General features: G+C 43.5%; 4 protein-coding genes, 1 long non-coding RNA gene and 1 other non-coding gene across 8 annotated transcripts; 3 read left to right on the top strand and 3 right to left on the bottom strand.

The window, feature by feature from the left end:
• Nucleotides 1-3,205: 3,205 nt before the first annotated feature.
• On the bottom strand, nucleotides 3,206-5,348 carry LOC120879324. The gene is made up of 2 exons (XR_005724759.1): nucleotides 5,305-5,348; nucleotides 3,206-3,348 (listed from the first exon to the last, which is right to left on the bottom strand). It is a non-coding gene; the product is annotated as an uncharacterized LOC120879324 (long non-coding RNA).
• Nucleotides 5,349-38,088: 32,740 nt separating this feature from the next.
• Nucleotides 38,089-67,764, top strand: C1QTNF3 (C1q and TNF related 3). 3 transcript variants are annotated; one of them, XM_040262295.1, is made up of 6 exons: nucleotides 38,089-38,571; nucleotides 46,080-46,191; nucleotides 48,515-48,669; nucleotides 54,109-54,238; nucleotides 64,004-64,103; nucleotides 65,645-67,764. In XM_040262295.1, the coding sequence occupies exons 1-6, from the start codon at nucleotides 38,269-38,271 to the stop codon at nucleotides 65,802-65,804; spliced, it is 960 nt and encodes a 319-aa protein (XP_040118229.1). In that variant the 5' UTR covers nucleotides 38,089-38,268; the 3' UTR covers nucleotides 65,805-67,764. The 3 variants fall into 3 exon arrangements, with proteins under 3 accessions (XP_040118229.1, XP_040118230.1, XP_040118231.1); XM_040262296.1 differs by having other exon boundaries at nucleotides 38,090-38,532; XM_040262297.1 differs by having other exon boundaries at nucleotides 38,097-38,352.
• Nucleotides 60,357-60,462, bottom strand: LOC120879732. Its single transcript, XR_005724877.1, has one exon. It is a non-coding gene; the product is annotated as a U6 spliceosomal RNA (small nuclear RNA).
• Nucleotides 67,765-72,094: 4,330 nt separating the features above from the next.
• Nucleotides 72,095-87,988, top strand: AMACR (alpha-methylacyl-CoA racemase). Its single transcript, XM_040262294.1, has 5 exons — nucleotides 72,095-72,461; nucleotides 75,116-75,259; nucleotides 79,127-79,287; nucleotides 82,741-82,927; nucleotides 86,916-87,988. The coding sequence occupies exons 1-5, from the start codon at nucleotides 72,215-72,217 to the stop codon at nucleotides 87,323-87,325; spliced, it is 1,149 nt and encodes a 382-aa protein (XP_040118228.1). The 5' UTR covers nucleotides 72,095-72,214; the 3' UTR covers nucleotides 87,326-87,988.
• Nucleotides 87,989-96,114: 8,126 nt separating this feature from the next.
• Nucleotides 96,115-129,423, top strand: SLC45A2 (solute carrier family 45 member 2). Its single transcript, XM_040262293.1, has 7 exons — nucleotides 96,115-97,131; nucleotides 98,973-99,149; nucleotides 116,208-116,533; nucleotides 120,849-120,992; nucleotides 121,637-121,760; nucleotides 126,231-126,436; nucleotides 129,139-129,423. Exons 1-7 carry the CDS (start codon nucleotides 96,603-96,605, stop codon nucleotides 129,361-129,363), a joined length of 1,731 nt encoding a protein of 576 aa, XP_040118227.1. The 5' UTR covers nucleotides 96,115-96,602; the 3' UTR covers nucleotides 129,364-129,423.
• A 7,006-nt stretch (nucleotides 129,424-136,429) lies between these two features.
• RXFP3 (relaxin family peptide receptor 3) lies at nucleotides 136,430-139,547 on the bottom strand. Its single transcript, XM_040262210.1, has 2 exons — nucleotides 139,260-139,547; nucleotides 136,430-138,757 (listed from the first exon to the last, which is right to left on the bottom strand). The coding sequence occupies exons 1-2, from the start codon at nucleotides 139,545-139,547 to the stop codon at nucleotides 137,336-137,338; spliced, it is 1,710 nt and encodes a 569-aa protein (XP_040118144.1). The 3' UTR covers nucleotides 136,430-137,335.
• Between the last annotated feature and the right edge of the window lie 3,967 nt (nucleotides 139,548-143,514).

Raw genomic sequence — 143,514 nt, 5'->3', positions numbered from 1 at the left:
CCTGCTCTCCTTAGACCTTCGGGGCTATGGACCCTCGGGCTATAATTGAGCAGCCCCTGGGGATTCTGATCCCCGTGAAACTGAACCACTGTCCTGCAATTGTGTGGAGAGGAAGGCAAGAGATAGAGGAGCCTGGGGCCCCTGAGGCTGGAGGAGGGGAGTCAGGGTGGGGCTGGAGGCTGGGAAATGAAAAGCACATGGAATTCCTGGGTGGCTAAGAGCACAGGCTCTCTTCTGACTGCTTGAATCCCAGCCCTGCCACCTACTGTGTGTGTGTGACCTGAGTAGGAGGCTTGGACTCTTTCTCTGTGCTTCTGTCTCTAAAATTCTAATGCAGCCAGTAGTAGGACCATAGCAGATGCTGCTCATGTGCCACCCCTTAATCCCTTCAGGACACCCCTCCCTGAGGTCTTTGCTCTTTCCGGATGTCAAAGCCAGCTCTCCACATCTAAGCACCCTGTCCTCACCCACTAACAGGACAGCAGCCCCCAAACAATGACTGCTCAGACGGGTGTGTCCAAACCCCGGCCCTCAGCCCGTTGTGACTGTGTGTCCTGTGCAGGTTCTACAGTTTCCTCAGCAGGAATAAGCTCCAGTTACCTCAGTGAGCGGTACGTGTGTCTCACCCCTCACGTTCCAGCTTTTCTCAGCCTGCTTTCCAAGACCCCCTTCCGAACAAACAGCCTCCTCTTGAGTTCTCCCCTCAAGGTCTCCTTTGGGAGAACCCGAGCCAAACCAAGAGCTTTCCCTCTATGATTGATTGAGGTTAATGCAATCAGCTTTGAGAACCTGCTCCACACACAGTAGGCACTCCATAAAGGCCTGCCATTGTTGTTAGTACCTGAGCACCGAGTGTGGAGTCAGGACACCTGATTCCAGTCTTGCTTTGCACCAGCCAGTGAGGGAAGCCCGAGGAAGCCAGTTATCCGCCCTCCCCCTCAACCCTCCCACCCCCTGCCCCAACTCTGAGGATCAGTTTCTATACTTTCAGGGCTATTTGGAGAATAAAACAGAAGAGCTCAGCAGGCACTTTGCAAACTGTGAAGGGAAACACCAAAGTGAAAGGTAAGAGGAAACAAAGGCTGAGGAAACTCATCCAGCTCAGCTCCATCTACCCTGGATCCTGGAACCAGGACTGCCTCAGGCCCAGAAAGAACCCTCCCGAACCAGTGCCCACTGTCTATGGGGGCTGGGATGCAGAGGAGTGCTGAGCACTGCTGAAAATTGGGCCTTTTAGTCCACCCTGTGCTGAGCACTTGGGGCTGAGTCTTAGGCATCATGAAGGTTTTATTTCAAGGTATTTAAAATGAGTTTATTAGAAACAGGAGCAATTCCAAATGGGGTCTGAATACAGAGTCACATTCCAATATTTATCTTTTACAGATTAAATGTTTGTAACAGGAAAAATGTGAAGAGCCAACTCATTTAAAAAGACCCTGATGCTGGGAAAGATTGATGGCAGGAGGAGAAGGGGACAACAGAGGATGAGATGTTAGGAGGGCATCAGCAACTTAATGGACATGAATGTGAGCAAACTCCAGGAGAAGGTGAAGGACAGGGAAGCCTGGCATGTTGCAGTCAATGGGGTCGCAAAGAGTTGGACATGACTTAGCACCTGAACAACAGAAGGAAAAGTGCAAGGCAGCGTGACAGTGCCATCAGCACGGTAATTAAGCCTCCTATGGATCATTTCTAACGCACAGTGCAGGACGGGCGGAGTGGTCCAGGGCAAGGCTCGGAAGTCGTCTGCCCTGAACCATGTGGATTTTGTCAAAGAACTCGCAACTTTAATTGGCCAGGATATCAGAGGCCCAAGTCCTTGGCCCTGCGTCCTCCACCTGAGCAGGGAAGGCCGTTTTGAAAGCAGGGATGTTGGAAGGGCTTTCTGGGCATCCTGTGGAGTGAGGACTGCAGGGGAGAGACAGAGAATTTATTTGGACATAAGAGCAGCAAGCAGACCAGGGCCCTGAAGGGCTGAAAAACAGACCTAGGAAATGGTGACGAAAACAGGAAAGGAACTAACAGAGATATTTTGAAGGGAAACGCTCTTGGTTTTTTGTGTTTTTTCACCTCTGTGAAATAACAGAAACACAACCAGAATTATTCATAGTAGAGGGCCATTTTTAAAGAAAGAATACGAGGAGTTCATCTCCAACTTCCAGAAGCTTCCAGCAACTGGTGACTTCTGTCAGGCGACTGCTTCACTGACCTGGAGGAAGAACAAGTTTTACTCAGGCAGGCAGCTTGCCAAGGACTGTTCCTCCAGCCAGGCATGGTTGTCCTTTTCTCCCCAAGCGTGTTTTCCCTCAAACTGTCCAGGCAAAGGCCAGTAGGAGATGACATGTCCCAGGGTGGTCAGTGTTGCTGACAAATGTCGTGTCCCCTCAGACTTCATCCTGCAGGGTGGGAAAATGCTGAGGTCTCCAAGATGCTGTGACACTGGAGGGGAGACTTGTCTGGACTTGAAGACCCCGACTCTTCAAGTTTAAAGTGCCAGGAGGGGTCCCAGGAGGGAGAAAGGGCCCCTGGAAGGTTGGCCAGGTCCCCTCCTCTCTGACGTACTGCTGTACTCACCACCAGGGAGGGGTCAGGCCGGTTGCTTTACCTCAAAGACCTCAGTGTGACCAACTGAAAAGTAGTAATAACATGGTGGGGACCAGCTCCCAGACAGGCTTGAGTCTGAGAAGAGGCAGGCACTGGGAGTTGGGGAAGCAAGTGGCCCAGTGGAGAGAAGCCCGCCTCCTGTGATGGCTGAGGGTGCTGGGCCTTTGGGGAGTTTCTGAGAATGGTGGGGGCCTGTGCCTTGTGAACACACAGCTTGCAAGGCCAAGTATGGGATTTCCACAGGGCTCAACCAGGGAAACAAGAGAAGAAAACTAAGAGCCGTGGCCTAGAGACTGAGGCAAAACATTCTTGCTTCTTCACTTAGCTCAGAAGAAATGGAGCCACCTGTCTTCAAATGGAGTCACCCCTCAGGCTGACTGGGAAAGAACCGCATCCTCTTTCCAAATGTTGGCTCTTTGGATTCTTCTTGTCCGACTCTAGAGAGGAAAGACACCCCCAAAGGTGACTGGGTTTACATTTCTCATCACCTGTGCATGAATGCAACAGCACACAACTCCAGGCTTGTGGAGTTTAGCACTTGGGAAGCTTGGAGAGCCCTCTTTAAGAAAAACAATACAATACTGTGAATACACAAGGAGGGGTGGAAGTGACTGTTTATTCAGAACAAGATCAGAAATAACAACAAATGACCAAATTTCAACAGTAGACTCTATTAGATTCCTGTGGCTGCCTTAACAGATTACCCCACACTTAGTGCCTGGAAAATCCCATGGACAGAGGAGCCTGGTTACCGGGGGCCAGCCCCAGTGGATCCAGGGAATTCAAAGGTGGGGACGGCGTTGGCGTCTTTGGAAATAACTTATTTAGTTACAGATAGAGAGGAATTAGGAGATTGGCAGAGAAAAAGAGGCTGAATAACTTGGTTCACATGAGATACCAATCACCACCTAGGTAGGCTGCAGGCGTCTTCCCGTTCTCCCTAAGGAGAGGAGGCACTGAGGCCTCCCCGGTCCGATCTTAGAAGCCCAGGCAAAATTAATAGGCTTGGTGGGTACCCATGTACCAGATGGAGATTCACCCAGAAAATAGTAAGAGAGAGAGAAAGGAGCTGAATAATTTGGTTTACGTGAGATACCAATAAAATTCCAAGACAAGGAATTTGCACCATCTACGTTGGGCCGCCGGTGCCACTTGAATATCGGAAGTTGCCCCTCCTTGGGCTCTTTCTCGTGTGGACTTGAAAACCGGGGCAAATAAGTAGACTTGGAGGGCACTCACGCTCCAGATGGGGAATTCAGCCAGAAAAACGGGGAGCAGAAAAGGACGACATGAGGGACTCAGTCTTTCCGGAAACTGATCCGATTTCTTTATTTTGGGGTTTGCTTATATACCTTTTGTTACACATAGGGATGAATACAGAGTCATGCGGGGGTCAGCAGTCCTGACCTTTATCAAAATCAGGTGCTTTACATAAATGAATAAAAAGAGGGTCTTAGGGATATTACATCATCTTCTGGCCATGAGTGAGACCTGCTGACATTCTATGATCCTTTCTTTCTGATAACCAAAAACCTTATTTCTTCCAAGGGTGTTTTTTCTTAAACCAGGCACCACCGTCCAGATAAAGTTGCATTCTTATAGGGTGAGGGTGTAGTGAGTTACAATCAAGAAAGGAATTTATTTAACCCAAGGTTAACATGATTAATCTTAAAGGTTAATACTTATTTTTCCTATATGTTTAAAAGTTAATACTTATTTCTCCTATATGTTAGTTATATTCACTATAAGGGCAGGGAACATGGAAATCTAGCAGCAAACATCAGCCCAACAAATGAAAATCCTTTCACCAATGCTCCCCTTAAGATCTATCTAGTCTTAAGATAGTGATAAAGTTACATTTTTACATAACAAAGACACAGTGATTTATAACAAAGCACAGTGATCTATTACAAAAGAGAAAATCCATTAACTCAAAAGTCTAGTATTGCTAACATCTAAAACTACTATATTTCCTTTTCTATATTTCAAATACATTGATTAATATATTCCTAGGTGCCTAAGGATATGGAGGCCTGGTGGCAATCATTGACTCAATGAGAAGAAAAAGCCCTATGCTAATTAAGACTCTCAAAATACTCCAAAACTCTCTGTGCTGTTTGTGGTTAAGAGATAGTAAACAATCATGTGGCAGGAGTGTCACACAAGCTAGTCTGTCAGTAGAGAGGTTTGACTTGAGACATCCTTGTCCCACCCAGAGCAGGGAATTAGCAGCAATCATTGACACAACAAATGAAAAACCCTTCACCAATATAATTCCTAACCAACCCATTATACTGATAATTTCTAACTCCCCAAAAGAATTTGCCTTTAGTAAGTCTAAAACATCTCGTGCCTCTCAGATTGGGAGGCTGTAAACAATTACATGTGGCTGGACGAACCTATACAGGTGGGTTAGATAACCTTCAGAGGAGTTCGTAAGCCGAAACACTCTTATCACGCCCAGGAATTTTTATTGCCTTGGAGCTGCATGTTTACTCCTTCTCCGAGAGAAACGGTTATGGGGGAGAGCCCCCCGTAAAGTTAGAGGCATAGGTGAGAGCATAAAACAGACTCTGGTTTTGGGGTTAGATGCTCGGGAACAGGGGGTTTCCTGAGGCTTGATCACGCCTTTGCGTATGCCAAGCCTCCTTCCTCATGACCTTTGCCATGGACGGAGTTCCTCACGCTGGTTCCCGGCACCTGGTAGGCTGCGGTCCATGGGGTCGCAAAGAGTCGGACACGACTGAGTGACTTCCCTTTCACTTTTCACTTTCATGCATTGGAGAAGGAAATGGCAACCCACTCCAGTGTTCTTGCCTGGAGAATCCCAGGGACAGGGCATCCTGGTGGGCTGCCGTCTATGGGGTCGCACAGAGTCTGACACGACTGAAGTGACTTAGCAGCAGCAGCAGTGACTTAAGGGAAATAGATTCTCTTATGGTCCTGGAGGTCAGAAGTTAGAAGCCAAGCAGCCAGTGAGGCCACACCCCCTCCCTCCCAGCGGCTCTAGGGGAGAACATTTTCCTGCCTGCTCCAGCTTCTGGGAGCTCCCGCAGCAGGCCTTGGCTCCCTTGATTCGTGGCTGCATCGCTCCAGTCTCTGCCCCGGTGGTCACTTTGCCTCCTTTTCTTCTGTTTGGATCCTCTTTGTATCTCTCATGAGGACACTTGTCAGTTGATTTAGGGCTCACCTGGATAATCGGTCTCAATACCATAACTATATCTGCAGGGACCCTTTTTTCCAAATAAGGTAAGTTTCATGGGTTCCAGGGAATAGGATGTGGACCTATCTTTTTGGAGGCTACTGTTCAACTCAGAACACTGACAAATACCATAAACCTGACAAATATCAGGAAGATAATATTGCATTTTTATTAAATCGCCATCTGACACACTTCTGAATGCTTTTTCCAAGCTTTTTTGGGTGTGTACTCTTTGCCTCTCCATGTGACGATAATCTTATAATAATTTCATTTTCTGTACAGACAATAAGAAGAAGTTCCTTTTACTCCATCATGATTTACTTAAGTATACATATTATGATTGAAAGTTTGGATGCATAGAGTATGTGATTCCACACACTTACTGCTTCTGAGACTGCTATAGGGTTGTGTACACATACACAGGAATTCTGATGAATTTTATTTCATGTGATTCCTATCTAAAGAGGAAAAGAAAATCTACGGTGCCACATTTGTTTCCGAGGGCTGATGTAGCAAAGTAGTACAGGTTGGATGGCTTAAAATGGCAGGAATATATTTTTTCACAGGTCTGGAGGCCAGAAGTCCAAAATCAAGCTGTGGACAGGGCCATGCTCCATCTGAGACTCTGGGCAGAACTCTTTTCTCCCTCCTGTAGCTTCCAGTGTTGCTGTGAGTACTTGGCTTTCCTTGGCCTTCCTTGGTTTGCAGCTGCATAATTGCAATCTCATATTCTGTCATCACCTGGCATTTTCCAGTGTGGCCAAATTTCCCTCTTTTTATAAGGCCATCAATCATTGGGTTAGAGTCCACCCTACTCCAACTCCAACACCCTACTCCAACTCCAACAGTTGTTGGAGTATATGTAAGTATGAACTATATATGAATTACATATGAATCATATGTAAGTATGAATTTATTTTAACTGATATTTAATTATATGTCTTAAAATAAAATTTATATATAAGGCAAGAAAAGAATGATTTAAACATAGGTTTTTTTCCTTTGCCTATTTCAGCCTCTTCCCTCCCCTCTAGTGTTCATTGTACATCTGCATCATGCATTAACCAGACCTCCCCAATAGAAGAAATATCTGCTCAACCATAAAGCTCAATTTCTCTTCTTTTGGCCTCATAACTCCTTGGAAGATAATTTTCTTTCTTGGTCCTGTAAGGGGTAATAATGACCCACCATTCTCCATGTATGAGCAGAAATCTTTGATGAATTTTATGTGCAATGTCCAGTATGTCATTTCCCTTAAAAACTAGAGATTAGTTAAGGAACAGACCAGATCAGATGACCTGGGGAGATACTGAACCAACCTAACAGAAGTTCTGAGCTTAAATACTTGCGATCTTACTAATGTCAGCAGTATTCTGCCTGTTCTACAAGGCTATTTTTTCCTGTATTAACAAAGTGTGACTGAGACTCCCATGAAAGTAATGATGACTGCTGCTGCTGCTGAGTCACTTCAGTCGTGTCCAACTCTGTGTGACCCCATAGACGGCAGCCCACCAGGATGCCCTGTCCCTGGGATTCTCCAGGCAAGAACGCTGGAGTGGGTTGCCGTTTCCTTCTCCAATGCATGAAAGTGAAAAGTGAAAGTGAAGTCGTTCAGTCGTGTCCGACTTCTAACGACCCCATGGACTGCAGCCTACAAGGCTCCTCCATCCATGGGATTTCCCAGGCAAGAGTACTGGAGTGGGGTGCCAAATGATGACTAGGGAACTTGAAACAATTGACCAAATGTCCAGTTCTGTAAGATCAATGATTGTAGTAGCGTAACTCTAGATGTGGGAACAAGCAACAGGCAACAACCATTTCCTGGATCATAACAAACTAGTAAGACAGTGGTCCAGAGGCTACTGGCCTCTGTTAACTGGGCCTGACCCAGGAATAGTACATGAAGAGTCTTAACAAGGCAATCTTGACCTGGCCTGAGAATGAGTATTCCCAGTATAGTGGGCCAGTTGGTCACAAAATGCCTCCCAAACCTTGGCTGAAATTGAGTAAAAGGGAGAGGATTGTAAAATAAAGAATGTTGCCCGACAGCCAGTTTTACAAGAACCAAGTCATCAGCCACTGCAGTCATTGACCTACAATATACCCTGAAAGAAGTTCAAGGTGAAGATCAAGATGAGGCATTTTGTGCTCTGGGAAAGCTGGTAGAATTAGTCCCCAGATAGTTTTTAAGCCTTTTTAGGGGGATATCTTATGAACCCAGCTTCCTGCATCTTCCCACACTTAGAAAAGCACTGAAGCCAGTGACAAAGACATTTGGTCCTCGAGAATAGCAGTCACCTTCTACCGAGATGCGTGCGTGATGGCATGCACCCCTTCACCAAAACCACATACATGCTGGTCTCTCCCCCAGCCCCCTTACCTCTTCACAACAGTCCTCAGGGCTTTCTGAAAGACTGTCTCCTGGGTTAGAATCATCAGGTTGGCTCTAATAAAATTTTCTATTTCTGTTTTGATTGACTATTAATTAATTTTTCCTCCACATCTGCAAAGACTTCATTTCCAAATAACGTCACATTCATAGGTACAGGGGATGGTGGTAAGACTTCAATCTATCTTTTTGTGAGGCACAGTTCAGGTGCTCTTATAACTGTATAGGACACCTTCTTCAGTATATAGCAGGAGAGAGACTTCATTTCAGACTCTACATCAGTGAGAAGCCAACCCTCCACTGAGAGGTTTACCTGCCTGATGGCTGGGATCACCTTTCACAGGCTGGCTTTCATCTCTGGACATTTCAAACCTGTTTATTGTGTTTACCATGATTTTCTGGAGGAATAGGCCTGTATCATAAATTCAGAAACCTCAAGTCAAATGCCCCCAGAGAAGAACCCAGAAAGAAGACTGTGATGTAGAGATGAATGTCTTAGGGCAGTGGGTGTTACCTCTGGATGGAGAACAGAGTGGGTTAATTCTTGAGGATCCTGGGGGTCATGAGTTCTTAACACTCTCACACGCTAGCAACTGCTGCTGCTGCTGCTGCTAAGTTGCTTCAGTCGTGTCCGACTCTGTGCAACCCCATAGACGGCAGCCTACCAGGCTCCCCCATCCCTAGGATTCTCCAGGCAAGAACACTGGAGTGGGTTGCTATTTCCTTCTCCAATGCATGAAGGTGAAAAGTGAAAGTGAAGTTGCTCAGTCGTGTCAGACTCTTAGCGACCCCATGGACTTGCAGCCTACCAGGCTCCTCCATCCATGGGATTTTCCAGGCAAGAGTACTGGAGTGGGATGCCATTGCCTTCTCCACACTCTAGCAAAGTAATGCTCAAAATTCTCCAAGCCAGGCTTCAGCAATATGTGAACCGTGAACTTCCAGATGCTCAAGCTGAATTTAGAAAAGGCAGAGGAACCAGAGATCAAATTGCCAACATCCACTGGATCATAGAAAAAACAAGAGAATTCTAGAGAAACATCTGCTTCACTGACTATGCTAAACCTTTTGACTGTGTAGATCACAACAAACTGTGGAAAGTTCTTCAAGAGATGGGAATACCAGACCACCTTACCTGCCTCCTGAAAAACCCGTATGCAGGTCAAGAAACAACAGTTAGACCCAGACATAGCACAACAGACTGGTTCCACATTGGGAAAGGAGTACATCAAGGCTGTATATTGTCACCCTGCATATTTAACTTATATGCAGAGTACATCATGTGAAATGCTGAGCTGGATAAAGCACAAGCTAGAATCAAGATTGCTAGGATAAATATTTATAACTTCAGATATGCAGATGACACCACCCTTATGGCAGAAAGTGAAGAGGAACTGAAGAGTCTCTTGATGAAAGTGAAAGAGGGGAGTGAAAAAGCTGGCTTAAAGCTCAACATTCAAAAAACGAAGATCATGGCATATGGTCCCATCACGTCATGGCAAATAGAAATGGGGAGACAATGGAAACAGTGACAGACTTTCTTTTCTTGGGCTCCAAAATCACTGCAGATGGTGACTACAGCCATGAAATTAAAAGATGTTTGCTCCTTGGAAGAAAAGCTATGACCAACCTAGACAGCATATTAAAAAGCAGAGACATTACTTTGCAGACAAAGGTCTGTCTAGTCAAAGCTATTGTTTTTCCAGTAGTCATGGGTAGATGTGAGAGTTGGACCATAATGAAGGCTAAGCACCAAAGAATTGATGCTTTTGAACTGTGGTGTTGGAGAAGACTCATGAGAGTCCCTTGGACTGCAAGGAGATCAAACCAGTCAATTCTAAAGGAAATCAACACTGAATATTAATTGGAAGGACTGATACTGAAGCTGAAGTTCCAGTACTTTGGCCACCTGATTCAAAGAACTGACTCATCGGAAAAGATTCTGATGCTCAGAAAGATTGAGGGCAGGAGGAAAAGGGGATGACAAAGAATGAGACAGTTTGATGGCATCACCAACTCAATGGACATGAGTTTGAGCAAGCTCCAGAAGTTGGCAATGGACACAGAGGCCTGGCATGCTGCAGTCCATGGGGTGTCAAAGAGTTGGACACGACTTAGTGACTGAGCTGAACTGAACTTGCTGTTGCTTTAGTCTTTTACAGCTCTGTCTGAGAGTTCTTCAAATCTTATATGTTTCCTGCTTTCCTTTAACCCCACCTTTTTGAGTGTAGGGGTCTCAGGACAGACACTGATGACTGGGCATGCTTGTCCGTAAACCCTTCCTTCTGCCAGGATGCCAGGATTACTGAGCCTGGACTCAGTGGCCTCAAAGGCTCCAGCTGCAGAGCGACTTCATTTGCATTGCTCTTCAGAAGCAAATGGTCCAGCTCCAAGGAAAGTCTTTCCTTTCTAACAAACAAGCCAGTATATGGCATTTTTCTTTTCCTTACTCTGCAGGATAAAATGAACCTTGCAGATGTTCCTATAATCCCAGAAGAATAAGATTCACAGATGAGCTGCTGAGAGTGGCTTGGCTTTGATACTGGGTTAGCCAGTTGCCATGTGGCCTATGGTCAAATCCGAGGGAGCAGCTGGGAATCACATTTGAGAACTGACTTCCTGGCTACAATCAGAGATCCAGAGAGCCTGTTTGTACAGAGCCTTCCCCCACAAACTGCAACAAGTGAACTTCCCCCAATAACAAAGCCTGTGGCAAAGAAGCAAAGATTAGAGCACCTCCTTGTCCCAATAAAGTGGTTGGGGCTCAGCTTTCTCTAACCTGGGGGTAGTGATCAGGCAGCAGAAATCCATGGAGGGTGGAGAAGGCAGAACCCCTAACCCATAAGGACTGGACTCGGGATTCAGATACATAAAAAATTATACAAAACTGGTCCCTGATGACTCTGGGAATAGCTGTCACTTTAATAAGTAAAAGCAAATGGATACTGGGCCTGTGTATGTTGTGCAGACCCATTTTACTAAACCATGGTCAAAGGCATGTTCAAACCAACCAATCAGCTACTATCTGTTTCCAGGGTCTTGTGGGCAGATCAACCCCAGGTTCCAGGCCCCAAAGTTCAACCAACACCAAGAGGATACATTTAAGGACCATGCTCACTTTCAAATGTCAGAGGCTATTTGAGAAAGAGTTCAGTTTGAGAGTAACCACTAGATCGCAACACAACAAAACTCTTCTCATTGATGAAACTGATGCTCTTTTCCCTTCCTCATTCCATGCTGATTTTCACCCTTGTTAAACGTGGAGGAGGAAAAAAAAGAGTTTCCTGCCCTCCTAGATTCTGCCTCTGGAGCCCTAGAAATTAAACTGACAAAAGGTAGATTAACAGGAGAAAAGGCATACACATTTTATTTGATGTTAATATTTTTACATGTACTTGTAATCCTTCATATAAAAGAAATGAAGACCCTCTGAGGTGCTTAGGCCTGAGAGCTTATAGACCATTTTTACCATAAAGAGATACACTGTAGACATGGGACAGACAAGAAAAGAAGTTTGAACTTTTAGAGGCAATAAATTGTGGAAAAGTAAATACATAGAGGAAAGTCATGGGTGGTAAGGGTCAATCAGTAAGATTTGTTATGCAGATTCCTCTGCCTGTGCTGATAAGAGTCTAGAGTCTTCTCTGGAGATTAATGGTGAGTTAGAATTGTTCTGTTCTTCTTGGTATGCAAAAGGGATGGGGAAAACCTCCACCAAGGGAAATTTATGCCCTATTTTAGACAAATAGTGTTTCTGTGTCTTTTTAAAGAAATATCATAACTGGATAGTAAAATGGTAAAAACAGGATTTATTCAGGACTACTCCAGTAGGGGAAAAGAGACCTCAGTACAGAACTGGGCTCAATTCCAATTACAGCAGGGCCAAGTGGGGATTTATAGCCAAGAAGCAGGGTGGGGGTCAGTGGAAGGAAAATTACTAAGAAAACATGGAAGAGGAGATTGATTCTTGGTAAAGGCAGGCCAGAGTCATTAGATATCACCAGGACTGGTGGCGGTGAGGAACCTGATTAAATATGGAGGATGATTAGATATTGAAGGTGGGGATTCTAACTAAACTGACTGCAGGATCACTAATTGGATAGTGTAGAGATAAAACACAAGTACAAAAGTCAAGATTTAGCCAAGCAGTGCTCAGAAAAGCCTAACTGAAGTTTGGTTAAGGAGAGTGCATGTATGCCAAGTCGCTTCAGTTGTATCTGACTCTTTGGGACCTATGGACAATAGCCTGCCAGGCTCCTCTGTCCATAGGATTCTCCAGGCAAGAATACTGGGGTGGGTTGACATGCCCTCCTCCAGGGCGTCTTCCCAACCCAGGGGTCAAACTCAGGTCTCCCGCATTGGCAGTTGGGTTCTTTACCACTAGCGCCACCTGGGAAGCCTGGTTAAGGAGAGACTCAATCTGCTCTTTGTCAATTGCTTTCAGCTCTAAATGATCTTAATGCCAAAGTGGCATATTTGGAGCAGCATATTCTGATGCTGTTCCTTGCTATCGTGGAATTCAACCACATACCAGCATCTTTCTGGTGGCCATCACAAGAAAGGGGACCCCTGGGCTGTGCATTTTAAGTAATTTCCATAGGCACAGAGGCATTTGATTGTCATCATTGCAAGAACTTTTAGTTACAAAGATATGAATCTGCCCCAATTTAAAAAATTCAATAAAAGAATATAGAGAAAATGGCTAAAACATGGTCTCAATTATCTTAAAAATGTATACGCATACATACTTGCATATGTAAATATATTTGCATTTGTACCTGTGTTGATGATTCATATCTGTCTTCCCAACTAAGTGCAATCCTCCTTGAGTGGCAACTGGAGCTTGTGAAAGGAGAATGACTTTCTAAACAAATGAACAAGTGAAGAATTTCCAGCAATCAAATGTATTATATTTTCAGCCTCTTACCATGCCCTGACTTTCCCGGTGGTGCTAGTGGTAAAGACTCCACCTGCATTGTAGGAGACCTGGGTTCAGTCCCTGGGTCAGGAAGATCCCCTGGAGAAGAGATTGGCAACCCACTCCAGTATTCTTGCCTGGAAAATCCATGGACAGAGGAGCCTGGTGGCTTATAGTCCACAAGGTCACAAAGAGTCGGACATGCCTAGCTATAAATGGCTTTCTTAAAAAGATTCTGACCTTCAAGGCTTTGGACATGTTTAGATCTCATTATTTAATCTCATAAATAACCATCACCCCAGCTGCTGTGGTTGAAATCCATCATCAGGTTCCCATGGAGACCAACCTTTCCCTGGGCTGCTCGGGCAGGGCAGCAAGTAGGTTCATTTCTGGGATAGGTGATGTTGGTTTGAGGGTTCCCCGTCAGCCTTGCCAAACTTCCCTGGAAGTAGTACAGTCCCAGATGCTTCTACCCAACCTTGCTTCCTTCCCTCACTTGTCCTGAAAATAGAGAAACCTCTGTCTGACTTCCAGGGCAAACCGCATGGAAGCACACACCAGAAGAGAAGATTCTGTGGCAGAAAATAGAAATGGCTGCTGGATAATACTGGAGCTGAGCCTGAGAGAATCCCCTGAGTGGCAGCCCTGGGCCCGGAGGGACACAGAACACCCCTAAAGATGTCCTTTAGCTGTAGTTTTGAGGTATAATCTTTCTCTTAAGAACTTAGTTGTCATCCTAAGGGGAAAAAATGGGAAAATTTCAGGGAGCTTCCTGAAATTGAAAATTTTCATACACGAAGTGATTGAATTATTACTAACTTAACCAAATGTCTTGCACTGGCAGCAGTGCTTCTAAAGGAAATGACAGCTCAAGATACAAATTTAGTTTAAGTTTGGAACAAATTTTAAAAGTAGGTGTTACAGATGAGTTTGGTGACTTTGAAAATTTTTGCACTGTAGACACATATGCTAATTGTTTAAGTACCTTTTTCACCCAACATTTCTTGACACACATAGGGTGAGCATCTTCCGTGTCAAGGAAAAGGTCTTCATGTTTCATAGTCACAGGCTATCTGTTGAATAACCACACCTTCATTTACTCCCTCCCTCCCTTCCTTCCTGGTGATCAAACAGGAACCTCTCTTAGCTGGGAGCCGTTCTCAGCTCCTTGAGGACACTTACATTCCTTGGTCAGCTGACCCCTCATCTTCAAGTGAGCAAAAGTATGTCAAGGCCTTCTCACACTTGGAATTTCCTCAGCTTCCCCTCCAGCTGCATCTTTTCTGCCTCCAACCAACTCCAAGGTCCTCCCTATTCTATGTCTGTAATCTAAGTCATATCTGCAAAGTCCCTTTTCCACAGAATAGAGCGTCTTCCCAGGTTCCAGGGATCATGGCATGAACATCTTTGGGGCCTGTTCCACCTGCTGCAGTGCTTTGTATGATATATGCGTACAAGTAGGTGCTTTATAAATGTGAATTGTCTCATTTTTCTGGTCTTTCAGTTTCATGTTGCTCTTAGCTGTAGATAACATTGCCTTCATTACAATGAATCTGTTTGTCTTGTTCTACCTGAGCCATATCTTACATATTCCAGATTTCCTCCATCCTGAGGTTAACTCTTAAGGTGAGAACAAGGACCACAGCTGTAATTTTTGTTTGGAAAAGACACTTAGTTCTCCCTGTGCACAAGAATGTAGAATTGAGGATTGAGAGGAATAATGTAATGGACCTGGAAAAATCTTGTATCACTTAGAATTAGGCTCAACTCCAGGTGAGAGACAATTTAACCTTTAGAGAGGTAAAGGGGCATAAACAAGGCTGAAGTTCATTTCTCTCAAATCCAGAATTGAATTGAATTGAATCCAAGAGCTGGTACAGTAACTACACAGTAGTCTTGGACCAAGGCTCTTTTTATTTAATTGCAGTACTTCCCCATATGGTTTCCATCTCATGGTACAAAATAACTGCTTGAGTTCTAGCCATGGCATCCACATTCCCATCAGCAGGAAGGAGAAAGGATGGAGACATCACCCTTAAGACCTTTTCTATCCCATTGGCCAAAATTTGCTCATATGGCTACCCCTAACCCCAAGGAAGCCTGGGAAATGTAATCTCTAGTCTAAGTGGCCATTATGCCCTTGTGTGTGTGTTCAGTCACTCAATCATGTCCAACTCTTTGAAACTCCTTGGACTGTATCCTTCCAGGCTCCTCTGTCCATGGAATTCTCCAGGCAAGAATACTGGAATGGGTAGCCATTTCCTTCTCCAAGGGATCTTCCCAACCCAGGGATTGAGCCCAGGTCTCTTGCATTGCGTGTGGATTCTTTGCCATCTGAGCCACCAGAAAAGCCTATTATACCCTGCATGTTCTCAGTAATAAGGAAGTAGAAGAGAACAGATACTGTAGTGAAACCAGTAGTCCATTCTGAATCTAAAATTATTTTCATTTTTCCTTCTGACTCCTCATACCACAGGATGAGGAAGCCATGCCTGGTGAGCTGTGGATATAGCCAGAAGTGAAGGAAATACAGAGGAGCCTTACTATCCAAAGACTCCTTATTTAAGTCCCCAAACAAGGAATTAAAGGTCATTAATGACCTAACTGTATAGAAATGTCACCCCCACCATCTCTCCCTCCTCACTTAACTAACATCTGTCACTATCCATCTCTTCACAACTCTGTCTTCAGCCTCTCCCAGAGTTTTAGCCCATGCAACAGGCAAGTGCCAGGCAAGCTGATTGCAAAGTAACATTGCAGATATTAAAACAGGTCCAGGGTTTCATGAAATCCATGAAATGCTATTAGGGAACCTCTTGCAGCCCAGCAAAACCAATGACAAATGAGCACCTCTAATGAGTGAGACTAATGAGCAATTACAGAAGGAAAGGCATTTCAAAAGGGAGTTCTTTGAATACTTAAGGTTTAGGAAAAGCACTTGGTGAAATTTGTGAAAAGCGTCATAGCCATGTATCCTTTTGAGTTAAAATTTTCTCTGTCCTTTCCTCTTTAAATGTAGCCATCATGGGAAGGTTAATGCCTCAGTGGCCAGGTTATCCATGAACACGGTGGGCTTCTCCTCTCACATGGAGGAATGGGCTATGTGGAAACAGCAGACCTTTGTGGACAAGACATAAGAAGAAGTGTCAATCGAAGACCAGGGCAGATGTGGAGAAGCATGTTGTCAGCTCTCTAATGTTGCTCAAGGCCACTTCCACAGTGTCAGACAGTGAGGTCATTTCAGTGAGGAAATATTTGCATGAGAGCCCCTGTGGTCAAGCTGGTATAAATAGTCACATTCTACAGGCTGATTGCAATCTTCAGAAGGGTATCACTTAAGCACATGACTAACCCTTGCATCAGGGGCTAAAGAAGGTGGCCACTCCCCATCATGTAATAATACCCTCGAAGATGGAGTTGCAGAGACAGAGTCCAGGGGCTCTTGTGGTTGTGGTGGACTTGGCACATTTTGGAGGCTGGGATGCTGGGGCCTGAAATGTGGGCCAGGCTCCTCAGTAGCCACTGCTCTGGTTATGAGCTAAACTATGTTCCCCGAAAGTTCACATGTTCAAGCTCTAGCCTCCAGTAGCTCAGAATGTGACTATATATGGAGAAGGGGCCTTTGAAGAGATAATTGAATTAAAATGAGGCCTTTGCTGTGGGTCCTAATCCAGCCTGACTGGTGTTCTTATAAGAAGTTTGAATGCACACAGATGACCATGAAAGGGCATATCAAGAAGGCAGCCATCTGCAAGCCAAGGAGAGAGGCCTCAGGGTTAACCAAACCTGCTGGCTCCTCTATCTTAGACTTCCGGGCTCCAGAATTTTGAAAAAATGAATTCTTGTTGTTTAAACCGCTCAGCCTGTGGTACCTTGTTGTGACGGCTCAAGCCAACCAATAGAGCTGTTAAGGGGTGGGGAGCTGCTTGGCTCCTCCAGCTTCCCTTCTGCTCTCCTGAACCCGGTGCAAACCTTCACTGTAACTTTTCACGTGGCTGTAATTCTTTGTTCTCCTCATAGCCTGCTCCTCTGAGTGTGAGTCCCTAAAGAGGAGGGACTATTTTGGTCCACTTGTATTTTTAACACCTAGCACTTTGATTCCATTGTGAAGGTTTAAGAGAAGTATCACTAGGCAGTTTTGTGCCTGTCATGCTGAAGATGTGAACATTTATTCATTTGTTCAGTTATTGTGCCAATAATCATTTGGTCATTTAAAGAGTAACACATAGTCACTCTTGCAACCTAAATTAGAGTGATAGTATAGATTCTTATTGTTATTAGTTAGTTGCTAATTGTGCCTGACTCTTTGTGACCCCATGGACTGCAGCACACCAGGCTTCCCTGTCCTCCACTATCTCCCGGAGTTTGTTCAAACTCATGTCCATTGAGTCAGTGATGTCATCCAACCATTTCATCCTCTGTCATCCCCTTCTCCTCCACCTTCAATCTTTCCCAGCATCATGGTCTTTTTCAATGAGTCAGCTCTTCAAATCAGGTAGCCCAAGTAGTGGAGCCTCAGCTTTAGCATCAGTCTGAGTGTTCATGGTTGATTTCCTTTAGGATTGACTGGTTTGAGTTCCTTGCTGCCCAAGTGACTCTCAAGAGTCTTCTCCAGCACCACAGTTTGCAAGCATCAATTCTTTGGTGCCCAGCCTCCTTTATGGTCCAACTCTCACATCCATACATGACTACTGGAAAAACCATAGCTTTGACTAGATGGACTTTTGTTGGCAAAGAGATATCTCTGCTTTTTAATACACTGTCTAGGTTTGTCATAGCTTTTCTTCCAAGGAGGAAGCATCTTTTAATTTCATGGCTACAGTCACTATCCACAGTGATTTTGGAGCCCAAGAAAATAAAGTCTGTCTTTTTCCCTTCTATTTGCCATGAAGTGATGGGACTGGATGCAATGACCTTATTGTTTTGAATACTGAGTTTTAAGCCAGCTTTTTCACTCTCCTCTTTTACCTTTATCAAGCAGCTCTTTAGTTCCTCTTCACTTTCTGCCACTAGTGCAGTATCATCTGCATATCTGAGGTTGTTGATATTTCTCCCAGCAATCTTGATTCCAGCTTGTGATTCATCCAGCCTGGCATAAACAACAAAAAAATATATATATATATGTTATATACATGATAGTTTTATCACATATATATATATTTATCGTATATATTTTTATATATGATAGCTTTATGTATATATATGATATACATATATATATATGTTGTTGTTTTTGTTGTTGTTTTCCCTTTCTCTTTCCAGTAGGGAAGGAACGTAAATCATGCCTTCCACTCCTGAGAGAGCAAGAAGAGGCCCCTATTGTGCCTTTGGGGTCTTCTCTTAGATTGACTGGTTGAAATAAATGGGGCAGTTGACTGAGCCTCATGCAGGATGGCAGATAGAATGTTAGGACAATTGTGACTCCAACAGTGGGCTTTGAAAGTCTACTTTCTGCAAATTAACACATTGTATAAGGCTTTGAGCTAGATCAACTGCTAGAGGAAGGGGAAAATGCAGAGCTAGCTGCTAGCAACATTTCCATCTCCTCCGTGCTCTGGTATGCACTGAGAGCTGGCCAAGCCTCCCTTGCCAGCCCATCATTTGTCTGACTTAGGCTTTCACTGGGGCTGAAAACTATCATATTCTGATGAGAATGACATTTCTCTGAGCCCCCTGGGTTGTTTGGATGCATGCAGAGTAGCTTCTCAATAGCCATGGAAACAATGTATAGGTGAGTTATAGATTTTGGCAGGAACTCTAGCAGGAAAAGTGGTTAAACAGGTCTCTGCCTTGCCCCTCATTTCTTTCTCTCTCTCTCCCACTATATTGCTTTCCTTCTACCCTCTGCACCACATCAGCAACTTTTGCTCAATGTTGGCAGAGTCAGAATTCACAAAGAGCTCATAGTCTTCATTTAAACTTCAGAGAAGATAGGCAAAATAAAGGGGTGGGGGAACCAAGTCTGAAGTGAAAAGAAGCTTCCTATGATATCCACAGAGGAGAAACACATATGATGGGGAAATAAATCAGGCTAAGACTTTCCAAAAGAAGTTCCCCACAATTGACTCTGTTCTTTGTTCTGTAAGAGTGTCTGGAGAAACTCACAGACATGCTTTCAGTGGACTGAGCCATCTTCGGGAATAAGCCAGAGGCAATCCTCTTCCTTCGGTCCAGATTGGGACTCAGGTGTTGAGGAGCCACGCGAGGCCTGCCTCCTGCCCAGGAAAACAATTTAGGGCTTCATTTGAAAGCCATTTTCTTCAAGTATCCACTGGCATGTTTACAATGGGAAGAAAAGTGTTTACCCGGCTCTGTTGGAGGAACTGTGGATTCTAGGAACTCAAGATACCTTCTGCCTTAGCTCACAGACAGGAAGGCCTCATTATCCTTGAATTAAACTGGTCAATGTGAAGTATATGCCTCAGGTTCCCGGCCTTCCTCATTGCTATGAAGACAAGTTTCCTGGATACAGAGAAACTTTCCCTAGTCATAAAAAAAAAAAAAAAAGACATTCAGCAAAGGATTGCTGCTAAAAGATTTAGAAAGCACATTTATAAATATTTTAGAATTGCTGAAGGGCACATCTTCCTGGAGAATGGATTATGGGAAAGAAGATTATAGGGAAGATCTGTCAATTGGCAAAAGTAAGCTGGGAATAAATGGCTCAGGAGATAACTGCACATTTTTGCCCTCATAGTGTGTAGCCTGAAGATGAATGTTCCTGTACATAGTCTGTGTCCACGCAAACCATTTCCTGGAGAAGAAGGCCAGTCATACCTTATTATTATAAGTACATTGTCACGTCTGTCCTGGGCTTGGCTTAGTTTCACACATTCGTCCTTAGTGATTTGTGTTAGGGTTGTCCAGAGAAGCAAAACCAATATATGGAGAGAGAAGCAGAGATTTATTTAAGGAATTGGCTCATCCCCTGGAGGAGGGCATGGCAACCCACTCCAGCATCCTTGCCTGGAGAATCCCATGGACAGAGAGACTGGTGGGCTACAGTCCATGGGGTGGCAAAGAGTCAGACCCGACTGAAGCACACAGCACAGGTATCAGCTAACTTTAATAATGGGAAACTGCACATGTCACTAAACCAACCAAACAAAAGCATGAAGTGAGGAACTGACTAAGCAAACTGTGAAAACTGACATGTCCAAATCTGACAGTAGGCTGTCAGGCTAAAAGCCCAGGGAAGTTAATGTGGTTCAAGTCCAAGGGTCATCTCTTGCCAGAATTCCTTCTCGCTTGGGAAGGATGGGAGGAGTTCATCTTTGTTCTTTCAAGGCTTTCAAATGATCAGACGAGGCCCACTTACATTATAGAGAGCCACATGCTTTACTCAGAGTCCACTGATTTAAATGTCAATCCAATTTAGAAACACCCTCAAAGATACGTCCAAAATAATGTTTGGCCAAATATCTGGGCACTGTGGTGCAGACAAGTTGACACATATAATCAGCCATTCATGCAGCTCATGAACTTCAATGGTGTTATGGATGATTCCTAGAGATCCTTTCAACCCCAAATTCAATGATTTTAGGGTCTAAATATTTCCATGCCATTTGCTCTACTTAACTTGACATTGTTGACAAAAATTCAATGAACTATCAAGTTCAGAAGAAAAAGGGAATTTTATTCGAGCCAAACCAAGGATTATGACCCAGCAAACAGACTCTCAGAAGCTTTGAGAACTGTTCTGCCTGTTAGAAGTCAAAGGCACAGTCATAGACATTTTTGAGATAAGTGATCGTAATTAAAATGACATACTGATAGTTTACATAAACTTCACAAAGGATACATAGTCCAGTGATGCACGTACAAAGTGAGCCCCAAGGCATACCATGACCCCATACAGAGCTGGGAAAGAACACTGTTCTTAAGAAGTTACATTGCTAGTGTCAGAGAAAAGGCAGAAAAGCAATCTTTATGGTCAAACAGGCACTTTGAGGAGCTGTGGTTAATGCAATGCAGGCACATTCTGCATGTTAAGGAACGAGGGAGGGAGGAGGCCCACACAAACCCAGAGAGAGAATTCTAGGGTTAATCTTTTTCTTGTCCTGCCTTCAGATATAACTTTTATTTCATCAATCTGAAAGCCTAGTACTTTTCAAAGTGTGGTCTTTGAAACGACTGTTTATCACATCTCCATTGCATGGTTAGCAGGTAGTGTGACAGTTTCAGAAAAAAACAAGTGGGTGTACAAAAATGTCACAGATTTTGAGGTACTAGATGGAGTATTAGCCCAGAAACACCACAGCATCCTGTTTAAGTGTTATACTTTGTAAGGGAACTGAAGGTAGAACTTGGTCCACTGGACTCTGCTCAGGTTCAGCTAAAGATGACATTGGAGTCGGCTGATGGCATTAAGTCGTTGTGGCATGGAGTAAGTTGTTGTTCGTGCTTGTTAAAGTAACTTTTTAAAATCCTTTCTTTTTTATTTATATTATATCCCAATTCATAAGTGCATTAATTACTTGGACAGGTTCACTAGACTATAAAGTCATGATAAAAATTAACAAGTAAAATTCTACAACCCCGAATAATGTCAAACTTTTTAAAAAGTGAACTAGGACTCTTGGGTAAATAGTGACTAATAAGTGTGTGTGTTCTGGGACAGGTAAAACCATGAGTGTGATAAATATACACAAACAACTGTAAGAGAAGGGCAAAGAGGCTGTATCTTGATGAATACCTACAATTGAGCTTTGTTATTCTGTGCTCATTCAGTCCCCACACTCTCTCCCTTTCCAATGTGTTGCCTATTGTGAAACTACAGAGTAATGGGTTAGAACTCATCAAAGTCTTGCATAACTTTCAATCAAAGCAGAGAATCTTTTCATGTAAACTAATGAAATTTGGGGGGACCAAGTGTAAAACTCATGGTGGGTTCCCAGGTGGCACAGCGGTAAAGAATCCGCCTGCCAGTGCAGAAGATGCAAGAGACTGGGGTTCAGTCCCTAGGGTGGGAAGATTTCTTGGAGTAGGAAATGGCAACCCACTCCAGTATTCTTGCCTGGAAAATTCCAAGGATAGAACATCCTGGCAGGCTACAGACCATGGGGTCACAAAGAGTCAGACCCCACTAAGCACACACACTTGTTTGTTTTTTGCTTTGTAAAAATCATGCATTTCAAGGTAAAATTGAGGAATGCTGCCCCTAAATTGGAGAAGAGCAATCCCAGAAATTCTAATGACAATGACCAGGTTAGGTGATATATCCCCAGAGAGGCTTGTTACCTAGAACTGCAACTATTTGAGCAAAATGGCCAGCTAATGAAGAGTGGCTGTCAGGGGGCAATGAACTCTGTTATCCCCAGGCCGAGCAGCTGTCTCCCAGCTGCTGTGTGTTTCAGGATTGAAAAGTGATGAACATATGCACATTCCCCACTGCACACTGGAAAATATGAGATTTTCACAGGCATAACTGCTGGGGCATTGTGTCTGTCTCTGGAGTTTCAATTTATTGGTAAAGACCCCGTGGACTTAGAAAACACATGTGGCCCACCCAGCATTGACAGGGGTATAATCTGTAGCCTTGTGCTCCCTCCATGAATTGAAAATCTTTCGACTGCAGGGAATGTGGGTCTGATTATATTGACAATCCATACCCCCGACTCATGCCTGTGCCCATAGGCAGAACACATGGAACAATGTTCTGGTCAATTTAGAATCTACCCCTCAGATGTCAGTCCACAGATGCGAATTGGGTATTTCACGCAGGGGTCAAATTTGCCTTTGAATTTCTCATCTGTGCTAGCTGACTTTTGTCATGGCATTGGCTATCCCATGCCCCTACCCTGTCCATATGGGAGAATTCCCCACTGTGTGTAGTGCTTGTGGGTCTCAATGGCCTGCTGTCCACTAGGACACTTGAAATATAGAGATCTCTTGTCCTACCTACCCACTGCTAACTGTGGAGTGGGTTTGTGTGTGGTTTAGAATCAGGCAGGACTTCAACTAAACAAAAAAGAATGAAGGGTCAGTTAAAATTTAGTCATGGTGGCTTCATGGGTCTCCAGGAGGACACAGGATCTGATTCCAAGACAATGACACTGCAGCCTTACGTTTCCTCCTGCAAGACAAATTGATTCACGTCCTGTAATAGGAGCCTCTATAGTGCCTTTGTGACATGTTTCCAAAGTCTGGTCATCTAGCTGTCAGTCCATTGTACCAGCATCTCACAATTTCCCAGTGTGAACTTTTTGCCTAAGACATCCTGTGATAGTTTCCATTGCTTCCACCCACATCCCTGATTGATACACATGCCTTTTGGTCTCTGTATGGTGGGGAACAAGTGACCCATAGTGGTCATCAAAAAGGAGGAGGAGGAGATGATAAAAATATCATGAAGATATGAAAGTGAAAGTGCAAGTTTCTCAGTTGTGTCTGACTCTTTTCGACCCCATGGACTATACAGTTCTTGGAATTCTCCAGGTCAGAATATTGGAGTGGGTACCTACTGGAGTGGGTAGCCTATCCCTTCTCCAGTGGATCTTCCCAACCCAGGAATCAAACTGGGGTGTTCTGCACTGCAGGCAGATTCTTTACCAACTGAGCCATGAGGGAAGCCATGAACATATAAATGAAGACAAAAGACAAATAGAAAAGTTATGGCAACCCACTCCAGTATTCTTGCCTGGAAAATCCCACGGATATTGGAACCTGGTAGGCTACAGTCCATGGCGTCACAAAGAGTCGGACACAACTGAGCAACTTCACTTTCACTTTCATGCAGTAGATGAAAAATTTAGATTTCCACAGCTCTTTTAGAAGCATCATCTGTTATCCTTGGTAAATTACACTGTTCCCTAATTCAGTCAAGAAGACTCTGGAGAGACCAGGCTTAGAATAAACCAGGGGTCTGCAACCTGTGGGCCTCCATTTGTTTTTGTAAATAGTTTTACCAGAACTGTTCAGTCAGTCAGTTCAGTCACTCAGTCATGTCCGACTCTCTGCAACCCCATGGACTACAGCATGCCAGGAGCTTGTTCAAACTCGTGTCCCTCACCCTCTCCATCACCAACTCCCAGAGCTCGCTCAAACTCATGCCCATCGGAGTCGGTGGTGCCATCCAACCATCTCATCCTCTGTCATTCCCTTCTCCTTCTGTCTTCAATCTTTCCCAGCATCAGGGTCTTTTCCAATGAGTCAGTTCTTCATATCAGGTGGCCAAAGTATTGGAGCTTCAGCTTCAGCTTCAGTCCTTCCAATGAATATTTAGGACTGATTTTCTTTAGGATTGACTGGTTTGATTTCCTTACAGTCCAAAGGACTCTCAAGAGTCTTCTCCAACACCATAGTTCAGAAGAATCAATTCTCCGGCACTCAGCCTTCTTTATGGTCCAACTCTCACATCCATACATGACTACAGGAAAAACCATAGCTTTAACTAGATGGACCCTTGTCCGCAAAGTAATGTCTCTGCTTTTTAATATGCTGTCTAGGTTGGTCATAGTTATTCTTCCAAGGAACAAGCGTGTTTTCATTTTATGGCTGCAGTCACCATCTGCAGGGATTTTGGAGCCCAAGGAAATGCTAATTCATTCCCATCTTGTCTATGGCTGCTTTCAAGTTGCAAAGGCAGAGCTGAGTAATTGAGACAGAGATCATACAGCCAGCAAAGCCTAAAATACTTACTCCAAGGCCCTTCTCAGAAGAGGTTGTCAATCCCTTGACCAGAACATCTGAATCTCTGGGAATTAAAGTACAGAAATCTATTTTCCTCTTATTTTTCACTATTTATCTAGAGGTCCACCCTTTCCAGCCCCATGAGTGCATCTTTGGCTAGCTCGACTGAAGGTGAATCTGGGTGCAAAATCAGCCAGTTTCTGTGCATCTAGCTGGGCTGTGCATCCATGGAGAAGTCACAAGTTTTATGAGCAACAAGAGCAGCCCAGCCAAGGATCTTAAGAAAAGCAGAGCCAGCTCCAGTCCGTTTCATCTAATCCCCACCCTGCCTCCTCTGCCCTGTTATGTCTGAGCAGATAAAGGCCCAGGAAAGGAGAAGGAGTGTGCCTGAGGTAAACTTTCCCCATGCTGAAGGTTAACTCAAGGGCTCTGTCCTATCTTGGAGGCCTGGGACTCGTGTTCTTAGAGGATAGGAACCAACCAGGGAAAGAATATGGAAGCAGCTCTCCATCCTGGCTCCCTGGGGGCCTGGACTCTTCTGGAGGCAGCGTGGGGAAGCCAAGTGCTAAAGACAACAGGCTGGTTAGTGAAGGAGAACTATGACCCAAAGCCAAGTCTTCCTACAATAGCCTGGCACCCTCTCTGCTGTTACTCTGGTTCATCAGGGAAGCCTTAAAGGAGATGGTGGGAGCTGAGTCTCCCCTAGAAGCCAGAGTGAGATCCATCCAAGCCAAGACCATTATTTCATCTCCCTACAGTACCCAAGTGCTGAAAAGCAGCATTTCGGTGTGCTAGAGACATACCACACCATTCATGAAGCATGAAGGTCATTGATCTAGAAGTCAGCAGACCCGTGCTTTCATTCTAACTCTGCCACTGACTGGCTCAGTCCCCTTGACACATTGCTTCTCCTTTCCTGGGCCATTATCTGCCCAGACATAACAGGGCAGGGGGAATTAGATGAAATCTGCTTTTCTTAAGATGCTCTTGTTGCTATAAATCATGTGACCTCTCCATGGATGCACATCCCAGCTAAGTGCGTAAAACCTGGCTGGTCTGGGGCTTCCCTGGTGGCTCAGTGGTTAAGTATCTGCCTGCCAAAGCAGGAGACAAGGGTTCAATCCCTGGTCAAGGAAGATTCCACATGCTGCAGAGCAACAAAGCCGGTGTACCATGAGCACTGACCCCGTGCTCTAGAGGCCAGGAACTGCAATCTACTGAAGCCCATGTGCCCTAGAGCTCGTACTCTGCAGCAAGAGAAGCCACCACAAAGAGAAACCCATGCACTGCAACTAGAGTAGCCCCTGCTCGTCACAACTAGAGAAAACCCCGAGCAGCAGTGAAGATGCAGCACAGCCAAAAATAAATAAATAAAAAAAATTTTTTTTGAAAGCTGGCTGATTTTGCATCCAAATTCATCCTCAGTGTGGCCAGCCAGGGATGTAGTCATGGACACGAGCATTCGACTGGCTTCGTGGGAAGTCTGGCAGCCTGAAGGAAAAGATGGTTCTGAAAGATGAGAGCACCATGTCACACCAGAGGGTAAGGACCAATGGGATGAGGATGCTCATTAGCCAACACGGCTGGGTAGACTCTTGGTTTAGAATCCAAGAATGTCTTTCCTGTATGGCCTACTTTAAGGCTTGAAATAAAGAAATGTATTTGGGACGCCAACCCCAGATCTACTCCACTCTGTGGTTGGGGTGGAGTGTCTGGAATCAGCATTACTCATGTGGAAACATTTTTCTCTTTAATACCTCCAGAAGATCCTGGAACGGCCTGTGGCAAACCATGAAAGCAGGCAAGACAGGGCTGCTCTATTATTTGCTGAACCAAATGATTAATTTTCAAGGTGAATTAAAAGTGTTCTATGAGTTATTCATATATCTTCAGAGCTTTATTCCTTCAGGAGCTTTATCTTTGTTTCTGCTTAGAAAAGAAATCTATCCTCATTTCCTCAAATATATCTTTGAGAAATAAAAGAAGTTAATGAAATATCTTTTAAAATTACACAAGTCTTCCAAGCTATTTACTGGATACCAACACCCCATAGTTCCTGAAGCTGAATTCAATGGAGGAAACGTTTCTCCCGGCACTTAAAAAAAGAAACATATTGTTTTTATTGATCTGAAATCTCTTAATAGGTCTAATGACTCAAATGTTATTTTTAATCCTTACTCACTAACAGGAAGTATAATAAATTTTATATTGACCAGATATTTTCTTTCTAATAATTTCCTCCATCTCCATTCCCTTTTTCTATCCCTGAGCTATAATAATAGTTAGTGGGTGCCAAGAAATGTGCTGGGAAGACAGTGCCTCACTACAGAACCATCTCTTTTATTCTTCACCACCACTATGGAAGATAAATATGATTAGTTTTGTTTTATTAATGGGGAACCTGAGGCTTAGAATGGCTAAGGAAACACAGCTTAAAAGTTGGGAGTTGGGACTCAAACTCAAGTTGAGTCTGAAGTCAAAATCGGTATCCATTTGTCCATCCTTTCATTCATACATGGCCTTCCCAGGTGGCACTAGTGGTAAAGAACCTGCCTGCCAATGCAGGAGACATAAGAGACGTGGGTTTGATCCCTGGGTTGGGACGATCCCCTGGAGAAGGAAATGGCAACCCACTCCAGTATTCTTGCCAGGAGAATCCCATGGACAGAGGAGCCTGAAGGGCTACAGTCCATAGAGTTGCAAATCCACCCATCTGTCCTCCATCCATCATCCATCCATTCACCCATCTACCCATCCATCTGTCAATCATTCACCCATTCATCCACTCATCCATCTGTTCATCATTAGCAAATATTTATTTGCACTTACATTCCTGGTGCTATATTGAATACTAAAAATATAATAGAAAACAAAAGATCTCACATGGAATACACATTCTAAAGAACAGAACAATGTTAATAAAAGAACACAACATCATTGGAGTCTACAAATAATAAATGCTGGAGAGAGTACATATAAAAGGGAACCTTCCTACACTATTGGTAGGAATGTAAATTGGTATAGCCACTATGGAGAACAGTATGAAAGCTCCTTAAAAAACTAAAACTAGAGTTACTATACGAACGAGCAATCCTACTCCTGATCATATACCAGGGAAACAGTAATTCGAGAAGATATATGTACCCCAGTGCTCATGGCAGCACTATTTACAATAGCCATGGAAGCAACCTAAATGTCCATAGACGGATGGATGGATAAAGAAGATGTGGTACTTTATATATATATAGAAGAAGAAGATACACACACACACACACACACACATTTACATATATACACATATGGATCACTTTGTTGTACACCTTAAACTAACACAACATTGCAAATCAACTATACTTCAATAAAAAAGAATACAAGAAACAAACACAAATATTAACTGGGAAAGTACTACAAAGAAGAGATTTTAGTGCTGCAAGAACATAGAAGGAACTGCTCTAGTTAAGGATGCCTATTGAGTGGGGTAGGATATAGACTACCCATGTGAATAAATCCGTCCTCAAAATACAGTGGTTTAACCCAATGAAGTTCATCATTTACTTAGAGTACGTGATTTATAGGGGTCAGCAGGGTTCTCCTCCACCCAGTCACTCAGCTAACACAGGCTCTGCCATCACAGCCTCCATCTGGAACACGTGGCCTCCAAGGTCAGTGTGGGAGAAGAAGAATAGGATAATCTCACTGGAGATTTTCAAGGCCAAGTTCAGAAGTGTCTTACCTCACCCATGTTTATCGACCAAAATCCAGTCACCTGTACAGCAAGGGAGGCTGGGCAACGTCTAGGAAGAGAACAATGAAATGGCAACACAGGGCACTGTTTCTGCTGTGAGAAGTCATAAAAGCTTTCCTGAAGGAAAAAGGGACTGACATGAAGTGGGGGTACACTGCCTCTTTAGGAAGTACTGGGAGAACTGCAAGTAGGGGCAGAATTCCCCAGCCTCCAGATTCCTTGGTTTCTTTATAATTGATTTATTTACCTCCACTAAAAGCAAGCTTTCACTAATTGGTCCATACGTAACCTATTAGTTCGGGTTATATTTTCCATTTACTTATTCTACCAATGAAAGGTACTTATGGGGTGTTTACTATGTGAAAGTTGCAGAATAAGGCTCTGTACAATAATAAACATGGTATTATTTCCCTCAAGGATCCCTTCTGTCTAGTTGAAAGACGGCAAATGTGCAGAGTATTAAGAAATAGTGTAATAAAGACGGTACTGTTTATCAAAGGCATAAACAATACAAATATTTGCTCTTACAGAACAAGACAGTCGAATGGCATGGAGCTTAGAATCAATGGCTCATAGAAGCCCTCGAGCATCAGGTTCTTTGCATCTTTCCCTTCTGCTGTCCTTGGAGTTGTCCATATTGTTCCACTTCATCTGTAAACATGACACTATTAAGTGAAAGAAGAGACAGAAGAAGTGTATTTTCCATTTTGCATGTTTGTGTTTAAGAGTGAGGAGTCTTTCCCCTAAATACCTAGCAGATTCTTTTCCCACTGGGTTATGTTAATGTCGACGCCCCAGGTAATCACAGGCAGAAAGATGACATCAATCCTGATTTATTACCTGTGCCTGAGGCTTGCTTCCTCAGAAAGAAGAACAAAATCAAGATTCTGTTACAAGGAAGAAAGAGAATAGTAGTTGTTGGGCCTCAGACAAATAGCGTCTGCCATGGAGATGACGCTAAGTGTGAAATGAATGTTTAGACATTTATTATAACAGTAAGAGAACCCGTTCCAGTGTCATCTGCTGAAGACTGGCAAAACGTGATGAAAAATTCTGCCATCACAGAGGGCTTTTGAGGCAAGGAGACTAACCAGGAGAGAGGAATGTATGATTGTTGCACATGGGAAGGAAGGGTCAGGCTGGGGCGAGGACATCTCTGGAAGGCTAAGGAAGGCTGGACCTAGAGACACTAGAGGTAGTGAGAGTGAGGGACCCCCACAGGCCTGTGCCCAAGGGCTAATCCTCTCTGGAATATTTCAGGACAAGAAAATTCTTTTCCAGAATCTCAAAGACTCTTGGATTAATCTTTGTGGTTACCAAAGACACCTAGCTTTCCTGAGATATCTATTCATTCACCTTTTATAATGACACCTGTAGTGATTAACTTTACAGGTCAACTTGGCCAGGCCCTGGTGCCCAGTTGCTGGGTCAAATACTGGTCTAGATGTTGCTGTGAGGGTGTTTTTAAAGAGTAGGTCATCCTCCATAATGTGAATGGGCCTCATCCAATCAGCCGAAGGTCTTAAGAGAAAAGACCGAGGTCCGCAAGGAGGACAGAAGTTCTGCCTCCACATCATCTTTGGATTCAAAACTGCAGCATGGACTCTTGTTAGAATTTCCAGACTGCTTGTCTGTCTTGTAGGTCTCAGACTTGTCAGCCTCCACAGTTGCATGTGGAATTCCTTCACGTAAATCTCTTGTATGTGTGGGCACTTCATGCTAAATCACTTCAGTCTGTCTGATTCTTTGTGACCCTATGGATTGCAGCCCACCAGGCCCCTCTGTCCGTGGAATTCTCCAGGCAAGAATACTGGAGTGGGTTGCTATGCCCTCCTTCAGGGAATCCTCCCGAACTAGGGATCAAACCTGCATCTCTTACGTTTCCTTGGCAGGAGATTCTTTACCACTGGCGCCACTTGGGAAGCCCTCACTTTATGTGTGTGTGTGTGCTCAGTCATGTCTGACTCTTTGTGACCCATGGACCGTAGCCCACCAGGTTCCACTGTCCATGGAACTTTTTCCAGGCAAGAATACTGAGTGGCTTGTCATTTCCTACTCCACTCGTTATGTGTATATGCATGCAAATCTCTCATGTATATCTCTGTATATATACACGGATACATAGATATACATAGATATGGGCTTCCCCAGTGGTAAGGAATCCACCTGTAATGCAAGAGCTGTAGGAGACACAGGTTTGATTCCTGGGTTGGGAAGATCCCCTGGAGGAGGCCATGGTAGCTCACTCCAGTATTCTTGCCTGGAGAATCCCATGGACAGAGGAGTCTGGTAGGCTGCAGTCCATAGGGTTGCAAAGAGTCGGACATGACTGAAGCAACTTAGACACACACAGCAAGAATACATAGATACATGTATGCATATAAACACACACACACATATATACACCTATATGTATATGTATGTATATATGCATACATTGATTCCATTTGCTGGATCTTGCTTTAAGTCCAGCAAGATCTCAGGAAACCACCCTTGTCTCACCTTGATTATGTGACTATACTTTGCCTCAAGTGACCAGGAGGATAGTATGGCCTGGCCCCTGCTAGAAAATGTAATTCCTGAGTGTCAGCTGCTTCTGCCTCAGGCTTATTCAGCATCTGGATCAAGTTCATTTGGCTTCCGTTGGTAGAAGTGAAACGTCAGTTTCTGAATGAAGAAAATGGGGTTGTGCTGTCTTAGGGGAGGTCATTCTGTTAGTGTCCACTATTCCCTGAAAGAGAAAGACCCAAAAGGTCATCTATGAATGCTCTAATCCAGTCCAAATGTTCGGGTGCAGTCTCCAGGGGTAATAAGGAAGATGGTTACTTCTTGTGATTACTGTCTCTGTGTTGAATCCATTTCTAATACTAAATTCTCCTCTATTGAAATGTCTGGTGTGATTTCTGATTTTCTGCTTGGGCTCTAATTACTGATAAAAGTGCTTGATGATACCAGTCATTAATGTTAACAAACAAATTTCATTTCACACACCCACAGACACACACAATTTCATGCTTATCACACACCTCTCTGATTAGAATTTGACTTCTTTTGTAGATTTCTACAGAGAACATTTGCTGTCCAGCAAGTGAGTACCACAAGTATACTTCATCTGAGAGTCATACTTTTCATAATGAGTGAAAATGTTTGAATGCGTATTTTTAATCATCAGTCTCTGACAGCCTTCTTTTGGCCATAGAGACCTGTCCTCTCCTGGGACACTGGCAACGGGTCTCCTTCACTTGCCTAATGAGGGTCAGACCATAAACTATGTAATTCCACCAAGGTGATGCCATTCTGACTAGTTGACCAACTCCTTCTCTGACTTTGCCTTATGTTGGTGCCAAGCATGAACCTGTTTTTATTCAAATGACATAAAATGGCTCCTGGAGGAGGGCATGGCAACCTACTCCAGTATTCTAGCCTGGAGAATCCAATGGACAGAGAAGTCTGGCTGGTTACAAACCATAGGGTCACAGAGTCATACACGGCTGAAGCGACTGAGCACGCAGGGATGCATGCAAACCTCTAACTGGTTCCCATCAAAGGGATCAGGACTTGAATTCAGAACCTCAGAATTCACTGAACTGAGTGCAGGGGAAAGCTTTCAGTGGGAAGGGGTAGGAGAGAGGTGGGTCACACTCCAACTGGTCCTTTCTAGAACTCATGCAAACATATGCCTTCCTCAGCTACTGTTTCAGTTGGCACTGATATAAAGACATGTTCAATCCCATACAATTCTCAACTGTCCCTTGCAAGACCAGAGCTGATCTCCTTTTGGCCAAGGCCACAGTGGGGCACCCTGGGGGAAGCCACAGGATACCTACACATCTCATAACAGCCTTCTTTGTGACATTAAACAAATATTTGCCTCTGGTTTGCAGAGTTGGTCTGTGGAGCTGAGTTTTCACACGTATTTGCAGTGTCTGCACCTCTACATTCACGGTGATAAATGTGTTCCCCATGAATCTGAGATTCTTGCTTCATCTCGAAAGAATTTGGAGACGAAGTGATAAGTAAGAACTGGATTTATTTAAAGAGAAACACACTCCACAGACAGAGTATGAGCCATTGCAAAAGGCAAGAGGGCCCTGAAATATGACGTGGTTAGTTTTTATGGACTGGGTAAGTTACACAGGCTAATGAATGGGAGGATTATTGCAATCATTTGGGGGAGAAGAGGCAGGGATTGGAATCGCAGGAACTGGGCCTCTGGCCACTTTTTGACCTTTTATAGTTGGTCTCAGACTGTGGTTGTTGTGCCTGTAGGTGTATCATTTAGCATATGCTAATATACTACATCGGCTTCCCTGGTGGTTCATACTGTAAAGAATCCAACTGCAATGCGGGAGACCTGGGTTCAGTCCCTGGGTTGGGAAGATCCTCTGGAGAAGGGAATGGCCATTCCCTCCAGTACTCTGGCCTGGAAAATTCCATGAACAGAGCCTGGTGGGCTACAGTCCATGGGTCCAACTCTTGCAAAGAGTCAGACATGACTGAACGACTTTCAGTTTCACTTTTTTCAGTGTTTTACATGGTGCTGGAGAAGACTCTTGAATGTCCCTTGGACAGCAAGGAGATCAAACCAGTCAATCCTAAAAGAAATCAATCCTGAATACTCATTGGAAGGACTAATGCTGAAGCTTGACTACTTTGGCCACCTGATGCAAAGAGCTGGATCATTGGAAAAGACCTTGATGGAGGGAAAGATTGAGGGCAGAAAGAGAAGAGGGTGACAGAAGATGAGATGGTTGGATGGCATCACTGATTCAATGGACATGAACTTGGGCAAACTCTGGAAGATGGTGAGGGACAAAGAGGTCTGGTGTGCTGCAGTCCATGGAGTCACAAAGAGTCAGACACAGCTTGATGACTGAACAGCAATGCATTACAATGAGTGTATAATGAGGCTCAAGGTTTACTGAAAATCTAATCTTCCACCATCTTGGACACGGTTCTAACCAGTCTTTGTCATGTCCTATGGTGATGTCAATGGCACCCCACTCCACTCCTCTTGCCTGGAAAATCCCATGGACGGAGGAGCCTGGTAGGCTGCAGTCCATGGTGTCGTGAAGAGTCGGACACGACTGAGCGACTTCACTCTCTCTTTTCACTTTCATGCATTGGAGAAGGAAATGGCAACCCACTCCAGTGTTCTTGCCTGGAGAATCCCAAGGATGGGGGAGCCTGGTGGGCTGCTGTCTATGGGGTTGCACAGAGTTGGACACGACTGAAGTGACTTAGCAGCAGCAGCATGGCGATGTCATTCTTTTAAAGGTCGTGCCCTGCCCCTTACCTCCTGTTTCAGCTGTGCCACCATCCTGACTATACTGTAGGAGCCAACCAAGGAAGCAGTGGCAGTCCCAGTGCATGATAGCAGCCAGCTGTCCCCAGGCATTTACTGTGGGCTTTCAGAGCCAGAGATCACTGTGCAGAACTGGGACTCTGGTACCTTCCATGAATTTTCTGAAGGTAGATGTTCTCAACCCTCAGTCCACAGACAAGAAATTATACTCAACCCTGATTCACATCTTTGAGCAAAGGATGTTGCCAGAGCACCCAAATAAGGTTTAATAATAAGCCAAGGTTTAAAATGCATTTCCTGGGAAAGTGCCTGAGGAGACATACTGGGGCTGGGGACTCTTCTCTGGGACAGGTTTGCTATTCTCTGTCCATGAACTTGAACAACTGGCTAAATCTTTTAGACTGCCATCTCCTTGTCTATAAAATGATAAGGTCTGGAGGTTTCTTAAAGACTTCTTTACATGCTTTCTTTATTGGTTTTCTGGCATTGCCATAATAAAGGTCCACAAATTGGGCAGCTTAAACAGGAATTTATTGTCTCATAGTTCTGGAGGCTAGAAGTCTGAGACAGAGGTGTTAGTAGGGTGGTTCCGTCTGAGGACTGTGTGGGGGAATCTCCTCCATGCCCTCCTTTTAGCTTCTGGTGGTTTGCTGGCAATCTTGGGCATTCCTTAATTTATAAATGCATCACCCCATCTCTGCCTTCATCTTTACATGGTGTTCTCCCTGTGTCCATATCTGTTTCTTTGTCTAATTTTCCCACCTTTTATAAGAACAGAGTCATATCTGGATCCACACTAATTACCTCATCTTAACTTGATTGTCTAAAAAAGATTATTACCAAACAAAATCATACTCACAGGTACTGAGGGTTAGGATCTCAATGTCTTTTGGAGTGCTACAATTCAACTGATAATTCTCAGACCCAAATTCTTGCCCTGGAAGCTATGGAGCTGGCCTTCTCTCTGCAGTCTGCCTGATACTGGTTTTCTCTTGTTTTGCTGTAGGAAGGCAGGAAGACAGATGGAGGCATAGCCTAATGACCCCCTTCCAACTGCAATACCAAGCAAGTCATTTTATTTCTCTGAACCTCAATTTCCTCATCTATAAAATGGGAACAATAGGTTTACTTAGAGAAGTGAGTGAGCTAAAGCAAAGAAGTACTCAGTTGACATATGGTAAACGATCAACAAAGGAGAGATATTATTGTCATTTATTCCTACTCCGCAGTAAAGAATCCGCTGACCAATGCAGGAGATGCGGGTTCGATTACTGGGTCAAGATCCTCTGGAGAAGGAAATGGCAGCCCACTCCAGTATTCTTGTCTGGGAAAATCCCAGGAACAGAGGAGACTGGCAGGCTACAATTCATGGGGTCACAAAAGAGCTGGACATGACTTAGCCACTAAACAACAACAACAACAACATTCCTATTGAGTCATAGTCAACATTCCTATTAGCGATTCCTAACCCTGACTACACGTTAGCATTATCTCAGGGAATTTTCAAAAGCTCTTAGTGCCCAGGCCCCACTAGAGATTCTGACTCAATAGATCTCGGATGAGATCCAGGCATGATATATTTAGAAGCTCCCTGGTTTATTTTATTATGCAAACAGGATTGAGAACCACAAGAATAAATGAAAGAGTGGAAAACACCCATGGAAAATCTCAACGCAGTTGAAAGTCAGAAGAGGCTGACCTGAAGCTACTTGTCCAGATTAGCAGAGCTGCCAGAAACAGCTCTTAGAAAACTTGTGAATGAGGTGACCTAGATTTCAGAGACATGTCTTACCTTGTAGTCTCCCTGTAGAATGTTTTCCAGGCTTCCCTGATGATGGAGCATCCCCATTGAGAAACCCTAGGCCTTTTCTCCCACAGTAATCTGCCATATACTTGCTCGTCCGGAAGGCCTAAGAGCTGTCCTTCCCCAGCCTCTTGCTCCAGATCTGTTCAAAAATACTCTGTTAAGAATTAATGCCAGATAATAGCTTGATGTGCTGCCTTCCCTGGGGATATCTGCTCAAGAGCGTTCATCAAAGAACTCAAAAAATCCTCCAGGGGTACATTCTGGACATCTAAGGGAAGACTTATGAAGTGGGGATGGCCGAGTTTCTTACACTCCACTAGGGTAGAGCCTCTTGATGCAAGTGAAAGAGGAGAGTGAAAAAGTTGGCTTAAAACTCAACATCCAAGCATCTGGTCCCATCATTTCATGGCAAACAGATTGGGAAACAATGGAAACAGTGACAGACTTTATTTTCTTGGGCTCCAAAATCACTGCAGATGGTGACTGCAGCCATGAAATTAAAAGACGCTTGCTCCTTGGAAGAAAAGCTATGACCAACCTAGACAGCATATTAAAAAGCAGAAACATTATCTTTCTGACAAAGGTCCATCTAGTCAAAGCTATGGTTTTTCCAGTAGTCAGGTATGGATGTGAGAGTTGGACTCTAAAGAAAGCTGAGCGCTGAAGAATTGATGCTTTTGAACTGTGGTGTTGGGGAAGACTCTTGAGAGTCCCTTGGACTGTAAGATCATACCAGTCAATCCTGAAGGAAATCAGTCCTGAATATTCATTGGAAGGACTGATGCTGAAGCTGAAGCTCCAATAATTTGGCCGCCTGATGTGAAGAACTGACTCACTGGAAAAGACCCTGATGCTGGGAAAGACTGAAGGCAGGAGGAGAAGGTGATGACAGAGGGTGAGATGGTTGAAGGACATCACCTACTTGATGGACATGAGTTTAAGCAAGCTCCAGGAGTTGGTGATGGACAGGGAAGCCTGGCGTGCTGCAGTCCATGGGGTCACAAACAGTCGGACAGGACTGAGTGACTGAACTGACTGAGGGGGGAGCTGTCTGCTTGGAAGAAGCATTACTCCCAAGACCCCTGTGTTTGTGAACCAGAGAACTTTTATTTAACTGATTCCCTCTCTCGCTCCATCCTCCACACTGAATCCTTTCTATGCCCAAGTGTGGGCTCTAGAAGCCGCTGTTCTGGCGGAGGCAGGAATGAGGTGTCCTGCAGCGAGAGATGGCTTTTGGTTCCCAGGCCCCTTTCGCTGAGTGAGGAGGACAGCTGTGAGCAGCTTCCCCCCTCTTTCCAGGGGCTGTCACCTCATCCTCAGGCCTGGCTTCCCCTGCTGTGGCTTCCTACAGTGCTCCCCTTGTCCTCTTAACATCACACATACTGGCCACTCACTGCCTTTAATGCCCAGGGTCTCTTCTCATGGGGGAGGACAGTGACTTTGTGTTACTTGAGTGAATGAGCACTATTAAATAAAATGATATGGAAATAGAGGCAGTTTTTAACGGCTAAACTATGTGAGTTCTCTTTATTATCACAAAGAGCTTAGTGAGACTTCCCTGGTGGTCCAATGGTTAAGAATCTACAATGAAGAGGACATGAGTTCAATTGCTGGTTGGGCAACTAAGATCCCACACGATGCACGGCAACTAAGCTGTGCCACAACCCAAGAAGCCAGCTCACCGCAAGGAAGACCCAGCAGGCCAAGAGAGAAAAAAAGAGTTAGGAAAGTCCACCCTCTCTTTGGCTGAATTCATTAAAATGTGGCAAGCATCCTAAAGGCAATGACAGTCTTCTCCAGCCTGATCTACTTGGAAGAGGGTGTTTGGTTGGAATCTTTGCATTTCTTTCATTTTAATCAAGAATGTGTCAGAAGGAAGAGGAGCCAGAGACAATTTTCTTTTAATATGAAGCAGGATGTCGGATATTTATCTGGCCAGAAGCGACTTCATCCACTTTGATCTAACTCTGGCTTTTGAAAACTCCAGGGAAAAGGAAATGAAACCTAGGATGGGGAGATGCTTTTGCTAAACCCAGAGACTCTGAACCTGAATCCAGCTCAGCGTTCTGGAGTCACCCAACTGCCTTCTGCTGCAGGAGCCAGAACGGCAAATGAGTTCCTTTAAGTGGGGGAAATATGAACTGTATAATGAGAGCACATAGCTCTCTCGATGGCCCTGAACACGTTCCCACTGCCATTTCAGACGGAACTGATGCAGTTAAGTCCGAATTTCCTGGCAAGCCCGGGAGGAGTTTTTTCCAAAAGGCATCTTAGACCGCAAAAGCGCAGCCTTTCCATGTCTAATCGCAAAAGCAAACCGCTGGACACATGCTGCCTGTTTCCAGCTGGTTGTGTATGTTCCCTTCACACTTTCACAAAAAAACGTGCCAAGGTGTGACATTTATGAACCCCACCAACTGGGAGCTGTGCACACAAATCGTTTTGCCTGTGGTGTGGGAAAGTGATGAATGGGGCCCCTTCTGCCCGCGGAGGAGGACCGCTCTCCCTCTGGCTTGCCTGCTGCCTTATTTATTACACACTGAACTATAAAAACCGCCCGGCCAGAGGCAGCTCTGATCTCCAGCCCCTGGCGCTTGCCCGAGGAGACCACGGCGCCCAGAGCCCCAGCCGTCTTCCCCGGGAAGCTCTGTGGCTCTGTTGAGAACCATGCTGGGGAGGCAGCTCGTCTATTGGCACCTTCTGGCTTTGCTTTTCCTCCCTTTTTGCCTGTGTCAAGATGAATACATGGAGGTGAGCGGAAGAGCTAATAAAGTGGTGGCGCGAATAGTGCAAAGCCATCAGCAGACTGGCCGTAGCGGCTCCAGAAGGGAGAAAGTGAGAGAGCGGAGCCATCCTAGAGCTGGGACTGTGGATAATAACACTTCTACAGACCTAAAATCCCTGAGGCCGGATGAGCTACCGCCCCCCGAGGTAGATGACCTAGCCCAGATCACCCCATTCTGGGGCCAGGTACTCGGAATTCTCTTTTAAGGGTTACTGTCAAAGCTTCATGAGTTCTGTTGTCTTTGCTTTTTTTTTTTTTTTTTCAGCTGTGATTCCCGGGAGCAGTGCTTTCCAGAAGCTGGCTGAACTGCTTGAGGGTCTCTCTCTCTGGCTTGCTGTGGGATGCTAGGGGCGCTGGCAGTGTGCGTTAGACACTCAGCAGAGGTAGCACTGATATACTGAGATAAAGAGAAGCCACAGACGCCCCATCAGAAAGGGGAGTGGAGCATCAGCCCTGCGCTGCTGTGATTTTGTTTCTTGCTCTGCTGGTGTGGAAAGGAGGAGGAGAGCTGACCTTTGCCGATAGACAGGTTGCTGGAGATAATCATTTACAGATCATAAGTTGGATTTTCTTAATTCTTCCTGGCAGACAGAAGCTGCCCTTTGAGTTTTTCATTTGATTTGCAAGTTTACTATGACATTTCATGCCAGGCTTGATTATTTGATTTAATAGCACTCTAGGTTACTAAGTCTCTACTTTCAATTTGTTTTGAAAAGGACCAAAGAGTTAAAACAAAAACATATATCTGTATTTAAAATGCAGACCTCATGCTATTGTATGATCGAGTGCCTAATAATCAGAGGATTTGTGTAAAATGCTGAGTATAAGCTCAGCATCTAAGGAGGCATCTTTAACTCTTTCAGGGTGGTGTGGGAGTGAGTTAATGTTTTAGTGTAGTGAATAGCAAATTGACGAAACTCAATTTCATTGAAAACATTATGAACAGGAAGAAATAGGTTTTTAAATGTCTAACATTTTTTAATTTAAAAAATTTAATTGAGGTATATATAACATGATATTAGTCTCAGGTGTACAACATAAGGAAGAAGCAGATTTTGATTTGCCTTCCAGGAATCAGCATGATGAAATCAGATGAGGGGGCAAGGAGAGTTACTCTGAATTATATGATTTTTTTTTTTTCCCATGCAAAAGCAAGAGAGTTTTTATTACCAAGCTCGAGCTGGGGCTCCCACCGATACCGACGCAGCAGCTATAGGGAGGAGCCCTGAGCTCTGGGTTACATTGCTTATATAGGGTATTATCGCGTGAAAAATTTGAAAAATGGGAGTCTCCCAGTCTGATTGGTCACCTTCTGGTGAAGGGTGAATTATATGATTTTTGAACAGGTAAATTTTACTATAAAAATTAACTGCTTCTGGTAGCTCAGCTGGTAAAGAACCTGCCTGAAATGTGTGAGACCCCAGTTCGATTCCTGGGTTGGGAAGATCCCCTGGAGAAGGGAACGGCAACCCACTCCAGTTTTCTGGCCAGGAGAATCCCATGGACAGAAGAGTCTGGTGGGCTACGGTCCACGGGGTCACAGAGTGGGACATGACTGAAGTAACCGAGCGTGCAAAGCAATTGAGCATGCACACACACATGCAATGGATAGGCCCTGAAAACGTCCATGCAGTTGAAATCTCAACCTTTCCAACCACAAACTGAACATGTGGGTTGAGACCGGCAGAATGATCACACCAAGATCACAGGCAGAAGCAGCTGTGAATCTGAGACAAACCTGGACTTCTAACTTGACCACAGATATAGTTGTTCAAACCGTTCTGTGGGGCTTGGTTGAATTTGTGGAGCAGCGGGAGAAAAGATAAACTCTATACACAGTCCTGTTGTTTGTTTATTTATTTATTTTGGCCACGCTGTGTGGCAAGTGAGATCTTAGTTTCCCAACCAGGGACGAATCCGTGTCCCCTGCAGTGGAAGTGAGAAGCCCTAACCACTGGACCACCAGGGAAATCCCCAGTCCTGCTTTTTGAAAGCCACTTTTAGAGATTGTCCTTTCATCTGACAGTCTTTTGGCTGAAGAGTGATTAATACTGATTTGTGTTTATCAGTGGTGAAGATGTCTGTGCTTTTGTCTGAGCCTTGATTTGGACTTTCCACTTCAGTAAATGGGCTCTCTGCTGGATCCTTGTTGGCCATGGCGGTGTGAGCCCCCAGAGGCAGCAGAAGGCAGATGTGGGCTGTCATGGGTCATTATTTCTTGGCACCCAGCAGGCCACTGAAATTCAAATTACTTTTCTGTTCCATGCTGCCTGCTAGTGGCCCTAGGCATCTAGCATATTAAAATCAGATGAGGTGGGTAAGAAGCCACTTTGGAGTTTCCTTTTTTTTCTTTTGAAGGGGAGTGCTTTTAAACTCCCTTGGATTCCTGCAGTATTTGCAAATCAGCCCCCAACAGGAGTTACTGTGGAGATTTAGCCACTGATACTCTAGAAGTTTTAGTACAATTCTCTGCCCATGGATATGGAGCCCCATGTTGAACTTAGGATTTTTCTGTATGCTTCCTTCTTTCCTCACTCTCCCCACTTCCTGCCTCTTCTCTTAATCCTCATTCACTCCTTTACCAATCTTTTTTTTTTTTTTCCTTCACCAATGTTTTCCCCATGCTTCTCCTGTGAGTCACATTTTAGGATGGGGATAAATACACTCAAGCTTCTATTGCTGAACAGTTCTGAAAGGCTCTCATGGGGATAAATTAACAGATAATTCAATACCATGTGATAAAGTTCACACACAAAAGACTGTTGGGAGGAAAGGGTCAGAATGGCGGTAGCTGTTGAGTTGGATCTCAAAGGATGAGACAAAAAGGATGGCTATTCACAGAAAAGATAAATTTGTGTGACGGGAAGAGCCTTGAGAGAGCCTGGAGGAGTGGGTGTCAGTGGCGTGCCTGGGCTGTGGGAGGAAGACACCCATGATTTTAGTGCCGTTTGATGGATTCTGTTGACTGGTTAAAAAGCTTAGACCTTATTTTGCAAGCAGAAGTTTTGTTTGTGCATAGCGGGGCAGTGAAGTCAGGGTTGTATTCTAAAAAGAGGACTCTGGCCATAGAGTTTGTGCAAGATGTGTAGAGGTGAAGGACCACTCTCCCAGGGAGACCTGCACTCCCTTTTCCTGGCATTTTCTTCTCTGCAGCTCTTCAGCATTTCCATTTTATCAGCCTTCCCTGCTCTTCCTTGGCGCCTGTCTCTCCCTCCTCCACTTCCCTTCACTTTCTTTCTCTTCGCTTTTCCCTTTCCACAGGAGCCGTAGACCCTTTTTCCTGAAGTCATTTCCCAAGAGTAGAGCTTCATTCTCGGTAGCTGCTCCTAGGCCTACATCTACAGAATAGATGGAACTTGTCTTAGGGACCTTCTTCCTCCCATACCACACATTTGCATGAACTTCGTGCTCAAATTTGACCTAATTTTGGGAAAAGAGTCGATAGCAAGGTGACCTGCAGAACTACCTAGTATGTGAATCTCCCTTACCTGGGAGAAAACTTCTCAACTAACACATCCTGTCCAACTTGTTTTAAGGGTCACAGACATTGTTGCATTTGATTGATTTTTGAAAGACCAGTCCAGAGGGAGGACCATGTTGTGAAATGTTGCAAGAGGGTTCTTAGGATGGGGCCCACATAGTGACCAGAAATCTCTCCCTGTTTTGGTGGCAGCTCTGTGCTCTCAACTTCCCTGATGGCTCAGTGGTAAAGAATCTGTCTAGAAATGCAGGTGATGCAGGAGACACGGATTCAATCCCTGGGTCAGGAAGATCCCCTTGAGAAATGGCAACCCACTCCAGTATTCTTGCCTGGGAAATCCCACAGACAGAGGAGCCTGGCGGGCTACAGTCCATGGAGCCGTAAAAGAGTCAGACGCAACTTAGCGACTAAACAACTGTGCTCTCAAAGTGCTTGGGTGTGCACCTCATCTCTTGCTAATTTCCTGTGCCCAGACACTAAACTTCAAAATAAAAGCTTTCTAAGTCACCATCTGAGGCTTTGGGAAAGACTTCAGTATCATTGTTTGTGTTATAGAGCTGGAAGGAAATTTCATGACCATTTTTACCCTGTCCTCTAATTTAGCGGACAAGAAAAATGATGTCTGGGAGAAAATGACTTCATGAAAGTCACACAGACCTGTAATGGGAGTTCTGGTTCCAGTCCAGTTCTCTTTCTGACATTCTTGGTTGTCTCAGTTTTTCAATTCTATTTTTAAATAAATGGTTCCACTTCAGGATTTTCCCTTATCCCCACCCGTCTCCTTCCCTTAAATTCATTATTGGCAGAGCTTAGAATTTCTTGGAGCTTAAAAATCTGTATTTCATATTAGCAAAATCATACCAGGAAATTACAGAATACTTACTCCTCAGATTTCATCTTTGGATTAGAAGGTGGGGCAGTGCTGTGGTATCTGACTTTCCAAGTGTCTGAAATCCCTTGTCTCCAACCAATTGCTTTAGCTAATTTTCTTTTCCTCCACCAGTTTTGTAGAAGGTTTTCGTAGACTCCCATACCTGTCCAGGGTTGGGTCTGAGGGGCTGAAGACTAAACCAGGAGATTGATCCAAATCCTAGCTCCTGAAACCTTGAGTTTGGGCTCTCAGCTGTTGCAGCTTTTGCTGGACTACAGATGAGGCGCTTGTTTCTTAATATTGTAACTAGATGGGAACCTGTTTAAATAAAAAAGAAATAAGAGTCAGGGAAAAATTCTAGCTTGTTTTATGTTTTGTTTATGCAAATTTAGTTTTTTAAAATAAGTTTTATCAGAGTATAGTTGATTTGCAATGTTGTCTTAGTTTCAGGTGTAGAGCAAAGTAAATCAGTTATGCATACACATATACATGGGGCTTTCCAGGTGGTGATAATGGAAAAGAACCTGCCTACTAGTACAAGAGACATAGGAGACTCAGGTTCAATCCCTGGGTTGGGAAGGTCCTCTGGAGGACGAAATGGCAACCCACTCCAGTATTCTTGCCTGGAGAATCCAATGGACAGAGGAGCCTGGAAGGCTCGTAGGGTTGCAAAGAGTAGGCCATAACTGAAGCAACTTAGCACACATACACTCTTTCTTTAAATTTTATTTATTTATTTATTTTATTTTTGGCTCCACTGGGTCTTCATTGCCATGCACGGGCTTTAGCTAGTTGCTGTGAGCGGGGACTACTCTCTAGTTGTAGTGTTTGAGCTTCTCACTGTGGTGATTTCTCTTGTTGCAGAGCATCAGCTTTAGGACACATGGACTCAGTGGTTGTGGCTCACAGGCTTAGATGCCCCACAGCACATGAAATCTTCCCTGATCAGGGATCAAACTGGTCTCTTGCATTAGCAGGCAGATTCTTAACCAATGGACCACAAGGGATGTTCTATCCATTCTTTTTTAGATTCTTTTCCCATATAGGCAATTACAGAGTATTGAGTAGAATTTGCTGTGCTATAATTGTCTAGAGGTGCAACAATGTGAAGCACTGATCCATTGTTCTGCTTGGATTTCTAATGACAGAGAAAACTTGAATTTTAAATGACTTCTTCCTCCCTCCTTTTCTTCATTTCTCTCTCTTCCTTCCTTCCTCTCTCATCCTATCCCTTCCTTTTAAAAAATGAATCCCTTAGCAACAATATGCTATTTTCAAAAAAAACCTTTGATTTTTAATTGGTGTCAAGAAAAGTTTCCACAAGTTTTTTGTATGCTATCTATAATTAAAAGTTGTCCATTTAGAAGACTCAAAGTTTTACAAATGACTCTAACTCTTCTGCCGTTCAACTTCTACCAAATCTCTACCTCCTTGACAGTAAGCCCAAATTTTAGACATTTATCATTGAATAAGTAATAGTTGAACTCAGAGTCATATTTAAATACATTTAATATTCATTAAGCAAGGCTTCAACAGTTCGTGAACCGAGAACTTTCAGATGTTCAAGCTGGATTTAGAAAAGGCAGAGGAACCAGAGATCAAATTGCCAACATTTGTTGGATCATAGAAAAAGCAAGAGAGTTCCAGAAAAACATCTACTTCTGTTTCATTGACTACACCAAAGCCTTTGACTGTGTTGATCACAAGAAACTGGAAAATTCTTCAAGAGATGGGAATACCAGACCACCTGACCTGCTTCCTGATAAATCTGTATGCAGGTCGTGAAGAAACAGTTAGAACTGGACATGGAACAACAGACTGGTTCCAAATCAGGAAAGGAGTACCTCAAGGCTGTATATTGTCACCCTGATCATTTAACTTATATGCAGAGTACGTCATATGAAATGCCAGGCTGGAGGAAGCACAAGCTAGAATCAAGATTGCTGGGAGAAATATCAATAACCTCAGATATGCAGATGACACCACCCTTATGGCAGAAAGTGAAGAAGAACTAAAGAGCCTCTTGATGAAAGTGAAAGAGTGGAGTGAAAAAGCTGGCTTAAAACTCAACATTCAGAAAACTAAGATCATGGCATCCAGTCCCATCACTTCAAGGCAAATAGAAATGGGGAAACAATGGAAATAGTGACAGACTTTATTGTTTGGGGTTCCAAAATCACTGCAGATGGTGACTGCAGCCATGAAATTAAAAGATGCTTGCTCCTTGGAAGAAAAGCTATGGCAAACCTAGACAGCATATTAAAGAGCAGAGGCGTTACTTTGCCCACAAAGGTTCATCTAGTCAAAGCTGTGGTTTTTCCAGCAGTCATGTATGGATGTGAGAGGTGGACCATAAAGAAAGCTGAGCACCAAAGAATTGATTCTTTTGAACTATGGTGTTGGAGAAGACTCTTGAGAGTCCCTTGGACTGCAAGGAGATCCAACCAGTCAATCCTAAAGGAAGTCAACCCTGAATATTCATTGGAAGGACTGATGCTGAAGCTCCAATACTTTGGCCATCTGATACGAATAACTGACTCATGGAAAAGACCCTCATGCTGGGAAAGATTGAAGGTAGGAAGCGAAGGGGATGACAGAGGATAAGATGGTTGAATAGCATCACTGACTCAATGGACTTTCTATCCTGATTCAAATAATGCAATAATCGCTTAAATTTTCAAGTGGAATATAAAACAGACCTGCATGTTAAAGGCAGAAGTTTAAAAAGGTGAAATTGTTTCAAGTTGTAAATAATTAATAATAACTTTTTGGAGTCATGAATTTTAATTTTCTAAGGCAATTTTTGTGTGCTGTGACTGTTGGAAAAACTAGAATTGCAATTTAGAATTTCTAAGAACTTTTAATGCAGTAGTATCATGAATATACATAGTCTTAATTACTGTATTTGATGCTGGTAATTTTATCATTTGTGGGTCATCTACTCAGTCTAGCTATGTCTGAGACTATAGACAGTTGGAAAAGAAAAGGAATGTTTCCAAGTCTACTTCTGAAGGAGATTTCTCTTTTCTCATAGCTTCCGGAACATACTTTCTAGAAACACTGCCCCGATCCTCCGCTCCCACTCCCACTTTCCAAGGAGCCTATTTTTCTACCCACTCTATTCTTTCCTTTGCCTTCTGATCATCACCTCACCTGAGCTATTACCTGACTCCTTTGCCATTGACATACCCACCCCACACCTTCTTTTCTGATGTTGTTGTGGGTTGTTTGGAATTAAACTTACCTAGGGACCAAAGCCAGAAGAAATTCAAAAGTTCTAATTACTCACATGTACCTTTCTTTGAAGTTTCTCTTTGTGTCTTTTTTTTTTTTTTTTTAAGTCTCCACAAACCGGAGGACTGCCCCCAGACTGCAGCAAGTGTTGTCATGGAGACTACAGCTTCCGAGGCTACCAAGGCCCCCCTGGACCTCCTGGTCCCCCTGGCATTCCAGGTAAGGATGAGAGAGATGCATTATTTCCGGCCTACTTGCAGACCATACCAAATCAGGAGCCAGGGGTGAACCTCAGTGATCTGGGATCGCTTGTGTATGATCCAGAGCTCGCGCGTGGAAAATCCAAAAGAGAGTGGGGTAGGCAACTGAGCTTACTGAGTTCATGAGAAAGATGTATATAAGATAGAGTATTTATTATCCATACCACTCGCAGAATCCCACAGGCATTAGGCATACTGGGACCTCAGCCTACACGGCAGGAGGCCCTTCACCAGCGTGGAGTGTGAAATCACGAGAGCTTAACAGGTTCAAACATTTGTCTCAGTGTTTCTGCCACTGAGGGCACTCTAGATCTAGCCTTCTGGGGATTGAGAGTGGGGAGGAGAGATTGCTGGTTTGGGTTACAGTCATCTTCACAGTCCTTTTCACTGAATGACACATCCTTCTGTTTGATTCTAGGTCTAGCTGAGTTTGTCTTCCTCTAGCCTCTAGGCGCTCCATGCTCAGCTGTCTCTCAGTTGACCCTTGTACTTCTCTTGGACTCATGGGAACGTTTTTGGGCTCCAGCACCAGATGGCGGCACGGGGTGTGCTGTCAAGCTCCACTGGGTCCCTCTAGAGCCACCGCTGAGCCATCTCTACTCTACTGAGTGGGGCCCCAGGGATGGATCATTTGGGGAACTTGCTAGCCTCCTGGGTCAGGCAAGGAGAAGGCAGCCAGGTCCCCTCTGTCCACGACCTCCAAATCTGAGGGCCTGTCTGATTGTTGTCTCCAGGTCAGTTCCTGGGAGTACACTTTTTCTCAAGGTTTGGCAAAACTCTTCTCTTACTCCCATTGATGTTAGTAGTTAAAAACAATGAGACTTGATTTTTCTTAATACTTTTGAGAGGCTTCTCAAACAAAACCAAATATAGAACCAGCAACTGCTCTGTTAGACTTTATGATTAGTAGCTTGGAACCTATGTCACTGACCATCACGGGCAGCAGGTGCAGTGATTAGGGGTAGGGAACATTCAGACCCTCCTAAAATCTTCTTCGGTCTACACTCTTCTGAGGCCAGAGGATGGACTGGCTTTGACTACATGTTTCCTATCAGAAATAGTTTTGTCATCAGCACATTAACCTGCAAATACAGTCAAAGTTCATCAGTATGGAAGAATCGCAAGCTTGTTATGAAACCTGACCAAACGTGGCACACAAAATAGATGGCAGAAGGGCCTGGAGTTCAACAAGTGTAAAAATAAAGGAAGAGGTGTAGAAATTCCCACTGAGTAAAGAGTTGAAATCATTATCCAAATCTTGCTTTCAAGGTTATTGTTATAATTTTTATCAATGATTTTACTTTTCCTTCAGTTATAAAAGTGGTGCATATTATTGTAGAAATTTTTAAAAATGCAGAAAGTTATATAAGATGATACAAAAATCACTTGTGTTCCATCCACTTAGAAAAAAGATTACTATTGTTTAGTTGCTAAGTCGCGTCTGACTCTTTGCGACCCCATGGACTGTAGCCCGCCAGGCTCCTCTGTCCATGGGATTTCCCAGGCAAAATGAACCACTGTAAAATATTTTTATGTAATTTGTTATAGTCTTTTTCCCCTTTGGATAAAGCATGTATGTATATATATATATATATATATATATACACACATATATATGTGTATATGTAATATACATAACCCACATGTAGTATCATGTGAACCCTGTTGATTCGTAGCCTCTTTTATCTAAAACATATGCTATTAAATATTTTTCTTCATCATTTTTTTGTGACTATATAACGTTATTTACTGGGATATATATATATACCATTTTAAAACAATTCTGTTTGCAAATCCTTTCTTATTATTATTTTGGCTGTGCCATGCAGCTTTCAGGATTATAGTTCCCTGACCAGGGATAGCATTCATGCCCCCTGCAGTGAAAACACAGAGTTTTAACCACTAGACCACCAGGAAATTCCCTACCATTTAAAAATTTTACCCTTTCAGTATTGATGGACATTTAGGTGGTTTCTAATCTTTGCTATTATAAAGGATCCTTTGATAATCAGTCTTCTATGCAACTATTCTTCTAAGCCTTGCTTTATAGGAAAAATAGGCTTTAGAATTTGGAAACTTAAGAGTATCTAAGTCTGTTTTCATTGTTCTATTTAAGAGCGATCCTATTCCATGATGACCTCATGGCTGTTTAGGCTTGTTTTAAATGGTCCCCTTATGCCACTGAATCTGTATTTTTGAAGAAAGGAACTATGTTTCGATAGAAATAGACAGTGAGTACGAGTGACTAGGCTTTCTCATGTGATGATGTCTGGTTGTTTAAGGAAACCATGGGAACAATGGCAATAATGGAGCCACTGGCCACGAAGGGGCCAAAGGTGAGAAAGGAGACAAAGGTGACCTGGGACCACGAGGGGAGCGTGGGCAGCATGGCCCCAAAGGAGAGAAGGGCTACCCGGGGATTCCACCAGAACTGCAGGTAAACCATCTTGGCACGTCTCCAGGTGACCCTTAGGGTCCAGGAGTCAGAAGGCTTGCATGTTTTTTCATCCTCAGTGTTGAGTAAACAAACCCTGTCTCAATTTGTTCATCTCAATTTTTTCACCATGGGATATTTGCCTAAGACCAATGTTATCAGGGAGAAGAGAAATGTATGCAGGGTGAAGTTCAGCACCCCCTTTAGACCAAATACAGAGTAACCCTGAACATCAGCTAATTTCCATTTTCCAAATGAAAACATATGTGCAATAAAAAGATTTTTGGCAACTTGAATATATAAACTTTTAGATGCATGAAATATTATTAGACATTTGACTATCCCATTTATTTATAAATTTTGTTACATTTGCATGTTTAGGTCACACAGATAGATATTAATGTACAAATAGTGCTTTCTATCAAATCAGTTTTTGTGCCATTAATTTTTATTTAAATTTTCTCATCTTCTTTATCACTAAAGACATTCTGAGCCCTTTACCTACAGATTTCCAGACCAGACCATATTCAATTCAGCTTAAAGTTTTTAAAATTCATTTATGAGGCTATCATTGGACATTTTAATCTCAAGCCCAACTACCCATTTATCTGTTATTTCTCTTTTAAGTGATCTTCTGAAATTCTTGTTGTCAGTAACACCTAAAACTTGCAAATGTGAGATTAGGTCACACTAAGAAAATTACTAAGTCTGAGTTGCTTATTTACTTATTTGGTTAATATTTAAAAAATGGATTCTTCCAAGAAACACCTATCAACACTGAAAACTAGCATTTTATATTGCTTGTTTCTGGCTGAAATGTCTTCCTGAAATAGTAACTTGTGATTAAAATTAATTAATTGAGAGAATATACTGATGAAATAAAATTTATATTTTAAAGCAAGTCAAGGAAAATTTATACATCATATTTTCTCTGCCCATTTGCGCCTCCTCTCTGCCCTCTAGTGTGCATTGTACATCTGCATTATGCATTAACCAGACCATGCCAGTGGCAGAAATACCTACTCGACCATAAAGCTCAATTTCTCTTCTTTTGACAGCAGACATGTAACTCCTTAGAAGATAACACTACTTACTTACAACCTTATTAAAGTTACTAGCGTATTACTTGTATTCTGCCTATTTTACAGGATTATTGTTTCTTGCATTACCAGTGTGTGACTGAGTCTCTGATAAAAATAGTGATGACTAGGGAACTTGAAACAATTGACCAAATAAACAGTTCTGTAAGATCAATGATTGTAATAGATACGGGAAGAAGCAACAAGGAGGAACCATTTCCCGGACCATTATAGACTAGTAAGGCAGGTGGTCCAGAGGCTATTGGCTACTGTTAAGTGGGCCTCATCCAGTAACGGTACATGGAGTGTCTTATCAAGGAAATCTTGGCTTGGCCTTGGCATGAGCATCCCTACGGCAATGGGACAGTTGGTCACAAAATGCCCCCCAAACCTTGGTTGAAATTAAGGGCAAAAGGGAAAGGACTATAAAATAAAGAGTGTTGCCCACCAGCCAGTTCTGTAAGAACCAAGTCGTTAGCCACTGCAGTCACCGACCTACAATATACCCTGAAAGGAATTCAAGGTGAAGATCAGGATGAAGCACTTTGTGCTCTGGGAAAACTGGCAGAATTGGCCCTCAGACAGTTAAACCTTTTCAGGAGAGAATCTTAGGGATCCAGTTTCCTGCATCTTCCCACACTTAGAAAAGCACTGAAACCAGTGACTAAGACGTCTGGTCCTCGAGAATAGGAGTCACCTTCTACCCAGATGCGCGCGTGACGGCATGCACTCCTTCACCAAAACCACATACACCCTGGTCTCTCCCCTGACCCCCTTACCTCTTCATGACAGTCCTCAGGGCTTTCTGAAAGACTGTCTCCTGGGTTAGAATCCTCAAGTTGGCTCTAATAAAAGTTTCCAGTTTCTTTCATAGATTATTAATGTTTTCATGGACAATACTATAATACGAGAAACTTTTAAAGAACTAGAAAGTACAGTAACTCTATCTGAAAGATCAATGGGGGAAAAACTGCCCTTTATTTGAGCACATGTGGTAGTTGATTACCCTTGGATAAATTCCATCATTTTTCTGGGTCTCAGGTTTTTTTAAAGGGTAAACTAAGAGGTCCTGTGTGTTATTCAACCAGTGTTTGTGTTTTCATAACGTTTTAATGAATGCTGTTTAATAATGTTAATAACCTGGGGTCTGTGTGCCAGTATAAATTTAGAAAGAAAAGGAGGCAGATACAGCTGCCCACGTTATTGTTGTTGTTATTCAGCTGCTCAGTTGTATCTGACTCTTTGTGACCCCATGGACTGCTGCACACCAGGCTTCCCTGTCCGGGTTATAGGTACCTAGTAAGATGGATGATAAACATTCTCAAGGCTAGAATTAACCCAAATCTGTGAATGGTTATATTCTAGTTAAGGGGCCCTGTAGTAGCCAGTTTAAGGGAGAACACCTTGGCAACTGTTACCTTTGCCCTGTCGTTTCTTAACCCTAAAACCATAATATGATCATTTGGGAGAACTCCAGTCATACATTTTGAAGGAAACCTTAAAGAGGATAAAAGATTGGTCTTAGATTGTAAAGGAGGGTAACTTCTGGCCCCTTGATCCCCATTCCTAAATCTTTCATCTGATGTCACCCCTGCTTCATCTTTCTGCATTCCGTGCCCTCATGTGGTCCTTCTGACTGCCCAAATCCTTTCTGTGTTGATTCTCCCAGGTCTGCCTTCCCACTCTACCCCAAGTCTTCCAGAACTTCACGTTATTTGCTCTTTCTTCTCTCACTCTTCTCCCTTAAAACTTCCATTCATTCAACAAGATAACCGCTGCCCCCCCCCAAATTAAAGAACTTACTGATCTAGGGGTTTCTCTGGTGGCTCAGTGATTAAAAAATTCTGCCTGCCAATGCAGGAGACGAAGGTTCGATCCCTGGCCTGGGAAGATCCTACATGTGATGGAGTAACTAAGCCTGTGTTCCACAGCTACTGACTCAGCACTGTAGAGCCCACGCTGCAACTACCAAGCCCCCTTTTGCAACTACTGAAGTGTGTGCACTCAAGAGCCCATATTCTGCAACAAGAGAAGACAGTGCAATATGAAGCCCATGCATCAGACTAGACAGTACATCCCAATCCTTGGAGCTAGAGAAAAGAACATGCAGCAACACAGCACAGCCAAGAAATAACAATTTTTTAAAAAAGAAGTTATTGATTTAATTCACACTCAGTCTCAATGACTCCTTTGGACAGGGGATTGGCATTGACTTTCAAATGTGATTCTCCAGGGGTGGTACAATTTCCATGTGTGGGTTATTCCCACATCACTGAGCAATTCTCTGACACCACCTAGATGTCCTCTGTGCGTGTGTGTGTTAAGTCACTCAGTTGTGACTCCTTGTGACCCCGTGTACTGTAGCCCACCAGGCTCTTCTGTCCATGGGATTCTCCAGGCAAGAATTCTGGAGTGGGTTGCCATTCCCTTCTCCAGGGGATCTTCCTGACTTAGGAATTGGACCCACGTCTCCTGCATTGGCAGGTGGATACTTTACCACTAGCGCCACCTGGGAAGCTGATGTCTTACAGTTCAGCTCAATTCTGACCCTTAAGAGCGCAGCCCTTTGAGACTGCTCCACCCTTCCCCTACTTTAGGCACCAATCCAAGTTCAGGTTCTCACCTGTGCTTCTGTCTGGCTATAGATCAAAGGTTCCAAATGAGCCCCTCATTGGGTTTGATTAATGTACTAAAGAGGCTCATAGAAGAACTCAGAGAAACATTTTACTTACTTTCTCACCAATTTATTATAAAAGGATGTAACTGAAGAGCAGCCAGATAGAAGAGATGCATAAGGCAAGGTATGGAGAAAGGGGGCTGAGAGGCACTCTCCCCAAATCTCCATGAGTTCACCAACCTGGAAACTCTCCAAAACTTGTCTTTTGGGTTTTTATGGAGGCTTCATTTTTCAGGCATAAATGATTAAATCACTAGCTACTGGATTCTCTGTCCAGGCCCTGTCTTCTCCACAGAGATCTGTCAGGGAAGGGCTGGGAGCAGAGAGGTATGGGGGGTGGGAGGCACAGCTCAGTTCTGTTCAGTTCAGTCGCTCAGTCGTGTCCGATTCTTTGTGACCCCAAGGACTGCAGCACCCCAGGCTTCCCTGTCCATCACCAATTCCCAGAGCTTACTGAAACTCATGTCCATTGAGGTGGTGATGCCATCCAACCATCTCATCTTCTGTTATCCCCTTCTCCCACCTCAGTCTTTCCTGGCATCAGGGTCTTTCCCAGGAGTCAGTTCTTCCCATCAGGTGGCCAAAGTACTCGAGTTTCAGCTTCAGCATCAGTCCTTCCAGTGAATATTCAGGACTGATTTCCTTTAGGATGGACTAGTTGGATCTCCTTGCAGTCCAAGGGACTCTCAAGAGTCTTCTCCAACACCACAATTCAAAGCATCAATTCTTCAGCTCTCAGCTTTCTTTATAGTCCAACTTTCACATCCATACCTGACTACTGGAAAAACCATAGCTTTGACTAGACGGACCTTTGTTGGCAAAGTAATGTTTCTGCTTTTTAATATGCTATCTAGGTTTGTCATAACTTTTCTTCCAAGGAGCAAGTGTCCTTTAATTTCATGGCTGCAGTCAGCATCTGCAGTGATTTTGGAGCCCAAGAAAATAAAGTCTCTCACTGTTTCCACTGTTTCCGCATCTATTTGCCATGAAGTGATGGGATCAGATGCTCTAATCTTAGTTTTCTGAATGTTGAGTTTTAAGCCAACTTTGTCACTCTCCTCTTTCACTTTCATCAGGAGGTACTGAGAGTTCAAAACTTTCAGTTGGCTCTACAGGCAACCAGACCCTCCTGAGGGGCTTTTCCAAAGTTACCTCATTAACATAACAAAATACACATTGATTGCCCTTAACACTTAGGAAATTCTGAGGATTTTAGGAGCTCTCTGTCAAAACTGAGGGACAAATATTAAATATATATTTATCATAAATCATAATGTCACAGATGTCTTTTATGGAAAAAACACAGGGTAAATAAATTTTAAAAGTTGTTTGGCTGAAGGACTTTTCAGATCCTTTAGTATATGCCAATGGGTATTTAATAACTGTACACAGAATATTTCATCACAATTTTCCAGTATTATTTGCTAATAGAATTTTAATATCTCAAAAAGCCTTTTAAAGTCTAATGTTCACTGAAACCCATGCTCACAACTATTGATATATACTGTCATTCCAGTGGCTGCATAGCATTAAAATGTTAAAAATCACCATGATTCAATTTTTCTCCATAATGTTCGTATTATTCCCACTCTTGCTGTTACAAATATTGCTGAAATAATACTTGTCCTGAAACGTTGTTTCTCTAAGATAAATTGCCTTTTAATTAACCTCTAACTCTTTCCTTAGATTGCATTCATGGCTTCCCTGGCAACTCATTTCACCAATCAGAACAGTGGGATCATTTTCAGCAGTGTTGAAACCAACATCGGAAACTTCTTTGATGTCATGACCGGGAGATTTGGGGCCCCAGTATCAGGTGAGAGGTAAAAATAAATGAGTGGATTAATTAATCTAGCAACCAAAAAGGGGAAGGAAGGAAGGAGGAAAGGAAGGAGGGGAGGGAGGAAGAGAAGGAGGAGGGGAATGAGTTCTCTGTAATTCTGGTTAAAACATACATATATATATATATATATCACATACACACATATATACACACACATACACACACACACACACATAAATATACACATATATACACATACATGGGGCTTAGACAAAAAAGAATCTGCCTGCTATGCACAATGCATGAGCCTCAGGTTTGATCCCTAGGTCAGGAAGATCCTCTGGAGAAGGAAATGTCAACCTGTTACTGAAAGGGTGGGGGGTGGGGGAGTCTGGCTGCTTGCCACCAATAAACAGGTCAGGGGTGGAAAGGAAAATTAGCTTTATTTCAGATGCCAGCAACTGCCCATTCCCACCCCCACCCCAGGCAACCAGTGGGGCAAGAGCTTTTATATACACAAAGAGGAGGTTACCTGCAGAAACAGCACAGTCAGCTTTGACAGTCCTCTTCAGTCATCTGACCAACATCATCTTGATTGCTGTAGGTACAGTTAATCTTCAGTTTCTGGCTTCCCAGGCGGCGCTAGTGGTAAAGAACCGGTCTGCCAATGCAGGAGACATAGGGGATATGGGTTTGATTCCTGGGTCAGGAGGATCCCCTGGAGGAGAGCATGGCAGCTCTCTAGTATTCTTGCCTGGTGAACTGCATGGATAGAGTAGCCTGGCAGGCTATAGTTCATGGGCTCGCAAACAGTCGGACATTACTAAGAAACTGACACTTTCACTTTCATACAGACACACATGTATATGTACACACATATACATGTATGTGTATATATGTTATATATATAATTTATATATAATTGTTTTCCCTGTTGGATTTCAAAATAAATGAATTAGAATCTGAAAAGACAAAAATATTTTTAAAAATGATGACCATGTTTACTTACATTCTTAACTCTCATTTGAACTGAGAGTTCAATGAGAGGGCACTTGAAAAACACTTTAGATTACATTCTCACAATTTAAATATGTTATAACTGAGTTCATTGCAATTTAAACATGTCATAGCTGTGTTCATCCCTTCACCTTGAGCGCCCCAAGGAAGGTCACATCATTTTTAAAAAACATTAAAAAAATTTTTTGAGTACTTCTGTACTCAATTCCTATTGATGCTGAAACAAATTACCACAAACTGTGAGAGTTGGACTGTGAAGAAGGCTGAGCGCCGAAGAACTGATGCTTTTGAACTGTGGTGTTGGAGAAGACTCTTGAGAGTCCCTTGGACTGCAAGGAGATCCAACCAGTCCATTCTGAAGGAGATCAGCCCTGGGATTTCTCTGGAAGGAATGATGCTAAAGCTGAAACTCCAGTACTTTGGCCACCTCATGCGAAGAGTTGACTCATTGGAGAAGACTCTGATGCTGGGAGGGATTGGGGGCAGGAGGAGAAGAGGACGACCGAGGAGGAGATGGCTGGATGGCGTCACGGACTCGATGGACGCGAGTCTGAGGGAACCCCGGGAGTTGGTGATGGACAGGGAGGCCTGGCGTGCTGCGATTCATGGGGTCGCAAAGAGTCAGACACAACTGAGCGACTGAACTGAACTGAACTGATGTTTAAAACAACACAAAACTATCCTCTTACAGTTCTGGAGATAGGCAGTTCAGAATCAGTTCAACTGGGCTAAAGTCAAGGTGTGGCCAGAGCCGGTTCCTCTGGAAGCTCTAGCGCCTTGCCTCTCCCAACTTCCAGAGGCTGTCACCAGCCCCACAGCATCTCAGGCTCTGCTTCCATTGCCGCGTCACTTCTCAGATTCTGACCTCCTTGGCTCTTTCATAGAGATGGTGTGATTACCTTGGGCCTACCTGGACAATCCAGGATAAGCTCCCCATCATAAAACCTTAAATTTAATCATACCTGCAAAATCTTTTTTGCCATATAAAGCAACAGTCACAGATCCTGGGGATTTTAGGACGTGAGTATGCATGCATACATGCTAAGTCCCTTCAGTTTTTCCAACTCTTTGCGACCCCATGAACTATAGCCCACCGAACTCCTCTGTCCGTGGGATTTCCCAGGCAAGAATACAGGAATAGGTTGCCATACCCTCCTCCAGGGGATCTTCCCAACCCAGGGATCAAACCCAGGTCTCTTATATCTACCTTCTGCATGGGCAGGAAGATTCTTTATCACTCTTGCCACCTGGGAAGCCCAGACATGAGCATATGTGGAATCTATTATTCAGTCCCCAACAACTTTCTTACTTCTTGTGCCACAAGCTGCTTCAAGCTCATATTCCATTTTCTTCTGTCCCAGCTCTGGCAATACTCATTTTTCCAAGGGGCCCTGGTTCCTTTTGTTGAGGAGTAGTATTTAGAAACAAAGACCCATGCTAAACATACTCATTGCTCTGAAGATGTCACCTCTTCTGGCAGGGCTGGGAAATATACATATTACTAATCATGAGTGCCTACGTAACTATATTTTTCTATCTATCTATCTTGTGTGTTAAAAAACAAACAAACAAAAAACCATGAGTTAATTCTGATACCTCTGACTCAAATCCACTGGGTTCATCCTAGCATCCTCTTTGTTTCTTTGTAAATTTTTCTTTGACAAGGAGAACCCCAACTCTCTTAATCTGTAATATATTTACTTATTTGTTGAACTGCTGTCTATGGGATCGCACAGAGTCGGATGCGACTGAAGCGACTTAGCAGCAGCAGCAGCAGTGTAAAAATAAAGTAGTTAAAAAATTGCAAACCCATGTCCCATGAAAAATAAATTTACCAACTAAGGTGTAATGTTTGTGTACATTATTTTTTCTTTTTATGGTATCTATTCAAAATGCCATCTTTAAAACCCTGGCTGTTGTTGTTTATTGGCTAAGTTGTCTCCAACTCTTTTGCAACCCCATGGACTGAAGCCCACCAGGCTCCTCTGTCCACGAGATTTCCCAGGCAAGAATACTGGAGTGGGTTGCCATTTCCTTCTCTAGGGGATCTTCCTGACTTAGGGATGCAACCCACATCTCCTGCACTGGCAGGCGGAGCTGAGCCACCTGGGAAGCGCTTAAAACCGATCATCTTTTTTCCTCATGCCCTTTAGTTCTGTTACTTCATTGATTTCATAATACAGTTAGATTCATTTGTCATAATCTTATTTTGAAATTCTCTGATATTCTACTTGAGCTTTTAAAATTCTGCATGCAGCAAAATGTATTCTTTGTGATGTATAGTTCTATGGGTTTTGACAAGTACATAGAGGTATGTCTCCATCACTATAGTTTCACACAACAAGCTTTCATCTCCCCAATTCCCTTGTGCTCTCTCTTTGTAGTCAACCCCTGTGAACTACAACCCCTGACAATGACTGATTGATTTTCCATCCCTAGAGCTCTAAAATATCATATAAATGGAATTGTCATACAGTCTTTTGGTATTAAATATTAGAATATAAGTCACTTAACAAAATTAATATTTATCCATGTCTATGTATGAATCAGCAGTGTGTTCTTTTTTCTTGTTATGTATTTCACTGAGTGATGATATTAGTTTATCCATTCATGAGTTAAAAACCAATTTAGATTATTGGTGAATTGACCCTTTATCATCATATAATATTTCTATTTGTCCTTAATAATGTTTCTGAGGTCTACTTTGTTTGTTCCCTGGTGGCTCAGCATCAAAGAATCCACCTGCCAATGCCTGCCAAGCAGGAGACATAGGTTTGATCCTTAGGTCAGGAAGATTCCTTGAAGAAGGGAATAGCTACCCAGTATTCTTGCCTGGGAAATCCCATAGACAGAAGAGCCTGGCAGGATACCATCCATGAGGTCTCAAAAGAGTTGGACACGACTTTGCGACTAAAAAACAAAAACTATTTTGTTTAATACATTGTAGCTTCTTCAGTTTTCTTTTGGATAGCATTATGTGTGTTTTATATATATATAATATGTAATATTATATATATTATTACAAATAAGCCAGTCAATGAACTTATTGTTTCTCGCTTTCTTAATTTTTAACTTTTGCTGGTTGAATCATTTGTACATTGTCAAGGTATAAAATAATTGCATTTTAGTTTATGCATATTATCCTCTTCTATAATTTGAACTTATCCTGTAGTTATATATATTCATTGTTCACCATTGGTCATTTTGCCAGAGTTTCCCAAACATCTCTTTATTAGCTAAACTTTGTGCTTTAATTAGAGATTCCCTAATAGCTCAGTTGGTAAAGAATCTGCCTGCAATGCAGAAGACCCCGGCTCGATTCCTGAGTTGGGAAGATCCCCTGGAGAAGGAATAGGCTACCCACTCAAGTATTCTTGTCCTTTAATTATTTTCTCAAAAAAGCTTATGACATCAGTATTCTCTAAGACTTTACATGCTCTATAACTTACATGCTTTATAACTTTACATGTTATAACCTTGGCTGCAAATAAAAACCTTAGTTTATATATTTTTTTCTGGTCCTGTTTTTTGGCATTTGGTCTGGAGAACTCAGACATAAATCTGAGCTTTTTCCTTTTATAAATGACTTAATCTTTTTCTTGACTTCCTGAAGAATTCTTTATCTTCAAAGTTTAGTGATTTTTCTAGAAGAAATGTTAATCATTCTGGATCAAATTTTCCTGCTGTGTCCTTTCATTATATGTATGGAACCCTTCTTTTTGTCCAGGAAAGTTTCTTTGAATTATATCTTAAAACATAAATACAGTTTTTTCTTCTCATTGTTGTACTAAGGTGAGGTGGCATTGGGAGTAGTTTGTCTTGTGTTAGGAAATCAGGCAATAATGGGATATATTGTCTATAGCATATTTCAGTTATAATAAACCCAATTAAAAGTCAACTAGATTTTTACCATCATAGACTAGCAGTTCTGAACAATGCCAGATATAAAATATTTTTATGTCCTCACAAACAGTACCCCGTCCATCTTAGTACAACACTCGTTAACTTTTTAAAGAACTCTGATTACACTTTGTGTTGTTTTTAACTTTCCTTAGCTTGTCTTCTACATGTATTATTTTCTCTAATTTTTTGGTAGAATAAAGATAGAATAAGTTCCATTTCATGTTTGCTTTCTTCCCTTGGTGGCACTAGTGGTAAAGAACCCACCTGCCAATGCAGGAGACACAAGAGATGCAGGTTCCATCTCTGGGCTGGGAAGAGCCCTTGGAGGAGGTCCCGACAACCCACTCCAGTATTCTTGCCTGGAGAATTCCATGGATAGAGGAGCCTAATGGGCTACAGTCCATGGGGTTGCAAAGAGTCAGACACGACTGAGCGGCTAACACACACACAGCCTGCTGCTGCTGCTGCTGCTAAGTCGCTTCAGTCGTGTCTGACTCTGTGCGACCCCATAGACGGCAGCCCACCAGGCTCCCCTGTCCCTGGGATTCTCCAGGCAAGAACACTGGAGTGGGTTGCCATTTCCTTCTCCAGTGCATGAAAGTGAAAAGTGAAGTGAACTCGCTCAGCCATGTCCAACTCAGCGACCCCATGGACTGCAGCCTACCAGGCTCCTCCGTCCATGGGATTTTCCAGGCAAGAGTACTGGAGTGGGGTGCCATCGCCTTCTCTGCACAGACATCCTGCATATGCTTAATTGCTTCTTCCTAGGATTAATTCTCCTTTTGCTTCTCCCAGTTCCTTCTCTCTTCTGCCTTGTTTCTGTGGTACTATTTTAACCTTTTCTGTGTTTTACATTAGTCTTGTCATCCTGGTTTTCAGTTCTTCCTCTTGTCTGATCATTTCTACCATGGGTTTCCACGTTCTGTCTTACAATGTTCTTTCATGGAGGGATTTCCTTCATTAATATACTTTTAAACCCATGATGGAATCTTTGGTTTTATTTTTCATCTCCCACATGACAACATTTCTTCTTGTTGAGTATTCCTTATCTATTGATAATTTTTGTTCTTTTCTACTTTCTAAAATTAACTGATGGTTGATAGATTTCCTAGATCAGCTCTATGCCATAGTTTCTTGAAGAAGGGAAGGGACCCCACCCTACTTCCTGGCTTGGTAATTCAATGGTTCCTCCCTTGCTGCCAGGGGACTCCCCATCTCTCTCTCTCTTTTTTTAAATATAAAATGCTTCATAAATGTGTATGTCATCGTTGCGCAGGGTCCTGTTAATCTTCTCTATATTGTTCCAATTTTAACATATGTGCTGCTGAAGCAAGCACTCTCCATTTCTTTTAACTACAGCAGCTCTGTGTGTTTTCTCTGTGTGGCCACACTTCTCTGCCTTCCCAGACTACACCGGGTCTAGAAAAACATGAAGCCAGCCTTGCACTTGCCAGTTTCTTTGCCTCCTATTTGCTAGCAGATTCTAGGATCCACCACTGCAGAAGGACTTTTCACACTTTCTGTACTTTATCTGGCAAACTTCCTCCCAAACATAACTTTTGCTTTATCTCAGCTCTGCTCGAGGGAGCTTCTTTTCAGCATCAGTACTTCAGAGTGACCCTTCTGTACTGGGGGTGGAGGGAGGGCACTTTTCTGGGAAGTGTTTGAGATCTGCTGCCACTTGGCCTCCGCAAAATTCCTTGCCCAACCTCCATGTCGCCTCCATGTGACTCTGCCTGCTATCACTGACATATGACAGCACTTAACTGATACTTTAAGTTGATTGATTTTCTTTCCGGTCTCCTGGTTTTGCAGAGAATGGATATTTTTGGTGCTTGTTTTCAATTTTCTTTGTCTCTGTCTATGGCATTGAGAAGGAAAAGAAGAAAATTCTGATGGAGGCAGTGGTCATGTTTGATTGTCACAAATACTTTTAATGTGTGCTTTGATTTATTTTTCTACCCAGCTGAAGTCAGAAATGGACTGACATATGAAGTGAAAGAAGCAATCTTTCATCACCCTTCAGTCAGCTTTAAGCCTTTTTTTGTGATTTTCTGCTCTGAAGATTTATGTTAAATTTTCCTATAACTGTTTTGTTAAACACTTCTAGATATCCCCAATGAGTGGTTCCATTGCTTTCAATGATTTTATAATTGAAGCTCAAGGATTTAGTTGGTTTTTAGAATTTTCTTGGGCTGGACATAATTTGGACAATAACAGCCATCTTTAGACTCCCACTTTACTGTTTAAACTTTGAGTTGATTATAAATGACCATTTGAGAGTTAAGGGACAGAGAAGGTTGAATTTCACATGAAGATGTGAAAACCAGAGTGAAAATATATTGTCTCTGGTTTCAGTATGTTCCCTTGCAGAGAAAAGCCATATGTGGATGTAATACAGATGCACTTTTATATTTCCAATTCTAGTCATTTCATTTATTCGCCATCTGGTTTCTTAGTGTTTCTAAAATACCCCTACATCTATTTTTTTAATAGCAGTCATCATTTTTCTTCAGGAAAAGTAATATTTTTTTTCTGTCATTTTGATTCCCACTTTATCTTCTTGAAGCATTGAAAATTGTGTAAGTAATAAGAAATTTTGTAAAATGCAAAAAACTGCATACATAGAAATTATTTTATTTGAGTCTCTGATTTTTCTCTGCCTTTATGTTTCATCTGTAGATCCATCTTTAGGCATATGAATGGGCATGACTTATTTTTATACTGTATCTTTTATTCTCAGCTCATTGAAAATGCAAGCCTGGCTCTAAAATAAGCAAAATCATACATCTCAATGGACATGAGTTTGGGTAAAACTCCGGGAGTTGGTGATGGACAGGGAGGCCTGGTGTGCTGCAGTCCATGGGTTCACAAAGAGTCAGACACGACTGAGCGACTGAACTGAACTGAACTGAACTGATACATGTGTATGTGGTTCAACTTGACTCAGAGGCAGATGGATCAACATGGTAGCCTTACAGCTTCTCTTTCACTTGATTGTACCTTTGGAAACAAGCATAGAACTGTGTGTGGTGCTTTTTTTTTTTTTTTTTCCTTCCAGATGTTTCTGGGTTTTTCTTTCACAAAGTATACTATGGTCTGATTGTGTTCCCCCAAAACCCACACACTGAAAATCTGATGCCCAAGGGGATGGTGTTAGACATCACAATGAACTCTCATAAATGGAATTAGTGCCCTCAGAGAAGAGACCTCACAAAGCTCCCTAACCCATTCTGCTAGGAGAGGACACAACCAGAACTCAGTGACCTGTAAGAGGGCCCTAACCTGGTCTTAGAATGCCAGTCTCCAGAGCTGTGAGAAATAAATCTGTTGCTATTTCTAAGCTACTAAGTCTGTTTGGGGCTTCCCAAGTGGTACAGTGGCAGAATCTGCCTGCCAGTGCGGGAGATGCACGAGACCCAGGTTCAGTCCTTGGGTTGGGAAGACCCTCTGGAGGAGGAGATGGCAACCCACTCCAGTATTCTTGCTTGGGGAATGCCATGGACAGAGGACCCTGGCAGGCTACAGTCCATGGAGTCACAAAGAGTCAGACATGCCTGAGCAACTGAGCACGAGCAGTCTGTTGTATTTGGTTACAGCAGCTCAAATGCATTAAGGCAAGGCCACTAGTTTAAACATGTAACATGGAAATCAATAAGAATGTGATACTTTATGTTCATTCATCTTTCTAAAATGCACTCTCAAAACCAAGATCATTTGAAGTTAGGAAGATTTTCCTTTTCATTCATCTCTCTACTATTGGATTCCTCTTAATCTTTCAGTAAAAGTATTTCCTAAACTGGTATTTAAAGTGAATCAGGTATATTAAGTTGCTTTCAATTAGCAACCCTAGATCCTTACAGGAAAACTAACATATTTTAAAGTGTGTTGGTCTTTTTTTAAATGAAAAGTGTTCAAATTTTTAGTAGCAAGGTCATGTTGCTCAAAGTTCAATCTATTTATTGTACATAATTTCACCTACTTACGGTGAATAACATGAGAAATTGCTGCAGCCATTAGAAGTGATGAACATTTCTCTGTGCTATATGACTTCCTTATCTTTGGTTAATAGCAGTGTTGTCCTCGGGTCATTTTGTCAGGCCACAGAAGCCCACAGGTGCCTCCCTGCTGGGCTCTCTACTGTGTCCATATATGTATTGAGGAAGGTGCTGCTGATGGTTACTCTAAACCTAAAGGATAGGCTTTTATACCTTATTCTATGCACTGAGAAAGTCTCATAAAAATTTAAAGGAGTTTGAAGGTGCAAGCGGATAAACAGATACTCATAGGAATAAAGGCCAAGAAGAACCTACATATCGGGAATTCCCCAGTGGTCTAGTGGCTAAGACTCTGTGCTCCCAGTTCAGGGACCTGAGGTCCAATTCCTGGTCAGGGAACTAGATTCCGCATGGCACAACTAGGAGTTCACATGCTGAAACTAAAGATCTCACGTGCCACAGTGAAGACTGAAGATCCTGAGTGCTGTAAATAAGACCAAGGACAGCCAAAAAAAAAAGACAAAACCAAAACACACAAAAAACGAGTTTCCCTGATGGCTCAGATGGTAAAGAATCTCCTTTCAATACGAGAGACCCAGTTTCAATTGCTGGGAAAGGAAGATTGCCTGGAGAAGGAAATGGCCTGGAGAATCCCATGGACAGTGGAGCCTGGCGAGCTACAGTCCATGTGGATGCAAAGAGTCAGACAGAACTGAGCGAGTAACATTTACACTTCCAAAAAAAAATTTTTTTAAAAAGAACCTACATACCACTTAGAATAGCAACAAATGAAATGTGAAGTCCAGTGACATGAATGTGAAATCCAGTCCTCAGTGTTCAATAGTTAACAAAAATGCGGATGCATATCTGCCTCTTCCAGGTGTGTACTTCTTCACCTTCAGCATGATGAAGCATGAGGATGTTGAGGAAGTGTATGTATACCTCATGCACAATGGCAACACGGTCTTCAGCATGTACAGGTAAGTGGTCTCTCCTATCGTAGGTATCCATGCTGCCATTGTTTGCTCAAAGGATGGCCAATGTCAGGACGTGACTAGGATTCAACAGAGATCGGCACAAACCTTGTTGTCATCCAGAGCTCCACACACCAGTATATGGCCAGATTACCATTACTCTTTGTGGGGCAGTGAATCTGGTAAACTTGAACATACACAGGTTGATAAGAGGTCTTGAGCTAATTACTAGCAACGCTCATCATAACTAACTATTTGCATTCTTTTCTTAACTCTTTCTTTCTTTCCTTCTCTCTCAGATTTTCCTTCTCCTTTCCTACTCTCTGCTCCCTTTGCCTAGAGTTTAGCTCTCTTGATGACCTTCTCCATCATCCCTGGAGCTGGCAGATTAAGAGCTGGGAACCAGTCTCCCTCTTTAGGCTGTGCTGCAACTCTGATGTTTATCTTATCAACCTGGCCCTAAGGCTCCTTGGAGAAAAGTCCATATAAAAGAGAAAAAATGCACTTTGCTCTGATGTAAGCTTAAGATGTAGAAACGAGGCAGAGCGCCAACACCTTTCCCATAATTAAATAAATGGGTGTTGAGAAACTGTGAAAAACTTTATGTTTGCTATCTTTTTTTTTATTTTTATTTTTGACGATTTGTGGGGATTGCCTTTTTTTTTTTTTTCTTTTGGAACCTGGCCTCTAGTAAGATGGGGTATTTGAAAAGCCAAAAGAGAAAAGATGAGTTAGATAGGTGAAACTGCTACGACAAAGAGATCTAGAAGACTGTGGCTTGAACATATTAGAATTTTATTTTTCTTGGTTGGTTCCAGGTTGGGTAGAAAAGAGGAGGAGGATGTGTGGAAGTTGGATGGAGGATTGCTCCAACAGGTTTCTGAGGGATGTGGGCTGGTAAAACTTTTCTGCCGTCTGTAAAACTGACTCCCAAATTTTCACTGGTCATGGTCATTGCCACAGTCAGAAGGTGGAAAGAAGAACAAGCTTTGATGCATCAGACATTCTACTCCAAGTCACCACATTTTCCCAAATGGTTTTCTCTAACATGACAAGGAGGTCCAGCTTTGAAGCCCACAATATCTATTTCCTCATTGCTCCATCCCTGACCATGAGCTGATGCAACATGTTTTAGTTTGGGTTAGGGCAGCACACTTCTTTAAATACAAATTCTATTGTTAGTTAAGGTGGATTGAACTGCTCTAACATTGACCCAAGGGCTTGAACATGATAGAAACTCCTTTTCATGCCACAGTCTTCAAGCACTCAGGCTTCAACAAAAGGTTTCCAAGTTCATTCTGGTCATTGTTATTAGCATTCCACACAGTTGTAATGAGGAAAGATCAAGGGGGATTGTTTGTGGGAGTTTTACTGGCCAGTTCTATAAGTGGCACATGTAATTTCTGCTCACGTGTCATTTAGAGAATTTAATCCAGATTATACCTAAATGTATGAGACTCTGGGAGAGAAGGGGGATAGATTTTGGTTAACAGCTGACTGTTCTCTTCAAAGACTAAGTAGTTGGTGTTTGTTCTTTTTCCTTCTAGCTATGAAACAAAGGGGAAATCAGATACATCCAGCAATCATGCAGTGCTGAAGCTGGCCAAAGGGGATGAGGTGTGGCTGAGAATGGGCAATGGTGCTCTTCATGGGGACCACCAGCGCTTCTCTACCTTTGCAGGCTTCCTGCTCTTCGAAACTAAGTAAAACTATGAATAGACCAGCTCCACTCTGGGGAAGACTTATAGCTGAGATGGTGTTGTCATGATCCAAGGGATTTTAGAGTTGATGGCTCTACATGTTGTATTTTAAAACATTTTTATTGGTTACATTGCTAATCACAGTACAGTTACATCAATAATGTGGGATGACTCAGGGGCTCAGAAGAATAAACCACAAAACAGTCTTCCCAAGAGACCTTGACTAATATACCCAGCAACATATATCGCTCTTTTCTAGACACCTAAAAGAGAATTCCCCTCTTCATACAGGTTAGAAATGATTGTTCCTATCAGAAAAGTCAGTTTTGGCTGCTCTAATAACAGCTTTCAGGAAGCTGTAAGGTTTGGGGTTCCTTATTCTTTGGAGCATTTCAGAGAATAGGGTGCAGTGATTATGACGGGAACAAGAAAAGAATAAGGGGCACTTGCCTGGATCAAGGTACCAGAAATATTTGTAAAGTCTAAACTGGGGAGTAACACTTTGATCCAGTGGGTCAATATTCATGAATAAAGTAGATATATTTTAGTAATTCCAGATAGCTTTTAGATAGCAGAAATATTCACAATGCTGACAAATAATTGACTCCTTTTTAATGATACTGCTATAATTAAATCTTTACTTCTAATGGCATTTATTTTTGGAAATAGAATTTTCCTATGATCCAAAATTGGGCTTATCAGGTCGAGATTATCAGATGGACTCTTTTTCCATTGCATTTCTTACATTATGATAGAGCTCTGTTGACTCTGGCCTGCAGTGAGTGCAGGTTCATATTGTGCAAATGTAATCATCTACTTTTCTGTCAGCTTAGAAATTAGCCTAATAGTCTTTACACACACTGGCATGGAGTATTTAAGGAATTGTAAACCCAGTCATATGCAGTCAAACTGATATGTACAAAATATAAGGGCATTTCACTCAGCAGACATATAATAAAATTGCTTAAGCTTTTTTAAAAATAGAAAATTATATGGGAATTCCCTGGTGGTCCAGTGGTTAGGACCCAGTGCTTTTATTGCCAGGCCTGGGTTCAATCCCTGGTCAAGGAACTAAGATCCCACAAGCTGCATAGTGGGGCCAAAAATTTTTTAAAATCTGTGTATTTTAAAAAGTTATATGACTTCTTTGATTACCATATTTAATCCATTTTCACGGAGCATCCGTGCAGCTAGACTTTTGCCTATTCCTCCCCCAAAATCAATTCTCAAAGGATTAAATTTTCCACGAAAACTATGCTCGTGAGAATGTGCCATAAATTCTGATGATAGAACCCCAAAGAGTTAACTTTAAGCAAAGAATTATTGGAGTATGAATTTATCTTGATGTTGAATCATATTTAAAATGTGCTCCAGAGATGTCCATCTAACAAATATTACATAATGAATTCCCTTAGAAGTAACAAACCCTTAAATTTATTTTCTGTTATAATTTGAATATTCACAAAAGCTTTTTAACTGTAAATTTACTTGTATTTGATTATCCTTATAACTAGAAATGGAAATAGTGAATGAGAACTACCCTGTTAGCTAATTTAATGTGTTCCACATTCACGTCAGTCTTTGACTCTTTTCTTTTGATCTTCAAATATTTTGAAATTCTTCCTGAATCCATACGCAATGCTATTTTAAAGTGAAATGGATATTAGCTCTAAGGTGCTTGACTGTAATATCTTTGTGATTTTTGTGTATATTTTCCCTCTCCCACCTCACCTTGGTATGGGGTCATGGGTTAAGTTTATTTCTACCAAATTTCAAAACTTTCCTTGAAGTGCATTGCCAATAGATAACTGAATATTGCATGTTTCCCAGAAGGACTTTATATCTAAAGAGCATGCATTACTAATAAAGTGATTTAGAGTAAGATATTGACCTGGCTTTAAATAAAACTGAGGTGAGAAAAATGTAATAAGCATTACATGGAAATAAACCCACTTTTGTTAAATGTACTATTTTAGAATGTTTTTAATTAAGTTGAATAATCATGTAATTATAAGTCACTATGGGATATAGATGGGGAAACAGTGGAAACAGTGTCAGACTTTATTTTGGGAGGCTCCAAAATTACTGCAGATGGTGACTGCAGCCATGAAATTAAAAGACGCTTACTCCTTGGAAGAAAAGTTATGACCAACCTAGATAGCATATTGAAAAGCAGAGACATTGCTTTGCCAACAAAGGTCCGTCTAGTCAAGGCTATGGTTTCTCCAGTGGTCATGTGTGGATGTGAGTTGGACTGTGAAGAAGGCTGTGCACCAAAGAATTGATGCTTTTGAACTGTGGTGTTGGAGAAGACTCTTGAGAGTCCCTTGGACTGCAAGGAGATCCAACCCGTCCATTCTGAAGGAGATCAGCCCTGGGATTTCTTTGGAGGGAATGATGCTGAAGCTGAAAATCCAGTACTTTGGCCACCTCATGCGAAGAGTTGACTCATTGGAAAAGACTCTGATGCTGGGAGGGATTGGGGGCAGGAGGAGAAGGGGATGACAGAGGATGAGATGGCTGGATGGCATCACGGACTCGATGGATGTGAGTCTGAGTGAACTCTGGGAGTTGGTGATGGACAGGGAGGCCTGGCGTGCTGCGATTCATAGGGTCGCAAAGAGTCGGACACGACTGAGCGACACAACTGAACTGAAGCTTTGGAAAGAGTTGAAAGCAGCTGACTTTTGATCTATTTACTCTCTTTAGTACAGGGAAGCCTTGGAGGCCAAAGAAAAGGGCACATGACTCCACTGGACTGTAGGTAAATAAATTAATCATACTTGATAAGAAGAAGTTGGTTGTTCAGTCACTAAGTCGTGTTCGACTCTCCAACCTCACAAACTGCAGCATGCCAGGCTTAAGAGAATTTACTTATTGAATAGACTTAATGGTTATCGCTGGCCACAAGACTGATTCAGTTCAGTTCAGTTCAGTCACTCAGTCATGTCCGACTCTTTGCGACCCCAAGAACTGCAGCATGCCAGGCTTCCCTGTCCATCACCAACTCCTGGAGTTCACCCAAACTCATGTGCATTGAGTCGGTGATGCTATCCAGCCATCTCATCCTCTGTTGTCCCCTTCTCCTCCTGCCCCCAATCCCTCCCAGCATCAGAGTCTTTTCCAATGAGTCAGCTCTTCTCATGAGAAGGCCAAAGTATTGGAGATTCAGCCTCAGCCTCAGTCCTTCCAATGAACACCCAGGACTGGTCTCCTTTAGGATGGACTGGTTGGATCTCCTTTGATTATGCTAAATAAACCCAGAATTTAGGAAACATGGTTCCATGGCTAAGTAGCTTTCTGGAATAGAAAATAGTCTGTTTGGTGACCTGAGAACCTCATTAGAGACCTCATTAGATCCTCATCTGTAACCGTGGATCTGAGAATATATTAATTTGCAAGGAATTCCAGAAAAAAATAACAGAGTGGTGGCTTAAACAACAGAAATTTAATTTCTCACAGTTTTGACAGCTTAAAGTCCAAGATCAAGGGTCAGCGGGATGGCTTTCTTTCGAAGCTTCTTTTCTTGGCTTGCAGAGGGCTGCCTTCTGCTGTGTCTTCACATGGTCATCCCTTGGTCTGTGTTTTCCTAATCTTTTCTTATAAGGACACCAGTCCTATTGGATTAGGTCCCACACATATGACTTCTTTTTGTCTTAATTACCTCTACAGGCTCTGTCTCCAAATACAGTCACAGTACTGGGGTAAGGACTTAAACATATGAATTTTAAAGAGACACAATTCAGCTTGTATTAAGGTAGGAGACTGATGGGCCCTAAGGCTGGATAGCTACTATTTGTCAAATGGAGTAAAGTTGAATTTTTGTCTAAGGAAAAAGCTAATGGCAGAAGCTGAGCTCTGCAGAAGTAAAGAGATAAGATGACCACTCTTGAGGTCAAGGAGAACTTCCCTGTCTGCACATGCACAGGAAGGCTCCTTGGAGGTCAAAAAGGGAGGGGCTGCTACCGCATAATGAGTGGACATGCACCCACAGTCCTACATGGTGGGATCCATCTTAACAAAGAGTTGTGCACCCATCTTGGAGAGGGTCCTAGGACCAGTCAAGTGTGAAAAAAGAAACGAGATAACTGGCCAAAGGTAAACAAAGACCTGGAAGACCTGTCCTCTATAATTGATTTCAATCATTTCACTACTGCATGCGTCATGAGAGAGGAGGCCCACACCCTTTCTCTCTGCATCTGTATCTCTGCCTGTGTGTGTGCTCATTTCCCTCCAACTCTTTGCAACCCCGTGAGCTGTAGCCCTCCAGGCTCCTCTGAGCGTGGGATTTTTCAAAGAATAGTGGAGTGGGTTGCCATTTCCTAATACAGGGGATCTTCCTGGCTCATGGATCAAACCCACGTCTCTCTCGTGTCTCCTGCATTGGCAGGCAGATCCCTTACCGTTATGCCACCTGGCTTTCCAGCTTCAGTCTTAAATAAATAAACTGTTTCTCTGAACGTTCTCCCACATGCTATGCTGTGTCTCTTATAATAAACTTTGTACCTGTTTTCACAGTTTTTGTCTCTTTTGAAGCATTCTTGCTTTCAAATGGGAGAAAGAGTCAGGGTCGCTGCTTCTGGCCTCTAACACCTTGATGATCTGGTGGCTAGGAGTCCTGGTTTTCATCCAGACTGCTGCTGCTAAGTCACTTCAGTCATGTCCGACTCTGTCCAGCAGCCTACCAGGCTCCCCCGTCCCTGGGATTCTCCAGGCAAGAACATTGGAGTGGGTTGCCATTTCCTTCTCCAATGCATCAAAGTGGAAAGTGAAAGTGAAGTTACTCAGTCGTGTCCAACCCTCAGCGACCCCATAGACTGCAGCCCTCCGGGCTCCTCCATCCATGGGATTTTCCAGGCAAGAGTACTGGAGTGGGGTGCCATTGCCAGACTACCCACGTTCAATTCCTAGGCAGGGAGCGAAGATCTCTCTTCAGGACCGTTCACTGCTACCTCTCGAGATCAGTAACAGAGAGTATGTTGCCCATGCAGGAAGGAAGGGCCTGCGGTGTCGAGTGAGATTTCCAGGACCTTAGCTTTGTCTGAGAATATGTCTATGATCTGCCTCTTTGACCTTATTAGTAAAGCTTAATTCTGGTAAGATATCTGATTCATGTGAATCTAATCATGGGTGTTAGCTTAAGCAATATCTGTACTGCTTATTTTTTAGACTGGGGGTCTCTATGAGATAATAGTACCTCCATCTATGGGTGTTTGCTAGAGTATTTTTTATACATTTCCCTTTTAAGTTTCTCAAAATCAAAATAAAGGAGGGCTGGGTTAGAAAATTTATGCTTGAAAAGGGCTAGAGGGAACAAATAGGTGCTAATTAAACAAGGAAGCCATTAGAGTGATGTGGCTCTCATGCCCTGGCATCCTCTGTAAGCAAGCTGAATCTAACCTGGTCTGAGAGTCCAGAAATCAAAGTACGAAACAAATCCAAACAGTCAACTAGGCAATTACATCTAGTCAATGAATAATTTCCTTGCCTCAACTTTTCTCTATTAAAGTCTCTCCCTAGCTCTTGGATACTCCTAACTGCAAGGAGTGGGGCTATTTGTTCTTATTTTATTGTACTTTTAAAATGCACTGAAATTAACAACTCCAAACTATAACTGTAGAAATGGCAGGTGACAAATTAAAAATATTTTTAAACTTCTCAGATTTGTCTCTGATGAGCACCACCTGCTCACATGTGCTTTTTATATTCCATGATAGCACACAAGCTTTTTGTGGGTGGTGAATAATCATAACTGGCACATTGCCTACCATGCCACTAAACGACGGGTCCATTGTAGTTATTGCCAAAGGTGAGCTGGTGAGCCTAACCAGCTCAGGAAAGAAAAGAGTACCTTTCTTCTGACAGTCATGGGACTAGAGTCACTCCCTCGGTGTGAAAGGGAGGAAACTCGGGCTGTAAAAACACAGGATACTAACCCCAGATAGCTGAGAAGCTAAAAACAACACTTTAACATATTCTTAAATATTTATGTATTTTTCATGTTTTTCAAGGCCAGAGAGGTAATAAACGGGTCCATAGAGCACAGCGGCTGGGACTGCAAGGAAAGTAAAACCATCCTGAGACATCCAGGACCGGCCATGAGTCCCACCCCCACTCCCATCCCCCATCCCCCCAGGTCAACCCCTAGGGCACAATTTAGGATCCCTTAGAGTTTGCGATTTAGCAGCAGCAGCAGCAGCAGCAGAATTTTAAAATCTAAGCCACCTGAGTCTACTAACAGCCCAGATCCGGATGCGGTCCGAAGACGCACTATTTCGCAGGCTCTGCGGCTGCGCGCAGGCGCGTGGGGGCGGGGCCACGAGGGAGGGAATGTGCGCCCAGGGCTGAGGCTGGGCTGTAGAGGTCGAAGTTCAGGCAGCTGCTGCTGCTTCGATTTGGGAAGGAGACGCGGGGACCATGGCGCTTAGGGGTATCTTAGTCGTGGAACTCGGCGGCCTGGCCCCGGTTCCCTTCTGCGGTATGGTCCTGGCGGACTTCGGGGCTCACGTGGTGCGTGTGGACCGACCCGGCACCCGCAGCGACCCGAGCGGGTTGGCCCGAGGCAAGCGCTCGCTGGTGGTGGACCTGAAGCACCCGCGGGGAGCGGCGGTGCTGCGGCGCCTGTGCGGCCAGGCGGACGTGCTGTTGGAACCTTTCCGCCCCGGTGAGCCTCCTGCCCCTACGCGGGGCCAGAGAGGGGACGGTCCCCGCAGAAGGGAGGTCGCCGCGCCCGACCGCTTGGGGCTGCATCCCGCATGCTGCTGCTGCTGCAAGTGGCTTCAGTCGTGTCCGACTCTGTGCGACCCCATAGACGGCAGCCCACCGGGCTCTTCCGTCCCTGGGATTGATTCTCCAGGCAAGAATACTGGAGTGGTTTGCCATTTCCTTCTCCAGTGCATGAAAGTGAAAGTGAGGTCGCTCAGTCGTGTCCGACTCCTAGGGACCCGGTGGACTGCAGCCTTCTAGCATACCTTTGCCCTGTTGCCACCTGAACCCTTTCCGTCCCTACTTTCTAGACCTTGCTGTTGCATTTGATGTTGCTGATCGTTCGCCCCCTGAGACGATCTTCCACTCTTGGAGTCCGAGATAATGCTGTTGTCCCCACTTTTCCTATACCTCTGACTCCTTCCCGAGTTCCCCCTTTTTTTTGAGTTACTCTTTTCCATTTGCGTTTCTTAATTACGTGAAGGTCATGAACCCTGTGAGGAACAAACGAAAGCCATAGATTCTCTCCCTGGAAAACTGCATGTGGGTTCATAGTCAGACTTTGCTAAATTTTGGAGCTTGGTTTACCGGGGTAAAGCCAGGCTAACACGGGCTTCCTTAAATGCTGGGGTTCAGATTCCAGCTTCTGCTCAATTTCCTTTACACTGCAGCCCTTATCCATCTCTGTTGTTTTTATTTTTTACAGGCAGGTGATGGCCAAGTCTATAACCGCCCCCTTCTTTTAGAGCCACAGACTTCCAGAATAGGCAAGTTCTGCCCACTTCTGTCTGACCGTCTGCAGCTTCCACGTATTCCAAACTGAGCCCCATGTCTTCCCTACTAAAATGCCCTTTTCTTTTTCTGTATCATTTCAGTGAATAGAACCAATGTCCACCCAGTTGCCTGAATGAAAAATTCGTACCTTTGTCTAGGCTCCCAAATCTTCCTTTTCCACCACCAGCTTTCACTTATCATCAGTCCCATCATTCTTCCTACTTTCTGTGACTTCCGGATTCTTTGCACGCCTGCTGCAGCTTCCTTGATAACAGTTGTAACAGCCTTTTTAAAGCTGATGTTTGGGTCTAGCACCACTTTGATCTTTGCTCAGACACCTGCTCTTGCTCAAGTACAAATCCCAAGCTTTGGTATATAGCTGGGAGTCAGTAAATGGGGAATGAATCTGCTATGTGGGGCACCAGGTGTATTTAAATATGTGAATGAATCCACCCTCAGATCTGAGATTACAACAATAGTTTAGTAATTAGGATTATATTATAATTTAATAATACACAACTTGAAATTGAAGGAGACTCCACATGGGTAAATAATTTGTTGTAGTATTAGGGGAGAGGTGGAGCTAGTTGCAGGGGGTGTTGGGGTGGTTTGAGGCTGATGTTTTTCTAGTTAGAGAAATAGTTTTATTTTTTATTGAAGTATGGTTGATTTACAATGTTGTGTTAATTACTGCTGTACAGCAGAGCCACTGAGTTACATATATATTCTTTTTCATATTTTCCATTTATCACAGGTTTATCACAGGATATTGAATAGAGCTTCCTATGCTATATGGTAGAACCTTATTGTTTATCCATTCTGTATATACTTGTTTGCATCTACTAATCCCAAGCTCCCAATTCATCCCTCTCCTATCCTTCCCCCTTGGTAACCACCAGTCTAGGAATAGAATCCTTTTGTAACTTATCATAGCTTTGTGGAGACATAGTCAGTGAGTTTTATTATCTAATTTTATATCTTTAACCTCAGGACTCCTTAGCTTCCCTGGCTTTAGCAGAATAAATATTGATTGACCCTTGAACAAACCAGGGCTAACCTGTACTTTAGTTACAGTGGTTCTTCACAGTTCCTCGGCATCCATCAACCACAGACTGTATAATACAGTAGTATTCACTTTTGAAAAACTGCATGTCAGTGGACCCAAACAGTTCAAACTCGCCTTGTTCAAGGGTCAGCTGTACTCGCTGATAAGAGCAATTAAATGCTGTTGTTGCTAACCCTTCTTCCACCAGATATTTATACTGAGTCTTTTTGTAGAGGAACTGCTGGGCATGTTAAAGGCCTGTGGGAACAGATGAGGCATGAATCCTGCCAGAGGAGCATCTGAGCTGTTTGGGAAGATGGAATATATACATGCATAAGTATAGCAGGCACCCGTGCAGGCATAGACATAAAAGAGTCCTGAAAGGAAAAGCAGCTTCCAAAGTGAATTTTTGATCAACTAAAGACCCAGAGTAACTTCCAAAAGAACAGACCATTTCTAATAAATTACTTAGAAGCAAACTGGGGAAACTCTGAAGGGGCTGACTGAAGGGATGGCATGTCCACTCTGAAGATGCTTGGGTATGCCTGCAGGGATGTAGGGCAGTGCTGAAGGGAAATAGCATTCTTGGGGTGGGAGGATCTGCCACACATTCCAGAAATGGGGGCTTCACTGTCTGGGTTCTTAATTACTGGCAATACATTCACTATAAACTCACAACAAATGTTACCAATTTTCCTTGCAAAAAAGTGCTGTTTTATATTTGCCACAAAGAAGGGATTATACCCATGTTCAGTTCATGCTGTCTTCAAAAAAAATGTAACTTTTCTCTTAAGGGGTAATGGAAAGACTCCAGCTCGGTCCAGAGATTCTGCAGAAAAAGAACCCAAGGCTTATCTATGGCAGGTTGAGTGGATTCGGCCAGTCAGGAAGGTTCTCCAAGGCAGCCGGACATGACATCAACTATTTGGCTTTGTCAGGTATGTTGGGGAAAAAAAGCAATTTCTCTACACTCTTTTTTCCCCCAGTCAAGATCTACAGTTACACTTATTAGAAAGAATGTTTTAAAGGTGAAGTTTGGAATATTTATTGGAATTAATAAAGAGCGTGTACTTCTTTAAAAAAGATTGGTTTGTCTCGGAACAGTCACTGTCAGCCTCCCTCTGGTGACTCAGATCGTAAGGAATCTGCCTGCAAAAGAGGAGACATGGGTTTGATCCCTGGGTGAGGAATATCCCTTGGAGGAGACCATGGCCACCCACTCCAGTATTCTTGCCTGGAGAATACATGGACAGAGGAGCCTGGCACTCTACCGTCCCTGACGTCACAAAGAGCCGAGCAACTAACACTTTCACTTTCCCCTGCCTTAACACACAGGGAGGGGTAATGCAATTACTAGTAACGTTTACTGACTATGTTTGTGGAGTGAATTCTCAAACAAGCCCCTGCTAAGAAGTAAGAGACTTACCGATAGTAGAAATGGTTGCTCTGTGGTTTGCAAAGATATATTAATAGTTTGATTCTGGTACCCCCTTACTTTATTGTGAATTGTTGACTGAGGCATGATTTTAGAAATTCTGTGAATACTAGAAAAAGCCCATGGTTTTCACCTGTACGAACATATCTTGAAAGTGTTAACCACTCAGTCATGTCCAAGTCTTCGTGACCCCATGGACTGTATCCCACCAGGCTCCTCTGTCCATGGACTTCTCCAGGCAAGAATACTGGAGTGGGTTGCCATTCCCTTCTCCAGGGGATCTTCCTGACTCAGGGATAGAATCTCAGTCTCCTGTATGACAGGCAGGTTCTTTACCCTCTGGGTCACCAGGGAAGCTCTTCAGTTCAGTTCAGTTCTGTCGCTCAGTCGTGTCCGACTCTGCGATCATCCCATGAATCGCAGCACTCCAGGCCTCCCTGTTCATCACCAACTCCCGGAGTTTACCCAAACTCATGTCTATTGAGTCGGTGATGCCATCCAACCATCTCATCACCTGTCATCCCCTTCTCTTCCTGCCCCCAATCCCTCCCAGCATCAGAGTCTTTTCCAGTGAGTCAACTCTTTGCATGAGGTGGCCAGAGTATTGGAGTTTCAGCTTCAGCATCAGTCCTTCCAATGAACACCCAGGACTGATCTCCTTTAGGATGGATGGGTTGGATCTCCTTGCAGTCCAAGGGACTCTCAAGAGTCTTCTCCAACACCACAGTTCAAAACCATCAATTCTTTGGTGCTCAGCTTTCTTCACAGTCCAACTCTCACATCCATACATGACCACTGGAAAAACCATAGCCTTGACTAGATGGACCTTAGTTGGCAAAGTAATGTCTCTGCTTTTGAATATGCTCTCTAGATTGGTCATAACTTTCCTTCCAAGGAGTAAGCGTCTTTTAATTTCATGGCTGCAATCACCATCTGCAGTGATTTTGGAGCCCCGAAAAATAAAGTCTGACCCTGTTTCCCCAACTATTTCCCATGAAGTGATGGGACCGGATGGCATGATCTTAGTTTTGCAAATGTTGACCTTTAAGCCAACTTTTTCACTCTCCACTTTCACTTTCATCAAGAAGCTTTTTAGTTCCTCTTCACTTTCTGCTGTAAGGGTGGAGTCATCTGCATATCTGAAGTTATTGATGTTTCACCCGGCAATCTTGATTCCAGCTTGTGCTTCTTCCAGCCCAGCGTTTCTCATGATGTACTCTGCATAGAAGTTAAATAAGCAGGGTGACAATATACAGCCTTGATGTATTCCTTTTCTATTTGGAACCAGTCTGTTGTTCCATGTCTACTTCTAACTGCTGCTTCCTGACCTGTATAGATATTTCTCAAGAGGCAGGTCAGGTGGTCTGGTATTCCCATCTCTTTCAGAATTTTCCACAGTTTATTGTGATCCACACAGTCAAAGGCTTTGGCATAGTCAATAAAGCAGAAATAGATGTTTTTCTTGAACTCTCTTGCTTTTTCGATGATCCAGTGGATGTTGGCAACTTGATCTCTGGTTCCTCTGCCTTTTCTAAAACCAGCTTGAACATCAGGGAGTTCACGGTTCATGTATTGCTGAAGCCTGGCTTGGAGAATTTTGAGCATTACTTTATTAGTGTGTGAGATGAGTGCAATTGTGTGGTAGTTTGAGCATTCTTTGGCATTGACTTTCTTTGGGATTGGAATGAAAACTGACCTTTTCCAGTCTCGTGGCCACTGCTGAGTTTTCCAAATTTGCTGGCATATTGAGTGCAGCACTTTCACAGCATCATTGAAACAGCTTAACTGGAATTCCATCACCTCCACTAGCTTTGTTCGTAGTGATGCTTTCTAAGGCCCACTTGACTTCACATTCCAGGATGTCTGGCTCTAGGTGAGTGATCACACCATTGTGATTATCTGGTCTTGAAGATCTTTTTTTGTACAGTTCTTCTGTGTATTCTTGCCACCTCTTCTTAATATCTTCTGCTTCTGTTAGGTCCATACCATTTCTGTCCTTTATCGAGCCCATCTTTGCATGAAATGTTCCCTTGGTATCTCTAATTTTCTTGAAGAGATCTCTAGTCTTTCCCATTCTGTTGTTTTCCTCTATTTCTTTGCACTGATCACTGAGGAAGGCTTTCTTATCTCTCCTTGCTATTCTTTGGAACTCTTCATTCAGATGCTTATATCTTTCCTTTTCTCCTTTGCTTTTCACTTCTCTTCTTTTCATACATATTTGTAAGGCCTCCCCAGACAGCCATTTTGCTTTTTGCATTTCTTTTCCATGGGGATGGTCTTGATCCCTATCTGCTGTACAATGTCACAAACCTCTGTCCATAGTTCATCAGGCACTCTATCAGATCTAGTCCCTTAAATCTGTTTCACACTTCCACTGTATAATCATAAGGGATTTAATTTAGGTCATACCTGGTGGTTTAGTGGTTTTCCCTACTTTCTTCAATTTAAGTCTGAATTTGGCAATAAGGAGCTCTTAGAATGACCTAATTCTAGATTTCTAAGAATCATATTGCTGAGTAAAAGAAGTCTCAAATATTCTGTGTGTACACATTTAAAGGTTGAGTAAAAGAGTGAGTGGAGAGTTGATTTTTCACATCTATTTAAAAATGCAATTCCTTTTCTTTTTCTTGTGTTTATTTTCTTGCATCTCTTTCTAATAAGAATGGAAGTGCCTTATACCATTGTTAAGTCATAAACTAAGTGGATAGCAACCATTCTCCTCCCCTCCACAACTCAGTGAATAAAAACTTAGCAGTAGAATTCTGAAAATGTTTGTAGGAATAAAGTTTTAAAGCAAATAAAAACATAAAAAAAAAAAAAACAAAGGAAAACCATCTTATACCAAACAAGTTTAGATTTAGAAAGGCATTAGATATTAATTTTTACTTACAACTAGTAGCTAGAGAGATTGGTTTTCCTTCTAAGATGTTCAGGTATTTATTTAAAGTACACATTAAATGGGATTTTTAACCTATTTACCACTGGATGGCTTGTTGGTAAAGAATCTGCCTGCTAATGCAGGAGACACGGGGTTTGATCCCAGGTCCGGGAAGATCCCGTATGCCGTGGAGCAACTAAGCCTGTAAAGCACAGGCTTACTGTTGAGTCTGTTGTTCTAGAGCCCCGGAGCCGCAATGACTGAGCCCACCTGCCACAGCTGCTGAAGCCTGTGTGTCCTGGAGCCTGTGCTCTGCAAAAAGGGGGGCCACTGCGACGAGAAGCTCACGCACTGCAATCAGAGAGTAGCCTCCACTCAGTGTAACCAGAGAGAGCAACGAAGATCCTGCACAGCCAAAAATAAATACAAATTTTAAATACACATTAAATTTACCCTGAATGGTCCTCCTTTTTTTTTTTTCCCATGGTATAGGTGTTTTATCAAGAATTGGCAGAAGTGGTGAGAATCCATATGCCCCGTTGAATCTCCTGGCTGATTTTGGTGGTGGTGGCCTCATGTGCACGATGGGCATCATTATGGCGTTGTTTGAACGCACACGCTCTGGCAAAGGTCAGGTCATCGATGCGAGCATGGTAAGTGTTAACTGGGGGAAATAATAAGCCTAGCGTTTGTTCCTAAGGTTGATACATGGCTGCCTCAGATCCTCTTTTGAACAAGACAGGAGATAAATTGAGATTTGAAATTTGAATCCAATTTAGCCAAGATCGCCTTCTCTTTCAAATAGCTTCATATATTTGACATGGGTCCCAGTGTCATATTTTGATCGTCTGGTTTGTGGAGTCAATTTTCTAAACTGTTCATGACTCACCTGATTACTACATTGTGTTTCAGCGATTTTCCCCATCTTGTGTCTCGTGCTTTGAATATGATTTTTAAGAGATCTTCATTCAAAACTGGGCTCAGGAAGTCTCCTTTAGCAGGAAGAAGAGATTCTTGATGATGCTTAAGTAAAATGGACCAGTCTAGACCTTCCTGCTGCTCTGTGTAGTGGAGATTCGAATGTCAGGATGCTTCAGTGTCTTCACTCTCACGCACGGAGCACTTGCTTCCTGTTCTCCTAGGCACTTCTCCTATGTGATCTCTCCTAATCCCCAAAACAACAGTTTCACTTGGAATACATTGTTTGTTTGTTTTTTGCCAGTTCTACCTGTTTATTGCTACCAACCCATCTCCCTCCAGACCCCTCACACATGTGCACTCAGTTGTGTGACCCCCATGGACTGCAGCCCATGAGGCTTTTTTGTCCATGGACTTTCCAGGCAAGAATACCGGAGTGGGTTGCCATTCCCTTCTCCTGGGATACATTGGTACTGAACCCAGTTAGACCCGTAACAGGGCTTCCCTGATGGCTCAGCAGGTAAAGAATTCACCTACAGTGCAGGAAACACAGGAGACGTGGGTTTGATCCCTGGGTCAGGAAGATCCCCTGGAGGAGGAAATGGCAACTCACTCCAGCATTCTTGTCTGAAATATCCCATGGCCAGAGGAGCCTGGTGGGCTACAGTCCGTGGGGTTGCAAAGAGTCGGACATGAGTGAGCAACTAAGCACAGATCCATAAAGCTGTTAGGACATCTTTCTTCAACAGACTCATCAGCGCATTCAGAACTTTGCCTGAGTTCTCACAGCTAGTTGATGAGAGCCCGGGCTAGTACCACTATACAGGTTACATTTGGACCTATCTTTGCTGGTAGGCTGGAGAGTAGATCTGATGAAGACAAGACTAAGAGATAAAGGCAAGTACTAAAATGGTCAGTGATAGAATAGGTCTGAATTTAACGATTCACATTTGGCAGTGAAGGGAGAGGAAGGAATCAAGGATTGCTCCCTGATCTCTGACTTAGAAGACCCAGTGGATGGTGGCTCTGGTACCCTGGGGAGAACCACTGAAGGAGGAGGCTGATTGGAGGGGACATACATCTTATTCTTTTAGACGAATAGTTTCCAAATGACTTTAGCAGCAGAATCTGTGACCTAGGCCTGCCCGTGATGACCTGGAGTCATCTCTTCCTCAGACTGTTCCCTTGGAAACTGTAGAGTTAGGGCTTCCCAGGGGGCGCTAGTGGTAAAGAACCCATGTGCCAACACAGGAGATGCCTGAGACTTGGGTTCGATCCCTGGGTTGCAAGGATCCCCTGGGGGAGGGCATGGCACGACACTCCAGTATGCTTGCCTGGAGAATCCTCATGGACAAAGGAGCCTGATGGGCTATAATCCACTGGGTTACAAAGAGTCTGGATATCAGACAGGACTGAAGCAACAGCATGCACACACATGGCATGTGGGGTCTGTCTTACTGTGTTTACTCCTGACCTAAGGGAACACTTCTGACCTGGGGGACTGCATGTTGGCATGCAGGCCATTGCCTGTGTGATGAGAATAATATAAAAAGTTGGGAAATTGAGGCTGCAGTTTCCCTGGGTCAAGGGCTGTCATCTGTGGCAGCATACGCTGCGTGTGGATGAAGGGGGAAGAAAGGTGTGTGCTCAGCAGCCTCTTGATGAGATAAGGATTATAATTGCTGTGTCTTGTCCTGTGTCCTTCTATGGCGCCAAGTAAAGGTAGAGTTAGATTAGAGCCTGTTTGTATCCTGAGTGACCCCAAATAGACCCATAACACTGACAGGACATCTTTTTTCAATAGTCTCATCAGTACATCCAGTATACAAAAGAGATTAAATGTATATATATATGTGTGTGTGAGATGTATCTATATGTGTGTTTGTGTGTGCATGTATAAATGTGGGGACTGTAAAATCTGTGTAACCCCATTTCAAGAAACAGCACCACCAAAGGCCACTTATACAAACTCCACTACTTGGTGACAGCAAATGTCAGATCCATGGATTCAAGTGTTCATGAGCTTCTTCAAGCTAAAAGAGAAAACTGAGACATATCTAAAGATGGGCTCCCAACTGGCACAGTGGTAAAGAATCCACCTGCGGACCCTGGAGACAAGGGTTTGATGCCTGGGTTGGGAAGATCCCTTGGAGGAGGAAATGGCAACCCACTACAGTCTTCTTGCCTGTTAAATTTTGTGTTTGTTTCATAGCCAGAATCTGTGAGAAATCCCATGCTCACGGTTGGAATGGGGCCTTTCTATTAGTAACCTCAGAGACAAGGATGCTTTGCTGGCCTTCTTCCTGGAGTGCCAGAAGCATAGGGAAGTGTGCTTTAGTTAGCTCAGTGCATCCAGTCTCATGACAATCATACCAGAGATGTGAATCCTTTTTATTTCAGGACTAGTGGGAAGCTGGCATTCCCAAACTAGTTTGTCTGTACTCAGAAAACCCTTATCACCTGCCACCCACGTTGTTATGTTTATTCTGTAACTTTCTAGTGATAATTAAAGTTAAAATATGTTAAATATTCAAATTTGTTTTTCTTGTGCTTGGTATCAAAACTAGAATCAACTAAATATAACTGTCATGCAATTTACCTTTAAAATGTGATCTGCTTCATGTGTTTGTGTGTATGTGTTTATAAGTATTGAGATCAGATGATAGATTTTTAAAAAACCTTTTTATTTTCAGCTTTTTTATCCTGAACATATATAAACATAGAGAGAATATATAATTAGCTTCCTAATGGTGAAGTAAGCTTACTAGTGAAGCTAGCCTCACTTAGCTTCAAAAATTGTCAACATTCTGCCAATCTAATTTGAAAGGAAGAGCAGAAGAAGTTCCTTGAAGTCTTTTCTGAACAATATTCCCTGATCTGAATAGTGCAGCAGCTCTATCATAAACCTGTCCTAATTCACTTTCTCGAAATATCAAAGAAGTTGTATTATTAGGTATAATCCTTCTATATTCTAAGATAAACAATGTTTACAAACATTTTTTTAAAAACCCAAGTAGGAATCAGTCATAATTTGTATAGTTGCATTACCTGGATTCACATTGCATCCTGTTTCTTCAAAGGTGGAAGGAAAATGTTTACAAACATTTTTTTAAAAACCCAAGTAGGAATCAGTGATAATTTGTATAGTTGCATTACCTGGATTCACATTGCATTCTGTTTCTTCAAAGGTGGAAGGAACAGCATATCTAAGTTCTTTTCTGTGGAAAACCCAAGAAACAGGATTGTGGGGCCAGCGCCGTGGACAGAACGTATTAGATGGCGGAGCACCTTTCTACACAACCTACCGGACAGCCGACGGGGGGTTCATGGCTGTCGGAGCATTAGAGCCCCAGTTCTATGAGCTGCTGATCAACGGTGAGTAACTTTTCAGGAACCTCTTTTCTGTGGATGTTTTCCAGCCTCTATTTTGGGGTCTTTTGAAGTTCATGATGTCTTTTATTATATGTATATATCCAGTTTATAATTAGCCTGATGATGGTCATCATTATATTGTGAGGCACTTCCCCCATCTTTTAAATTGACAAGTAGTTTTATTAAAAAGGTTTATAAAATAGCTCAGATTAAACAGATCATAATGCTTTTTGTGGGCATTCAGTGTTTTTATTACATTTCATACTCAGTGCTGTGCTAAGTCTCTTCAGTTGTGTCCAACTCTGTGCGACACTATGGACCGTAGTCCGCAAGGCTCCTCTGTCCCTGGGATTCTCCAGGCAAGAATACTGGAGTGGGTTGCCATGCCCTTCTCCAGGGGGCCCTCCCAACCCAGGGATCGAACTCAGATCTCTTACGTCTCCTGCACTGGTAGGCAGGGTCTTTACCACTGGTGCCACCTGGGAAGCCCATACTCAGTAGTGTTGGATATTTATCTTGCCCGTTGCATGGCCACAGTCTGTTCTTGCCTAGAAATGATCTGCTGGTTCTACCAGTTTTTATTCCTTGATGGATAGATGTCCCTCCTGGTACTTAATAACGGGGTTACCAGAGCACAGAGAGACTTTGGCAAGTGAGAGTTTGTTGGGATATGTCACCATCACTTGATGCTTCTGCGGTTCACCTTTCTTGCAGATTCTTGTCTTACTGATATGTTACCACAGGTTAGCAGAAAAATTTGGGATCCCTTCTGCCCTGACTGATAATTGGACTGAAGTTATTTTGTCCCTGTGAAATGTGAATTTAAAGTTTACTTCACAGATCATTTGGTTTCTAAGAAGTTTTAGAATATATGCTGAAGCAGTGTGACAAGCACGTGTGTAGCAGCACATTTATCTTCCAGTTTTAAGTTTGGAGTTTTACGTTTGATAGCTTTTCAGATGCAAAATGCTACTCAGAGTAGTCTGTATATAGCTGGAATGATGGTTTTTATAAGCATCAGAATGCATTCTGTGATCAACTATATTAACTTCACTAACTTAACCGTAAGTTAGAAGAACGATAGAACAGAGTGGTTTGGACAAACTCCCACATCTGTAATGATTTTTTGGTTAGTGTTAATTTATTATTTCACCGTACATTTTGAGATCTTTGAGACCATAGCTTCACTTAGCTCTCAGTGTCTGACCATAAATACCCAAGGTTTTGTAAGGCTCAGACTCCTCTATGCTATGTTCCTAATGCTTTCCAGGGCAAAGAAATCTGAAAATACTGAGACTCTCCTGACATAATATTCTTGTAGTAAAGGCAATAGAGAATTTTTTTAAATTGCTTTAAAATTTCAAAATACTTATTAAAAGAAAGCCAGGAAATAAGTGTTGGTGAGGATGTGGAGAGATCGGAACCCCATGCATTACTGGTAAGAATGTAAAATTGTACAACCATTGTGGAAAATGATATAGTGACTCCTCAAAAAATTAAACATAGAATTACCATATGATCCAGCAATTCTACTTCTGGTTATATATTCCAAAAGAATTAAAAGTGGGAACTTGAACAGATATTTGAACAAGGACTAGGGGAAGCGGAGAATAGAGTGTTAGTGTTTAATGGGTAAAAGTGTTAGTAGCTCAGTTGTGTCCAACTCTTTGCAACCCCATGGGCTGTAGCCCGCCAGGCTCCTCTGTCCATGGAATTCTTCATGCAAGAATATTGGAGTAGGTTGTCATGCCCTTCACCAGGGGATCTTCCCAACCCAGGAATTGAACCTGGGTCTTCTGCAGTGCAGGCAGAGTTTTTACCGTCTGAGCCACCAGGGAAGCTGGTACAGTTTCAATTTGGAAAGATGAAAAGTTCTGGAGATGAATGGTGGTAATGGTTCCAAAACAATATGAATGTTCTTAATAACATAGTACTGTATTCTTAATAGTGGCTAAAATGGTCAATTTTACATTTTGTGTATTTTGCCACAATTTTAAAAAATGAAAAAATTCAAAATAATGTATTTTTTATGAAAAAAGTGTAAACAACACAGAATTTATAAGGTAAGAGGTAAAAATTCTCCCTTGTCCTTCTACTTTAGGAAAGTTTGGAATGTGGCCTTTACGAATTTTCCCTGTACACATACAGACACAATTAAATTTTTAAAATAATCTATATAATATAATATACTATAATTTGTATAATATATGTATTTGTATTATATAATTTTTATAATGTATATATAATTATATTCTATATTTATATAATTTGTAAAATACATAATCACATGTTTATAATTAATAATTTTTTAATTAAAAAATATAGCAGACATCCTTTTTTGTCAGTACCGAATATCTTCAGCCTCACCTTTTTAAATAGCAGCTGTGTTGACAGAGCTGTGTGTCACAGTCAGGGGTGGCAGTGTTCTGATTTCTAGAAAGAGTCGGACATGACTGAGTAACTGAACTGAACTGATTCCAGTGTACAAACCTGTGTACCTTGACAAAACCTGTGTAACCTTAAGTTTAGTGTTTGTTGGAGAACTATTGGCTCCAGTTTTAGTTGATGATTCTGATCACATTCTGATTAAAAAAAAAAAGAAAACTTTATAAAAGCATGCGTGTATGTTGCCAGCAGTTAGCTGTGGGCTACTTAAGTGCTTTGGCTAACTGCTCATTTTATATGCTTCTTAATCACAGAGTTTGGGACAATCAAGAAGAAGAAAGCAAAGTGAAAGACATCCTTAGAAATATTTCTTCATAGATTACTGTGGTAAATCTGAAACTATGGCTTTATATCTTTCCTGGTTTTGAATGGGACAGGTGGCTATAGAGAACAATGTATTTGCACAGGTGTTTTTCACAGCTGTTGAGAATTATGTGAGTTCTTATATCCTTATATCCCTCAAAACTCTAAGAAGAGCCTATAGTATTCCTGTCTTCTTACCTCTGTAGGCACTTCTGCATCTTCAGAGCAGCTTACAATTATTGGTCATTGTTTTTCAACATGGTAGATAAGGAAAGGATGATAAAAAATGAGAATTGCCTGATTTACTTGGCTAAACTTATGCAACATATTATACATAATTTAAATTGAGAAACCCTCTTATACAAGAGGGAATAAAAATGACAGTTACACCAAACCCCAAAGGCAAAGTTGCCCTTTGGGTATAATTTAATCAGCACTGGAATTGGGGTGTATCTACAGGGGTGGGTTCTTGTAGTCAATAAAGGGAGCACAGATCAAGTCATGGACTGGAGAAGCCATCCTTCTTGTTATATTCCCTGGCAAATCCTTTTTCATCTTCTCTGCCCCTTGTGTTGAGGGGCCCTTCAGATCTCTTTGTACTTGAGAGAGAAAAAGTCTCTGTGTCCCCTGTTGACTGGTTGGCTGATAACTTGCTCTCATGTATGCTAGCGGAACAATTTGCACGTGTCTTTGGGCTTCCCAGGTGACTCAGTGGTAAAGAATCTGCCTGCCAATGCAGGAGGCTTGGGTTTAATTCCTGGGTCAGGAAGATCCCCTGGAGAAGAAAATGACAACCCACTCCGGTGTTCTTGCCTGGGAAATCCCATGGACAGAGGAGCCTGCTAGGCTACAGGGGATCACAAAAGAGTCAGACACAGCTCAGCGACTTGGCACACACAGCAGATAATAACTTCATGAGGAAGTCTCTTTTGGAAAAACTTTTCAGTGGGACGAAGTTGATTTCTGGAAACTAGACAATTAAAAATAGACTGCTTTTGATGAAATGTAAATAATAAGATCTCGCAAAGACTTAGAAAGTCTGTCTTGAGTCCCATTACACTACTGCCTTCTCCAGCTTTGGCTCCAACTTCAAGTGAGTTTAAATTTCTTCTCTTGACTCACTTGAGAATTCTTATAAAATGTCCCATTTGGGGCAAGTATGATGAGTTCAAAACTCATTTGCACTGATTATATTTACTGTACCCAAAGCATGCTGATTTAAGAAATTCTGTTTTTCTCTCAGGACTTGGGCTAAAGTCTGATGAACTTCCCAATCAGATGAGTATAAAGGATTGGCCAGAAATGAAGAAGAAATTTGCAGATATCTTTGCAAAGAAGACAAAGGCAGAGTGGTGTCAGATCTTTGATGGCACTGATGCCTGCGTGACTCCTGTGCTGACTTTTGAAGAGGTTATTCATCATGGTCACAACAAAGATCGGGGCTCGTTTATTACTGATACAGAGCAGCGTGTGAGTCCCCGCCCTGCTCCTCTGCTGTCCAACACCCCAGCTGTCCCTTCGACTAAAAGGGATCCTTTTGTAGGAGAACACACTGAACAGATTCTTAAAGAACTTGGGTTCAGCCAGAAAGAGATCATTCAGCTTAAGTTAGATAATATTGTTGAAATTCATAAACTTAGTGTTAATCTCTAAGTTCCAAGCCCCATAATGCAAATGAATTTGAATATTGCATTTACAGTATAATACAAAAAAATTGTGTGCATGGAAATATGAAAAAATAGTATCACAGTGGTCTATTCTAATCAGGAAAGAAGACTGATTATAGAGTAATGATGTAATTGTGAAAATGGTTATTGTGGCTTTTGATTTGGGAATATTTTTAGTTTGCCTGTACTAAATTGTGGCAGTTTTTCTGCCTTTCAATTTACTTGATAGGTTATACTTGTCAATTTAAAATGCTTATATATTTATAAAATACTTGAAATACATTAATATAATGCTTTTTATTAAATAAAGCTTTATTCCCCATAAAGTTTACTTCTGCTTTTAAGTTTGTGAAAAGCTTTCAAGAAAGTTCTTTCAGTAGTACTAAAATAGCCTTTTGTTGCTCGTTGAAATATTTTAGGCTCTACTGTTAACCAGAGTGAATGTCCTTAGGTGGAAAAGTCTGATCCTTTTAATTTGGTAAGGACACCATTCAGCTGGTGTCTCTGAATTGAAATTTTAGAAAATGTCCTTGAGATTTCCTTCAGATAACTGCCACCTCTCCATCTAGACCAGCTCCTGTGTATAACTTCCTGTTATTAGCATCTTCCACGTGTGTCTCTTTATCAATAAACTGTACCATCATCCATTTGAAAGTCTTACTAGACTTTCCTTCCTCTTACTAGTCTCCAGCTTCCACTCCCAGTATGTCTACCTGTCTCAATAGACCCCACAGTTTACCTATCACTCCATTTGGCCACTGTTCAAATGTCCCTTACAGAGAGTCCTTTCCTGATCCCTGTCTAAAATAGCAACTGCCTTATCACTCACTCTCCGGGAACCCTGTTTCATTTTCCTTCATACTGCCTATCACTGCTGACATTGTATGGATTAACCCCTGCCTCATGCCTTCTTAATTAGGGAGTGCTAAAATGGAAACTTTATGAAGGACTTTGTAGGTTTCATTCATTGCTCAGTTCCCAGTTCCTGGAATAGTGCCTGGCCCATATTGGAAATTTTGTGGATATTTATTAAAGTGATGAATCTCAATAGTGAAGTGCTATCAGTTCCACTTTCAGAACTCCCATCTCCTCGCCTCTCCCCATCTCCCATTGCTTCTTTCATCCAGACACTATCACTTCTTCCTTGGACTCTTGTTCAACTTCCCTACCCAGCTTTACACCCCTAGTATCATTGCCTTCAATTTCCCCGCCCCCCATCCTTAGCAAGATCTGGAATCTCATTTTCACACAGCACAACATCCAAAAGAAGAGAGTCTCAGCCGCCCTCTGCAAATCTTATCTCGTGTTTCCTTTTGTTGTTCAGTCACTCAGGCATGTTCGACTCTTTGCCACCCCGTGGACTGCAGCAGGCCAGACTTTCTTGTCCTTCACCATCTCCTGGAGCTTGCTCAAACTCATGTCCATTCAGTCGATGATGCCATCCAACCATCTCATTCTCTGTCATCCCCTTCTCCTCCTGCCTTCAATCTTTCCCAGTATCAGGGTCTTTTCAAGTGAGTCAGTTCTTCCCATCAGGTGGCCAAAGTATTGGAGCTTCAGCTTCAGCATCAGTCCTTCCAATGAACACTCAGGACTGATTTCCTTTAGGATCAACTAGTTGGATCTCCTTGCAGTCCAAGGGACTCTCAAGAGTCTTCTCCAACACCACAGTTCAAAAGCATCAATTCTTCAGCACTCAGTCTTCTTCACGGTCCACCTCTCACATCCATACATGACCACTGGAAAAACCATAGCTTTGACTATACGGACCATTGGCAAAGTAATGTCTCTGCTTTTTAATATGCTGTCTAGGTTGGTCATAGCTTTTCTTCCAAGGAGCAAGCATGTCTCCTTGGGTCAAGTTAAGTCACAAGCCATCCCTATACTGGTCTTTGGTGGAGAAGGTAGGATTATCCTTAGATAAAACCAACTTGCTCTTGGAGCTGCCCTGGACTCAACTTCCTGGAAGCATGTGGGTGTTTGAGGGAGGGGTGGATTCTGGAAGCTGGTCCAGATTCCATCAGGATGAAGGAGTGGAGAATTTATGTTAACATCTCTGACATACAGTATCTCAATTGCTCTTTGCCAATCACAAGAGGTAGACAGCGTAGGTTTCTACACTTTATAGATGTGGACACAAGGCTCAGATGGTCCTAAACCTTAGTTCACACGTCCCTTAGTGTCTTGATTTTTTTCATGGTGCCCCTAAGCCAAAAGAAATACATAATCATTCCATTTGTAAATAATTAGGTCCCAACAAGGCAATGGCACCCCACTCCAGTCCTCTTGCCTGGAAAATCCTGTGGATGGTGGAGCCTGGTAGGCTGCAGTCCATGGGGTAGCAAAGTCAGACATGACTGAGCGACTTCACTTTCACTTTTCACTTTCATGCATTGGAGAAGGAAATGGCAACCCACTCCAGTGTTCTTGCCTGGAGAATCCCAGGGACGGGAGAGACCGGTGGGTCACGACTGAAGTGACTTAGCAGCAGCAGCAGCAACAACTTAAGTATTTTTGTCCTAACAGCTTATTAGCTGATTGAAAAATATAGTGTACACTCTTGAAAGAAGACATTTATTTTTCATTCTTTTTTAAAAGTTTTAATTTTTTCATGGTTTTTAAAAAAATTATAGTTGATTTACAACATTGTATTTTTGAATACAGCAATGTGATTCATTTATGTATATATACTTCTCAGACTGTTTTCCTTTATAAGTTATTACAAGATATTGAATATAGTTCCCTGTGCTATGCAAGGATTGTAAATCTTTGTTTACTTATTTACATATAGTAGTTTGTATCTGTTAATCCCATGCTCCTAGTTTATCCTTTCTCTACCCCTTTATCACGTTTCTCTTTTGTTAACCATAAGTTTGTTTTCTATGAGTATGTTTCTGTTTTGTATATAGGTTCATTTGTATTATTGTTTAGATTCCACATATTAGTGAAACTATATAATATTCTTTTTCTCTGACATTAAGGATCATATTCTCTAGGTCCATCCATATTGCTGCAAATGACAGTATTTCATGCTTTTTTATTGCTGAGTAGTATTCTGTTGTATTCTATTGTGTACATATATACCACATCTTCTTAATCTAATTGTCTGTTGATGGGCAGTTAGGTTGTTTCCATGTTTTGGCTATTGTAAATAGTGATGCTATGAACATTGAGGTGCATGCATCTTTTCAAATTACAGTTTTTGTCTTTTCTGCCTATGTCCTCAGAAATGAGATTACTGGTTCACATGGTAGCTCTATTCTTAGTTTTTTAAGGACCTGCCATACCTCCCCCCGACCTTGGTGACCACACCAATACACACTGCCATCAACAGGATGGTTCCACACTGTCTCCAGCATTTATTATTTGCAGACTGACCATTCTGACCAGTGTCAATGATACCGCATTGTGGTTTTAATTTCCATCTCACTAATAATTAGTGATATTCAGCATCTTTTCATATACCTGTTTGCTATCTGTATGTCTTTGGATAGATATCTATTAGATCCTCTGCCTATTTTTTTATTTGAGTTGTTTGTTTTGAGATGTTGAGCTGTATGAGTTGCTTGTATATTTTGGAAATTAAGCCCTTGTTGGCTGCATCATTTGCAAATATTTTCTCTCATACCATAGGTTGGCTTTTCATTTTGTTACTGGTTTCCTTTGCTGTGCACAAGCTTATAAGTTTGATTAGGTCCCATTTGTTTATTTCTGCTTTTATTTCTATTGCCTTGGGAGACTGATCTAAGAAAATATCTAAGAAAGAAATGATTTATGTCTGAGAATGTTTTATCTATATTCTCTTCTAGGAGTTTTATGGTGTCATATTTAGGTCTTTAAACCATTTCGAGTTTATTTTTGTATTTGGTGTGAGGGACTGTTCTAATTTCATTGATTTACCCACATAGCTATCCAGGTTTACTAACACCACTTGTTGAAGAGACTGTCTTTTCTCTATTGTGTATTTTTGCCTCCTTTGTCTAATAGACTATAGGTGTGTGGGTTTATTTCTGGGCTCTGTGTTCTGTTCCATCTACATGTCCATTTTTGTGCCAATAGCATGATATTTTGATTACTATAGCTTTGTGGTATTGTCTGAAGCCTGGAAGGGTTATGCCTTCAGCTTTATTCTTTTTCCTCAGGATTGCTTTAGCAATTCTGGGTCTTCCACGGTTCCATAAAAACTTTAGAGTTACATTTTTCTAGTTCTGTGAAAAATGTCTTGGGTGTTCTGATAGGGATCACATTAAATGTGTAGATTGCTTTGGGTAGAATGGCCATTTTAACAATATTAGTTCCTCCAGTCCAAGAGCATGGTCTTTTCCATTTCTGTGAATCATCTTCAATTTCCTTTATCAATGTTTTATAGTTTACAGCATATAGATCTTTCACCTCCCTGGTTAAGTTTATTCCCAGGTTTTGTTTTTTTTTTTTTTTTTAACTTTACAATATTGTATTGGTTTTGCCATACATCAACATGAATCCGCCATGGGTGTACACGTATTCTCAATCCTGAACCCCCCTCCCACCTCCCTCCCCATACCATCTCTCTGGGTCATCCCAGTGCACCAGCCCCAACATCCTGTATCCTGTATCGAACCTAGTCTGGCGATTCATTTCTTATATGATATTATACATGTTTCTGTGCCATTCTCCCAAATCATCCCACCCTCTCCCTCTCCCACAGAGTCCAAAAGACTGTTCTATACATCTGTGTCTCTTTTGCTATCTCACATACAGGGTTATCATTACCATCTTTCTAAATGTAATTTTAAACAAAATGATTTTTTAACTTTCGGAGAAAACTTTCTGAGAACTTTCTCTTTCTCTTTGCATTCCCTGGTGGCTCAGATGGTAAAAGCGTCTGTCTATGATGCGGGAGACCCAGGTTTGATCCCTGGGTCCGGAAGATCCCCTGGAGAAGGAAATGGCAACCCATTTCAGTATTCTTGCCTGGAGAATTCCATGGACAGAGGAGCCTGGTGGGCTACAGTCCATGGGGTCGCAAAGAGTCGGACAATGACTGAGCAACTTCACTTTCACTTTCTCTTTCTGATAGTTCATTGTTAGCATAAAGAAATGCAACAAAGTTCTGTGTTAATCATGTATCCTGCTACCTTGCTGAATTCATTTGTTCTAATAGTTTTTGTGTAAAATCTTTAGGGTTCTCTGTACAGGGTATCATGTCATATCCAAATAATGACAATTTTACTCTTCCCTTCCAAATTTAATACCTTTGATTTCATTTTCTTGTTTGATTGTTATGGCTAGGACTTCCAATGCTATGTTGAATGGAAGTGGTAAGAGTGGGCATCCTTGTTTTATTTATGGATTTAGCAGGAAAGCTTTAGTTTTTCACTGTTGAGTATTATGTTGGCTGTGGGTTTGTGGTAAGTGTTTTTATTATGTTGAGATATGTTCCTTCTATACTCATTTTGATGAGAGGCTTTGTCATGAATGGATGTTGAATTTTGTCAAATTCTTTTTCTGTGTCTATTGAAATGATCATGTGGTTTTTGTTTTTTTCTTTTTTGTTAACGTAGTGCTTCCCATTGATTTGTGCTTGTTTAATTTGGCCACCTCATGCGAAGATTTGACTCATTAGAAAAGACTCTGATGCTGGGAGGGATTCGGGGCAGGAGGAGAAGGGGCCGAAAGAGAATGAGATGGCTGGATGGCATCACCGACTCAGTGGACATGAGTTTGAGTGAACTCCAGAGTTGGTGATGGACAGGGAGGCCTGGCGTGCTGCAATTCATGGGGTCACAAAGAGTCGGACACGACTGAGCAACTGAATTGAACTGAACCATCCTTGTGACCCTGGAATAAATACCACTTGATCATAGTATATGATCCTTTTAATGTATTTTTGGATGCAATTTGCCAATATTTTGTTGCGGATTTTTGCTTTTCATTAAAGATATTGTCCTGTAATTTTCTTTATTGGTAATATTTTTTGTCTGATTTTGGTATCAGGGTGATGGCGGCTTCATAGAATGACTTTGGAAATGTTTCCTCCTTTTTAATATTTGGGAGTAGTTTGAGAAGGATAGGTGTAAGTTCTTATTTGTATGTTTGGTAGAATTTCCCAGTGAAGCCGTCCAGTCTTGGACTTTTGTTTGCAAGAAATTTTTTGTTTTTTTTTTTAAAGTATAGGTTCCATTTCACTTCTAGTGATCAGTCTGTTCACATTACCTGTTTCTTCTTGACTCAGTTTTAGTAGATTGTGTTTCTGTTGTGTTTGTGGAGGGAGTTAAGCTCCACATCCTCCTACCCCATCATCTTGATCTTCTTCCTTATATCATTTTTAATCACTAATGGGTCATAAGTGCCTCTTGTACACTGTGCAGCTTCTCATGCCTTGGAATCAGATTGGATGTCAGTATCTTCGTTTTCTGTTCCACATTGATATTCATAATGCTTCTTATGTCTGTGGAAAACCCAGCCTTACAATAATCTAAAGTCAGTGAAAGGATTGTAGTGCAGTCTAATGTTGGAAGTATGAACTGCTTCACTCTTACTTCATGTGTTAATCTGAAAGATGTTGAGTTTCACTGTTTTACTGTCTTAAAAATTTTAAATCTCCTGAGATACCCCTTTGAGTTCATTGTGGCTCCCTGGGTTACCTTGGCACACAGTTTGAGAAATACCAGTTTAAGTGATTTACTCAGGGTAATACAGGAAGAAACAGGCAGAACCAGCATTTAAACTTTAATATTTTGACTCCAAGTCTTGTTCTTAAACTATTTTTACTGTCTTTCCTATGAGATCATGTTTCCCTTGCCACTCAGACTTTCATTTGAATTCAGTGTCCAACAAGGAAAATACAAACCACCGCAGCTGCTGCTACTAAGTCACTTCAGTCGTGTCTGACTCTGTGCGACCCCATAGACGGCAGCCCACCAGGCTCCCCCGTCCCTGGGATTCTCCAGGCAAGAACACTGGAGTGGGTTGCCATTTCCTTCTCCAGTGCATGAAAGTGAAAATTGAAAGTGAAGTCATTCAGTCGTGTTTGACTCTTAGCGACTCCATGAACTGCAGCCCTCCAGGCTCCTCCGTCCATGGGATTTTCCAGGCAAGAGTACTGGAGTGGGGTGCCATTGCCTTCTTCGATGCAAACCACTAGAAGTCTTTAAAACAGGAAATTAATATCACCAATTATTACATTGGTGATAAAAGAGATGAGAAGCCAAGGGAACAGTGAGGCAACTCAGATACAAGCAACCACAGGAATCTAGGAACACTCCCAGAGGTGCAGGATCGATGGGAAAGGTAGTGTTATGGGGACCCAGAAGCTAAGGTTGGCAGCTGGACCCACAGTGGAAATGCAGCCATTGCTAGAGATGTCTCAGGATACAGAAAGAGGGGGAGGAAGTATCCTGATATCTTCCTTTCTCCTGCCTCCAGTCTTCCCACCAGTTCCTCCCACTGGACAAATCTACCTGGAAGCCAGAGAGCAAGGGAACCTGGGAAATGTAGTCCCTTAGGTATGGAGCATAAGATGAGGGGGAAGGAATGGATCTGAGCAAACAGGCAGTTGACCAGCACTGCAGAGTATAGCACACATACTTTATACTTCCTTTGGCAAACATTTACTGAGGACCTTTAGGTGCCAGGTATCATGCTAGATGCCGTAATGAGCAGAACAGACCTGATCACTGCTCATTAGAGGATCAAAGACTAAAACAGAAGGAAACGACAGATGAATGGATAAAGAAGTTGTGGTACATATACATAATGGAATATTACTCAGCCGTAAAAAAGAACACATTTGAGTCAGTTCTGATGAGGTGGATGAACCTAGAACCTATTATACAGAGTGAAGTGAGTCAGAAAGAGAAAAATAAATATCATATTCTAACGCACATATACAGAATCTAGAAACATGGTTCTGAATAATTTATTTACAGGGAAGCAACATGGCAAATAGATGGGGAAACAGTGGCTGACTTTATTTTTCTGGGCTCCAAAATCACTGCAGATGGTGATTGCAGCCATGAAATTAAAAGACGCTTACTCCTTGGAAGGAAAGTTATGACCAACCTAGACAGCATATTAAAAAGCACAGACATTATCTTGCCAACAAAGGTCCGTCTAGTCAAGGCTATGGTTTTTCCAGTGGTCATGTATGGATGTGAGAGTTGGACTATAAAGAAAGCTGAGTGCCAAAGAATTGATGCTTTTGAAATGTGGTGTTAGAGAAGACTCTTGAGAGTCCCTTGGACTGCAAGGAGATCCAACCAGTCCATTCTAAAGGAGATCAGTCCTGAGTGTTCATTGGAAGGACTGATGTTGAAGCTGAAACTCCAATACTTTGGCCACCTGGTGCGAAGAGCTGACTCATTTGAAAAGACCCTGATGCTGGGAAAGGTTGAGGGCAGGAGGAGAAGGGGATGACAGAGGATGAGATGGTTGGATGGCATCACCGACTCGACGGACATGGGTTTGGGTGAACTCTGGGAGTTGGTGATGGACAGGGAGGCCTGGTGTGCTGCGGTTCATGGCGTCACAAAGAGTCGGACATGACTGAGCAACTGAACTGAACTGAAAGGAGAAACAGACATAGAGAATACACTTATGAAAACACATGGAAACTTACATTGCCATATGTAAAACAGATAGCCGACAGGAATTTGCCGAATGGCTCTGGAAACTCAAATAGGGGCTCTGTATCAACCTAGAGGGATGGGATGCAGAGGAAGATGGGAGGGAGGTTCAAAAGGGAGGGGATATATGTATACTTATGGCTGATTCGTGTTGAGGTTTGACAGAAAACAACAATTCCGTAAAGCAATTATCCTCAATAAAAAAATAAATTTTAAAAAAAGCAGGAGGAGAATAAACAGAGCTATGTCAAGTATAGAAGAAAAATATTGCAGTGCTGTGGGAGAGTTAGTAATTTAGAAGGGGCAGCCTCTCACTGTTTTAAGTCTAGTTAATTGACCCGATGTGTGTGTAAGTAGAAAACCTGTGTCCAAGGAAGGACAGAATAACTTATATCCAGAAAAAGTTTAGAAAAAATATTAACCCCCTTCATACTTAACGTCTACATTATAGGGCTTTATTGTCTCAAAGCTATGTGTGATTGTGTGTAAATGTGTGTGTGTGAGAGAGAGAGGCAGAGTCAGAGAGAGAACAGTACAAAGGAAGATGCCTTTAGAAACACAGTCAAAGGAGCCAGGGGGCTCCCAGCTGGCTAATCTCCATCATGCTTTCCTGGCCCCTCCCCCTTCCTTCTCATCATAACTTGTGATCTTAGAGGCATGAAAGAATTTGAGCCCCGCCCCCAGCCTGACCGTCTCTGCGGGCCGTGCAGCCAGGCTCCATGTCAAATCCACCTGGGAGCGCGAACCCCAGGGCCACGGAGAAGGTGGTGGGCTTGCCGGCAAGTTCCTCGCCCAGTGGCCATGGGAGACAAGAGTGAGCAGTCTGCCCTATGCACCTATAAATCCCTTGATGAGGAGGGCCTCTTCGGCTCTGCGGAGCTGCCCAAAAGACCCACCGGGAAACTGGTTATGCACAGCATGGCCATGTTCGGCCGGGAGTTCTGCTATGCGGTGGAGGCGGCCTACGTGACTCCAGTGCTGCTCAGCGTGGGCCTGCCCAAGAGCCTGTACAGCATGGTGTGGCTCCTGAGTCCCATCTTGGGGTTCCTGCTGCAGCCCGTGGTGGGATCGGCCAGCGACCACTGCCGGGCCCGGTTGGGCCGCCGGAGACCCTACATCCTCACGCTGTGCCTCCTGATGCTCCTGGGCATGGCCATGTACCTCAATGGGGACGCGATCATATCAGGTCAGTGGACTGCTCCTGATAGGCTAGGTAGGCTGGGTGGGAGAAGGTCCTATTTGCAACTCAGGACAAGGAGAAGGCGAAGTTCTTTCTGTGACAGTCAAAAAATGGTTAAAACTGATTCCCTATCCTAAGTTACATGGAATTTCCACCTTTGTGTGCCCCAGATTCTGTAGTTAGGTGCCTTTACTTTTAGAAACTTCAGTTACATTATTTTTTAATTGTTGTGAGAACTTAAAAATGGGATTATATTTTTACCTATTTTATTATATTATGTATTGTTACATGTTTATCAACTATGGGGTTTTATGTGTGTGCCCACCATACCTTATTTAGGACTTTTTCAAATTAACCAGCTGCCTAATGGCTCCATAAATTTTTCCAATAAATGTACCTGTGTGTCCAAAGAAGAGTTAATGACGTTCACAGCTTTATATGGAGTCTTGTAACAGGTATAGGGCATCGACCTGGCAGCTCATGGGGACATTTTTTCATTGCAAATCATGGACATAGACCTGATGGAGGGCACTTTTTCTAGCCATTAAACAGCCGCCAATTAATCAGTAATTGGTGGTAGTATATACTGTGTTGAAAAAAAGAATTGTTAAACTTAAAAATAGCACACATTTTCTGACCATTAACTCCCAGGCTAGCAGAATGGATGATAATGAGCCGTAATAATCAGTTATCATCTCTATATATTTAAAAGTGGGTATAAATCTATAAAGGTAGTATATTTCTGGAAGAATTTATTAAAAAAAAAATACCTGAAAAGAAATTTTGCCTCTAAGGAAGGGTCCTAAAGGCCTGGGAGTGAGAGGGGGAAGTTAAGCTTGTTTTTCACTTATTTTTTGTACTGAATTTTTAAAATCAGGTGCATATATTACACATTTTCTTAAGTTTAAAAAATAAACTGAAAGCACGAGAAGTAGTTATGAGGGGGTGAATGAACAGTGGTATTGTCATAGGATGAATATCATTTAGGTGTTAAAACTGTGACATTGCTCTTCATCCACTGAAAGGCAAAGATACTAAGAGAGTTGGTTAAGGATGCTCACTTACAACCTGGTCCCATTAGTCAGTGCTCCTCCAAGCCAAGCCCTCCAGCCTGTGGCATCAGCCTCACTGCAGGCTGATAGAGATGAAAATTCCCAGGCCCTACCTTCCACCTATTGAGGAATCATAGGAGACTCATGGTAGGTGAGGCTTAACAATCTGTTTTAACAGGTCATCCCGGTAATGGTTAAGGAGCTAAAGTCTGAGAAGCACTGCGTGAGGGCACAGATGCACACCTCTCTCTATTTTTGTGCATAAAGGGATGTCTGAAGGATGACCATCTCTTGGGCCTGGGATCTTGAAGTATTTCCCCAGCTTTCCTATATGGTTGGAGTGCTTGACAGTCAGTACATATAATTTTTTAAACCGGTTTATTTAAAAGAGAGATGATTCACATACCATAAAAGTCACCATCTAAAAGTGAACAGCTCAGTGCTTTTCAGTATATTCTCAAAGTTGTATAACCACCACCACTCTCTAATTACACGTTTCCTCTCCGCCCCCCAGCAGAAACCTGGTAGCCATTAGCAGACACTACCCATTTCCTTCTCCCCCACAGTCCTAGGTAACTGCTCAATCTACTTTCTGTCTCCAGAGAGCTGTCTTTTCTGGACATTCACTGCATGATTTTTAAAACTTGAAAAAATAATGAAGCCATTTTTTATTTGGAAGAGCAAACACAGCGAAAGGATAGGGAGGTAATATGATGACAGGAAGTTTGGGTGGAAATAAAAATGTGGCTCGTTCTAAACCAGGATTTAGGAGACCAACGGTTGTTTCTCTTTTAGCTTTGATTGCTGACCCAAGGAGGAAGCAGATTTGGGCCATAAGTGTCACCATGATAGGTGTGGTTCTCTTTGATTTTGCTGCTGACTTCATTGATGGGCCCATCAAAGCCTACTTGTTTGATGTCTGCACTCATCGAGATAAGGAGAGGGGCCTCCACTACCATGCCCTCTTCACAGGTAGGGAATATCCAGAAAGTCTATCCTTCAGCTCTCCGGGCAGGGAAGCCCTTCCACTGAAGCCATCCAGTGTCTCAGCACTCAGATTTTTTGAATGAATGGATCTGTTGATGCATCGCTCCCATCACGCGGGCTGTGCCTTCCAGGGCATTCCTCTTGTGACCAGGCTGTGGAGTTTCTGCAAAGGAAGTTTGTAGGAGAGCTCTCTGAAGAGCCATGTGTGGAGACATTTACAAATGAAAAGAGGCCTTGTAGACTTCATATTTTGTTTTTTAGTCAGTAATGTGTAGCATCAGCATTATTTAGAAGCTTGCAGCTTCTTGGGCCCTCTTCCTGTTATTTTAATTCAGCAGGTTTGGGGTGGGGCCTAGAAATTTGCGTTTTTAATGACTATCCCAGATGATTCTGTGGCAAGTGTCCCAAGAATCACATGAACGACATTTAAAAACAGAAATAGGAAAAAACCAAGCAAATTAAAAGCCCCAAGTCTTAGAGACGTCTTCTTCTTCTTCTTTTTTTTTAATTTGGCTGCACTGGGTCTTAGTTGCAAGAAGCAGGGTCTTTAGTTGCAACATGTGGAATCTAGTTTCCTAACTGGATCGAACCCCAGGCCTCCTGCATTGGGAACTCAAAAGTCTTAGCCATTGGGCCACCAGGAAAGTCCCAGAGATTTCTTAGTTATAGAAAGAGTTAGCAAATCCTCAACTTCCTGTTTTGGAAAATGCCATGCCAGGAGGACACTTCTTGGGGCCATTGCTGTCCTTCTTTGGTAGCTGTTGGGCCCTTCATGTAGAGCAATGCTACTAATGTTCAACATGGATTTCTAGAGCTCCATTTGTTGTTGTTCAGTCACTCAGTCATGTCCAACTCTTTTCAACCCCATAGGCTATAGCATGTCAGGCTTCCCTGTCCTTCACTGTTTCCTGGAGCTTGCTGAAACTGATGTCCATCGCGTCAGTGATGCCATCCAGCCATCTCATCCTCTGTCGTCCCCTTCTCCTCCTGCCCTCAGTCTTTCCCAGCATCAGGGTCTTTTCCAATGAGACTGCTCTTCACATCAGATGGCCAAAGTATTGGCATCAGTCCTTCCAATGAACATTCAGGATTGATTTCCTTCAGGACTGACTGGTTTGATCTCCTTGCCGTCCTTCCAGTTGGGACTGTTCTAGGATTGGGGTGTCATCCACAAGACAACAGCATGATCCTGTCCTGGGAGCATTGTTAGGTCTAGATGTGAGGACTTTATTTGATTTTCTCCAAGGCCCAGCCGAGGTATTTTTATTTTATGTTTTGTCTCCTCCCATGTTCAAGTATGTCCCACAAGAAACAGAATCTTGAATTTTGTTCAGATTATATCCCCATAGCCAAAAGCAGGCCTTCCCACAGAGGCCATTTGGTCAACAATTTGTTGTTTGTGCAGATATTTGAATGGTGAACGCTGGGAAGAATGGGGCTGCCCGGCAGAGAGGGGCCTGCAGGAGCGGGAGACCAGCCCATCTGTCTGGGACTCCTGAACACTGTCTGCCAGCTGGAAAGTCTCAGAATAGAGATTCTAACTGCATTCTCCTAACTTAAATCCCATAATTCCTACTGCTGTATCAGAATCTGCTGAAATTAATTATGATATTGTGGGAGGCTTTTTGGCTTTTGAACCTGACACGTTGAGAGTTTTGTTGCTCTAAGTACTTTGGGCAATGTGGTCACTTCTTCCCAGCTTATATCAGTGTTAGTCTTGGCCTAACAACCTTTGTTTTGCTGCTTCTGATATTAAAAGACTGAGCTCTGTATTTTGGGAACTTTTCCAGCGTTAATACATGGTAGTATTTCTGTTGAGTTTGATAAAATGTCTTGAGGTTATCTTTTGATACTAGTGTATTGTGGTTTCAGCAAGCATATAATTCATGTGTAATTTTCATGTGACCTCATTTCAGGCTTTCACTGTATCTTGTCTGAGCTTTCATACTTACCCTTTAACTGATTTTCCAGTCTCTAATTTTTTCCTATTCCAATTGTGCTAACACACGGCTTCCAGGGTCACATTCCTAAAAGACAGCTCTGACCGGGACACTTTCATGTTCAATGATCCGCAGTGGCTCCTGTTGACAAAAAAAAAAATAATTAATTAATCAGTAGTCAGTTTAAGAAAGAGAGAATTTTATTCAAGTCAATCTAAAGATTATAAATTGGGAAACAGTCTCTCAGAGAGCTCCCAAAACTATTCCTCCCATCAGAGGTCAAAACACAGTTAAATATGAGACAAAGTGTTATACATCTAATGACGTGCTGACAGTTTATGTAGTCCAGGTCTGTACATACAAGGCTAGTAGTGGGTCATCGTGACCGCTTAAAGGATTGAGAGAGGACTGTTATCTGCTAAGGAGTTCCCTTGCTGGTGCCAGGAGAAAGTTGCTGCCATCAAGGAAGTATCCCTGTACTTCTATGGCTGTGGTCTGATTAATATGTTAATATAATGCAGATGCATGTTGCACACTCCAGGGGAGGAGGCAGCCCAAAGGGGAAAGTGTTATATTTAAATCTAGGCCCAGCAATTCCAAATGTTTTCAAATAAGTGTCAGAGGGTTCACTGTGAAAATGTTCTCCAGCATGTTTCTGATTTTTTTTTTTTTAAAGAAAAGACTCTACTGGCTTCTGGGAATTTTAGACCTCCAACTTCTTCTGTCTTAATTTAAAGGTAACTCTACCTGCCCTCCACCCGTGGTGTATGGGATAGCCATGCTGGGTTTAATGGATCCATCTCATCCCTTCTGGATTCCCTGGTAGCTCAGTTGGTAAAGAATCCGTCTGCAATGCAAGAGACCCTGGCTCACTTCCTGGATCAGGAAGATCCGCTGGGGAAGGCATAGGCTACCCACTCCAGTATTCTTGGGCTTCCCTGGTAGCTTAGACAGTAAAGAATCTGCCTGCAATGGGGAATACTTGGGTTCGATCCCTGTGTTGGGAAGATCCCCTGGCAGAGAGCATGGTAGCCCACTCCAGTATTCTTGCCTAGAGAATTCCCATGGACAGAGGAGGCTGGCAGGCTACAGCCCATGGGGTCACAAAGAGTCAGACACGACTGAGTGACTAGGCACAGCACAGCCTCATCCCTTCACCTCTTGCCTTTACCTCTGGGTGAGCCTGGGACTGTGGAACCCTCACTCACCAGAAAGAAAGGAAATTCCTTCCTTGAGTCAGAATGCTTGTAACTGAGCATCTGTTGCTATTAATAAATTAACCCAAGGCCTTGCTCTCCTGAACAGTGGTCTCTGTTCCACCCAAGGAGGCTGGGATGAGGGCTGATGATCAGTAAAGGTTGTCCCAGTTCAAATCCTGGCTCCTCCTCCTGCCCAGTCCCTAGTATTTCTGAACTTTTGTTTCTTCACAGGGTTGTGAATCTATCCACTGTGTTAGTTATTAATATCCTGGCAATATATTGGGGCTTCCCTCATAGCTCAGTCAGTAAAGAATCTACCTGCAATGCTGGAGACCTAGGTTTGATCCCTGGGTTGAGAGGATCCCCTGGAGAGAAAAATGGCAACTAACTCTAGTGTTCTTGCCTGGAGAATCCCATGGACAGAAGAGCCTGGCAGGCTACAGTCCATGGGGTTGCAAGAATTGGATGCAACTTAGCAACTGAATCACCTACCACTGCCACCATTCTGGCAAATGGTCCCAAGCAATGTTTCCTGAGCAAGGAACCCTTTAATAGGATTCAGCACCAAATACATATATTTACTATATATTCTCCATTCCCACCAGGTTTGCAAAACTTGTGTTTGTTTGTAATGACTTGGTAAGGAACTTGCCCCATGCGCATCTTTGGAAGAAGAATGGGTAACGTGTTAGGCTTAGCTTCTTTTGACTTTTCTGTTTCTTTAATACTTCAAAGTTTGCATAAAAATTGCTTGTGAAACAAATACTCAGACTAGAAATAATTAAGAGCTAAAAAAAGAACCCTAAAAATGTAGTTTAGATACGAGTCCCTTTGACCAAATGTACATAAGTGGGAAAAGGCTGTGTTTCACGGTAGAGTCGATTTTAACTCCTCCTTCAGGACTCATTGCTGCATGAGTGGATTTCTTTCATTAGCTGAGGTTCCTTTGAAGCTTCTGCCCTCAGTGAACTTTCATGTCTCCTCACTCAGGCAGGAAAGGATGTGGCCAGTGCAGAAACCAGGGTACAGGAATTTCAGCTTTGAGGGTGACATGAATAACTTCGGGCGAAACAGATAAGGTCTACAAACTGCCATTTCTTATCCCAATTCAGCACCTACCTCTCAAGGAATCTCAAAGACAGGTTAGAGATGGGAGCCCCCGAGGACATTTTTTCATTTACTGAATACTTGTGTATGTGCTTAATCACTCATCTGTGTCTGCCTCTTTGCAACCTCATGGACCATAGCCCACCAGGCTCCTCTGTCCATGGGATTCTCCTGGCAAGAATACTGGAGTGGGTTACCATTCCCTTCTTCAGGGGATCTTCATAACCCAGGGATGGAACCTGGGTTTCCTGCAGTGCAGGTTAATTCTTCACCATCTGAGCTACGAGGGAATTGTCTACCAGAAATCTCTTCCCCAGATACCAACTGGCTGGCTTGGTTTGCTTCCTCTCTTTGTTACAATCTCTGGTCACATAGGCCCTCCTCAGTGATTCATGATTACTTGATAATATATTATTTATTCATTTGTTTATTGTTTATTGTCTGACTCTAGAGCTAACATATAAGCTATCTGAAGACAGGAATATTTCCTGTTTGTTCCAAAATCACTAGTGCTTAGAATAGTTCTGGAAATATGCTGAAGAAATATTGATGAGACAAATATTCTATTTTAACATCCTCCTTTTATCTGTGAGGAAGCTGTGTTGCTGAGAGGTAAGTGACTAACTCAAGGTCACACAGCTGGATGTGTGTGCTAAGTCACTTCAGTCATGTCCAACTCTTTTTGGCCCTATGGACCATAGCCCACCAGGCTCCTCTGTCCATAGGGTTTTCCAGGCAAGAGTACTGGAGAGGGTTGCCATGCACTTCTCCAGGGCATCTTCCCAACCCACAGATCGAACCTGGGTCTCTTATGTCTCCAGCTTAGGCAGGCATGTTCTTTACCACTACCACCACCTGGGAACACAGCTAGTGGAAGATATTGAATCAATCTTTATGTCTGAAATGCAAGTGAATCCCCAACCCAAGGGCTACCCTCATAGCTCAGTTGGTAAAGAATCTGCCTGCAATGCAGGAGACCCGGGTTTGATCCCTGGGTAGGGAAGATCCCCTGGAGAAGGAAATGGCAACCCACTCCAGTATTCTTGCCTGGAAAATCCCATGGACAGTGGAGCCTGGCAGGCATCAGTTCATGGGCTTGCAAAGAGTCAGGTACAACTTAGCGACTAAACCACCACCCCAACCCAAATGTAATTTAATTGTGTCTGTGTTGAGCCCCATTGGCCCAGGATGGTGAAAACTTAGTGTCAGTCCCTTCAGAATACTCTCCTACACTTTTCCCTGAGTCTTGCATCTAAAAACTGGGAGCTTAGAGTGAAAAAGTTTCAGGCAGCAAGGATCTGGGTTTCAGTATCATGTGTTCTCACTGGCATTTACTGGGCTGTCCTGGGTCCCGCGTTTCCCAGTTGTGAGGCTGAACTGGTCACAGTCGCATTCTCGCTCATCCTTGTCCACAAGGACCCCTTCAGAACCCCCAGGATTCTCAGTTCCCCACCACCCTCGTGGCATCCTGCTCTTCCAAGGCCTGAGGATGTGAGGTGGGCTCTGTGAGCTGCAAACTCTCCATGCTCTAGTTTCCTTGTCTCTAAAAGAGAGGTGGAAATTTGGTTGAGCCTTGTTATTCAGGGATTCCATATTTGTGAAGTCATCTGCTTACTAAAACTTACTGGTACCACCAAAATCAATACTTGTAGCTCATTCTCCAACATTTGAAAGCATCTGCAGAGTGGAGGAGGGAAAAAACCCAATGTGACTCACCCAGTGTGCTTGCTCCCAGCTGTGGTTAAGCAAGGTGACACTCTGCCTTCTTGTTTTGATACTTACACTGTAAACAGATGTCCTTTTTGTGATATATTTAGTGCCATTTTTGTTTCTTTTTTCTTGGTTATTTCGGTATTTAAAGTGGCTCCAAATGTGCTGAAAGCACTGCTTTGGGTACATAAGTGCAAGAATGTTATGATGTGACTTCTGGAGAAAATATGTGTCCTAAGTGTTGTTCCGGTGTGAGTTACAGTGCCGTTAGCCACAGGCGATTCAATGAGATATCTTTAAACAGAAACGCATGTAAAACAAGGTTCTGTGTTGTTCCACTGATGAAAGTGAAGACTTGAGGCTCACAGGAACTTAACCCTCAGAGCAGGAGTTTACTATTCACCAATTCAGGGTTTTTGGAAGCTTTCTGGAATGTAACTACTGCTAATAGTCAGATGCAGCGGTAGTAACTTCCTCAAAGGGCTGTTGAGTGAGTTGTAAACATCAAGCACCTAGAACAGGGCTTGACACTAGGGTTCATCTATCTCCACCCACTGCAGAGCCCTTGCTCCCTTGAAGTCTGAATGTCCCCCTGGGGTCTTCCTAGGAAATAAAGTGTTGATCCCTTCTGTTCCTGGGTTCTCCAAGCCATCTGGGAGGTTCTGCTCCCCACCCCCCATCCTCCCATCCCAGCGAGGTCCAAGGATCGAGGAGCAGAGCCACTACAGCTTTAGGGACACACCAAGTCACCCTTCGTGAATGCTTTGCCTGCCCTGGGAAGCCTTGTTCTTAAATCTTTTTTTTTTTTTTTTTTTACTGAATCTGTTGCAGTAAAAAGGAGAATAGAGGAATGAGTTTTTCCTCTTTTCCTTTCCTGAGAAAGTGAAGTCGCTCAGTCGTGTCCAAATCTTTGCAACCCCATGGACTCCATCCATGAGATTTTCCAGGCAAGAGTACTGGAGTGGGTTGCCATTTCCTTCTTCAGGGTTTCTACCCGACCTAGGGGTCAAACCCGGGGCTCTCACGTTGTAGGCCGACGCTTTACTGTCTGAGCCACCAGGAAGTCCAATGAAGAAGATAAAAGAGAATAGTGAGCAGGCCTGAACATTCCTAACTGTTCCTAACTCTGCATGTCTATAATTTAAGATTGCTTTTCTGCCCCCTAACTCTGCAGGAGCTACATTTCACACCGATTTTACCTTTGACTTTATGCTAAGTACATCCTGCATCTAGGTTTTACCCTTACAACACCCTTCCGTTTGTAGTTACATATCAGAGCCACCAAACTGCCAGACCCAATTACTGGGTTACTGACACCAGACTCCGACTGTCTTTGAAACAGTGCAAAGATCCTAACACCTTTGTTCCTCATCCCTGACTCCTGACTAAGCCCCTAGACTCCCATGGAGAGGGAGCAATGTTCTTGAGGCATGGGCCTATTGTCTTTCCCTCTCTGCCGGCTGAGAATTAAAACCACCTCCCTATTTACGCCATACTTGGTCTCCGTATTTGTTATTCAGCTCCGGTGGGCTAAGAGAGCCAAGGTTTTAGCCAACAACAAATCTACCATCAGTGCCTTTGGAGCCTAAGGGCATCCGAAACTCAGAAGCAAGGAGACACGTTCTTATTTCTCTGCTTTCTACTTTCATGTTCTTCCCCAAAAGCAATGAGCCTGGCTCAGTTTGAACATGAAGGAAGGGCCCAGGGAAATACCAGGGCAGTTGTGGTTGGACGGAAGCCGTGGTCAGCACTTTAAATATATTTTCTCACATCTCTTAGGAGATGAGTTGCCTCGCAAATCTCAAGAAATGTCAGGCCTTGGATACTCAGTCTCTAGAAGGGAAGTCATGTCTGCCTGGTTCATTGCTGTGTCTGCAGTGCCCAGCACAGTTCTTGATGAGAGTAGGTGTTCCCATCCATTTCTACTGATTTAAAAAATATCTCTCATACACACACACACACACACACACACACACACCCTAGTAGCTGGTACTTATATTAACTCTCTGGGATTTTGTGTGTATGTGTGTGTGTTTGGTGTAGGTAGGAACTAATCTGATACCTTCATTGCTATTTTCTCAACATATAGAAAAGAATCGGAAGGACTCTTCCATGAACCTTCCAGGAATGCAGGATCTTTCATCTGTCCCCTTGCTGAGGCACTGAAGCCGGCAGCACACCAATAACTCTCTCCCCTTGAGCTCTTTCTCCATTGCTGTTGAAGTTGTTTAGTCACGTGGCTGAAGCAGGGAAACAATTACAGATGTGTGGTAGGTGCCGAGTTTGACTGACAGACTCTCTTTAGATTCCTTGGTCCTGAAACTCTCCCAGTTTCCGATTTTACCTATTACATGTTGTGTTAGTCACCCAGTCCTATCCGACTCTCTGTGACACTGTGGATTGATCGTAGCCTGCCAGGCTTCTCTGTCCGTGGAATTGTCTAGGCAAGAATACTGGAATGGGTTGCCATTCCCTTCTCCATGGATCTTCCTGACCAGGGATTGAACCTGGGCCTCCCACATTGCAGGCAGATTCTTTACCGTCTGAGCCACCAGGGAAGCCCTTTACTTAATATACCTGTAGACTACAGAAAGAAATAATACATATTTCCGTATGCTTGGACTTCTTCCAGGAGGAGCCATTGTTTAAGCTATATCATTAGTTATGAAATACACTGCTGAGCCATTCATTCCAGGGAGTTGGCTCTGCTGTGAGTTTGACATCACAGCCTGGCTCTGTCAGGCTAGGACAAGAGCCAGCTCAACCTTTCTTTTTGCAGAGGCTGGTTATTTAATGTGGTGGCAGATGCCCTTGAGATGTTCCAGCTTATCATCCAGCCAATAGCCTGGGGACTGACTCCAAGAGCCCCAGGAAGGCTGATGTTGGCAGTAGAGATAAATGTAATCTTGATATAAACAAGATTTACATGGGAGTTGATGTTAGCCTTTGTTGGAACTTTGTAACTAGGCTTTGTTTAGGAGACTATTTTGAAGGTAAAATTCTTAGTTTACGTGGAAGATGTTAAAAGGAAAGCATTCAGTAAATTCCTACAGCCCTCTGCTGGGCCTCATCAGATCTGAAGGTGTGAATAGATAAATGTTTCCATCCAGAGTTTTAAGATGCTGCCTAGTAGAAATGGTATCCCACTTCAGTATTCTTGCCTGGAGAATCCCATGGATAGAGGAGCATGGTGGGCTACAAGTCCATAGGGTTGCAAAGAGTTGGACACTACTAAAGCAACTTAGCATTCAGCATGGCCCCATTATTCATCAAGGCGTACTGTTACAAGTTTTAGCTGTGTCCCACAGTAGTGCTGAGACAAATGAATTAGTTTTGCTTGTTTTGTTTGTTCCCCTTGCCTGAGAGAAGAGAGGATTGGAAAAGTTTGTAAGATACGTGTAGCATGTTTTACTTAACTGATTAGTGGAGGAACTGATTGGGAAGACAGAGAACAGTTTCCCCAAGTTCTTTCAGGATAAATTGTGTGTGTGTGTATGTGTGTGTGTATTTAGCAAAAGAAAAAAAATGCTATATTAGATACAAATCTGATTAACATTCTACAAGGTAATATAACTGTAGCTCCTCTGTAATAGTCCTACCAGGTTTTGAAAATATGGTTACAAACCTTATTAAAGTCTGCAAATTATCCTTAGTTTTACAGGATTGTACATCATTGTGCTTTATCAGTTGTGGCTTGTTGGTCAGTGACAACAAAGTCTCATTCCCAAGAATATCAGATGAGGGTGGTGCAGGTTGCTTAGAAATTGCTCTATCCCCTGAGTGCTCAAAAAGTGATATTTGGACTAACAGAGGTGGATTGTCACTGGGGAGCTTGAGAGGAATGCAGAGCCTTGGGTTCTACTGCCATCTTTAAAATCAGAAATTATGTTATAGACTTCCCTGATGGGTGGCTCAGACGGTAAAGTGTCTGCCTATAATTTGGGAGACCTTGGTTCAATCCCTGTGTTGGGAAGATCTCCTGGAGAAGGAAATGACAACCCACTCCAGTATTCTTGCCTGGAAAATCCCATGGACGGAGGAATCTGGTAGGGAACAGTCCATGGGGTCACAAAGAGTCGGACACAACAGAGCGACTACACTTCACTTCACATGCTGTAGATTGAATGTTTGTGTCCCCCTCAGAATCCATATGTTGAAAACCTCATGCCTAATGTGATGCTGTTGAATACAGAGTGCCTGATGAACTATGGATGGAGGTTCGTGACATTGTACAGGAGACAGGAAACAAGACCATCCCCAAGAAAAAGAAATGCAGAAAAGCAAAATGACTGCCTGAGGAGGCCTTACAAATAGCTGTGAAAAGAAGAGAAGCCAAAAGCAAAGGAGAAAAGGAAAGATATACTCATTTGGATGCAGAGTTCCAAAGAGTAGCAAGGAGAGAAAAGAAAGCCGTCCTCAGCAATCAGTGCAAAGAAATAGAGGAAAACAATAGAATGGGAAAGACTAGAGATCTCTTCAAGAAAATTAGAGATAACAAGGGAACGTTTCACTCAAAGATGGGCTCAAAAAAGGACAGAAATGGTATGACTCTAACAGAAGCAGAAGATATTAAGAGAGGGGGCAAGAATACACAGAAGAACTGTACAAAAAAGATCAACATGACCCAGATAATCACGATGGTGTGATCACTCACCTAGAGCTAGACATCCTGGAATGTGAAGTCAAATGGGCCTTAGGAAGCATCACTACGAACAAAGCTAGTGGAGGTGATGGAACTCCAGTTGAGCTATTTCAAATCCTGAAAGATGATGCTGTGGAAGTGCTACTCTCAATATGCCAGCAAATTTGGAAAACTCAGCAGTGGCTACAGGACTGGAAAAGGTCAGTTTTCATTCCAATCCCAAAGAAAGGCAATGCCAAAGAATGTTCAAACTACCACACAATTGCACTCATCTCAGATGCTAGTAAAGTAATGCTCAAAATTCTCCAAGCCAAGCTTCAGCAGTTCATGAACCACGTACTTCCAGATGTTCAAGATGGTTTTAGAAAAGGCAGAGGAACCAGAGATCAAATTGCCAACATCCTCTGGATCATTGAAAAGGCAAGAGAGTTCCAGAAAAACATCTATTTCTGCTTCATTGACTATGCCAAAGCCTTTGACTGTGTGGATCACAATAAACTGTGGAAAATTCTGAAAGAGATGGGAATAACAGACCACCTAACCTGCCTCTTGAGAAACCTGTATACAGGTCAGGAAGCAACAGAACTGGCCATGTAACCACAGTTCAGTTCAGTTGCTCAGTCGTGTCCGACTCTTTGCGGCCCCATGAATCGCAGCACGCCAGGCCTCCCTGTCCATCACCAACTCCCAGAGTTCACTCAGACTCATGACCATCGAGTCAGTGATGCCATCCAGCCATCTCATCCTCGGTCATCCCCTTTTCCTCCTGCCCCTAATCCCTCCCAACATCAGAGTCTTTTCTAATGAGTCAACTCTTCTCATGAGGTAGCCAAAGTATTGGAGCTTCAGCTTTAGCATCATTCCTTCCAGAGAAATCCCAGGGTTGATCTCCTTCAGAATGGACTGGTTGGATCTCCTTGCAATCCAAGGGACTCTCAAGAATCTTCTCCAACACTACAGTTCAAAAGCATCAATTCTTCGGCACTCAGCCTTCTTCACAGTCCAGCTTTCACATCCATACATGACTACTGGAAAAACCATAGCCTTGAGTAGAGAGACCGTTGTTGGCAAAGAAATGTCTCTGCTGTTTAATATACTATCCAGGTTGGTCATAACTTTCCTTCCAAGGGGTAAGCGTCTTTTAATTTCATGGCTACAGTCACCATCTGCAGTGATTTTGGAGCCCCCAAAAATAAAGTCTGACACTGTCTCTACTGTTTCCCCATCTATTTCCCATAAGTGATGGGACCAGATGCCATGATCTTCGTTTTCTGAATGTTGAGCTTTAAGCTAACTTTTTCACTCTCCTCTTTCACTTTCATCAAGAGGCTTTTTAGTTCCTCTTCACTTTCTAGCATAAGGGTGGTATCATCTGCATATCTGAGGTTATTGATATTTCTTCTGGCAATCTTGATTCCAGCTTGTGATTCTTCCAGCCCAGCGTTTCTCATGATGTACTCTGCATATAAGTTAAGTAAGCAGGGTGACAATATAGAGCCTTGACGTACTCCTTTTCCTATTTGGAACCAGTCTGTTGTTCCATGTCCACTTCTAACTGTTGCTTCCTGACCTGCATATAAGTTTCTCAAGAGGCAGGTCAGGTGGTCTGGTATTCCCATCTCACTCAGAATTTTCCACAGTTTATTGTGATCCACACAGTCAAAGGCTTTGGCATAGTCAATAAAGCTGGTTCCAAATAGGAAAAGGAGTACATCAAGGCTGTATATTGTCATCTTGCTTATTTAACTTCTATGCAGAGTACATCATGAGAAATGCTGGGCTGGATGAAGCACAGGCTGGAATCAAGATTGCCGGGAGAAATATCAGTAACCTCAGATATGCAGATGACACCACCCTTATGGCAGAAAGTGAAGAGGAAATAAAGAGCCTCTTAATGAAAGTGAATGAGGAGAGAAAAAAAGTTGGCTTAAAGCTCAACATTCAGAAAACTAAGATCATGGCATCTGGTCCCATCACTTCATGGGAAATAGATGGGGAAACAGTGGAAACAGTCTCAGACTTTATTTTTTGGGGCTCCAAAATCACTGCAGATGGTGACTGTAGCCATGAAATTAAAAGACGCTTACTCCTTGGAAGGAAAGTTATAACCAACCTAGATGGCATATTCAAAAGCAGAGACATTACTTTGTCAACCAAGATCTGTCTAGTCAAGGCTATGGTTTTTCCAGTAGTCATGTATGGATGTGAAAGCTGGACTGTGAAGAAGACTGAGTGCCAAAGAACTGATGCTTTTGAACTGTGGTGTTGGAGAAGACTCTTGAGAGTCCCTTGGACTGCAAGGAGATCCAACCAGTCCATTCTAAAGGAGATCAGCCCTGGGATTTCTTTGGAAGGAATGATGCTAAAGCTGAAGCTCCAGTACTTTGGCCACCTCATGCGAAGGGTTGACTCATTGGAAAAGACTCTGATGCTGGGAGGGATTAGGGGAAGGAGGAGAAGGGGACGACAGAGGATGAGATGGCTGGATGGCATCACGAACTCGATGGATGTGAGTCTGAGTGAACTCCAGGAGTTGGTGATGGACAGGGAGGCCTGGCGTGCTGCAATTCATGGGGCCGCAAAGAGTCGGACACAACTGAGCGACTGAACTGAACTGAACTGAGGAAGTCATTAGCACACTCAAATTGAAACCTGGTTTTCTGGTGGCTCAGATGGTAAAGAATCGACCTGCAATGCGGGAGACCTGGGTTTGATCCCTGGGTCAGGAAGATCCCCTGGAGGAAGGCATGGCAACCCACTCCAGTATTCTTATCTGGAGAATCCCATGGACAGAGGAGCCTGGTGAGCTGCAGCCCACCAGGTTGCAAAGAGTGAGACACGACTGAGAGACAGCACTTCCTGCTTCCTGCCTTCTGCCGCTATCTGTGCTGTTGCTTTACACGTATTGTCAGGTTAACCCTCATGAGACCCTATAAGGAGGCATCACTACGCCCACATTCAGAGAAGTGCCCAAGGTCACGTGGTTAGAAAACACACAGGAGGGAACTGGAATCAGCATAATTATCAATCCTCCCTTCCATGGGGTCTGCTGTCAGCCACTGTAGCCTGCAGTTCTCTTACCTAATTCAACTAGACCAGCCGCAAACATCCTTCCACCTCTACAATCTGTGGATTCCTTGAGTTAGTGAACTCTTAGGAGCTTCGTTGCTAACTAAGAATTCTATAATAATTAGCAATAATAAACTCGTCAAAGCTCCTCTATTCTGTTTGAATATCTAGCTCACAGTTCTAGCATTATTTGTTACAGTTTTTATTTTTTTAAGTAGCTGTTTGTTTATCTGCTTCTCCTTGGAACTATCTTCTGGGGAGGAGGGAATGGGGGGTGTTGTGTCTTATGTATGTTTATATCCCCAGAAGCCAGTAGAGGTTTTCTACATAAATTTAGTACTCGAATATTTATTGAAGTACATGACATGGGTAGACACAAAACTAGAGTAGGAAACCCTCCAATTGTAGCACTCAGGTGTTCAAGCCAATATCTAATATAATCCACCATTATGATTATATCCTTATATTTATATTCATAAAATAAAACCAACATTCTATTTGCACAGTGGAAGGTTTATTTCACACAGCAGTTCTTTCAAATGGACAGAGGTCTTCTGCTCTGTATTTCCTCTGCTCAGTGGAAGAATAAATTTGAAGAAAAGAGGCATACACGATAGGAGAACTTAATGGCAGTATAACAACCACTGATCTAGTCACAAATGGTAGTTTTGAGAAAAGAATGTATAAATTTTGCATAGGGTCAGTTAAGATCAAGGGTTCTCAGTTGGTGCCCATTTGTCCCCCTGGGGGACATTAGACAATGTCAGGAGACATTTGTGGCTATTAACTAGTGGAGAGCTTGTACTGGCATCACGTGGAGGAGGCCAGACATGTTGCAAAACATCCTACAATGCACAGAACAGCCTCCAACAAAGACTTATCCAGCCCCAAAATGTCAGTCGTGCTGAGACTGAGAAACCCTGGTCTAGACAGACCCTCCAATAGAGCTAGGCTTTTACTACATTTTGTTTGGTTGACTGCTTGGCTCAGCACATGGCCTCTGACGTCCTCGGCATCTCCATGATTGAATAAATCACTGTCTAATGGTGATCCATTGCATCACATGTCCCAGAACTGCCCCCTGAACCAGCAACAGTGTGACCACCTCCAAGGCTTCCCTTTCTTCCTGGAGCCTACCAGGGTGCCTACCATCCAAACAGGTCACTCTATGTACCATTTATCTGTTTAAACACATGCACCTCACCCATAACTAGACTACATATTCCTTGCTAGCAGAGAACATATGTTGTTGTTGTTTTTCTCATTGTAACCCATTGGCCACTGTTCCCCATAATTCTGCCTTAAAATGCTTTGTCACTCAGGGCATGACAATGATGTGCTTGGAATTCAGTGGTTAAACATTTGTTCATCTGTAAATACTGGGTAAATTGCAATTAGACAGAATGTGAGGTGACTAGAATCATCCATTCTTCCAACATTCTGGATAAATTAGGATTCATATTACCTGGCATTCAGATTTGTGTTCCTGGGATCAGGGTTTAGGTAAGTTTAAATGTTTAGGGTTTGAGAAAGACTTCCTTAAGCTCTGTTTTATTCCCTAATTCTCTGATTTGTGAGAATATTATCTTTTTTAGGTTTTTTTTTAAAATTTTTCATTTATTTATTTGGCTCCACCAGGTTTTAGTTGTGGCTTGAAGGATCTTTGATCTTCTTTGCAGCATGTGGGATCTTTTAGCTGCAACATGCAAACTCTTAGTTGTGGTGTTTGGGTTCTAGTTCCCTGACCAGGGATCGGACCCAGGCTCCCTACACTGGGAGAGTGGAGTCTTAGCCACTGGACCACAAGGGAAGTCCCAGGACGTTGTCTTTACCTGGGAGATAAAATGGAGACTTCACTAACACAAGAAAAAGAAAAACAAACACAAAGCTGATCTGACTAGGTAGATAGATATTTCTCTTTGGTAAGACAGGATGGAAGGTTGATGTTTAAAGGTATTTGCAGGAGGATCAGCCCTACGCTTCATTGTAGGTAGATGTGTTTGGCATCCATCTGCTTACTCCCCTTGACATCCTCCTACCCTATGCTATGCTCCCACCGCAGCCCAGCACTCTCAGATGTCACTGGTGCCAACGGCCAGGCAGACCATCTGAAAAGCACTTACTACTTCAGTATTGAGACCTGCAATAGCTTGTCTGTACCAGGAGCACTTGCTTTTTAAAACAGGAACCCCAAAGAATGAATCACTAATGGCAGAATTTCAAATGTTATGCTGTACGGGCAGGATCATTTTTGAGAAATCCCTTCTCAATGTCCCTCAGATCACACTGTAAGCAGGTAAGGCAAGCACCAGAAAGACTTCAGGTCGGGATCCTGGGACAGGATTACAAGATTTTTAAAAATTCATATTTAGGGATTTACCTGGTGGTACAGTGGCTAAGACTCCATCCTCCCAATGCAGGGCACCTGGATGAAGGAACAAGATCCCACATGCCAGAGCTAAAGAGTTCAAATGCTGCAGTTAAAGAACCCTCATGCCACAGTGAGGACTGAAGATCCCAGGTGCTGAAACTAAGACACAGCACAGCCAAATAAACAAATAAATATTTTAAAATTCATATTTAAATTTTTGCTTTTATTTTTTCTGTGGCTATCAACTGGTACCAAGCACCTTTAGCTTTTGTTTTCTATTTTATTTTATTGAAGTATAGTTGATTTATAATATTTCAGGTGTACAGCAAAGTGGTTCAGTTATACAGGTGCTTTTTCAGGTTCTTTTTCATTATAGGTTATTACAAGATATGGAATATAGTTCCCTGTGCTATATAGTAGGTCCTTGTTGTTTATTTCTTTTATATGTAGTAGTGTGTATCTGTTAATCCTAAACTCCTAACTTGTCCCCTCAAGTCACACCTTTAGCTTGCCATAGGGGAAAGAAGAAAGATTCCAAGGCTGTTTGATCTTTGCAAACTTGTGTCACCCTAAGAAACTTATTAATGGATCAGTGACAATGCAATAATTATATTTTATTGCAATCAGAAACTAGGGCTCTTAGGAGTTTTAGTTCTTAAGCCATGTTGAGAGTACAGTTTAGAAAATCATGGGACTTCAGATGGTGGCAATATTTACTAGGTGCTTACTATGTGTCTAGCATATTACTTTTTTTTTTTTTTAAATCATCATCCCCATATTATGAATGAAGAAGTTCAAGTTCACAGCAAGTGTATACTAGAGCCAGGCCTTGAACCCACACATCCAGCCCAGGTGTCTTAGCCTCTCCCTGTGTTACTTCTCCAATTATAACCAGGCCACCTCTGCTGTCCTCAGGGAACTTTCCCACTGAAGTAGAGGGCCTGCACATGATGAGAGAGAAGACAGTTCTAATTAATGCTAATACAGCTCCTTCTTTCTTTGCAGGTTTGGGAGGTGCCCTCGGTTACCTTTTAGGTGCCATTGACTGGGCCCACTTGGAACTGGGAAGACTGCTGGGCACGGAATTCCAGGTCATGTTCTTCTTCTCCTCGCTGGTGCTCACTTTGTGTTTTATTATCCATCTGTGCAGTATCCCTGAAGCCCCGCTTACAGATGTTGCAAAGGACATTCCCTCACAGCAAGCCTCCCAGGACCTTGCCTTGTCATCAGACAAAATGTACGAATATGGGTCTATTGAGAAAGTAAAAAATGGTTATGTAAACCAAGAGTTGGTGCTGCAGGGAGGAAAAACCAAAAATCCTGCTGAACAGGTAAAGATGCAAGTTCTTTTTTATTTACTTAGGAAAAATAGTCTTATTCTTTCCTTGTGTTCATGCTTTTAACATTAATCCTTGTCTTTGTTTTGCTTGATTATTTGATGTAAAGAGTTTTGTTACCCTCAAATTGAAATTCTGTGAATCTACCAATTGAATCTGCAAATGCCCAGTAGCTATTATCCCTTGGAATTAAAACTTTACACCTAATAGAAAAATGTGTGCATTTCCCTCTTGTCCTTCTGCTTCTGACTCTTTGCAGACCCTCAAATCAGGGAAGATGAAGCTGGCTGTAAAATGTTAGGCCATAAGAGCAGGCTGGAATTATCCATCCTCAGGCTAGATTAGGATTATAAATTTGTTATTCCAAATAACAGCATCCCCAGTTGGGAATAGGAGGAACTAAGAGGCTATTGGGATGGAGCCTTCATTTTATTTTGATCATACAGTGAATAGAGAAAATAGGAGAATCTAGGTCTCCAGAGACCTGCTGAGACCTTGGGGCTCCAGACTGCCTGTGGGAAAACATTTATACTCCCTGCTGGTATCTGGTAGGATGGAGCCCCCTTGCTGTGTGGTTCTGCAAGGCAGCAGCATGGGATTTATGGAATAGCTACACAGTGGAAGCCATTTGATCATTAGATGTGTGTGTTTTTGAAGCTTTGTTAAAGACATAATATATCAGGTAGAACACACATATATATACAAAATGAATGTTTTTTCCCATTCCCTGAGAGAAGAGAGGATTGAAAATTTGCCATAAAGGATATTTACAGATGAACAACTGTTTAACCATGAAATTCCAAAAAGACAGCATCCTTATCATGCCCTGAGTGACAAAGCATTTTAAGGTCGAATTAAAGGAAACAGTGGCCAATGGGTTGCAATGAAAAAACACATATATTCTCTGCCCACAAAGAATATGTAATTATGGGTGATGTGCATATATTTAAACAGATCAATGGCACATACGGTGTCCCATTTGGTTGGTAGATGCCCTGGTAGGCTTCAGGAAGAAGGGGAAGCCCTGGAGGTGGTCTCACTGTTGCAGCTTCAGAGGACAGTTCTAGGACATGTCCTGTGACTAGATCACCTCACCATTAGTCAACGATGCTCTTTATTCAATCATGGAGATGCCAAGGATGTCAGAGGTCATTTGCAGAACCAAGTGTTTAACTACGAAGAATTTTCCACAATGGAGATTGTGGGAAAAGCTACGCAGACACAGAGAAGAAAACAGAAAGGATATACACCCAAAATGCTCATTGAAATTATTGTCTTTGTGTGGTGGGCTAACAGGTGGTCTTCATTTTCCTTTTTAAACCCTTCAGTGAATTCAACATTTTTGTAATAGACAAGTATTACTTTGAAAATAAAGCAAAAATAATGTCAGGGTTAAAGGAATAAAACCAGACAGTTTAATTAAGATAAGTAGATACAATAGATTATGCCTGCCTCTTTGCCCTCTTTGCATACACTGGCCCTCAAAGAGTCACCCAACAGAGGCTGTCTCAGTCTGCCCCAAGGCTGTTGTGATGACTGAATGAATCAAATGTGTGGAAGTCTTTTGAAAGGCATAAAACCCTCTACACCATTAGGAGAAGAAATGCATCAAATACAATTATCTTGTATCAGCATATGCCACTTGCACAACACTGTAGGCTCTGAATGCTTCTATTATGTGACAAAAAATAAAAGAAAAACTACATAGGGAAAAAAAAAGAATAATGTATCTTAGGCTCAAAGTCAAGCACCCAACTGCTATTCCAATAGTGCATCTGGGGAGCTTCCAGCTGAGCAGTGGGCATCTCTACAGAGTCAGGTCCTACCTATTCTTGTTTGTCAAAGTCACTACTTTCCAAAATGAAGGTGGCTGTGCAATTTGAGAACTGGGATTTTTTTTTTTTTTTAATGGCAAGAGGCCTGAATTATTTCATTGTTCAAACTGGATACCATAAAAATACATCTCTCTTTCTTCCCCACCATTAGTTGCTCCCTTCAACATTTAGTCTCCTTCTGAGGGTACTTTTGTGCAGCTCTGTCTCCCCCTCATGGCTCTGTTCATTTTTCATTTATAAATCCATCATTACCCAATCTCCGGTTGACAAATGCATGCAGTAAAACAACTCCCAACAGCTCAAAATCATTGCAAGGGCTTTACTAAGGGAACTGATGAGTCAGTGAATAAGATGCTAGCTGAATTTTCATTCTGAGTTAAAATATCCAGAAAGACTGAATATTTATATTCACAGCTTTTACAGAAAGGCATAATTTTGAAGCTTTTATTTATTTTGGGGAGAAAGGAAAAAATTAGGTTAACAATGAAAGCAGGCTGAAATTATATATAAGGCCAAAGCATAAATTAATATTTGAAATGAGGCTGCATACTTGCTGGTCAGATTCACTTTTTAAATTTTTGAATTTTTGGAAAGAAGGGAAAGAAAGATGAATCACTTGGTCTGAGATATGAAAATCAGGCTGTTATTCCTCAGTCTATACCGTTAATGGTTTCTTCCTGTAGTCAAGGGAAAAAGTAATAGTTCTACATTGGATTTCTGCTGTGGTCACCATTTATTTAGACAAATATCATGTTCTACATGCAGAAAATATTTTTTCCTTACTCCATAGTAATGTCTATGTATTTTTTTAAAATACTGAGTAAGTATAAAAAGTCCGTGGAGTCATGGTCATTAGGTTAAATACTATAAAATCCACAAAATAAAAAATCAACTTGTACAACAACCCTACAATGAGTGAATATAATTTCCTGCATCAAAGAAGTAAAAAGCATTATCATAGAAGATTAAGAATTATAAAACAATTTTCTCTTATAGTTAAAATGGAAAAATCTTTGGAGACTTATCTTGTAAATAAACTAGCTAAGATCCAATTTTATTATGTCAAGATTCAGAACAAATAGAAATCAGACAGAAGGAAAGACCCATCACCCTGCCATGGTTAATGTTTACCGTCTCAGTGTCTTCAGGGCAGCTGATTTCTTAATATTCCCGAGATATTTTTCTTCTCTCATATGATAAGGTATTAAAGGCTGTTTCTTTTACTTCAAAACAGTTGTGTGAATAGTTCATTTTTTTTCATTCTCTCAAAGCTACTGACACCAATAAATTATAGCCTCTGGTTTTAACATAATTTAAGTCTAGGTTAAAGAATTGGCGGGGGGCATATGTATTCATTTCACATGTGTCTAGTTTTGTGTGTATGTGTGTGTTCTACAATGTTCTCACTTCTGACTAGACTCAGGGCCCATGTACACATGTTGACTGATGGCAAGATCCAGAGAAATAAACCAGGAGGAGGTACCTGACCCAGAGCAGGGAGCTGATTGGCTTGATGTAGTAATATTCTACTGCAGCGTAACAAACGACCACTGGGTTTAGCAGCTTAAAGCCACACCCATTTATAATCTCAGAGTTCTGTAGGTCAGAAGTCTGGGTGGGCTCAGTCAAGTGCTCTGCTCAGGGTCTCACAAGGCTGAAATCAAGGTGTTGGTGTAGCTGCCTTCTCATACAGAGGTTTGAATGGGGAAGAATCAGCCTAGAGCTCATGCAGGTAGAGTCTGGCTTCTTGTGGTTGTCGAGGTCCTTGTTTTCTTGCTAATTGATGGCCAGGGGTCAGTCATTTCCTGGGGGTCACACTCAAGTTCTTCCCTGTGGCCCACTTCACCTTCAAACCCCAGCAATTCTTGTGTTTGAGACTTTCTGGCTTCCCCTTCTGTTCCCAGCCAGAGAAAAATCTGTGCTTTTTAAACAGTTGATGTGATTTCATTAGGGTCACCCAGATAATCTCCCTGTTCATTAACTTGAAGCCAACTGATCAGTAACCTTAGTTGCTTCTGCAAAGTCATTTTGCCATAGAATAGAACAGAATCATGAAGACGGAGAGTATAGAGGCCACCTTGGAATTTGGATGACCAGATTTTAAGAATCAAGAGATCTAAGAATTATAACCATCTAGGGGGTCACTTAAATCCATGAGCTTCATCCTTATACAGTGGTTCTGTCATTCAAAGATAGGAAGTTTGATGGGTGGCCCTTACATCTTGGCTCAAAGCAAGTCTCTTTCTAGTCCCTTCACCCTTATATCCTCAAAGCCCTGAAACTGTGAAGTATCTGCGCATACATAACGAAACCCCTCCTATGAGAACACTCCATGGAAACCATGGTGCCATGCCCAGATGGTGTGACCTTGTGTGATCGGCTACTAACAGATATGTAACATGGCTGTGTGCTGGCTCCCACAGTGGGCTATGTGTCTACACTGAATGTCACACCTGTTTGGTGTTTTATTCCAGACTCAGAGGACAATGACCTTGAGATCACTGTTGAGAGCATTGAGGAGCATGCCCCCTCATTACCGCTGCCTTTGCATCAGCCACCTCATTGGATGGACTGCCTTCCTGTCCAACATGCTCTTCTTCACAGACTTCATGGGCCAGGTAACAGACACGTCTGCACGCACTCTTTGTCTCACACACCAATCACTCCATCAGCACCTGTGGGGCTTCTGAGTACCTCTAGGCTGGGCACAGTAAGAGCAGAAGAGAGAGTACCTTCCAGGGGCTGGCTTATAGACAAGTTCCAGAGGGAAGTGTCTACACCCTGCACAGTTAGAGGACACTATGGGACCAGTGCTCGATCAAATACAACAAATAAGGAAAATTTGAGGTGAGCTGTAGTGGACACAGCAGGCTTAATAAAGGAGGGGCAGTGTGATTTGGGTCCTGAAGGGTGAGTAGGAATTGGAGAGGGAGGGGACGGGGAGGAAACATTCCAGTTGGAGATAGGACTGGCATGTGTGGAGATGAGTCTGAAGCCTATTGGCTCTACCAGAATAGGGGTGACAGGGTTGCCTAAGTCAGGTGGAGCCAGATGGTAGACAGGAGGAGAGATGTTCAACATTTGAAGGATGTTGTTTAGATTGGAGGCAGTAGGCATTAAGTCCTCCTGAGGGTCCTTGAGTGGAGGTGTGAAAGGATGAAAGGGTGCCACAGTCATGGGGGAATGAGGTCTGTGCCCCCAGCAAGGGGAAGAGACACAGAGCACACACTGGGAACTCAGCGGCCCCAAATCTTTCTTGCAGATCGTGTACCACGGGGATCCCTATGGTGCCCACAACTCCACAGAGTTCCTCATCTACCAAAGAGGGGTTGAGGTTGGATGTTGGGGCTTGTGCATCAACTCTATGTTCTCCTCACTTTATTCTTGTAAGTAAGCCTCCTCCTCTTGAGGGTGTCTTCTAAGGGTTCTGGTCTAGCAGAATCTTGGATTATATTTTTGGTAAATATATGGAGATCAGGAAAAACCTTTTTGCCTTAGAAGAGACCACATCAAGTAGCCTTTTCCCAGTGAATCCTGGGTACCATTCTCCATAGCAATTACTTTGTACTTAGAATCAGGGGGCTCCTGATCAAGATACTTTGGGAAATAAGAGGAAACCTTGGAAACAACATGGTAAAATATTGGATGCATGCGGGATCGTCACAGCCAAGATGATTGATTAACAGCAGGTCTGGGTTCTGCTACAGTGAGATCACCATGGGGTTTCATAGATACACTTATCAATCTAGACAGAAAATAGGAGGGATGGTTAATATGATAAGTGACAAAAGTAACATAAAAATAACTTTAGCTCTGATCAGTAGGATGGTATGTTATAGGAGCCCTGTTCTAGATTGAGGACAGCTTTTCTTCTCAGGCATCAGCTTTCCATGGGATCTATTAACTTCACCCCCCACCTCCAACCTTGGCTAAATTTATCTATGGGGACACTGTATTCAGAGGGATTTCTGGGATTGGATTTAACTATGTCCGAATGGATGTCCTCTAATTTTAGGGCATCACACAGGCTCATTTTGTGCTAGCTAATTTGTATGGAAATATCCAAGTGCTGTACACATTGAGTTAAATGAAAACTCAGGCCTTTAAAATGTATGCAGGTCCCTCATTTGGAGTGGAAATTTGGAAGCTTCTTCCGTATTGTGGGAAAAATAGCTGATCCGCAGGGCAGAGGTCCAGGCTTTGGACAGCCCCAGGGGACAGCAGGGTTATGGCCCGGGTGGAAGCAGGGGAGGCAATGGAGGACAGTCCATGGTACCATTCCCAGGGGCATCATGCTGTCACTGAAGTGTGCTTCTTGTTGGGGAGGAAAGTGAATGTACACAATGTCCCCTAGCCTGGCATTCAGCCCTTTGCCCAGCTAAAACACAGCTGAAAACCTGTTTTGAGGTCAAGAAAATCTCTTTAAAGTATAGCACAGCTGGGGAAAGGGGACCTAATATAAGCCTATCCAAGAACCCCGTAATCATAAAACCATAGAATTCATTATTTTAAAATTTATGGTAACCAAATAGTGGTGGCTTGAAGCTTACATTTCCTTAGCAAAACCCTTTTTTCCCCTTGTTGTTTAGTTGCTGAGCCATGTCTGACTCTACAACTCCTTGGACTGCATCCAGGTTCCTCTGCCCATAGGATTTCCCAGGCCAAGAAAACTGGATGGGTTGCCATTTCCTTCTCCAGGGGATCTTCCCAACCCAGTGATTGAACCTGAATCTCCTGCATTGTCAGGCAGGTTCTTTACCACTGAGCCCACCAGGAAAGCCCTTTGCCCACCATGGGCTTCCCAGATGGCGCTAATGCTAACGAACTCGCCTGTGAGTGCAGGAGAAGTAAGAGACACAGGTTTGATCCTTGGGTCCAGAGCGTACAAATTAAGAAGAAGAAGAAAAAATAAAAACTTGCAGGAGGACAATTTCAAATACCTAGAATCAGGGAGCATTAGACTGAAAGGATTTAATAACTTATCCATCTCACTTTGTGCTTTCAAGATGTAGGGCAATTATTTACTACCATCCTCATTCTTTTAAGAGGAAAATATTTTTCTAAAAGTCTTTAGCCTTTTAATTTTATGTCAATTTTAACTTGTTTTCCTCAAAGAATCCCTCCCAGGGACGCTTCCATTATCTAGGTTGAGTTCCTACATGAATTTCATGGCTTTTGAAAATTCAAGAGCATGTTATTTTTTAGGACCTTTCTACTTAAAATCTCTCTATACAAGAATCCCTCCTATTTTAATAGTTTTTGAAAGTTATATTAATGTATAAACCTGTGATATTCCTAAGATGGTGAGTTAGAACTAAAATGTTCTTTATAAAATACCAACCAGCCCTGCCTAAAGATCTTCAGGGGCTCCCATAAGATAGAGTGGAGGTCCTGACCTTGGTGCTCCAGGACTCAGAGTCTGGCCTGGCTGATCCTTGGACCTCAGTCACTCCCAAGCAGGAACTCTCCCAATGACCCACTTCCCAGCCGGTCTCATGTCTGTGTGTTTATATTTGATTTCTTCCACCTGAGCTGCTGTTTCTCCCTCCATACCCAGCTAGACCCAACTCCAGTATGACCCTGTTTGTGCCATCTCTCAAGTCTTTCCCTCTGCACTCCAACCCACTCTGGGCAGAATCAGTCATTTGCAGCAATTCCAGAGTGCACTAGATAACCCTGGATTTTGGACTCATCACATAACACTAGGTTGATGACCCAGAATGTCTATCCAGAGGGACTTTGGCAGGGCAATCTGGCTGCTGAGGTAAGAGATGGGGGATGGTGATAAAGGATTGTTTTTAAGCTCCTTTCACACTGCCGGTACACTTAGATCGATGAGTACAGTCACACTGAGTACTGAAATATAGCCAATTGTTTATAGCATAGACTACTGTTCAAAGCTGGGGCCTAAATCAATCATTTCTCTCTAACCCTAAGGAGAGGCACCATGTTATTTAGTATCAGAAACAGCATAGGGCAAGTCAACTTGGCTGACAGTTATTGATTTCACTTCATAAATAAAGCATTCTTTGCCAGATTTTCAGGCTTGGTAGTGAAGTTAGCTGTGTTTCCAAATATCTTTTTATCACCTTTTGCCTTCTTCCTGGTTGGCCCATCTACTTGGTGAGAGCATTTACCTAATGAATATTGATGGTATCTTTCAGGTACTGAGACAACTTATATTCCATTTTCTGTATAAATGTAATGATTAAGCAAACTATATTTATATTGCTTTTATTCTTAGCCTTGACAACACCCCTCCAAACATGGCATGAATTTAACAGAGGAAGCAATGTTGTTCCTTTAACATTTTCAGAATTCCAAATTGATACCAATGTAATACATAATAGATACAAATTTAATTCACCTGCAATGAAGGAGACCCTGGTTCAATTCCTTGGTCGGGAAGATTCACTGGAGAAGGGATGGCCTACCACTCAAGTATTCTTGGGTAGCTGTTGTGGTTCAGCTGGTAAAGAATCCACCTGCAATGAGGGAGACCTGGGTTCAATTCCTGGATTTGGAAGATCCCCTGGAGAAGGGAAAGGCCACCCACTCTAGTATTCTGGCCTGGAGAATTCCATGGACTGTATAGTCCATGGGGTTGCAAAGAGTCAGACATTACTGAGCAACTTTCTCTTCACATATTTAATGCATAATTGATATAACAATAATACAAATGGAATACAGATGAGGTTTCTTGTCTATGCAATGTAAATCCAATAATTATTTGAAAAGATATGGGAAATTTCACTCTTAAGTAGGCACATTTCTAGTTTCTATCATTTATCTATCTCCTGGGTACATCTAGCAGCATGAAGCAGAGGAAAGATAAAACTATGGATTAAAATAAATGATTAAAAAAGGAAGATAAAACATTCTTAGGGATTTTCCCTAATGTGGTGAAAAACAGGAAAATATTTTAAAGCAAAATTTTCAGTTTTAAAGAATGAGCTCTACCATGAGTCTTTTATGAGCAAGCCAAGTTTACCCGCTTTGAGGAGACCCCAGTGGAAAGTCAACCATATTCAGCAAAGTCTGTGTTTTTGGAATTATGATAGCCAATGTTAACTTGATGTCTTCTGTGTGCTTGGCATTCGGCTGGGGGATTTCACAGCTATTTTACTTCATTTGATCCTAGTAACAACCGCCAGCAAGGATTTTACTAGTTCCATTTTTCTGATCAAGAAGCTGAGGTTTTGGAGAAGTTATAGAGCTTGTCCAGAGTATGAGGGTACCAGCGATGGGGAGGTGCCTGGCACAGCAGGGTCCCCTGACTGGACTGGGAAGTGCTGGTATGTCAGGGCCAGTGTCTGCAGGTGATGTGGTTCTCAGGTTGTGGAGACAGCATTTGGGTGGGGTGGAAAAACTGAATGATTCAGCTTATTCCATAAACTCTGGTTATGTTCATTTCCTCCAACCTGACTTTGGGTCAAGATAGACCTGGATTGTCATTTTGGTCCTGCTGGGATAGATCCCTGTGAATTAGAACTGCATTTTCTTGCATGTCCTGCAGCCCCAGGGTCCCAAAACAAAGGTGGGCTTTTCAATCATCTCTTCTGCTTCTTGTTGCTATATACAGCTGCCCACTACACAGTCCCTGGTCCTTCTCTGCAGAAAAGAAAATCAACCCAGGAAGGCAATCTCCAGCTCTCCTTTAGGCAAAGGATTCAAAGCTGATTCCCAAAACCAGCTGTTTTCAAGCATAGATAAGGGGGTTCTTTTGCTCTTAACTCAATATCAAAAGAAAGATTAAAAAAAAACAAAAGTGAATCTTCAAAAGCAAAGGTTGTCTGAAATTATGAGATGTTGTGAGGCACTGCCAGCTATAATTTCTCCCTCTCTTCTCCCCACAGACTTCCAGAAAGTTTTGGTTCCCTGCGTCGGATTAAAGGGTCTTTACTTTATGGGGTATTTGCTGTTTGGCCTGGGCACAGGATTCATCGGGCTCTTCCCAAATGTCTACTCCACCCTGGCCATGTGCACCTTATTTGGCGTGATGTCCAGCACCCTGTACACAGTACCCTTTACCCTCATCGCTGTGTATCACCGTGAGGAGCAGGTGCGTGGTCGAACCTCAGTGCCAAGTGATGTCTGGAGCCACCTGAAGGCAGGGGGACTTGGTGGGAAAGTGTCGAGCAGAGCTGGAAAATAGGGGTTCTCGAAACTGCAGCACTAACATGTCCAGCCAGATGCTACGATGGCCTGGCCAGGGCATGACCACGTTCCCAGCCCACCCTCTCCTCCTTACTCTGAAGCCCAGTGCACTTGGGAGCAGTCAGACAGGCACCATTACTCCCATTTGTCACATTGGAAAAGGGAGGGTTGGTAATGCTGAGAAGCCAGCCCACAATGACACAGAGACAAAGCAGGGGAAACTCTGGGCTTATGGCACGTGCCATGCACCTGCAGCCGTTTCTGGGTGCCACAGTGAGGGCCCCGGCCCTCAACCACTACAGAGGTCTGGTGCCATTTCTGGGAGTTACTGGTTGAGCAATATTTTCCTTGGAAATGGGGTTTTGGTAAGTCATGCCCGGTGTGCAGGGAGGAAAGCTGGTGGCAGCTGGTTAACTCTCTAGCTGCCTCAAGGGAGGCCCGCCCCATCTCCATTTCCATCTGGAAATTCAAGCCAGAGGGCAAGACTCCAAGTGGCTGGGAGTTTGGGTTGGGTTTTTTTTTTTAAAGCGTTAGGTTGGGTATTTCTGCTCTAAAATTACCACCTTTTCTTATCAAAATATGCACCTTTCCCCCTGAAAATAGGCTTACATTTCCTCAACTGTAAAAGCTAAAGAGAACTATTAGCTTATCCATCCCAGCAGGAAACTGCAAAAACCCTGAACACATGTCCATGTGACTAGAACACTGGCCTTCTTTTTCATTTGATCTGGCAAGCGCAGTGCGGCAGGGTTGCACTAGGTGTTAAAACATTTAAACAAGAGTTGTAGCTGTCTTTACTCCTGGCAGACATCGTCACTAATGTTTCAATGCATGGCAGGCACTTAGCTGCTAGAGATACAGCTGGCATTGAGAACCTCCCCTCCAAGACAGAGCTGTATGATACTAGGCCCCAAACACAGAGGCTATGGACTCAGAAGAACCTGGATTCAAATTGTGCCTCCCCCATTTGGCAGCTATGGGACACTGGGGAATCATAAAGTGGAAAAAATAGTCACTCAGTTGTATCCAATTCTTTGTGACCCCATGAACTGTAGCCCGCCAGGCTTCTCTGTTGGTGGAATTCTCCAGGCAGGAATACTGGAGTGGGTTGCCATTCCCTTTTCCAGTGGATCTTCCTGACTCAGGGATCAAACCTGGGTCTCTTGCATTATAGGCAGATTCTTTGCTGTCTTCGTCACCAGGGAAGCCCGGAGATCTTGTCCATTTATTTACTAAGTGTCACTCAAAATGAGTTCATTTTTAGATGGGAAATACAATGACATGGTTCAGCAGCCACAGTGATATGCAAGTGTGAATCAAATGGCACCTGCCTCCCTCTCCCTTCACTCTTTCCCTATTTCCTCCACCCCCTACCCCAGGCCCCTACATGTAACCACTTTCTTTAGACTTTTGTCTATCTTTCTAGTATTTTTGAATGAAAATCTAGCGATTACGAATTACATTTTCTCATTTTCCTTTTCTTATTCAAAGGATACTATGCATTTTCCTGCACAATGATTTTTTTAAATTTAATAGTGTAGGAATTATCTTTCAGACTCATAGAGCCTTAGTTTTCTAATCAAATGGGAATGATACACCCACCTTATAGAATTGTTGGAAAATTAAATGAAATGAGATAGTATAGGTAATCTGCTTAGCATAATGCCTACCTGGCACCTTGCAAAGACTCAAAAAATGGTAGGCAGTAGTATTGTATTATTGTTATTAAGAGGTTAATGATAATAATATGGGCCTCCCTGATGGCTCAGATGGTAAAAGAAAAAAAAAGTCTACCTGCAATGAAGGTTACTGAGGTTTAATCCCTGAGTCAGGAAGATCCCCTGGAGAAGGGAATGGCTACCCACTCCAATATTCTTGCCTGGAGAATCCTCATGGACAGAGGAGCCTGGCCGGTTGCAGTCCATGGGGTCACCAAGAACCGGACGTGACTGAGGGGCTAACACTTTGGGGCCTCCCTGGTGGCACCATGTGCCTCTGGAAAGGTGGTAAGCATGAATGAAATAACGTAAGTGAAAGAGCCTTGCTCAAGCCCCAGCACGTATATGATACCTGATAAATGGCAATGCTATCAGCCAATTCAGACCAAATGTCAAATAGTAATCAAACATTAATCTACTAACCAAACAACAACCCTATTTTAAAAGGTTTAATTGCTTTTTTATGTTGCCTCTCCTAACATATATCTGTGATTCAACATCCTCCTGAAAGTGTTTGAACTTTCAACTCTAGGAAGGGATGAAAAGGGATATTTATTGTTTCTAATCCACTGTATTTATTGAATGCTTAGGAAGAGAGAATTTTGTGTTCTTCATCATTTAACTCCCATAGTTAATATTCAAGATTTTGTGGCAGGTAGGGGGAACAGGCAGGGGGTGGAGCTTGAATCAGATAGCAGTGTCCTAAGGTTGTGTTGGAACTTGTTTGTGTGCCATGACTACTTTGGCACTGCAACAGCAGAGTTGTGTGTTTGTAACCACAGCTGCAAGTATCTGTTATCTGGCTTTCTAAAGAAAAAGTTTGCTTGCTGACTCTGCCCTATGGAACAGCTGGCATAGATCAAATGCTGTCCCTGTTCTTGCCTTGCAGAAGCAACGGGCCCTGGGTGGGGGCCCGGATGGCAGCGGCAGAGGGCAGGGCCTGGACTGTGCTGCCCTCACATGCATGGTGCAGCTGGCTCAGATCCTGGTCGGAAGTGGCCTGGGCCTTCTCGTCAACACAGCCGGCAGCGTCGTCGTCGTGGTGATCACAGCCTCTGCGGTGGCACTGATTGGCTGTTGCTTTGTGGCTCTCTTTGTTAGATATGTGGATTAGGTCAATAAAGAGACATGGTCCCTAACCTCAGACACCGTGGTGCATACAGCACGAAATCAATTTTTATCTAGCTCTGCGTTTTTTGTATCTGCCCTTTGGATGCCACGTGTTTTGACTTCAACTGCAGTTGCTGCTGCTGCTGCTAAGTCACTTCAATCGTGTCCGACTCTGTGCATTGCTATCCCTTATTCCCAGCCAGCTCTGTCCACATCAGTCTCAGTATTTCAAGCATGACTTGTCTTAGGAGAGACTGGGCCATGCCTCCATTCACTGGTGGCAAAGGGCAAGTATGGATGGCAGCACCTCCTTGCACCTTTCTCCCTGAGTCACTGCAGTGGAATGGGGAGGCAGGGTCTGTTTTCCACAGGGCATTTTAGGCCTTGATAAAACCTGAGACGCCAACTAACACACACTTGTGATGCTGGAATTTATCCTGTGATGTGATTTCTTAATTTTTATTTTTTAGCTAGGGGTCCATATATAGTCAGGAAGATTCTATTTTTCATCCAATGCATCATTATGCAAAATAAGGCTGGTGATTTGAGATATTAATTCATTCATATTCAATTCATATTTAGCTTGTTCATAATTCATTCATGTTAATTTATACTATCCCTACAAGTCTGCTTGAACATCTCATGCTAGAGGATTTCCCACCTGGAAACAGCTCATCTTATTGACATAGTAAAAATCTTTCTCTCTAGCCTGCTGGAAGCCTTTCAAATAACTGCCTCCCGTTTCTCCTGTGATCCTCTCTTCTCCAAGTGAAGCAGCATTTCTCAGCTGTACCCCTTGAAGTTCATGATGGCAGCATGGTTTAACAGAAAGACCGTGAGCTTTAGAGCCAGGCTGGTTTGGGATCCTGGCTTTGCTGCTCCCCAGCAAACTACAGAACCTCAAAAGCTGCGCTTGTTCATCTGTACATTTGGGGTAATAATGAGTTAGCCAAAAAGTTCATTTGAGATTTCTGTAACATCTTATGGAAAAAGCTGAGGGAACTTTATGACCCACCCAGTACTTCCTACCCCAGAGAGTGGTGACCATTTGTAATACCTAAACCTTACAGAGTGCTTACCACCATTCTCAGCATTTTACCCATGTTAACACAGCAATCTTGGGAGAAGCTGCTGCTACTGATCTCCATTTTCTAGATGAGGAAACAGAGGCAGAGAGGTTTATGGTTCTCATCTGAAGCTACACAGCTCCGAAGTGGCAGAGCTGGGCTTTGAACGCAGGCACTTGGGCTCTGCTGTTCAAGAACAGCACTCAGCCTGGAGGCTGGCCACTGGTCTGCACTTGATACATGACAGCCATCATTAATTATTTTTTAAAGGCTCACCATCCTGCTTCCTCAGGTCTAGATCTCCCCATCACCTGTCCTTCATGAGTGTTTTCTATATAATTCCAGATGTGCCTGAGTGGTGCAGAATGATTTGCCCACGTTTCTCCAAGTTAAAACATGTTATGTGGTTCCTTCTCCTGCCTCATCTTAGAGCTGGTTGTGTAATCACTGCCTCAGGTGAATTTCTAGATTATGGAGACCTCCCATGCTGGAAGGGAATTTGGAGACATGAAATGAGCTGCTTTGAGAACAAGGACACAGGGATTCAGGCTGGCTTCTGGCTTCCTGGTGCATAGCAGAATGGACGGTTCAGTAGCATGGCCAGGAGCCTGCAGTGTAGGCTCATTTGGGGAAGGGGTACTGCAAAGGAGAACTGTGCTCGGGGATTCTTTGGGTTCCCTTTCACAAAACCTCTTGGGGAATGAGGGGTGCAGGTCTACTCCTAACGTTTGCATTTGCAGGGCCTGGGGAAGAGACCGCTGATGAAGGCCCATCGCCCCTTTCCCCACCCTTATCCCAGTCCAGCACTGTGAGGGCCCCTCTGGGGACTTTGACACCTGCACGTCCATAGCCTTCCCAACTCCCCACCCTTTACCACACCTGCAAATAGTCACCCTCAGCCTCCCTTCACACCTAAGGGTGCACAGACTCAGCGGTGTCTTCCACCTTCAAGAGGAAAGGACCCACGAAGCCCTTAGAGCGTCAGAGCCATTTAGATGGGGAATTTGACGTCTTGCGTACCGAAGCATAGTCTAGGGGGTGGAGGCGCAGGGCTCAGGCTCCAGGCAGCTCCATGGATCCCTTGCTATGTGGGAAGGGGTACAGGTGGGAGTGGAGGATTGAGCCGCACTCTCTAGTATCAGACCCGGGGTAGGGGTCCTGGCTGCTCAGGTCTGATGGCTCCAGGCTGCAGTTCTCTTGGCTGCCTCCCTTTTAAGAGCCTGATCTCTGCTGCTCTTGGGTTGTGGCAGGGGCAGTGCTAGGGTGTGGGGTAGTATTTCTGGGGTACCCCTGTGGATCTGACCTCTTCTGGTTGTGTAAGGTGGGGCAGGAGGGGAAGGAGGGCAAGCCATACACCAAAGTGGTCAATCCTTCCTTTCGCTGCCACACTCGCCACCTGCAGAACACACACAGCTTCCTTATTCAGCACCAGCGTCTCTGGGTTCCCGCAGTTTATCCCATTTTCTCCAGATTAATTTTTCCAGACTGAGCTGAGCTTTCTTCTCAGACCTCAGTGTGCTGTGGCTCCACTGATCAACCTCTGAGCCTTGCCTCCCTCCTGTGCACAGTGGCACTCATTTTCTGTCCAGTCCAGGCCCCCTGCCTTCTATCAGTGTGTGTGTGTGTGTGTGTGTGCTGTTGCTTCAGTCGTATCCAACTCTTTGTGACCCCATGGATTGTAGCCCACCAGGCTCCTCTGTCTATGGGATTCTCTAGGCAAGGATACTGGAGTGGTTGCCGTGCGTTCCTCCAAGGGATATTTCCCACCCAGGGATCTAACCCCATGTGTTTTGCGTTTCCCGGATTGGCAGGCGGATTCTTTACCACTAGCGCCACCTATTGAAATGAAAGTGAAAAGAAAAGTGAAAGTGAAGTCGCTCAGGGGTGTCAGATTCTTTGCGACCCCATGGACTGTATCTTGCCAGACTCCTCCGCCCATGGGATTTTCCAGGGAAGAATACTGGAGTTGGTTGCCATTTCCTTCCCCAGGGGATCTTCCCGACCCAGGGATCGAACCCTGGTCTCAAGCACCGCAGGCAGACTCTTTACCATCTGAGCCACCACGGACGCCCACTATTGGAATATACACTCACAAATGAAATTATTACATTCACCAGCAAAAAGATTCCATCTTCCCCAGTCTTCCTTCCTCCTTCTCCCCTTCACGTTATCCATCCAAGAGCAGCAAGGTCATGACTGACTTAGAAGAGAACCCAGGGAGGACACCTGCTCCCAATCCCACACAGGACCCCTGCCCTGGGCCTAGGATGAGAATGAGCCAGTGCTCTCGGGGCCCCACATGACACAGGAAAGGAAAGGAAAGTGAGGTTGCTCAGTCGTGCCCGACTCTGAGACCCTGTGGGCTGTAGCTTACCAGGCTCCTCTGTCCATGGGATTGGCCAGGCAAGAGTACTGGAGTGGATTGCCATTTCCTTCCCCAGGGGATCTTCCCAACCCAGGGATCAAACCTGGGTCTCCCACATTGCAGGCAGACGCTTTACCATCTGAGCCACCAGGGAAGCTTTTTCCACATGACACACACACAGCCTTGAGAAAGAAACAGCATCCAGCCACCTCTCCTGCCTCACCTACCTGTTCTTGACCTCTGCAACATTTGGAAATGGAATTATTTGCTGAGTTCAATGTGTATCTTCTGATCATTTCTCCAAGCACTGCTCTGCTGATTAAAGATTTTGAAATGAATGACTGGGTGGGCTAGAAGGGTGACCTGCAACTGAGAGTCGTCTTCCCTGGACCCCCAAGGAAGTCAAGAGTAGTCATCTGTGGCCAACCACAGGGCATGGTCTTCATTACAAGTGAAGCTCTTTTCAGATGGAACACTGGGTGGGCTATGGGATGGAAAAGGGAGCTAGAGCACACAGACTCTCTCTCTCTCTCTCTCTCACACACACACACACTCACACTCACACTTGAGTAATACTTTACTCAACTTCACTGAGATTTGAATGAGCAGATAGAATCCAACTTTAAAAGCCTTTAACCACCTTAAAGGCTTTTAATCTACCAGGGCTTCCCTGGTAGCTCAGCTGGTGAAGAATCCACCTGCAATGTGGGAGACACGGGTTCGATCCCTGGGTTGGGAAACCTCTTAGAGAAGGGAAAGGTTCTCACTCCAGTATTCTGGCCTGGAGCGTTCCATGGACTATATAGTCCATGGGGTCGCAAAGAGTTGGACACAACTGAGCGACTTTCACACTCTGTTAACCACCTTTGGGAACTTAAGTACTTGTTCTTAGTATACCATGACATACCCTCTCTGGGACAAAATTGTCCTGTTCCCAGACAAATAAAGCAAGTGCAGGGACATTTACATTCTTCCTAGAAATCCCAGTAAATCCTGTAGGAGAAAGGGAGCCACACTGCTTTGCTTCTCCCTCCATGCACCTTGCCCTCCAACCTCAAACCCTTTGATCACTAAATTTCCCCAGCCTCAAATGCCCTAGCTATGCACCTACTCTCTGTCTCAATTGCCAGACTGCCCATCTAAATTGTACTCATATTCCTAAGAAAGTGAAGTGAAAGTGAATGTCGCTCAGTCATGACCAACTCTTTCCCACCCCATGGACTATATACAGTCCATGGAATTCTCCAGGCTAGAATACTGGAGTGGGTAGCCTTTCCTTTCTCCAGGGGATCTTTCGAACCCAGGGATCAAACCCAGGTCTCCCACACTGCAGGAAGGTTCTTTACCAGCTGAGCCACAAGAGAAGCCCATATTCATAGGTCCATCTCAAATACTGCTTTGGCCAGGAAGTCTCTGATTCCCCAACAAAATCAAGTTCTCCATCCCTGTATTCCTATAAACAGCACTTCCTTTTAGCCCTTACTATGATATTCAAAAGCAAGGAGATCAAACCAATCAATCCTAAAGGAAATCAACCTTGCATATTCATTGTAAGGACTGATGTTAAAGCTCCAATACTTTGGCCACCTGATGTGAAGAGCTGACTCATTGGAAAAGACCCTGATGCTGGGAAAGATTGAGGCCAGGAGGAGAAGTGGGTGACAGAGGATGAGATGGTTGGATGGCATCGCTGACTCAGTAGACATAAGTTTGAGCAAACTCAGGGAGATAGTGAAGGACACGGAGGCCTGGAGTCCTGCAGTTCATGGGATCAAAAAGAGTCTGACACAACTTAGTGACTAAACAGCAACAACATGGCATTTAACTCACTACCCCATGACTCATTTGCCTCATGTACATGGTACTGTGCCCTTCTAAATGTCAGGAATGTGTACATAACCCCAACACTCAACACAGAGCTAGGCACACAACAAGCATTCAAATAAAAATAATAATTTGATGATCTCAACTGGATTTGACCATTTCCTTGTTGATGCTTTTGTCCTTGTGTAGATAGGAGTTTTGGTCTTGGCTCCCTCTAGCCATGTTCTTAAAAGTCCACAGATGTGGGTGAGGGGGACAAGGTGACTCTTTTCATAGAGTTCTTTCCTGAAGTCCTTGCCCCCACCCCTTCTGTTTTTCTGGTGCCTATAAGTACACACTTCAACATACTTTCCTAAAAACCTTGGGCAACCCACACATTGTTTATTGTCAAATTCAAAACAGCAAGTTGCTTAATAAAGAGAATATCTCAGGAACTGTCTAATATCTGTGTAACACAAAGATACACTACCATGCTACTATTTGTTCTTTGTAGGTGTTTACTTGTTCATTTACTTTATATTTTGGAGACTTGGGATTATAGTTCAATGTTTACTAGCCCATTGGTTCTCAATATCAGTATCAATAAGTTTTCATCCTAAATGGCAAAGAGAGGCTAATTTGACTCCTTTAAAACAAAAGCATTATTCTGTTTTCTAAAAAAGCTACCTTCTTCAAGGCTGCTCAGGAATGGGGAGGTCAAGCAGCTTTTGTGTTTGTGGCAGGGTCTTAATTTTTGCACTGCGTGTGTTACAGAAAGCAGGACAGGAATGCTGGAACTGTGGAGTTCACATTTTGAACCTTAAATCTCAGATAGTCCTGGAAATTTCCAACAAAATCACAAAGTAATTTATGGTTCAAGAGGCTACAGAAGCAGACACGCTTGTATAGTGATGATTTATGCTATGAAAATAAGCACACCAGTAGGTGCCCACATTGCCTGTTTGTGATCTCAAAGTAGGTTGCCAAAGAGAAAAACAGTAGCACCTCTGTCAAAACTGGTAGTTGGATGGGTAGATCATTCCATCTCACCCTCTGAGCAGCCTCAAGAAAGGACTACACTGCTGTGACCAGAACAGAATTGTCATGAGAAATGTGTCACGCTTCAGAAGGTCCCGTTAGACTGGGGGTTACGGAAAAATTCATCATATATGTCAACCTGCTGAGCACTCTTTAGAATGAATGGAACTTGGTTAAGGTAGTGTCCTATGGGAATTCTGATTCTTGCCTTCTCTCCTCAGTGTTGTGAGCAATAAGAAACCCCACACCTGAAATCCTGGTAATTCACCCAGAACAGACTCTCCCTACGCTTTCCCCTTCAGCACAGAGTTTACTTGAATCTCCCATTCCCCTTCCTACCCCACAACTCCTCTGGAACGATCAGACTCCGGCTTCCGGGAATTTGGTTTTCAGGAACCACGTTTCTACAGCATCTCTTAATCTTCTAAGCCTACAAAAAACGCGGCCGAGTCATTCCTCTACTTGCTGGTCTAGAGCCTCAGTCAAACACGCATTCCGATTCCCAAAGAGTGACAGGGTGAGGCTGCAGAAAAGTCTCTACTCCCAGTGGCGTGTCTCCTTAGACCTGTTCAAATTGCTCCTGGGCACAGCTCACCTGTAGTGCACGGACGCGAGCGGACACAGTGTCTCCAGGCACCCGCAGGGCTCTCAAGGGAATCCAGACGCCGAGCTTCCAGCGCAGGGCGCACTGACTTGCTGTTGGAGTACCAAGAGAGCACGTGCCCCGCCCCCTTCTCCTTGAGAATCCCAGGGACGGGGGAGCCTGCTGGGCTTCCTTCTATGGGGTCGCCCAGAGTCGGACACGACTGAAGCGACTTAGCAGCAGCAGCAGCAGCAGCAGCCTGAAGAAGTCTCTCTCTTCAGCTTCTGTAACCTCACTGAGTCCGCTCGCTCTCGCAGGGAAGCCACTCCCCGGCAAAGAGCTCTTCCAGTACACGCGAGCGTTTTGGTTCCGGCGACCCTTGAGCGGTGGAGTCCCAGTCCGGCTCCGGGTGTGCGCACTCTCCCCGACCCAAAAGATAAAGCATACGCCTCACGGGAGGTGGCTCTTTCTCGGAGCATTTCTCCTGCGGGCGGAACAAGATTGTCACTCTCTTTCAACTCCGCAAAAGTTTCCGGGTCCCATACTTTAGGCCTGCCCGCAGCCAAGCAGCAGATCAGACCTTCGCGCCCCGGGCTGTCCCAGAACCAGGGCGCAAAGGTTTTGAGGGTAGCTCCTCCGGCTGCGTGCACCTTGAGGACTTTTTCAAGAGCTGCCAAAAAAAAAAGGTTTCTGTAATACATGCGCTCAACTGTCTGCGCACCATTTGGCTGAGGCCACTTCCTCGCCCCCGAATTGCTCTACATTCCGGATGCCTTTCTCCTCCTTCTGGGCGCCCTACACTGCCCAGCCTACACTACATAGCCTAAAAGGAGGAAGGGGGTGCGTGTGGAGAGAAGGGGAACGGAGGCTGATGGCTTGGGCCTGTAAGGCTGAGCTCGGCCCCTTTGCCAGCTTGTCTCTCCACCTGGGTTCTCAGCCTCCCCTCTCCGGAGGAGGTCCCCAACCTCTTCTTAGGCTGCTCCTTTGTGCTCCTCTCCATCCTCCTCCCTCCTAAACTCCTGATCCGGAGGTCCCCCTCGCATCCCTTCATCCGCTCTGCTCTTTTCCGTCCAGGAAAAACAGCTTTGAAGTTTGCGCGCACCCTGGACTTCGGCCCGCGTCAGTAGACCGAGCTGCTGGGCAGCAGGTCGTAGCGCCCGCCGCTGTAGACCACCACGCCAGGCGGGTAGTAGAGCAGGTCGGGCTCCGCGGCTTGGTGGAGAGGCGCCAGGGTCTGCAGTCCCTGGTCCTCCGGCTCGGGCTTGGTGGTGGCGGTGAAAGGGCGCATGCTGGTGAGAGAAGGCGACGCGATGCGCCACAGTAGGCTCGTGAGCGCTTTGCGGAACTCCCGGCGTACGAGGCAGTAGAGGATGGGATTGAGACAGCTGTTGGAGTGCGCCAGGCACACGCTCACGGGGAACGCGTACACCTGGCACAGGAAGTACTCTTGGCTGAAGGGCACCGCGTTGAACTTGATGAGGATGCTCCAGGTGGTGAGCGCCTGGTTGGGCAGCCAACACAAGAAGAAGGATAGGACCACGACGGTCACTGATTTGGTGACCTTGGAGCGTCTCCGAGCGCGGGCTCCGGCCAGGCCTCCCCCGGCCGCCGAGGCTCCTCCTTCGGTCCCTGCCACGCGGTGGTCGGAGATGAAGCGCACCAGCAGCAGGTAGCACAGGCTGATGACGCCTAGCGGCAGCACGAAGCCCAGCAGCACCTTCTGCAAGTGGTAGAGGCCCAGCCAGAACTGCCTGTCGCGGCCCAGCAACCTGTCGGGGAAGCGCACCAGGCACAGCTCCTCCCCCATCACCTTGACCGTGGTGGAGAAGACGGCGTTGGGCAGCGAGGCCAGCGCGGCGGAGGCCCAGATCATCGCGCACAGCGCTTTGGCGGAGAAGCAGCAGCTGTCCCCCAGGCTCCGGCCGCAGCAGTCGCCCCGGCCGTACCCTCGGGTCCGGTGGCTCTTAAGAGCCGAGGCCACCGAGTGGTAGCGCGCCACGCTCATGGAGGTGAGAAAGAAAACGCTGGCATACATGTTCATGGACGTCACTATGGATACGATCTTACACATGGCCTTGCCGAAGGGCCATTGGAAGTCAAGGGCGTTTTCCACGGCCCAGAAGGGCAGAGTGAGCACGAACTGGAAGTCCGTCAGCGCCAGGTTGGTGACGAAGAGGTTGATGGAGGACTTGCGCCAGCCCTGCTTGCTCTTCATCAGGTAGAGCACCAGCAGGTTGCCGGTCAGACCCAGCGCGCACACCACCCAGTACACCGCGCTGACGAGGATGCGCACCCGGGCCTCGGGGTCCGCGCTCTCCGCCCCGCCGCCGCTCGGGGGGTGCCCCGGCGCCGCGCCGTCCGGCAACTCCAGCCCCAGCTCCCACCATAAGTCCTGGAGCTGCAGCGACGCGTTGCCACTGAAGTTGGCCGCCTGCAGAAGGTCCGGGACCGGACCGAAGAGTTCTGTGAGCTCGTCCCCGCCAGCTGCCTTATTCATGGTGGCTGGCGCGGCTGCCGCGGCCACCTGCCTGCGCTGGTGCCTCTAGGTCATGTTTCGGGAGATAGCTCCTAAGGGGAGTCCGGCTCTCCCGGGGTTCCGGCGCGCGCGGGGGCTTGCAAAGTAGCTGTGGAAGAGAGCGCCTAGGAACCCGGCGCCAGGCGTGATCCCAGCGCGCGGAGCTTGGCCTTGGGCGTGAAAATGGGCGCCGAGCGTCGGTTCTGGAGGGGTATTCGAGAGTAGAGACGCACAGCTCCCAAGGCGAGCAAACGGCGTCGAAAGGTTGTCCGGCCAAGGCTGGCGTCTGCGGGTCTCTACTGTAAAGACTCAGATTTTTTTTTTTTGCCCCCAGCGTTTCCCGCTGTCACTTGGGCACTAGCGAGTTCCCTCCCTGCCGCTCCAGACCGTTCCCGGGGACCCGCTCTTTCCCGTTCAAATACCTTTGTAGGTTTCCTACGCAGCTGCTCCGACGAGGTTTCTGGAGAGAGTTCTGTCTACCTCGCTGAGACTCTCTGGAGGGCTTTCGATGCCGGCCTCACTGCCTCGCATCTCCGTCTCTCCGCTGCTGTCGACTCGCAGTGAGTTGCCAGCCGCGTTGCCGCGAGTTGGATTTCCACCCGCACAGCCGAGGCTGCGGGCTCCCGAAGAGCATGCGTAACCCCAGCGCCAGGAGAGGGGGCGCTTTCCGAGGTGCTGAACTTCGTCGCACGCGCCGCGCCGCGGAGCCAGTCTCCCTTTTCAGTTTCAAAAGGTCGTAAAGCCCTTTATTTCCCTCTGTTGCTGGAGAAAGTCGGCTTTGATTTGCGATCGCTTTTCCTTCCTCATCCCCCAACATAATTATGAGATTTTTTTTCTTTCTCACTTCCAAATGCACAGTCTTCTGCCCATTTTTCTTTTTTAAAAGCAACAATAGTTGTCTCTTTTCATGCCCATAGATTAAATCAGATGGTGGGCTCTTACTGAACACCCAAACGCCAGCTCCACTTCCCCTTACTAATAGCTGACCACTGTAATTGGCGTCTGTGGTTGTCAGGATTTTCAAAGCGTCTTCAAGTAACAGAACTCTGGGTTCAGGTGTTGGTATCTGCTTTGGTGTATTCTGAGAACTGAAGCTAAGCAGAACATGTAATTGGTGCACTAACCTCACAGGCATTAGATGCTTAGCTCTCAGCCCACAGCTCTTTAACAGATTGTTTACTCACATTCAACCACACTCTCTTTACTCTGATGCAGTTGGAAAAGAGGTTTTCATAGGGCTGTTTTTGGCACCAGTACCCATACTACTATTATAATCAGAACTCTTAACCAGGTGGTGTTTGCTTCAGACCAATGGAAGTAAATTTTAAGGACTCTTCTAAGTTCCTTTGGGCAAAGGGAATCAATATAAACCATTTGAGTCACTTCTTAAATTGCAGTTTAAGTGCCAGATCAACTGCTCTGGTGTAAAATGTATGCTTCTTAGGAAACACAAGAAATTTGAAATGTTTTCCTCATTGTGCTGGACTAAACGGAAACAAAAGTATATTAAACGTAATTGTCCTCACTCTTGCAGAGCGCCTGACTTTACTTACAGAGATAAAAAGGTTGTGACTTTAAAGCAGAGGAGATAGAAAAGCATACTGAAAAAGAAACACGGTATAGCTCAGTTGGTAATGAATCTGCCTGCAATGCAGGAGACTCCGGTTCAATTCCTGTGTCGGGAAGCTCCCCTGGAGAAGGGAAAGGCTACCCACTCCAGCATTCTGGCCTGGAGAATTCCATGGATTGTTTGGTTCATGGGGTCGCAAAGAGTCGAAGACGACTGAGGGACTTGCACTTCACTTCATGCAAAACAAACGGAGAGAAAAGGAAACATCTTGATTCCAAAACCAGAACAGTTCCAGAGAACACCTTCACTATAGTCTCGGTATTACTCCATTTACCCGCTAGGGGGCGCGAGAGTTTTAATAAAAACAAGTGTTAGTCGTTCTGTTGTGTCCGACTCTACTGCGTGGACTGTAGCAACTCCGTGGACTGTAGCCCGCCAGGCTCCTCTGTCCAGGGGATTTTCCAGGCAAAAACACTGGAGTGGGTTGCCATTCCCTTCTCCAGGGGATCTTTTCGAACCAAGGATCGAACCTCAATCTCTTGTATCACCTACATTGCGGCCGGATTCTTTACCACTGAGCCACCAGGGAAAACAGAAACCAAAGCAAAACACTTCCTTTGAGAAGCTGTAATCTGAAGAAGCTCAGCCCTTCTCTGAACCAATCTGATACACAAGTTGCTTCTGTGTACACCTCTTATCCCTGTGTAAGTAGCCTCTTCTTCAAGCTCAGTTCTCACTCCAGTTTTTGCTAGCTTTCTCTCCATCAAATTTTTATTTCTCCTTTAGTTAAAAATGTTTAAAAATATTTCAAGGTGCTGTTGAAAAACAAGGAAGCCTAGGGTATACCCTGAGAGCCCTTTGCCTCAGTTTCCTCCTGTGTACATGGGAGGAACTGTGGTTTTCAAATATTCTGAGGATAAGTACTGAGCAGGTGACATCTGAGTCGGGGGCGGGGGGTTGGGTGGGGAAAGGGAGCTTCCTAAAATATAAGCTGCAGCTCTCCTCCCAGCCCCATGTGGTCACAGAGATTCTTATTCTCCGAATTGGAGTTGGAAAGGGGCCCAACAGTCTATACGTTAAAACATTCTTCCAGGTGATACTAATTTTCCCCCAAATTTGGGAACATTTGGATTAATTTTTATTCGTTCTCTAAACTCTCCAGGTGAAAACATTTAAGTCCCAAAGAAATCTTAATTTTCAATGTTGGTTGATCACACACTAGGATTGGAAGCAAAGAAAGAGAAGGGGGTCTTGCTGAATTCCTTAATAATCACATTTAGACCCCACAATGACATTTCCTTCATTGTAGGATGAGGGGACAAGGTGCTCCTGAGATCTGCCAGGCCTTAAGTACTTGGCCGGCAAGACAGACTGAGGCCCCAGGAGAGGCTACTCCCAAGTGCGACTCCCAGAGAATGCTGCTGGAGTGCTTCTGAGCCTAGAATGCTCTTCATTTCTAAATCTGTGTTCTCTGAAAATAAAGTACAGGTTGTGTGCAGGAATTTATAGTATCACTTAAGTAAATCTGTGTTATGGAAGCAAGACAGTCTCTTTTCAAATAAGTTCTTTTTCAGTATGACCTTAAGATATTTTAGACCGTATTTCTTAAAATCATGGGCCATGTTTTCCTCAGACAGCATCTAATATGTTCAAAGACAGAGGCAAATCAGTTATGGCCAAATATCATTTCAGTTCAGTTCAGTTTAGTCACTCAGTCATGTCCGACTCTTTGCGACCCCATGAATCGCAGCATGCCAGGCCTCCCTGTCCATCACCAACTCCCGGAGTTCACTCAGACTCGCGTCCATCGAGTCCGTGATGCCAACCAGCCGTCTCATCCTCTGTCGTCCCCTGCTTCTCCTGCCCCCAATCCCTCCCAGCGTCAAAGTCTTTTCCAGTGAGTCAACTCTTCGCATGAGGTGGCCAAAGTACTGGAGTTTCAGCTTTAGCATCATTCCTTCCAAAGAAATCCCAGGGCTGATCTCCTTCAGAATGGACTGGTTGGGTCTCCTTATAGTTCAAGGGGCTCTCAAGAGTCTTCTCCAACACCACAGTTCACAAGCATCAATTCTTTGGTGCTCAGCCTTCTTCACAGTCCAGCTCTCACATCCATACATGACTACTGGAAAAACCATAGCTTTGGTATACTGTTAAAATATTACCAAAATCTTCCCATAAAAATTCCTAATGGAAAATTTGGAAAACTGACATATTTTCAAAGTGTATGTAGATTTATAAGGATCAACCTTGTGGAAAAATTAAGAGAGGGGCTTTTTTAGTTGTCTGTTTTTAATAAACCAGCTATGCTTCCTTCCCTTGCCCCATGAGTCTAATTGTTAAGTTTTATTGCTGTGGATCCGCAAGTCACTGTCTTTGCTTAAAAATGTTCTTATGAAAGTTCTTCCTCTATTCTCTTCTCTCTCTTCCCCAAATTCAACGTATTTCGATGTTACTTGTACTGCTTAATATCACTAGTAAAAGATTACTGTTTTTTGGGAAGCTTTCTGAATTCTCTGAGAAATAGGCATTGATCCTTTCCCCTCGAGTATCGTTGAGCCCTCTATCAGCACATCTCTTAAGGCATGCTTCTGATCAAGGAGTGCTGTGGCTCTTTCTGAATATTTCAAGGGTCAGTCTTGCAGAGCAGGATGTATATCGTTGATGTTTGCCCTTAGTGCTGAGCCCAGGCTTTTCACATGTGTGAGCACAGGACACATTTATAGACTGGACTCTGCATTCAGATGCAATCTTCCTACTAAGGCAGTGCTTTTAAAAGATAACTTAGAAGTTTTTCTTAACTATCCACTCCTATAGAATATCCAAGTCTAACTCCAGGACAATTAATTTATTTAAAATATGTTTCATTTTTTCCTACACTATGGGAGTGTGATAAGTGAAGTCACTCAGTCGTGTCCGACTCTTTGTGACCCCATGGACTGTAGCCTACCAGGCTCCCCTGTCCATGGGATTTTCCAGGCAATAGTACTGGAGTGGATTGCCATTTTCTTCTCCAGGGGATCTTCCCGACCCAGGGATCAACCCGGGTCTCCTGCATTGTAGACAGGCGCTTTACCGTCTGAGCCACCAGGGAGAGGAGGAGATGTGAGTGTGAATGTATCCCCCGATTTTCTCTATCTTAAGAGTATTAATGAATGTGTTGTCAATGAGGGGCATGTGTGTGTGCTCAGTTGTGTCCGACTCTTTGGGCCCCCCA

Source organism: Oryx dammah, unplaced genomic scaffold, assembly GCF_014754425.2.
Source record: "Oryx dammah isolate SB20612 unplaced genomic scaffold, SCBI_Odam_1.1 HiC_scaffold_20, whole genome shotgun sequence".
Classification (NCBI taxonomy): domain Eukaryota; kingdom Metazoa; phylum Chordata; class Mammalia; order Artiodactyla; family Bovidae; genus Oryx; species Oryx dammah.
The sequence above is the reverse complement of the archived record's forward strand: the minus strand, read 5'-3'. Positions and strand labels throughout refer to the sequence as shown.

Bases quoted from the DNA above. Each gene is read 5' to 3' on its own strand.
- C1QTNF3 (XM_040262295.1), top strand. From the start codon at position 38,269: ATGCTGGGGAGGCAGCTCGTCTATTGGCACCTTCTGGCTTTGCTTTTC. The intron at 46,192-48,514 runs GTAAGGATGAGA...TGGTTGTTTAAG, and splicing joins TGGTCCCCCTGGCATTCCAG to GAAACCATGGGAACAATGGC. The intron at 64,104-65,644 runs GTAAGTGGTCTC...TTTTCCTTCTAG, and splicing joins ACGGTCTTCAGCATGTACAG to CTATGAAACAAAGGGGAAAT.
- SLC45A2 (XM_040262293.1), top strand. From the start codon at position 96,603: ATGAAAGAATTTGAGCCCCGCCCCCAGCCTGACCGTCTCTGCGGGCCG. The intron at 97,132-98,972 runs GTCAGTGGACTG...TTTCTCTTTTAG, and splicing joins TGGGGACGCGATCATATCAG to CTTTGATTGCTGACCCAAGG. The intron at 116,534-120,848 runs GTAAAGATGCAA...GTTTTATTCCAG, and splicing joins CCAAAAATCCTGCTGAACAG to ACTCAGAGGACAATGACCTT.
- AMACR (XM_040262294.1), top strand. From the start codon at position 72,215: ATGGCGCTTAGGGGTATCTTAGTCGTGGAACTCGGCGGCCTGGCCCCG. The intron at 72,462-75,115 runs GTGAGCCTCCTG...TTTTCTCTTAAG, and splicing joins GTTGGAACCTTTCCGCCCCG to GGGTAATGGAAAGACTCCAG. The intron at 79,288-82,740 runs GTAAGTGTTAAC...GTTTCTTCAAAG, and splicing joins AGGTCATCGATGCGAGCATG to GTGGAAGGAACAGCATATCT.
- RXFP3 (XM_040262210.1), bottom strand. From the start codon at position 139,547: ATGTTGGGGGATGAGGAAGGAAAAGCGATCGCAAATCAAAGCCGACTT. The intron at 138,758-139,259 runs GCGAGGCAGTGA...AACATGACCTAG, and splicing joins AGCAGCGGAGAGACGGAGAT to AGGCACCAGCGCAGGCAGGT.